General features: G+C 43.1%; 4 protein-coding genes and 1 long non-coding RNA gene across 13 annotated transcripts in view; 3 read left to right on the top strand and 2 right to left on the bottom strand.

Annotated features, from left to right (window-relative positions):
* The first annotated feature begins 13,899 nt into the window (after nucleotides 1-13,899).
* Nucleotides 13,900-40,660, top strand: mgmt (O-6-methylguanine-DNA methyltransferase). 2 transcript variants are annotated; one of them, XM_015944862.3, is made up of 5 exons: nucleotides 13,900-13,990; nucleotides 16,244-16,392; nucleotides 31,163-31,323; nucleotides 35,614-35,753; nucleotides 39,866-40,660. In XM_015944862.3, exons 2-5 carry the CDS (start codon nucleotides 16,256-16,258, stop codon nucleotides 39,998-40,000), a joined length of 573 nt encoding a protein of 190 aa, XP_015800348.1. In that variant the 5' UTR covers nucleotides 13,900-13,990; nucleotides 16,244-16,255; the 3' UTR covers nucleotides 40,001-40,660. The 2 variants fall into 2 exon arrangements, with proteins under 2 accessions (XP_015800348.1, XP_015800349.1); XM_015944863.3 differs by having other exon boundaries at nucleotides 13,910-13,990; nucleotides 16,247-16,392.
* A 9,186-nt stretch (nucleotides 40,661-49,846) lies between these two features.
* On the bottom strand, nucleotides 49,847-115,430 carry ebf3b (EBF transcription factor 3b). Of its 8 annotated transcripts, none has more exons than XM_015944871.3 (16): nucleotides 115,070-115,430; nucleotides 114,610-114,766; nucleotides 114,255-114,318; nucleotides 114,004-114,059; nucleotides 112,217-112,290; nucleotides 110,463-110,531; nucleotides 76,343-76,424; nucleotides 74,102-74,219; nucleotides 69,325-69,455; nucleotides 69,092-69,218; nucleotides 58,725-58,813; nucleotides 52,873-52,938; nucleotides 52,484-52,655; nucleotides 51,953-52,138; nucleotides 51,473-51,562; nucleotides 49,847-50,106 (listed from the first exon to the last, which is right to left on the bottom strand). In XM_015944871.3, exons 1-16 carry the CDS (start codon nucleotides 115,198-115,200, stop codon nucleotides 50,075-50,077), a joined length of 1,644 nt encoding a protein of 547 aa, XP_015800357.1. In that variant the 5' UTR covers nucleotides 115,201-115,430; the 3' UTR covers nucleotides 49,847-50,074. The 8 variants fall into 8 exon arrangements, with proteins under 8 accessions (XP_015800357.1, XP_015800354.1, XP_015800356.1 ...); XM_015944868.3 differs by having other exon boundaries at nucleotides 51,395-51,562; XM_015944870.3 differs by having other exon boundaries at nucleotides 69,325-69,458.
* Nucleotides 115,431-115,901: 471 nt separating this feature from the next.
* LOC107376001 (uncharacterized) lies at nucleotides 115,902-117,632 on the top strand. Its single transcript, XR_001571757.3, has 2 exons — nucleotides 115,902-116,039; nucleotides 117,454-117,632. It is a non-coding gene; the product is annotated as an uncharacterized lncRNA (long non-coding RNA).
* A 13,315-nt stretch (nucleotides 117,633-130,947) lies between these two features.
* On the top strand, nucleotides 130,948-138,267 carry LOC107376002 (protein phosphatase 2, regulatory subunit B, delta). Its single transcript, XM_015944874.3, has 10 exons — nucleotides 130,948-131,144; nucleotides 131,337-131,411; nucleotides 133,355-133,452; nucleotides 133,562-133,727; nucleotides 133,805-133,917; nucleotides 134,010-134,187; nucleotides 134,268-134,432; nucleotides 134,549-134,718; nucleotides 136,462-136,553; nucleotides 136,640-138,267. Exons 1-10 carry the CDS (start codon nucleotides 131,138-131,140, stop codon nucleotides 136,917-136,919), a joined length of 1,344 nt encoding a protein of 447 aa, XP_015800360.1. The 5' UTR covers nucleotides 130,948-131,137; the 3' UTR covers nucleotides 136,920-138,267.
* Nucleotides 138,268-138,271: 4 nt separating this feature from the next.
* bnip4 (BCL2 interacting protein 4) overlaps nucleotides 138,272-144,179 on the bottom strand; it is a 9,802-nt gene continuing 3,894 nt past the window's right edge. The window contains exons 4-6 of the mRNA XM_015944875.3: nucleotides 142,394-142,500; nucleotides 139,773-139,922; nucleotides 138,272-138,781 (exon numbers count right to left, since the gene is read on the bottom strand). Of these exons, the coding sequence (XP_015800361.3) occupies nucleotides 138,739-138,781; nucleotides 139,773-139,922; nucleotides 142,394-142,500 (300 nt within the window). The 3' untranslated portion in view covers nucleotides 138,272-138,738. The remainder of the gene's footprint in view (nucleotides 138,782-139,772; nucleotides 139,923-142,393; nucleotides 142,501-144,179) is intronic.

Below are 144,179 nucleotides of genomic sequence, written 5' to 3' on the forward strand. Positions count from 1 at the left end.
GTTTTTGACAATTAAAATTGCGCCCACATTTTCAAAGTTAAACACATTTCTTTTAACAACGGTAGTTTCTGCTTCAGCCCTCTCCCCCCCTTCCCCGCGCAGCGGCCGCAAACTCACTGATGTGCCTGCAGCCTCTCGGAGTTCCTGCTGCTCTAAACATTAAAATAATTATTTCATTTTCTGTTCCTCACTTCTGATTACCTTCAATGGTGTCTGTTTGTTGCAACCACCAGGTACAAAAACTAACTTGTTTTTATTTGACTATTTTTCTGTCCTGCCTGTTTATTATCTTCCTGCATCTCCTCTCAATCCTAAAGAAAAACTGCTACCTGGGTTCATTTATATTCACCTTATGAGTTACCTTTGAACTGCAGTTCTAAAAGGTCTACCGACCGCAAAAATAGCAGAGTGTGCGCTGCTTGCCGGCCGCATCAGTGATCGGTGCGTCACCGAGGACAAAACAAGTGTTGCGCCCTGATCCACAGCAGCGAAACGCATCAGGCACAAATAAAAGAATAAAAGACAGAAAACATAAAAGGAAATGAGTCGACATGAAAGATCGCGTGTTAAATTAGTTTTTGAGGTGGCGACACCTTATTTGATACAGTTACTGTGGCCGTGCTCAGGACGCAGTTGTCTGGAGCGCGTCAACAATCAGAGCTTTGCATGCGCACGCTGGTTAAGGTTAGGATGGGGGTGAGGGGAAGGTTAAATTGCAAGAGGGTAAACGTCACAATTTGGTTAAATGTCCGTTTTACGGCGGGTGTCGGTACCGACGCTCTGGCACAGCGCGTTGCCTCCCGACGCGCAGGAGCTTGTCACCTGCTAACAGCAGGCTGCTGTCTTTTCCGTGGACTGCATCTTGCCGGTCATTATCACGTCACAGCGACTAGTCGATGACAGGCATAAAAAGTCACTATAGAGCGGTGAAGTCGACTAGTGACTAGTTCATACAACCCCTGCTACTGCTCCCCAGAGTGTTCTGCAGCATAATCAGCAAGTTGTTACCACATTCCACCCGGCCACAATAAAAAACCGGCCATTATTCACCTCCGCTGACTCCGACACCGGCCAAAATATGATACCCGGCAGTTAATTAAATACAGGCTAATATTAGAGGATTTACGGTATATGAATTTATATCAACAGCCTCCAGGAGACTTAATTCCACAAGTCTAAAAACACTCGTGAGGGCCTCGCAAAATCACTTCGAGGGCCGGAAATGGCCCCCGGACCGCACTTTGGCCACCCCTGATGTATGTGAACAAAGCTGCTGCCTGCGCCAACGCAAGGTTAAAAAGCAAGTAAATTCCGATCCTCATTCACAGTGTGACGTAGATTTGTCAGGATTTTCTAAATTCAAACGTTTCATCTATTTTCTATCAGAAGATAACAGGATAGCAGGAGATAGGTGTAGGAGACATGTTCAGCCTGCATCAAAAACTCACAGTGAGTAACTATAATCAGAAAAGATTATTAAAAAACGATTTTTTTTTTGCCAGCCAAACATTATTATTTTATTATTTAGATTATATTTTGAGGAATAATTATAATTTTGTAACTGCAACTCTCAAAGAGTATAAAAAAGTGAATCTATTCATGTTTGTCATAAATTTGAATTTATTTCTTCCTTTTTTTCTCATTTAAATAAAAAAAGTTGTTTGGTTAAAACCAAAAAAGTTAAATCACGATAAAAATGTAGCCTGCTCACTGACATACTGAATTTTGTCTACTTTCCACTCATATCCTGTATCTCGGTCAGGTACCAAAAGAAGGGGGGAGGTAGAAAAGGAGAATTGAGCAGTGGCTGTAGTAATAAATCACAGGATCGCTGGTGACATTCATACAATACGGATACAGTGTTAACTCAATGAGTCGGACAGCCCTAGCCTGTTCCTCCATCCTGACCTTGCCTCCCTGTCGTAATCAATCATGTTGGCACGGCACACACGCTCCTTATTTATTATTACTGTGGACCCGCATGTACAGTAAACAATGAGTAGAATACATTTGAAAGACTGAGGGAGCGGGGCGCTGTTATAAGAGAGAAGGTAAAGGTCCAGTGGAATAACCGGGGGGCATATGTGTCCAGTTGGCTGGTTCAAAGAATACAGAAAAGGACAGTGAACAACCACTGTGGCCAATAGTCAGCTGTAATGTGCAGAAACGACTAACGCTAAGTGCCCAGTGCTGGAAGAAAGGTCACCTAACTGTCACCGTTTAAAATTTCCAAGCGCTTCTGTTGATGTTGCGAAAGTTCACGGTGTCATGTCCATGCACAGCATTTTCTTTTTCCACGCCAAGTGGCTCCCCACTTCGATAAGTGGAATCTATTTAAAGGAAAGTGGTGTCAAAGCTGTTTTCAGGTTTGTCCTGACTCCAAGACTGCATTAAGAAGCCGTCAGACAGATGTCATTTAATTCTCTGCCTCTTGACTGTTTTCCTTTTAGATATATTAGAATTCCACTTTTGTTATTCTCAGGTAGCAGGTGTATATCCTGAGCGACAAACCGTTTTCTTTGTAAAACTAATAGCTTACAAAGTCAGTGTAAATTAACAATGACCCGGCGGGAAGCCTTTATAACACCACCATAACAATTCGTGATAGCCAGCCAAGCCCGTCATCATACAGTCCCATATGCAGCCTATGCAGGGGGCCTGTCTTGGCAACAAAACAGGGTCCCATACAGCAGAGGGCCCCTGAACTCCTCATGAAGGATGGCTGGCTGCAAGGAGGGCCGAAGGGGAGTCAGTTTAAAACACATACCATATGCAGTTAGGAAGAGCCTCATTTATCAGCCCCTGAAATTCCTTGGTTTTTACACCTCAGACCCCCTAGCCCTTTCTCCCCTCCCCAGGGGGTTAGCCACCTCCTGACTGTACCCCACTGATGACAGGTCTCTGAGACCCAGCTTTAACTGCAGACCGCTTTTTTGATTTGTGTCGCCATTATGATACCTTTGAATTAATTGTTCGACCAATCTAAAGATCTGCTCTATCTCAAAAAATATTAAGAGAGGGTATTTTTGTATCACAATTTAGACTCCAAGCTTAATTTTTCTTTTCTTTTTTTTTTTTTTTTTTTTTTGTGAAGTCCATCAGCCTCTCCTGTCGTTTTGCCCTTCCACTGCCCTTCCTGTTTGAGCTCTTCTTCGCTGTTGGACATCATCTGGCCCGTGAATGGCACATTGTTATGCTCGCTCCTCAGCGACCGTGCGAGCAGATGCCATGAGCAGCCGTAGCTCTGGTCCCTGCACGAGTTCACTAGCTTGCATTCATCACAGGGCTGTAAATTACATCCCCCAAACACACAAACACTCTGTGCTCAACTGGCGATCAGTGGTTTAGAGCAACATTGAAGGAGAGCTGCATATCCTGATTTTTCTTTGAGTGAAGACCAGTTTGCGGCAGCGGGGGGATGTGACCCCTGCAGTGCACGACTGTGGCCTAGACGGAGAGATCATGCGTGGACAGCTGGGCTTTGAACTTCTTACCCCGATGTTCCTGGGGTCAACAGATTGGCAGCTACTGAGGTCAATCAACAGCAAGAGGCCGTCTCCTAGTGAACTGCTGGACTTATTTTGACTGAGTCCCTGTGGCACAATTGCCCAGTTGTGACTGGAGGTGATGCTCTTCAGAGGGATCAGGTGAAGCAAAGTTTAGGAACAACACTGGATCGTTTCCATGAACATTTCTGAGCGAGTGTGTGGGAGCGTAAAACGCTACAAATGTCTTTTCAATTTGAAACCTGTTCAGTTTAAGACAAAACAATTACAACAGACTTACCAGGAAGAAGAGGATTTTATTTGAACAAAACGTCAAACAAATTCAAGGAGTTAAGCCTGCTAAAAGTACAGTAAATAACACTATAGATCAGACCAGACGCAATAAAGAGTGATTTGCCGTGATCTGGGGAAATACATGGCTCCAAATCCAATCAAAGATATCACCAAAGCGTATTTGAGGAAGAATCATCCTTGTTGCGCTTTGCTACAGAAAATATTTACACACTCAAATCCCACGTCTAGTCAACGAATGCATAGCAGCTCTCTGAGATATATGGGTTACTTTATTCATAGCTCTTCAATTACAAAATCATGTTTTGGGGGAAGAATAAATTAATAATAAAACCCCCTGTCTGAACTTCTAATATTTTGCTTGGCGAAGGGAAACGAATTACCCTTTTCAGAACTGATGATGTATTACTAGCGTTTGATCCTTGGAGGTTTCACCGTGCTCACATTCATTACTTTCAAGTGCTGAGGTGTATCTGCAATTAGAAGCACCTTGCAGTGGATTTCTGACACTCCCGCAGACTTGAAACACCAGATCATAGAATCATCACAGCGTTATACTGCAGGACAGAGGACGGCGTCTCCTTCGAATGGAGGCAGCGATGGGGTGGTGGGTGGGGGGTGGGGGGGCACACGGGTGCTTAATTTAACCATGTGCCCGTAAGTGAGGGGAGCCGGTAAGCAAATGAGGACCTTTCATTAAATCAAAGGTGATTTTTGTTCTGCTAATGGGTGCCCCAAAAAATCTAGTACAGCAGCAAAACATGTGATCAGTCTCTGTGGAGCCTGCTATACGGCCACAGACCGGTCAGGGCTATTCTTATTACAGTATGCATAATGTAATGAGCGTGCTTGTTTAATTTAATCACACTGAGTGGACTGTGTTGGTATTTCTTTGAAACGACAACGCCACACAAGCAAGAGGGTTGATTCCTTTTTTAAACAGAGAATAAATAAAACAATAACTCATCCGGCTGGTACTGCAAAGGCTTTTGCTACTTCACAAATGGCACTTCTACGAGTGCCTTACATTTATATAAATATGTTCAATTCTAGACTTTTAATGTTTTTGCAATGTACTCGAGAGTCCCTGTCATCCTCCAGTCTTCCGCTGATTGGCCGTGACAGGGCCAAAATGGCGACTGTGGTGAAACACCTCGGAGAAGCGAAGGAAGTTTAGCCAAAAAACACGCTGAGCCATTATGTTAAAGTAAACGACAGCACTTCCTAATGTCATTTGGCAGTGCTAGCACTCAGCAATTAGGGCCTCTCTTAATGCGTTGCTGGGAGCATTTCTCCTCAAGGTTAGCGCCTCATTTCCCCACGATGGGTCTGTAGGGCTGCAGCAGATGCATTGTGGGAGCTGGGGGGCGCAAGTTAGGACAGGTGTCCGCCACCTTGGATACTTCCCTTCGCAGCTGGCACCAGCTGGCACCCCCAGTGCCCCATCCGGACAGTCTGCTCTCTCTTTTCCGTCGAGGAGAAGAAGGAGGAGGAGAAGGGGAGCATGTCAAGGGCAGACCTGCTACAAGCTCACTCACAGGGCACCCATGCCATGACATGACCTGGCCACTAGGGGACCTGCCAGCAGTGAGTGGTAGGAGTAATGCGGTGCAGCCGCGCCCGTTTTGAGACCTGCTCCAGCATCCCTAATGGACCGGCAATGATGAGGCCCAGCAGTGCCAGAGGGTCAGAGGCAACTTCTGTGCAGGGCGCTGTTCCTCCCACCAGAGAGCAGAGGATGTCATGTCTGAAGGTGTTCTCTGTGGATGCACAGCAGCCATTTTGCCATGAGGTAAGAGGAAATTCTGAATTAGATTAAGTTATAAATTTAAGCAGTAGTGTTCTATTTTTAAAAAGTGCAATAATGTTGTTAAATATGTTATTGCAGAACATTTTAACCAGACGAAATTTACTGATGAATGCAACCTGTTTTCAGTGTAAAACATTTGCATCTTATGTTATTTAAACACTTAATAGTTTAGAAATTTGTCCCAAAAATGTTCTGTTAATTTCATGTTTAAATGTCTTACACTAAAGTAAATTCCAAACAGTCGAAGCAAATAATCACATATGTAAACTGGCCGACTTGTCTCCAGTCAAGAGAAATGGCTTCACATTATAAGAGCATTACGTTCCAGGCAATACCACACAGTGGTTCTTTGCTCATGATGCCAGTTAATTCACTTAATATGCCTTTAATGGGGAGAGCCTTTTCTTGGGCTAAAATGGCTTCCACGCTGACCATTATCTGAAATCAAGCCTAATGACGGCTTCTGTTTATGATAATGACCACTATCACAGAGACCACCATCACGTCTGCCAAATGATCAAATGATCTTGCATTTCCTCCTCGCCGTCTGAATTTGTTAGTCATGTAAATTTAAGCCCTTGATGAAGCTTAGCCCGTCTCTCCTCACCCCTCCCGTATAATATTAAACATCCGATGCTCTTGCTGCTGTTGTTCAGACCTCATACTGAACCGAGCTCCTTTTGAAGTTCCTAACAGCAGATAGCAAATCATCTTTGGCCTCATCAGCTCTTAATGGGCACAAAAAAAGGAAGAAACAAGCAGGCATCTCATCATCTCCTTAGTTAACACAGTCATCAGCGCCACTATGCAAAGGTAACTGTGAGGCAATAATAATAATACTTTGTAATAACACACACTGGCTCTCGGTGTCTGATGCCACATGAATCCTTTGAAGTGCAGACTGTTGATTACTGTAAATGAGAGCTGTTTCAGGGTGGATTGTGGGTAATTATATGCAGTGCACCCCAGGGATCAGTGCTAGGGCTCAGGGGACGGCGGTTCCACGGGAGAGCGAAGCACAGACAGAGCAACACATGCTGGGCCACCGATTCCCAGCATGGAACAAGTCAACAGGCCTGTCTTTTATTTCTAATATCTGTGATTTACATGAAAGAGCCACTGTCACCCAACCGCAACCGAGCGTTGTACGCCGCGCTTTGATTGACAGGATTTCATATTTCACATGTCCCTGCGCAACCCCCACCCCCTCCCCTCCCTGAACAACTTGATGATGATTGCAGGACGATAACATAAAACATATTGCCAGTTTAGCTGCTGTGAAATGTAACCGCTTTGTGTTCTAGCTCCAGATTCTGATGGATTTTGTTTGAAACCTTTCAGTTGCCTAAATCTAAAATATGAATAAATTATTTTAATTGGAGATATGTATAATGGTAAAACATGGTGACTGATTATGTATTTATCATGTTGAAAAGAAAAGGAAAACTAATAAATGAGAAGATAATTTCTAACAATAACAAAAAAATCTGGATTAATAATGTAGAGTTATCAGCTAATGGTTTTCTTTACACAAACATTTTATATTTCAGAAGAAAAAAACATCATTTGTATTATTAAGTACGGTTTTAGCATTACAATGCCCTGGACACTTGTAGTCTACAAATATTTAATGTTAGATATATTCTAATTTTGAGTGACCCATAACTATGTATTAGCTGGTTTATAAAATAATGTTATGAGTAAAGGTTATTGTTTACTTGTGCATTTTAAACTAGGTAAATCTCCAGCTGTGGAAAGAAAACTAAATTTAACATGAAACTTTCATTTTTTTTGAGAATAAAATATAATGTCAACACTTTACAAAAAATGCCCCTTTATTAACGTGATTTAGTGCATCATTAAGCATTAATAACTTTTTTATTGTTATTATTAACGTTACTTTGTGCATTGTAAGGCATTGTAAGAAACAAAGAGTCCCTTTATTAATGTTACTTCTTGCATAATTAAGTATTAATACAAATATTTTCATATTATTAACATTACTATGTGCATTCTAAGGCATAAATAAACTAAGAGTCCCTTTATCAATATTACTTCGTGCATTATTAAGCATCAATAAACAAATTGTCTTATTATTAATGTTACTTTGTGCATTATAAGGCATTAATGAACAAAGAGTCTCTTTAATAGCGTTACTTTGTGCATTATTAAGCCTTAACAAACAAAATGTCTTATTATTAATTTTATTTTTTGCATTATAAGGAATTAATGGACAAAGAGTCCCCATAACAACGTTGCTTTGTGCATTATTAAACATCAATAAACAAATTGTCTTATTAAAGTGACTTTGTGCATTATAAGGCACTAATGAACAGAGTCCCTTTATTAATGTTACTTTGTGCATTATTAAGCCTTAATAAACACATTGTCATATAGTATTAACGTTGCTTTGTGCATTATAAAGCATTAGTTAACAAAGAGTCCCTTTATTGATGTTATTTTGTGCATTATTAAGCCATAATAAACACATTGTCATATTATTATTAAGGTTAATTTGTGTAATATAAGGCATTAATGAACACAGAGTCCCTTTATTAATCTTACTTTGTGCATTATTAAACATAAAAAAAATTGTCTTATTAAAGTGACTTTGTGCATTATAAGGCACTAATGAACAAAGAGTCCCTTTATTAATGTTACTTTGTGCATTATTAAGCCTTAATAAACACATTGTCATATATTATTAACGTTGCTTTGTGCATTATAAAGCATTAGTTAACAAAGAGTCCCTTTATTGATGTTTTTTGTGCATTATTAAGCCTTAATAAACACATTGTCATATTATTATTAAGGTTAATTTGTGTAATATAAGGCATTAATGAACACAGAACCCCTTTATTAATCTTACTTTGTGCATTATTAAGCATTAATAAACAAATTGTCATTTACTAACGTTACTTTGTGCATTATAAGGTATTAATGAACAGAGTCTCTTTATTAACGTTACTTTGCGCACTGTTAAGCATTAATAAACAAATGGTCACTTTATTAACGTCATTTAGACCGCCGTGAGACAGGTTAGTTTTACTCTATTTATGATGTGTTCTTGCAATAGTAATCATTATTAAGCATCAATAAACACAGGGCCTCTATATTAATGTCACTGTTATTGTTACCTGTCTCTTTGAGGTTAGGACAAAGGGCTGGGGGGGTCTGCTTAGTAATGCATTACATAATATGTATAAGCAGTTGTTAATATTTCATTTATTGTTTAATAATGCACTTAATAAAAAGGGCCCTTATTGTAAAGTGTTACCAATATATAAGAGGTTATAAACTTTAATATCTGTAATAAGATTATAAATATTAGGGAAATTGTTTCATATTAACTCACAAGCACATTTCTATCATCATTTTTTAAATGTGTACAAAACGCTCAACAGGAACAGTTAAAGTCACCAGTTTTTCTAAGTACATATTTTCTAATTGTCCTTTATCTCTCAAACATATATTGAAAATTGAATTGAAATTAGGATCCAGTATGAGCCAAAGTTTCCAATCACGCTGGGAGCCCCGCAATCTCTTTCTCCTCACTTGAGCTCATTTCTCCACTAATGACTTTGCCCTCTGATGCAAGCCAAGGGATCATCAAAGGTCCTTGAAACAAAAAGGGAAATATAGCAATTACTGGGACTTTCATCGGCAAGAAAGAGATTAAAAACCCCGTGGTTGTATAAGAGCCGGAGAGGCAGAACCCGAGATCTGTTTCTCTTGCAAACGTATATTAATTCACTTCATGGCAGACATTATGCATCAACACGTTCTTCCCTTTTTTCCACCGCCTTCATTCAGAATTTTTTTTCACGCGCGATAATAGAATCAAATTTATTATGTATTGCTAATCACACAATAAAAGCCTCTGGTGGTAATTCATGTAGATTCCAAAATGCTGCGTGTGAACAGGAAAAGTCATTGGCTTTTTAACATTGGCCTGAGGGAAAGGAGTTGTCCCTTAGCCTCTATAACCATTGACACAAAAGGTCCCCAAACAATTTCAAATTACTGCTTTATTTCTCTCTCTTATATAATCCACCCACATTATTAAATCTCCCACCTTCTGGGACTTTACTGATACAATAATATTACAGAGCTAAGATGTTTACATTCGAGACTGCCAGCTTTTCTTGTTATAAACATGTATGCCCCCAGGACTTGTGCAGTACGTATGCATACTACTTGGCCTAAATGAGGCACAGGTCATTTTGTTTTTAAGAGGGGTCAAAATTACCACAAACGAGAGGCCGAGGCCGACGCCAGAACCTGACTGAGCAGAAAATGGCTCCTTGATACTCACAGATGAGATCTATTATATATTAAACATGCTTGTAAATATTCACTAGTTGGAGCATTCAAATGGAAAATATGGTTTAGGTCAAAGGTCTATGAAAATGTTGTCTCCAGAGGGAGTCCCTGTAGGATAGAGGCAGTGAAGATAACAGGGAGAAACACCCATAGGGGACTGGGGAGAACATTAAGAGTTGTTTTACATGTTTGACTGTGCTAAAGCGATGGTACCAGGGAGATAAATGATGGGCACTTATTAGACTGGACTGACCTGGAGTTATATGCCATGTTTAATGGAATGTAACACCCCCATCAATTATACAGCCCAGCAGAATCGGGATGAGTGATTGACTTTAAAGTTTTCTTATAAAGGTCTGTTCAAGCATTTCCTTAGCGTCAAAATTCAGGCGTTTTCTCCCCAAACACAACAAAACCTGTTGAGATCCGAGCAAAGGAAAATAAAAAACATTACAGTTTTATTATTTCCTCAATGTCAGGATCACGTGGTTGGAAAATTATTTCATCATGTCCAACAGTGGAACTTAGGTGTTATCTTCTATTTTTGGTCCCCCTTCGCCGTATATTTCAGGGGCTGGGAACAATGTAGTCTGACAGACATATTCTTTATGAGGGGCTCGTGGTCTCTCTAATTTGACACAGTTGTCAGAGATAAAGCTCCTCAGAGAGTGTGGCCATGCTCAGGGTAAGAATGGGGATTAAATTAACACCCCCCACCTCCACATCCTCTGACCCCAATACCGGAGAATAAAACATACGCGGCGACTCACTTCAACACCCAATATTTGCTCTCCAACTTCATCTGCGAGCGTGGCGTGGTTTTGTTGCTAAGTGAAATATTGTTATGCTTTATTCACAGATAGCTTTGGAAAATGACAGAGCAAGGGTTAAGGAGGTTCTTAAATATGCAACAAAACAAGACTTGTGCATAAAACTGATTGTTTTTAATAAAAGAAAATAAAGCATCCTGCCAATAAGAGTAACCAGTGAAAGGAAACAGCCCGCCCAGTGAAACAATGCACCCCCTATCCTGAGTAGCCCACTATCAAATGACCCAAGCGCGTAAAATCAAATCAACACTGGAATGGATCATATCAAATTCTAATGAAAACATAATGTGCTCTTAAAACGTGTGTTGGCCCGGCAGCCAGTCATCCAGAGAATCTTCCCCAGATGACGTGATGAATAGGGAACACCGTTGGAATATGCATCAAAGTCGAGCTCATGATTTATGTAATAGCAGTCACTTGGACACTGATTAGCTGCTCTGTCAAGCGTGTAATACGCGAGGCACAACCCCTGGTTTATCAGTCATTTATCTGAAGTGCGTCCTGATATTATCACTGGATCCTAATGCCATCATTATGCCGCACAGCATGTGCGGGCCAGTGTGTCATGGTGGCGGCGACACTGCCTGTCAGGAGTTCAAGCCTCTTCATTTGCAAAACGCTCAGACATTCATAGCGCCGCGTCAACAGTAAAATAGAGAAGCCACATCGTATCAGAGATGGAGGGACAGGAGCACACAGGCGCGTTAAACAAGTGGACACTTGAGGGTGCAGAGACGTTTCTGCCACATCTTTGTGGTTGTGGAGGAGCTTACGCGGCGATCAGGCTAATTCTTTTGAGAGGAGTGGAAGTATAAAAGTAAAAATGACTAATTGAAAGGTCATTTATTTATTTCATCCTGAGATCAGTTTGATTTAGAAAAGCAGACAGAAGATTTTTATACTCTGATTAAAGCCCCCAAACCTCCTCAATGTGCAGTGTGAGGCCCACAGGGCTTCTTTTTTTTTTTTGCTGATTAAAATGCACACTCACACACACCACTGTGTGAGAGGATGGCGGTTGTTCTGTCTGTCAGGACGTTCATGCTCTCCAAGAGACTATCTGATATCATAAATGACTTCAACTCCTCCCACGCTAACATGAGAGTGAACACAGGAAGAAAGACGGGCAGATGACAATCGCACATCACCGGATGCACAAAACTCCTAATAAACAAGCCTTGTTCATTATGGTTTCAAATATTTTACAAAAGAGAGAAATAGGGTTGTTATTCTGGCAAACATCTGGCAGTGTGCTCTAAGAGGAAGCTGTGCAACATATAAATCTATCGACACCTCGCACAAACAAAAATAGTGAGGGAAGCTGAACAGGAAAAGGAGCTCTTTGAGTCCTAAACAAAAGATATCAGCCCTGCTGCCGGCACAGACAGGGCACCACACCTTGGCAGTGATACCACTCACAATCAAAGGAACAGTTGTCATCAATGGAGACGTGTTTTTAAAGGATATCTAAAAAGATTAAAAATATGTGTCGTTATGGAAAACAATCGAGTGTACAGAGATTTTTTTATGTCACTCACACGCACCGGAGGCCATTCGCTGGCTAAACTCTTTCCTGTTTTGAAAAATAAATCTTTTACTGATACATTTTTTTTTACAAACACTAAAAATGCGGGTTGTGTTGATTTAAATTGTCATGCAATTTTAGAAAAAAAAACCACAGGAAACATTTTATTGAGATAATTGTTTTTAATTAAATGCAATATAACAATATTTATATATATATTTTTTATCGTGTGGGATTTATAGATGCACATATGATAAAAGTAGCCAGTGAATGCAGCATTGTAATGGCTTCAAACAGTGTGGCTCCAAAGATCCAGCAGAGGGGGCTGCTTACTGCAATCATATGCTGATTAATTGAGCTTGATTCTCCCCATGCTGCGAACATAAGTTGTCCCAGGCACACTGTAGGCTACATGTTGGTATGTGGATAAAGGTTACAAGCCTTCATGGAAGTCACCTTTTACCACAGATAGCCTCTCACATCATTTCTGGTAAATGTTAGAAAAACACTGATTTCCTGATTATCCCTCATCAAGCCTTTATCAAACTAGGTTATGTTCATTTTTATTAATTGTGCATGTTCCTCTAATTAGCTAATGAGAGACAAAAAGCAGGTTTAGAGAAGAAAAATGCAAATGACTCTTAGAAAATAGCACAAAAAAAGTAAATGGCAAGGCTGAGAATCATCCTTCATTGAAATGTCAGAGATAAATGGCTCAAATGTCACATCAATTAAAACGGGGGACAGTTAGTAGTTCATTAAAGAGAGAGCCATATTGCACCGTCGGGTACCGTTGCCAACCCTTACTATCTGGGGCAGACTGGCAGCGGGTCCAGATGGCACGGAAATCCTCACAGATTTCAAAATGGTCTCTGCAGGGGTGGCGTTTTCTCCCCCCGCTCCCACTCTCACCGCTGAGATGGGGTGTGGGCCACAGGCCCATGCCGGCCTACACATTCCAAACGGAGGCATGCAGAGAGCTGAAGGCTTCACAGAAATAAAAAATAATGCTGCAGAGGACAACAGACACTTAGAAAAAAGATGACTGATGCCACACACTTTGTCATAATTATTGAAATTTATGCTTCAGCTTAATCTAATACTGCTTCAGGCAACAAAATCCAGCTTCCTTTCTCTCTGACGGTATAAAATTCTGATAAAAAAGACTTAGTAGTGTGCCATGTATTGTTCATAATAAAACGTTGACTTTATTAGTTGGTAATGCATAATATGTGATTGGTTGTTGCAGTCACATACGCATTCTTTTTCTCCACAAACATTATTCCTAGGACCCTAAAGACCTTAATAAGAGGCCGTCTGGAGAGACAAACCTGGATAAATGTCTCAGAAACAAGCAGAATGTTCAGTGTTTGAAATTAATGCTCAAAATATGCATTTTTATATTGTCCTGCTGTATAAACATCAGGCGAATCAAACACATAAATCACTATCATTACGTGTCTTCAGCGTACTGGGGAGCCCCAGAAGTACCCCCCAAATCCCAACTTGAGACCTATTAGAGAAGTGTTCTATTATGACCGTCCCTGGCAGGAGGGAGGGACGTAGACTTTCAACCTACCAATCACAGTGGAGGAGCGGACTTTTACGAGTCGTGATTGGTCGGTTTGTCCACGCGCCCGAGGAAACAGGAAGGGTTGTCTAGTTCTGCCAGAGGAGAGAAGATTTTACTGAAACCGTCACGTCTGTAAGCCACAAGACTAAATTACACTGTCAAACGTGTTTATGGAAGGCTGATGAACAACACAGCTCACAAAATATCCTTAATAGTTGAAGTTATGTTTAATAATAAACGCCAACATCTTTCATTTTCGGTTTTTGGGACATATGTTCCGTGTGTTTAGGCATTCGTTTTCTCCTGAATTTTTACCCGCAGCGGCACATGTTGCTTTTTCACACCTGCGCAGACACGGCGGAGCTTTCTGCTCAATTAATCACGCAGGTTTGACCAGGAACTAGTCTAATGAGAAACCAGTCAAATGATTGACGAGCATGAGGAGGCTGCCAGCGATTTTTAACAACACAAGCTGCTTGTTTGTTATTCCTCACCGTGAAGAGCAGGGTAAACATCAAGGATTCAGGCTGACACTAAACACTAGACTGGTGGTGCACCGCGCCGAAAACGGCAGAAAACCAACACGAGAGCATTATTTTTTAATCAGCACAGACGATTAGCGAAGGCCATTATTGCCAAAGTCCATTATTCTATCTATGAGTCTATTACCAGGCTGCTAAATGGCGGACAGTGTGTCCAAAGCTTATCCAAAGTGCACTGTACCATTGTTTGGCTCTGAATTTCCTCGCCTTTATTGTCAGTTCAGGCAAACCCCTGATGAATACAGTGAGAGCCGCAAGAGTGGAAACAAGAAAGTTGAGGCAGACGCATTTGTGATCACATACCATGACAGATGTGGTGGTGGTTTGTGCAAGAAGGGGGGTGGAGTAAGGGGTGATGGTAAAAAAAAATCAAAGACTTCCTGTTTTAAATTAAAAGTCCAGATTAAAATAAACACAAATCACTGTTTTTATGGGGCCTTCGCATGTTTATCCTCATGTTTTTATTGTTATCAAACAGTATTTGTGATAACAATTAATCAAATTGTTCAACATATCTGTCAGAATCTCCTGAAGCTCAAACTTACAGCTCCCAGTTGCTTTTGCTGTCTGACTAACAGAGCGTAGCTTCCCAAAATTCAGTTTACTGTCCCCTAAGACAGAGAAGATTAGAAAAACAGTCCCATTTGAGGAGTTAGAACTAGGAATTTCATGAGAGTATTGTTTTTTCTTTCGTTGAGAAAATAGAAGTATTAATTTTCACAACAGTTGCTCATTGCAACATTGATTCTTTATCTTTGTTTTAGTTCGGCATATGCTTTTGATTAAATGGGTAGTTAAGGCAATTGCAAGTAATGATTAAAAGTTTGTTTGAAATTCCTAGAATGAAGTGCAAATTTTACAAATATTATATGAAGTCAAAATGCTAGAAAATCTTTTATTCGTCCATCATTATCTGCCCATTTTCTTTAAGATTTGATCCTCAATCCATCTAAGATTGAATATTTTTTATGCCTTATTTTTAAATGATCACAAAAACATTGACTTGTCATTCAAAAAGTGTTTCAGAATGTGAATTTGATTCAATTAAAATAAGAAAAGGGGTCAAAAAGGACAGATCTTCAGTTGATACAATTACAATATAGTCAAATGATTTCTGAATGCTTATTATGTGTTTGACGAGGTTATAAAATCTGACTGAAATAGTTTTTGTACCATGCATACTCTTCAGATTGAGGTTGTGTGAATTAAAGGATTTCTTGCCTGAAACTTACAGTCAATGTGACCTTTATTTATTATAACCCCCATCGCTCAAAAACTCACATATAACATAGTCAATCATCTCTTGGTCCCTCAAAGTAAAAATAAAAAAGGAACTGCTGTCTGGTTATTGCCAGTATCCATCTCAGTCGTCAGAAAAGCTGCACGTTTTTGCTGTTGTTAAGGCCTGGAAACCAGAATCCCATTGGAGTTGCACCCTAAGGAACAAATTTAATGCTAGAAAAACATCCCGGCCATCAACCAAAAATGACGGATTGAAAATAATGCCGAGCTATCTTGGGAATCCCCCACCAGACAAGGGAACAGACTGCATTGTTTTTCTCATTTATGTGATATATAGAACAGAAAGAGGGGAAAAAATGGGCGATTTATTGGTTAGATAGGCGTATTCTCTCACATGCACAAAAGAAATATTTGAGAGTAATGTAGGGATCAAGTCGCATCATGACATTGTTGGGAGGCTTGGTGTTCAGATGTGTAAGTTATCTTCAGTTGGTGACCCGCTCAGTTTTCAATAGATCATTCAATGCAAATGTGTGTGGGAAATTGAAAAAGTTGCCTTACAAATATGTCAATAAACACGGTGTAATTTGTACTTCCTCAGCAGGGCAGCGGGATGAAGAAGCAAAGAGAGAGCCAATGCACTCAGAAGACCATCTCATTGCTGAGCCCCCTGGGGACCATCCAAGTCAGTGGATGTGAGAATGGTGTGCACACCATCCAGATCCTAATGGATGTCGCACCTGCTGAAAGGTACTGTACAACAGCCGGGCTGGTGACGTGATAAACAAAGGTGTGAAATTTACAGGCAGACAGAATCCACTCCTGTGATGGAGTGCCACCATTCCTCATTGGAAGCAGGGCATTTTTGTAGATCCCACAAGAAATATCCTGGAGAAAGTTGGGCAAATATGAGCAGGCACTAGAAATATGAGGGGCACTAGAATACAGTTGGGCTCGAAATTAGATTTCTGATGGCATGTGGTTGTGATTCCTGCTGCAGTATATTTGAAATTTCAGAAAAATAACTTGTTTATTACCCTCAAGGGAGTTGATTAGAAATGATGTCTGGGAGGTCAGCTAAGGCCACTGGGAACACGGACGGTTCTCTCCTGCTTTTTTATGTTTCCTTCAGGTATGCTGTAGTTTAGAGTGTCAACTGACATGAGGAAATGTAATATGTGGTTGCGTTTTGTAGCCTGTCCATCCCTCAAAATTGTCAGAATGTAGACAGTCCTACTGAAGCGGCTGAAACTGATTAAATTCTGCGTTAATAAGCACTTATTCCTCCGTTTTAAAAGGTCCAGATCCTACATCTCAAATTAGTTTTGATTAGATTGAAATTAAATATCCATGTGTCGCAGATTCACATTTGATAAACTTGAATGATTTGGGAAATTAAACCATTTCAAATGCATCCGGTTAAGAAGTTATCCCTTTCCAAATGTACGTTTAAATTCTAATTTATGGAAACCCATTAATGACCTTGTAAATTATACCTCAACACATGTTTCCTCCTCGACTGTCTGCTAGTTCCTAAAATTCATCAACCAGTAAAAACATTCCACTTGTTGTTAATGAGTTGAAGTGAGGAAATTAATAATATGGAATTTTGATTATGGAAGATGTCCTGTAACCATGCGCAGGCACCTTTTTTCGTCTCCCCGCGAACGGGGTTTAATTTGTGTGTTCGGGTTCAGCAGGAATATGCAAATGAATTTAATGATTCGCATCACTGGATCATTTCTCAGTTTAATATCATTTGCTACGTTGGTCATAAGCGGAGTTTGGATCCCATCGCCGTCTGTATGTTCTCTTAAGGTGTGAGCGAGAAATTGTTAGGAAAGTGTTTTGCTTTTATCGCGACAAGCTGAATGTGCTTTTATTGAAGCAGGACAGCAGAACTGGAGCCAACTCAGATAGTGGAGTTGCTCAGTGTAAACAGGCATTAAGGGAGGCGAGATAAAGTGACAAAATACCGGCTTATCTGTGCAACCGGCTTTACATGTAGATCTCACCAAAGCCCGCCTGTAGCTGTAATAGTTCAGATCAGGCATTTCCATTGATTTATTTATGACATACTAAACAAGGCTCTTTCCAGCTTTGGATTTGGTGTGGTGCCGGCTTAGGAAGTCAGTGAGATAAATGATCTCTGAGAGCACATTTTTGGATAAGGGGAGTAGATAACCTCCGTGCATAAAACAGAGCAAAACCTGCAGCAGATATTGGCTCTAAAGCAGTGGTTCTCAACCTGGGGTCCATGACCCCCCAAGATTGTCCCTTTAGGGATAGACTGTGTGTGTGTATATATATGTATACATGTATATACACACATATATATATATATATATATATATATATATATATATATATATATATATGTATACATGTATATACATATATATATATATATATATATATATATATATATATATATATATATATGTATACATGTATATATATGTATGTATATATATATATATATATATATAATTATATGTATACATGTATATATATGTATGTATATATATATATATATATATGTATACATGTATATATATATATGTATATATATATATATATATATATATATATATATATATATATGTATATATATATATATGTATATACACACACACACACACACACACACATCTGTTGGCCAATCCTTTTTTTGTATACATTTGCATTGGCTGATATTTGTCCTTATATAAAGTCAGGCGCATCATCGGGCAGCCCGGTGACGTTGCAGAATTTAATTTAGTGTATTTTTACATTCACTAATAACAATAAATTATTTCAAATTAACTTTATTTAAGTGTTTGACTTTAACACTGAGTGGTGCACAAAGAAGACCTCTTATGATGAATTATATAATCAATTTATATTTATACAATCAATTTCCCTCTGGGATTAATAAAGAATTTTTGAATTGAATTGAATTGAATAAATGGAAACCGTGTTCCCTCGCCCGGACGTGGGTCACCGGGGCCCCCCTCTGGAGCCAGGCCTGGAGGTGGGGCACGTTGGCGAGCGCCTGGTGGCCGGGCTTTCACCTATGGAGCCCGGCCGGGCACAGCCCGAAGAGGAAACGTGGGTCCCCCTTCCCATGGGCTCACCACTCGTGGGAGGGGCCAAAGGGGTCGGGTGCAGTGTGTGACGGGTGGTAGTCGAGGACGGGGACCTTGGCGGTCTGATCCTTGGCTACAGAAGCTGGCTCTTGGCACACGGAATGTCACATCTCTGGTGGGGAAGGAGCCTGAGTCGGTGTGTGAGGTTGAGAGGTTCTGACTAGATAAAGTCGGACTCACCTCAATGCATGGCTCTGGTTCTGGAACCAGTTTCCTTGAGAGGGGTTGGACTTTCTACCACTGTGGAGTTGCTCCCACTGAGAGGCGCCGAGCAGGGGTGGGCATACTAGTTGCCTCCCATCTTGGTGCCTGTATGTTGGGGTTTACCCCGGTGAATGAGAGGGTAGCCTCCCTCCGCCTACATGTGGGGAACCGGGTTCTGACTGTGGTCTGTGCTTATGCACCAAACTACAGTTCAGACTACCCACCCTTTTTGGAGACCTTGGAGGGAGGTTGGTGGTGGTGGTGAGTTGGCTTAGATGGTGGGGAAGGATGCCGGTCAGACCAGGCAGGCCCAAACGTATCGTGAGGGTCTGCTGGGAACGTCTGGCAGAGTCTTCTGTCAGAAGGATCTTCAATTGCCACCTCCGACAGAACTTCCAAAATTTTCCGGGGGAGGCTGGGGACATTGAGTCTGAATGGACCCTGTTCCGTGCCTCCACTGTTGAGGCGGCCGACCGGAGCTGTGGTCGCAGGATCGTTGGTGCCTGTCGTGGTGGCAACCCCCGAACCCGCTGGTGGACACCGGCGGTTAGGGATGCTGTCAAGCTGAAGAAAGAGTCCTATCAGGTCTTTTTGGCCTGTGTGACTCAGCTGACGGGTACCGGCAGTCCAAGCGGAACGAGGCTCAGGGGTTTGCCGAGGCAAAAACCCGGAAAAAATCCTGGAGCGTGCGTGGGAATTTGCCCAACCAGTCTACATGTGTGGATTTGGAGAAGGCGTTTGACCGTGTCCCTCGGGGGGCCCTGTGGGGGGTACTCCAGGAGTATGGGATACCAGGCCCTCTGATACGGGCTGTTAGGTCCCTGTATGATCGGTGTCAGAGCTTGGTCCGCATTGCCGGCAGTAAGTCGGGCTCGTTCCCAGTGAGAGTTGGACTCCACCAAGGCTGCCTTTTGTCACCGTTTCTGTTCATAACCTTTATGGACAGGAATTCTAGGCACAGCCAAGGTGTGGAAGGCATCTGTTTTGGTGGCCTGAGGATCAGGTGTCCTCTTTATGCAGTTGATGTGGTCCTGAACGTGATCTTCAGCTTTCGCTGGAGCGGTTCACAGCCAAGTGTGAAGCAGCTGGGATGAGATTCAGCTCCTCTAAATCTGAGACCATGGTCTTGATTCGGAAAAGGGTAGAATGCCTTCTCCGGGTCAGGGACGAGGTCCTGTCCCAAGTGGAGAAGTTTAAGTATCTCAGGGTCTTGTTCACGAGTGAGGGAAAACTGGAGTGTGAGATCGATAGGCGGATTGGTGCTGCATCTGCAGTGATGCGGTCGTTGTACCGGTCTGTCGTGGTGAAGAGAGACCTGAGTCAGAAGGCGAAGCTCTCAATTTACTGGTCGATCTACGTTCCTACCCTCACCTATGGTCATGAGCTTTGGGTAGTGACCGAAAGAACAAGATCGCGATAGAAGCGGCCACATCGAGAGGAACCAGTTGAGGTGGCTCGGGCATCTGGTCAGGATGCCTCCTGGACATCTCCCTGGTGAGGTTTTCCGGGCACGTCCAACCGGGAGGAGACCTAAAGGTAGACCCAGGACACGGTGGTTGGACTATGTCTCTCACCTGGCCAGGGAAAGCCTTGGGATTCCCCCGGAGGAGCTGGCCCAAGTGGCTGGGGAGAGTGAAGTCTGGGCCTCTCGCCTTAGGCTACTGACCCCGCGACCTGACTCTGGATAAGCAGATGAAAATGGAAAAATGGAGTGACAGTATATTTTCCTGGCGATAGGGGGCAGTAAATACCTAAATCATTGTAATTAAGCAGTATTTTTGTGGTCGAGTAAGATCTTACCAACGGATGGCAATTTGGGTAAAAAGTCCCTGGGAGCGCTATTTTCTTACTAGGTCAGATGACAAGCACGTCAGACTCCTTTTCACCACTGGCAACGAGCGAAGAGGTAAATGTGTATAATGTTTATGAATGGCAAAAGTTTTGTAACCCTTTGTAGGGATGTATATAGTTAACCGGTTAATTGCTGTTAATGTAACCTGGTAAAATAATTAGCCTGGTTAACTGCCAGGCTAGCCGGTTAACCTCACATCCTTCTGCTGTGTATGGGTGTCAGGGGTGGACCTTTAAAGCGCCCGAACGCCAATGGCGCTAAATTTTCTTGTTGGGCGGTAAATACTTGACAACTTAACAACCGGGTAGCGCCCAAGCCTTGTTTGTCATTTATACACCGGCTTTCACCTACATCATGGCCGTGCCCTGTAGGAAGCCGCCGTTTTCGTTTCGCGCACGTGAACCTGCGCGCCTCTAGCCACGTACTGCACTTGTACGTGCACGATTCGTGCACATACTGCACGATTCTAGTTTTAGTCACGTGAACTATAAGTTCACTATAAAAGACGAAGTGGAACCACGCTAGAAACACACAAGTACGCAGGAAGATGGCGCCACCACAGGGATGGGATTTCTTGATGAAATCTCCGGCAAAACGCTTTAAAACTGGTTAGGATAACCCTAAGCGAGACAGTTCGAAACGGTATGAAGCAGAGAAGCGTGTGCATAGGTGGAATAATTCTTGGCTGTTTAAAGAAGACGGGAGGCTTAAAGAATGGCCGTGTTCGAGTTGAGCAGTGCCTCGTCTGGAAAACAGACGAGAGCAGACGGAAGCAGCAGGGGAGTGGCTTAAAGCCGGCGTTTTAAGTCTGATACAATTTCCTTTATGTGTAGCTCGGGGGTGACGATGGCTGAAGATATTGCGTTAGCGTTCACACTTGTTCAATATTCAATTTTAATTCTGGTGCCTGTTAGCAGCTGAAACACATCCTCACGTGCTTGTGGATATCATACATTGTATATGAAGACATGACTGTAATAATAAGTAAAGGTTATCAGCTGTAGCTTTAGTGTGCTCATAGGAAACGTGACAGAAGAAAACAAAACACATTTCTCTTAAAAGCCTATATAGTTGTCATCATCAACATAACATGATTTACAGAACACATGTGACCAACTAACATTTCATGTTCTACCACCGGATGTTTGGATCAAAATATGAACCAATCAGATCTTAGATCAGGTTAGAGCCAGGCGTTTCCCGTCATCCCCTAGGTTTTGCAGCCGAGGGAGAGCAACTGCAGCACCTTGGTCCAAAATCTGAGGCCGCCTTGATCTCACGAGGTTTTCGTTGCCTATGTATGCATGACGTCAGAGCAAGTCGGCGACAATTCGGACACAAATCTACCCGGCATGCACTGCTCGCCGATCACCGCTGGTCTAATCTGCGCAGACCTGGCTCATCTCGAACACAGCCAATGCTCGAGTACAGCAAAGCGGAGGAGGTGATGTAATGTGTTGTATGCCGGAAGTATGCGACAACAAAATCGAGTTTTGTTGAGGGAACAAGCAAATTCAAACTTGAATATGTTATTATGTTTGTGAATGTGTACAAAATAAAGCTTTATTACATTTAAAATGGTTCAATTGTTATTTTGGCTCATTTTGGCAGCTGACCTGCGGGGCCGGTAGATTCTTGGCGGGGCCGGTAAATATTCAGAGTTACTGGCCCGGCTGGCCGGTTGGTTTTGAAGTTGATGTCCACCCCTGGGTGTAATATATATGTTTTACCTAGGTTAACTGAGTATTAGTCATTGAATGGCTTCAACAACCAGTCAATAAATTTTTTGAAAACGTTCGTCTGTTACAAATCAGTAAATGCTTTTTGTCCTCACAGGCTCACGCAGAAGGAAACATGGCATCTAATACGGTGTCACTCAGTAACTTAGACCCACTCCCATGTATGTTAGGCCGATATTTATGGTTATATGTTACAAAGATGCAAATATTTGTCAACAACTGGGCAACATTAAATTCATTTTCAACATTTTGATGGATGTTTCTGGAGAGTAACGGTAAAAACTCTTTACAGTTAGTTAAATTCAGAGTTGGTAAATGGCCTGTATTTGATATAGCGCCTTCTAGAGTCCTGGAACCCCCCAAGGTGCTTTACAACACAATCAGCTATTCACACACACATTCACACACTGGTGGGGATGAGCTAGGATGTAGCCACAGCTGCCCTGGGGCGCACTGATAGAGGTGAGTCTGCCGAGCACTGGCACCACTGGCCCCTCTGACCACCACCAGCAGGCAAGGGGTGGGTTGTCTTGCCCAAGGACACAGGGACAGCAACAGACTGAGTGGGGCTCAAACCTGCAATCTTCCGATTACGGGGCGAGCCCTTAACTCCTGTTCCATCATCACCCAAAGAGCTCAAAAACGGTTTCAGCTTTTGTATCAACCGATGCTGTTAGTGACATTTTAGCACGAAAATATGGTGAAAAATATCTAGATAGCGACCATGAAAATCGGCTCATAAAAATCTGTAGTGCATATCGGCTGACCATGTCTTCTACATATCAGTATCGGCAATAGATAAACCAATGTCGGTCGACCTCTAGTCCCCATGAGTTTGCAGGGGGTCTACATAACTTTGACTGTGGTGAGGTGAGGTTACAGAGATTATATCTGTAAAAATGATATTGATAAAATCCCAATAACACACCCAAAAGTATACAACTTCGTATGTCTGTATAGAGTTTGTAATTACACACTTTTGATGTGTGTGTGTGGGTAGGAGATGTGTTTGGGGGGTCTTCAACAGAGGTAAGGGGGTCTTCGTGAACAAAGGTTGGGAACCACTGCTCGCGTGATTAAATTTGCCTTATTGTTTTAAGGTTGGTTGTTGTTTAGCAGCTGGGGCACAAAAAAATAAAAAGTAGTGGCATTGATAGATAGTTATTGATAAATTCCATTATTGCTACATAAATGCCTTTGAAGTATTGCTTACACACCGTGACCGTCAGCTTTTTCTAATAGAAACGTCTCAAGCCCCTTTTGCTTCCTAACTGATCTTTGCAACATTTCCTGAAATCAGCCTCCTCTGCCAGTCTAACGACAGCCCTGAAGGCGCCATCAGATGAACAAATTCATTACATCTCAACAACCCCTGTTGGGGCTTTACGCACCAGCCTCTCCGTTAAGCAGTTCCCCCCTCTTTAGGTTTTAGCATGGCCCCGGCATTCGCAGGAGGAAAAACAAAATTATATGCATTTTGTTTACAGGAGATTACCATTATCTGAAATATGATTCTTCTTTTACACAGAGCACAGACACATAATACAGAGGAAATCATAGAGCACTTTTTTATTACGGTGAAAAATGAAAAAAAAAAGGGCTGGACTCCTGCCCCGAGACATTTTGTGAGCATATTATTTTACAATGCTTTGATCAATTTGTCTGTCAAGCTGGCTGAGATGTGGGGGAGCGAGAAAAAAGCAATTTAGCTTGTGAGGTCCTCAATAGAAATGTAGTACAGGAGCCGGTGTGTGACATGTTGCATTAGAACCTGAGTAGCCTTTATTGCCTGATAATGTCGCGAGGCAATGCTGGTATCAATCACCCTTTAACGGCCAATATGATGTGTTTTTATGAAAAGAAAAATAATGCATGAAGCATTTCTTGGAAAATAATTGATTTAATTCAGAGCTGGGGGAGTGCTACATTTAACACCATGAAAAACAGCGTTGGTAAAAGCAGGCAAAAATGTGTCTGAAGATAAAAATTTGTTGAGAACAGGCTCTTTGCATAAGCTCCTATAGAAAATGGCAATTAATTTTACACGGATAAACACTCTTTCTCATTTGCATTTAGATATAAACAATATATTTGTGCATCTGAATTCCCTGCACACTCGAGTCATGTGATCAGCCTAAAATCCTAAGTGGCTAAAACCAAAATTATCATTATACTTCCCAGGCCATAAATCCCCCCTTTTTTTCTCTGACACAAAGCCGTATAAATCTGTGTCTGATTTTTTTCCACATTGCACATTGTTTTTAGTTAATGATTTTCATCTGTTTGTTGTTGCTGTGATAGCGCGGAAACGTACCATATGCTCCGGCAAAAGACAAATGATTAGCAAATGGAATTCTGGACAGCTGTCTGACTGAAAGCGTTTGGTTGATAGCATTCTGCTACCATAATTAGCTTAAGCTTTGGGTTAATTAACTTTCTACCTGGATATGCATAATAATGGCATTCTGGAGAAAGCCAAGGAGCTTCCAGTATATCAGCAGCAAAGGCTTGCTTTTTTATATATATATATATATATTTTGCATTTCGGCGGCATATTTCAATTTCAAGAGGCGATTTAGCACTGGAGGATCGTGAAATATTGTAGATTTTACTCCCCAAGCCAGATAATTCTGAAACAATAGGAGTATATTATGTGGCAGAAATGCCATTTCTGAATGTAATTAAAGTGGATGAAAGCAATCACCAATTATTTTATGCTTTTGTCTTGCATGAGGTCTACTTGTAAAAAAAGAAAATAACCATCAAGAGGAGAAAAGAGGCAAGAGAACCCACCTCTTATATAAGAGGCCTTTGAGACTAGAGTGAAGTACAACAGTAATTAGTCTTTTGTATGAATTTGCCGGCCATGGTCGTGATTAGTTAAACATACGAGAGGACTGCAGGACTGCACTGTTCTTAAGGAGGAGGGTGTTAAAGTCTATTTATCACCAGTTATCCACACAGCTTTCCATTATCACCGACAACACCGGATGGGGCCTGAGAACAGCCTAATTGTTCCGAGGTGGAGTGTTTTTGTGTCAAACTCGTCACCCCAGTCACATTGGCATTCATAAGCAGCCAGACATTTTCCATCTATCTAGCCTTAATACCCAAGCTGTCACAACAGCTTTTACACACTACCAATGCTAGTGTGAAATATCCGAGGCGATGCATTTATCGTTTTTCTCACACTCATGTCGTGTTGTGAATCAATGTCTTGGTCGGCGCTGAATAGCAGTATGGTAAATGCGTTCCCTGGTCGCCGCCTGTTTACATGATGTGCTCGCACACCAGGAACCATAACTACAACTTATTCTTCACTGTAGTTTCTCTCCACTCCTCCCCGGCTGGGGTTCTCTCTCTGGATCTGTTATATTTAAGCAACGGATTTTTAGAGGAATTAGAGGGAAACGTGGATAACTGAAGACCGTGCTAAATAAAGTGCTTGCATTTTTGACTAAAATGCTTCGTCATACAAACTGTAAACTGCTGAGATATTGAGTGGATTCATTCAAAGCAGCAGAGAGACTTTTTGACGTAGTCCCTTTAGAAATTGCATGAATTATTCATTGTGTAATGATATTCTGATGATTTTTGTTCTATTTTTACGGCGGCCTCAGAATATTGTTTTGCATGTTTGGAAGTGCAGTACTCAGCTGCGTATTCATTAAGGTGCTGCTCCCACTGGCCCTTGGACCCATCTGTGCTCTATGTTTGTGCCTCTGTCTCTCGGGACCATCCCAATCAGGCTGCATGTGCCATTTCCTGTGTAAACCAACACCTGTGTAACACACTACCTGTAAACCGCCCCATGCAGACGAGACACTGACATTCACTCAGATGAAAATTTGCAAATATTGTGGTTTCTAAAGCGGACCCTCCAGGGTGAGGCCGGAAGCCAAATGAGAGTTGCTTCTTGTTGAAGAGATTCAGCCAGAAGCAGCTCCCGCTTTATTCCCTTCGCCCTCCTCCCTGCTGTCGAACGGGAACTTTTTCCGACATGAGGTTAGTTTGTTTTAGACCTTGATTGAATTCTATATCTGCAACATGCAGGAGCGTACGGTATGTGACACGCCAAGGCACTATGCAGAGAGATGATTTTTGCTCCGACATCTTGCAGAAGAGTACGAGTCAATTATGCCCAAGTGTTGTTATTGCTTATCTTCCTATGGCACCAAACAAGGATTTAGTCAAGGATTTAGGGGTGAGGGGGCGGCGGTGGGGATCATGGTAAGCGGTTCACAACAAAACACTCAAAACTCTTGGGAGCGGGCACTGATTTAAAAATAAATTACAGAAGACGAAGCGCTAACACTCAAGGGCCCTCAGCAGTGCTGGCGTACACAGGTGAAGATTAGCCTCCTCCCTAATCAGAGGAACAAGGCAGTAATTTGCTCTGAACACAGACAGTAATTAGGACTTGGTGACACTGGATTCCCATAATGCCTTTGTGCTTGACGTGGTCAAATTTTGACAGAGGCTATCCATGCGGGGTCACTGTCCCCACCAGTCTCTTGGCCCTCTTCAGTTGAGTCTCTAAAAGGTCCCTGCAGTTACAGGGGATCCCTAATGTACTTTATGCCTCTCTCCGGCTCCTTACCATTCGGGTAATTGGAATCTCTTACTGTGGCACTTGAGAATAGAGGCTAAAAATGCTATTTGAAACTGCTCTGTAGTCTGTTGTAGATAAACATTGCAGCATCGGGGTGTGGATACACTACATAATGGAGCAAGAGTTAAAGCTCTGGTAATACATGCCTTCACTGACTCCTGTGGCTAGCCAGTTGGGAGAAGCCCTAATTGTTGTGTGCTTTGTTGCCTACTCTGCAGTATTTCTCCACCACCTTTATGTATTGGATTGAGTGTTGCGGCCTCTTTGGTGGACATTTGCTAATAAGAGTTGCTGGATATCTGGAGACCAGTTTATCTGCCCTAGTTGTTCATATATATATATTAAACAGCAGAGCACAAAACGTGGCCCCTTACAACAGAATAGGAAGCATTCCTCATAGCTTACCACTCCAGAAGCTCTCGACTTAACTGCTGCAGCAGCTAGATAGGCATCTGAATGATGTTCAAATGGTTGAACGCGCTGCATTGAGCAAGTGGCTTACAATTGTATCACAGCCTTTTGCTCAGAGACCATCAGGATCTTGACATTCATAGAGACATGCTGTATTTTTTCCCCCTTTTTAGACAGTCATTTTAGGCTTTTTTCATGCTCTCTTGAGTCTTTGACGTCTGCGAGTTAAGTATCTGCAGCTATAAGGCAGAGGAAAATATTGAACGGCTCTTGGCCTTTTCTATTTCATCCTCTGACCCGCCATGTTACCCATGATCGGTGAAGGAGAACTCTGGCAGGCTGTGTCAAAAGTGACAGCCGATCGAGTCAGGATGAGCGCCATCACGCTTCACAGGACGGAGGCTTGAGTTCTGAGTTTTTCCCCTTTTTTGTGCAATATACCATTACACCCTTCGCCAGATTTCTTTCAATTAGATCCTGTGGTTAACCTTTTTCATTCTTCCATCTGTGGCTGATAGAAAAAGTCTTACTGAAGTCTTGTGTGAGTGGAGACACCAAATATACCAAAGGAAATTGGCAAGTTTAATCTCAAACATTCTTTTTCTTCCCTGTGTCTCATTTGATTGTTTCTTCCATGATGAATGAAATAACCTCCAACATATTATATAAATGCTCAATTCATCCTTTATATTAGAGTTGGAAAAAGGTGGAACTCCAAATGACTCCCACTTTACGCAACAATGATTTATGGTAATTGGAAATTGATTGTGACAGGAGCACAGTATTAGAAATTTTCTCAAATCACTATCTTGTATCAGGGGAAATATTCTTTTTAGCGCAGCAGATCCTTGGCTAGTTTGGAATTAGTTTCTTATTTCCTTACCTGTGATTGAATAGAAAATGGCTGAAGGACGTTATGATTTATGCAGTCGAAAGATAATGAAAGAGCAATTCTACTTTAACCCAGTTTGAATTGTTTGTTCAAACTTAAACACTTATTGAATTGTTCTTTTTTTAATCCGTACTAATTATGATTCTGGATTTTCATACGGGGGTACTTTAGGACCATAAAGTTTTTCTTTTCTAACTAGTCCAACATTTATTAAACGCCTTTAATTTTTCAAATGAATTAGACGGTTATTAATGTGTCGGTTTGGACTCTTTAAAGGACACATGAGGAGTGTTGATGTTCTGAAATGTTACAGGAGCTACATGTCCACTGCCCTCATGCTCTTTTAAAAAACAATCCCTCATCGCACAGAGGTGACAGACTTCAGCTCCTGTGATGTTGTTCCCCTTTCATTTATTTATTTATATTTGCTGTTGTTTACCAGCCATAACATGTCCTGCATTGCATTAACTTTTACGACTGTCAAAGTTGTAGCGCTCAGACACCTTTTACAACGGGTGCGTCTGCCAGCAAAGGCAGAGGGGGCGCGAAATTAGCCACAGTGACAAGTCTGAAGTGCAAGCCGGAGGTCAAAGGTGCCAAGCCTTAAGCAAAGGTGCACTAGCCTTTGTCCGGTAGATTGTAAGGGCCTGCGGGTCCAACAGGAACATTTCCACACACAATATCCCAGAGCTGTCAGTGTGCAGCATCTGGAACATCCTCTCAGAGAGAAAGAGGAGATGTGGAGGGGTAGGAGGGAGAGGTGGTGGGAGGATGTGATTTGGAGGTGAAGGGGTGGGGGTAGAAAGGGAACAGTGGCCTGAAGATCCTTGCTGAGAGAGACCGAGACGAGGGGAGACGGTGGATGTGTGTTGGGGTATAGGTGGTGGTGAGCCAAAAGAGCTGGTGTGGGAGGATAGAGAAATCGAGGGGGGGAATGAGGAGGGAGAGCTAGGGGAGGACAGGGGAGGGAGGGATCGAAAGGAGAGACAATGACAAGTAGGGGCTGGCTGGGCACTCACCCATGCCGACAGAGATTGCCATGAGCCATGGCCATTGTTTGAGCGGGTCTCAGCGCAGAGCCCGCTGGTGGGTTTCCGAGTTTTTCACCACTCGACTATAAACTGCTGTGTGGTTTATTTAGAAATGAGAGTATTTACACCTTTCACTGTATTTACACCCACTGTTAAACGGCACCCAGGAGACTTTCATCACACAGCCACAAACTAGCAGGCAGAGCGGTTCCCTGAAAACTGACCTGCTCAGTCATAACACTCCAGTAAACCTCAGCTTCACATGTCCAATATAAAACGCTGCTCAAACTGTGACCTGCAGAAGTGTTAAAACACTTTAGGGCCGTGTTGTTCCCGCGGCCAGGAGAGAGACGGGCTTTGTGTTTAACAAAGTAAATGTCTATTATTAATACCATACAGGATAAGCCAATTTTGAAAAAGGGGCACTTAAATGGTTGGTATTATTTATTTATAACTCCTGTACACCAGCTAATGGAATTGGCAGCCTGCTTTAGAATCCGCAACACAGCTTGAGGTCCACTTTGGAGTAATGCACATGCTAAGAGAGGACCTTCCCAGTAGGGTCTTTAAGTGTCAAATATGGGTCAGCCTGCTTGCGTTGACCTGGGGGGTGGTCAGCAGCAGAGAGAACCTCAACAGTTAAGTGATGCCAACTCAACCATCGGCAAATTCCTCCAAGCATCTTCTCATGCTAAGATGCACGTCCAAGCGCGGCACGTTGCTGGCCAGCATCGCTCTGGCCAAGAAAACATCCATTTATTCTTGTCTTGAACTCTAAACTAAACCCAAGCAGAGTTGAAGATGTGCTCTTAACTTTTTGTCGACTACTTCTAAAAACTCTTCTGGTTGTTGCTTTTGAAAAACACACTTCACAAAGCGAGCGCCCTGCTTTTCGTCTCGTTTTTCTATTTTTTTTTAATCTCTCTGCACTTTATACAAAACTAGAGCACTGATGTGTCTGAGACACGGTCAACCGATGGCCGATATGTACTGTGGATTTTTTAGGGACCCATTTTCATGGCTGGTATCTAAACATCTCCTACCTTATTTTCATGCTAAAATGTCACTAAAACATCAGTTGATGCACACAATGTCTGAAGCTGAATTGGTTTTTGAACTCTGAATTTAACTAATTGTTGAATCTTATCTGTGTGCACAGCTCAGTGTTGAAGTCAGACACTCTTTTATTATTATGCTGATGTTATTAGTAGACCTAAAAATGCACTTAAATACAATCTAGCATCAGCACCAGGCTGCCCGACGATGCGTCTGACTTTAAATCGGCTTTGCTTACAACAATTATCGGCCGATGTATAAAAAACAGTAAATATTGGCCCGATATGTCAGTCTACCCTTAGATAAAACCATTGTAGAATACACCTAGATTCCTTAATGCTGCTTTCCTTCACGTTTGCGGTCCCGGTAGAGGAGAAAGTCTGGAGAAACCTCTATTCATGCAGAACTTTAGAGTTTAACCACGTCTCGATTAACAGCTTAAGTTTTATTCTGCAAATTATGCCATCTTACATCTGTGTCACATGTTATTGCACTCTGGTGACATTTTTTAGTACTGTTCAACCAGGAACTGGGTATTATGATTGCTCCTCTGATCCCCTTCTTGCTTCCCCATCCCGCCTCACATCCCTCACAGGAGCAGCGGGGCCCCCCTGAGCTGTGTGGTCAACGACAGCCCGGCAGAAACGAGCCCCGAGATGCAGCGCTGCGTTGAATGGCTCCAGGCGTACTTCAGTGAGCCGCAGACCACTGGGAGTCTCCCGCTCCCTGCCTTTCACCACCCCGCCCTGCAAGGAGGTCTGTCATGGATAAATATTTGCAGAGCCATGACTGGGATCAGGCATTCACTCTTAATTGTCAGTTACATCACTTACACTCACTGGCTCACTGTGTTATAATGAAGTATTTTATGGCTGAGAGGGAGAGTGGAGGAAAAGTGGGTGGTGTGTGAGCGGCGGGGAGAGAACAGAACACAGAGCTGTAACTTGGTTCAGTAATCTGTGGCAGCTCTTACCACGCGTGTTAGTCTTGGCAAGCTTTTTCATGATTCTTGGCACATTCTTTGAAACTGATCGAATTCCACTCTTGACATTTTCAGACAGGAAGCTTTCTTTTATTTTCTTTTTCTTTCTTTTGACTTTTTTGTAATGAGAACATGTGAATGGGGGTAGAGTTTGAATGAGCTTATTGTTGGCACCTTTGGTGAGTAAAAAGGAAAATGCCCCAAAAACGGTCGATTAGAGTCCGTTCACTTCAAGATGTAATAATTCAGGGAGCCGAGGGGAAAAAATAAACAAAAAAAGAGGGGGAATTGATTATCTGACGACGCTAAACAATACAGGAATCTGACAATCTCGTTTTCGAAATCCTAGACACAAATCGTCGCAGCTTTTTAAAACAATTACAGAAAACTTCTGGCACACTGAGATGCACGTTGCATTATAACTTAAAGAATTTTTGGACGAGCTTATTTAACCCCACAAGGGCACAGGAAAAAAGTAGCTTTAATATATGCGTTTAACAATTGTGCCTCCCTTCCCCTGCAATCAGGCCTTAGCTGCTCTCTAATTTCATGCAGATCTGCAGTGCTTGAGTGATGGCATTTTCAATGAGCAGGTACTCCATCGAGACCCTGTATACAGCTAAGAGTCCCACGCTCCTGCAAAGGCAATGCAGAAATACATCAGGACCAATTACGATATCAACTTTCAGTGTGATTCCCTCCGCCACCAAGTGCTTGTGTACCAGCCCCAGGCTCTTTCAAATCGCATCTCATCTGAAGTCTTTGGGGTTTTAATTAAATTTCAGGATAGATGGAATTCTTCATTAGTACCTGATCTGAATAGGTGATTGTGCTGTGTTCCACCTCTTTCCCTCGTCTTTTGTTTTGGGGCTCCGTAAATACAGGCTTTAGGCTTGGATTGCTCTCAGTAGTCAGAACCACAGGCCAAACCAGTATAAAAATGTTAAATGTGGGCATCAGGAGTATTTGTCTGTTGTGGAAAGAAAAAAGAAGGGGTCTCTCCCCCCCCCCTCTCTCTCTTCTTTTCTTGTTTGCTGATTTACAAATTTCCGCGATTAAATGTAGCTTTTTTTTGTGGTACAAATTCATCCCCGATCGAGTCATGCTGACGCCGTTAGTCAGAAAAGGAAGAAGAGGGGAAAAAAACAAGTTTAATCAGGTCATTACGATCTGTGACAACCAACTTTTGTTTGCTCAGTTATCTTCGGGGAGAACCTGAGCGCGACAGCGCTCTCGCAGCAGTTGTCATGTAATATTGAGTTGTGACCTTCACTTGAAGTGTTGCCATGTTTATTTACACATTTCTGACAAAACAAGCCACTTTTCATATTAGCTGTCATGACATACCTGAGAAACCGAGGTGACATGAAAGGAGATGCGAGGCACAGTTTTCTATAGCGTCTGACTGTCTCGCACAACATCACACACCAGTTTGGCCAACAGGGGTAAAGAAATACTGTGAGTGTGTGTGTGTGCGTGCGTGCATGTGTGCGTGTGTGTGTATGTGTGCGTGAGTGTGTGTGTGTGTGTGTGTGTGTGCGTGTGTGCACGCTTGCAGTCATTCCCTCAGAAAAACACAGACGCCAACGTGGGTTCTTAAAACGATGCATATTCTTATCTTATTAATTATACATCCATATGTAACAGACGAGAGGATCTTAGTCTCGGTAAGCGGCGAGGGGAATGTGTGGGGAGGGAGCCAGGCGAAGGGGGGAAGGGCGCTCTTCAAAGCCCAAATGACTGTGTTCCTGCAGGAGCCTGAACCTCCCCCTGTGCACAGCGCAGGGCGAGATGAGACACTCACCAGGACTCGCCCCTGTGATGTGGAGAGGAATTAGGGAAATGAACGTTTTCAGAATATCGAATAATCAGAGAATCATCAGCACCCCGTCAGCCTTCAAAAGTATGGATCCCTCAAGACTCGAGAGACACTTTGACTGAGAGTCAAAGTCTTCCCTCCCATTAGACACAAAGGATAATGAGGTGGCTGCATTTCTACTATTGTCTTTATACCTTCACAACCACGCGAGAGGTGACTGTCAGCTGGAGGTCGTCTCTTCAAATCTACCGTTAGCAGGGCTGATGGAAATCAGTTTACCGGGTTCTTTTTTCCCCCCGCCTTTGAAATTGCTCTTCTATACAAAATTATGAGCAAATCAATCATATCTGTCAATAGCCTCATAATCACTAGATGCGTTCGATTTTCTAGGGGTAAATCTATCACTACCTCTGCTGCAGCCCTATCACCTGGCCTTATGGTAGGTAACGACCTGTGACATAATTCTGGGACGTCGGTAAACATGTAAGTGGTTCCCCTCAAGTTTTATTTAAACAATTGACACCACTGCACCCCGATCTAAAGAGGGTCCTGACCTCAGACACACCGTATTAGGCCGTTTATGAAGTAAGGGGCTGGGGGACTGCTCTCCAAATCAGTGCTGGTCACCTTGAGCGACCCGCGTGAAGTGTCTGTCACGGCCTCTGATGAGGGCAAAAGTGCCGACGCTTGTTTTTCACCCAGAACTGCAGGAGACGTAAAGCATCCGGAAGAAGCAGGAGTTAGTAGGTGTGCAGAGAGTGTTGCAGCTTGTTGCTCGCTGTGCCGGCGTGGGTCAAACGTTGGGAGTTTGTCAATAGCGTTTGCATCAGTAGGGATTTGTCATCAGCTCACTCTGGACATCTACTCATCAGTGACAAAGCGATATCAACATGTACCGCGCACATCACCGGGCCAAACCTGAGCTTCAGGAGGGAGAGTGATGCATAAAAGAAATTTTCGGGGTGTATCTTATCTCCTCCTAACATTAAGGCTGTCTGCATAAGAGCCCGTCAGCTCGTTGACAGCGTTATTATTACCTGAAAAATTATTAAACAGTACCTACGGGCCTTGTTCAAGACAAAGAACTCACATGGGTGTGCATCAATCAAACGTATCCCCTTTAGGTTTTACACTTATTCCCCCCAGTTTAGGCAAATTGCCTTGTTCGCGTGGCTTTGTGTAGCAGAGAGTGACTATAAGGTAGCAAGGGAGCCTGGGGAGCAAAGGATGTTCACTCTGTAGAAGAGAGACAGTGGTGTGACATGTTTTCACACAATGCCAATTTAGAGGGATTTCACATAGATCAGTTGTCATGTGCTCTCTTAGACCATATAAATGAGAGAGAATGGGAGATCACTAATTGAATTTTCATGACTGAGTACACGTATAAACTTGGAGAATTTCACCAAGTCTTGATAACGAGACTATTGTTCCTCATCTTGTCCTACGAGCAAAAAAATATGTTTTTCATGCGCTACACGAGCTCAGTGCATCAGTGTCTCAGGGCTTCAAGATGCTTCAAATACTCCTTTTTTTTACAGCAGTCAGAGCTAGACAAACACGCCTCTCTCTCACTGTCTGGTAATCCAGCAAAAATGATAATGCTACTGCTAAAGTGCTAATGAAATCAAAGCTGTTAATATGGTCGGTTAAGCTGAGGATGATTTGAAGAATTCCGTCGTTTAAGTGAAGATGATATAATGAATCTACTCTGAATAGAAAGCAATTAAAAGGACAAATTGGTCTGATTAACCTCAAAGTCATCCCTCTGCCACAAATGGTTTGCAACATTCAAATTATTATTATTAAAAATCTGGAGCAGATTTGCAGTCGTTTTGGCCTCTCTTAATCCTTTTAAATGAAGGAGCGAACTTTTTTAATTTTAGCTGTGACCTTTCCGAAGCATAACCTAGATTTTTCTGCCATAGGAATAATTTGCTCACATCAGCTTGTGTAGCATGTTAATACTGGTTCTAAGGTCAAAGTGGGGGACTTCTATGTATTTAGTTATTTTAATGAGTGTGGGGGAGGGAGGATGAACGTAGAACGTGAATTGTATGCAACATGGTGTTGCCTAACACTTTTAATTTAGATTTGAAAACTTCAGCTAATTTTTTGAGCAGAATTCCTGTTCAGAGAATCCTTGTGTCACCCGAGTCCCCATCAACTGTCTTAGTTTGATAGATTAAACCTTTTTTTCCCCCTGTCTTCTCATTCTCTCTCTGTCCTCTTCTATGTGGCGAAGATGCGTTCACCAGCCGCGTGTTGCATCTCCTTCTGAAGAACGTGAAGTTTGGAGAGACCGTCTCGTACAAACGCCTCGCTGAGATGGCGGGAAACCCCAGAGCGGTGCGGGCTGTGGGAGGGGCTATGAGGAAGAACCCGGTGAGTGTGGCTGACAGTGATTGACAGGCTTCTGTCTGTACTCACTTTATTCCTCTAGAAAGAGAGAGTAATAGCATTTTATAGTGGATCTTTTTATTGGAAAGAGAAGTGTTTGTGTGTGTGTGTGTGTGTGTGTGTGTGTGTGTGTGTGTGTGTTACATAACAAACAGTTTTAAATGTGGCCCTTTAAATTATCCCAATAGGAAAAACCGAGCTGTTTGTATAAAACAAACAGATTTTTTAAACTAGTTACTTCAATATGTTGATTGTTTCAGCAGTGATGGGAATAATGCCATTTAAAATAACGGCGTTACTAAAAAAAATTGTTCTTTAAGTAACAAGCAATCTGATTACCATCTTCTTTTATCATAACGCCGTTTCTGTTACTGATAAGAAAATGTGCACGTCGCTAATTCAGCAACGCGGTGTGTTGAAGCCGTCATCGGCTGATATGGGGCTAAAGAGGCGGATGTTTTCATCCTAGCGCATCACGGCCCGCGAGGAACGAGGAAGACGTGATGAACAGTCCACAGCTGCAGACCAGCAGATTCACTACTGCAGGTGTGGATCTGCAGCCGTGCCCTTCTTGGCGTGACAGCGAGACGTCCTGAAGGTTCGCTCTCCTGTTCGCCGCTCAGACGTCACGATCTTCTACCTTCCTAGATCATCGAACCAATAATTTCTTTAGTCCCGCTGTAACACTGATGCATCAGTCTCAGGCGTCATGGGTGCTCAGGTGTTATTAGAACTACCCGTGTGTCTTCACCACCCAGGTGCAGCTCGCCTGTGTTTGGGTCTGACCCAAGTTAGTAAGTAGACCATCAGATTTATGCCTCTTCTAGTGTCACTTTAAATATTTTTTATTTATTTATTTAACCATTACTAGATTACCAGCAGCAGAAATGCTACTAAAAACACACAATTATGTGAAGCTGGAAAAATTTGAATACTGTGTAATTCCTCCTGTCAATTGCTCATTTATTCCAATTATTCAGTTTTATAAAATACATTTGGACATACATTTTATTATGTTCCAGTCATTACTCATTTATATTCACTATTGTAGTAATTTAAAATTAATTAGGTAAGTTTAATTAAGAGGAGAACCCATTTTTATTGCATTCTTTAAAGAAACAAAGTAACGAAGTAGTTATTTTTCTTGGTAATTAGTTACTTATATAATCTTGTAACTCAGTAACTGAGCTACTTTTTTGACAAAGTAATCAGTAACTAACTAATTACATTTTAAAAGAACACTGTGCTTCAGTGTCTCTCTTTGTATTTTGTTAAAAATAAATAAAAAAATTTTGATTTACTTTCATAAAATTGTCTCTTTTAAACAATATACTAAGTCAGCTGCAGTACATTAAATGAAAAAGGATAAGTTCAACGCTTTATTTCACAATTCTGTTTATAAATGGTAAGTAGAGGTGGACCGATATTTTTTTCCTATTGCCGATACCGATGTCGGATATCGACTGCCGGTTTCGATATTGATATCTAGATGTTTTCAACTTTATTTGCATGACAAAATGTCACAAATAACATCAGTTGATGTACAAACTTTCTGAAGGTGAATCTGAGTTTAACTACATTTTTATTTTGGGCACTGCTCCGTGTCAAAGTCCGACACCTAAATTAAAGTTAGTCAAACAAATCAGTAAACTGACAAAGTATTAAGTATTCAAAACTGGTAAATAAACTTTTTTTTGTTGAAAACCATTTTTAGATCATTGATAATGCAGATGTTATTACATTACATTAAATAACAGCACCGGGCTGCCCGAGGATGTGCCTGACTTTAAATCATTGCTGTTTTATTGACATTGGTAAATGTCGACCAACCGATATATCGCGTTACCCATAATAGTAAGTAAATAAAATAATACAACAAAATCAATAATGGAGGCATACTGTATATGTTTTTTGTTGATGCATTTTAACATACAGCACTTTGCATAATTCATATAATATATGCAAATATGTGTTTCCAACCTTTAACCTGAGAATGATGCTGATACGTGATGTGTATACTCCAGCCTTTCTTTGTTGTTTCAGTTTTTCTTTTAAAGACGTTTTCCTAAAACTATCTGTACCCACTACTGGAGTTTTCCATTAAAACAGACACTGAAGTGTTTTTCCCAGAGCAGAATGTGTAATCTAAACCGTAGGTGTGCTCCGTATATGCAGCAGTGAAATCAGCGCCTCCCTCTGAGATCAGCTGAGGAGTAAAACGCTACCTACAGCACGATTTTAAGCACACTCTTCTCTCATGTCTTTACTGTAGACGTTCACCGCAAATCTCCGACTCTTGTAGGAAACCTGGTCTGCATCGTGTTGCCCGTGAATCCACTGTGTACAAAATGGAAGGCTAGAGGGCAAGCGGCGTGTCTCCTTTTGATCAAACCCTTTGATCAAAGCCTGTTTAACTCGGCCCATGTAGTGCTGTGGGCACCACCGGTGAGCTCGGTGGAGGCAGAGAGCGCTCCTTCTTCTGCACCCATCCGCATGTTCTCCTTTATATGTTGTATGAAATAATACGTGTTCAATCCTCATGCCAGTTGCTGCCCTCCGACACCGCTTCCGATCAAAGTTGAACAAAGATTAATTTGTCTTTAGTCGGATTTCTGTCAGGATTAGGGATAAAAATGGGACATTTAGGTTTTTTTTATCTCACTGCAATACATTTTCTGTGTACTTTATACATTACATTAGCCAGTGGCATCGCTGCCAGATGGCTGTAAAATGGTCTTGTTTTACAGACATTTCTTTCCTTTCTTCAGTGAGGCTGGGAGCCTGAGCCCTTAGCTCCTGATTCAGATCCAGAGTCAGATTGTCAGTGTCAATTACTTGTCAGGAGCACTGCTCCACTCGGGCTTCAGCTGTGAAAAGCTCAGTGTGCTCAATCGATCCTCGCCTCTCTGTGGCACTTCTTCTTCACCAGCATTTGAGTATTGATAAGCCTGGTGTAGTGCTCTTTTCCCCCTATGTGCAGAGGCAGATCCGAAGGCCTTGAGGGTACCCTGCTCCCCCTCCAAACCCGGGGAACAGTATCGATCCGAATACGCGAGCAGTATTTCTCAGTCTGCAAGGTTAATCTGGGGCTCAGAAAGTTTTATGGCTGTTGATGTGGAAGAGGGTTTAATGATGGATTTTAACTGAAACACTCTGCTTGTCCAACTTTCATATGAAAGGCTGGAACCATCAATTCGGCCAACAGGTTGACTAAATTGGCGAAAGGCGATCACAGAGCAGCAGTGGCCGGGATGTTTTGGGTTTTTCCTTGTTTTTCATGTTAGTAACAAGAAGAAACGACGGTGCAGCGCTTCACTCCAACCATTACTACCTTTTCTTGCTCTGAATTCACAATGATGGAAGTGTTTTTGGCTTGCTTGTTTAATCTTTCTCCAGCCATTTAGTTTACAAAGAAGCCGGGACCCCCCTGGCAGTCGTCTGCAACAGGAGTAAACGCTCCACCGACTTCCTCTTTTTAATGATCACAGGGTTATCAGATCTTAATGTTGACACCCCCTCGATTGAATATTCATCCAGCTGGTGTTTTTGCCTATTAATTTTTGATTGCTTCTTTGCTTTCACTATTAAAGAGTAAAAAAACATTTATATCCAAAGACTGAACCATCACCCTGAATGTGGATTTGTGCAGGATCAAACCAAATACCTCTGGTGTGGCACTTTGTTTTCATGCCGTGCGAGAACATGAAAAGTGCAGAAATAAATAAAATAAGGGTGCAGCTCACACGTCTGCATGTTGGTGACTTTAAAGGCACGTCGTTTACGAGGTAAATCGGGTTTCCCTTTATGCATAACACAAACCTACTTTCATCGACTTTCAGCTAGATTTGAAGTGACATTAAACATCAAGTTGTTGCGAAAAGCTGCTTCGGTTTGTATTTAAACAGCATTTTTATATTTCTTTCATTTAAAAAATCGAAATGCCGCTTTCTTTATTTTATTCATTAATTCATTTTTTAAAAAAGAATTCCGTTTTTTGAAAAGTTCGGTTGCATCTAAGAGTGTTGCAAACAGTTGTCAGAAAGTGCATGCCTCTTTCCTCAGAGCGTCACTCCTCTCTCTTTGTCCGTCTGTGCCAGGTTCCTCTCCTCATTCCCTGTCACCGGGTAATTTCCAGCTCTGGACAGAGTGGGCCGTACATGAGCGGCAAGGGCGACCATCTCAAACAATGGCTGCTCACCCATGAGACACAGAGAGGGAAGGCTGAAGCATGACAGAGCCTGACTGTTCTTCATGCAACACACACACACACACACACACACACACACACACACACACACACACACAGACTGTATTTTCCTCTTAAATATGTAAAAAAAACATCCCACAAAACAAGCGCCTAAAGTTAGACATGCTTGAAACAACTGCAATTACTTGTAAATATTCACTTTACTCCTTTTTTTAACCTAAGAATAGAGCTGCTGCATCGTTAATGTGATGCAGAGTTGTTGCAGAATTAGAACATACAAAAATAACTTAAACAGAGAACCGTAGGAATTACAAGCATATGCTCCCGTGGGTCTCTGTTGCATTTGCCAGATAGTGCTGGAATGGTTTTTCTAAAGAATAATTATTATTCCCTTAAAAATATGTCTCTTGCATTGTTGTTGTTGTTTTTTTTTTTCCTTAGCAGAATTAGTCTTTGTACCTCTCGTTGTTTTTTTAATTTCCTGCCAAGTAAATGCTTTGTTCAACATCCAGCGATAAAGGCTCTGAGTTTTATGGCTACAAAGCTTTGTAGTGAAGCATTTGCTTTGTCTTCGTTTACATCTCATTGTTTACTCTTCTCTTATTATCCACCTAAAGAGGAGATGCTTGACTGTATACTCTACTTTAGTTGCATTCTTCTTTAAATAAATATTTTATCTCACAAATGACAAAATCTTGGCTTTTCATCACTTAAGCCGTGTTTAATTTCCACACTGATTTCATATGAATTGTACTCATAATTAATTACGCCGGGTGCCTTTTCCCCGTGCAGCAGGCTGATTTGTCAGAGCGTTTTTATGTCTGAGTGGGGTTTTCCATTAGAGGGCAGTACAGAACGGGAAACAGGAATCAACATTTCAACCTTGAATTCATGCTGCACATTTAATCTGTAATTTAAATGTTTATGTGTTGTTTTATTTTCATCACAACCCCGTTTAATCCCTTCGGGGTAAATTATTATTTTTTTCCTTAAAAAGAGCATATGGTGGTGGCAGCAGTGCTTGTGCATATTTAGAGAAAACAGTTACTCTGACTGCAAAAAATATTCAGAACTTTGATTTTTTTGTTGTTGTTTTTTTTTTTTTTTTGACATTTTCCTCGCCAGGGTTTTGTTTTAGTGGCACTTTTTTGTTTTAAACCCCAAATTCTTGGTTTTCTTGTCCGTCTTGACCCAAACTTTAGATAGTTAGTCGTCCTCCTTCAGCTCAGGTAGCCTAATTATGCACCCTCCAACAATAACCTCGGCTCTAACCTTTACTAAACCAATTCAGCTGGCCTGCCTGCTGAATATATTTGAACTTTGCTGCATTTCTGAATTTCTTATCTGCCCAGTTTTGTGTGGCTGCCTCTCTGTGCTGCTGCTGGACTCACTCGCTCTGCCATTGGAGCGGCATCGCAGCGTAAATGTTGAGGCAGCAGACAGGCAGATGAAGAATGAGACTCAGTCTGTGGTTTCACAGAGGGCTAATGATGCCTGTGGTGACTACAGGCTACAGTCAGCCCCCTAACGAAGGGAGCTGTGACACAGCCACAAGGGGTCCCATTTAAGCCAGGCGCACTCTGAAGTGCACTGTAAGCACCCTCCTTTTTTGCTTGTGGCCAAGTAAATTCTATGGAATGCCACGAATTTAGCAACCAGAGCTACTGATGCCTTTTGAGATCTGGTGGTTGATGTTTTTAAACCAAGTCCAGCATCAAAGCATCGAGCATGTTGCTAGTAGTTGGCTGTGTAATTCATGAAGGTACTGATGGAGTCCCCCTAAACAAAAATCACATCCTTGTCTTAGTTTCTTTCACATTTTGACTGCATTTTATCGTCACATTTAGCACAAGTGTTGTGATTTTTCACCCTTTTTTGTCTTTTTCACCATAAAAGTCCACTTTTCTACGAAGCTGGCCCGAAGATGAAACAAAATGAGATGAAAAGACACTGAGACAATCTCATCGGCCACACTGTTAATCTTTGTGAAACCTTTCATTTTTGTCTGCCTCCATCTCACAAAAAGACTATATGAGTGCGTGTGTGTGCCTTTGTGCACGTGAGTGCGTGAGAACGTGGCCACGCATGCTGGTGTGTGCACATGTGTATGTCCATATGTGTGTGGGTGAAGTGGATGATATTGAGTCTGACTTCATAAATCACCCAGACACTGATAAACTCCCCATGCACCCACACACCGCTAATGGGCAACCCTTAAGGAGTGTGAGTGTCTCGTGCGGCGTTTGATTCAACATTTATTAACCCCCTCACACACACGCGCTCTCTCACTCCCTCTCTCTCTCTCACACACACACACTCATTTGAGCCCCAGAAAGTGTGGGGATGCGGTTGGTGGCATCCGCAGCGTTAGCGCAGGGTTTTGACCTGGCCTGGCTGTATTAATCATGGCCAATAGTGGTAAGATACATTTTAGCTTACAACAACTGCCTCTGCATTTCCTAACATTAGTTTCCTTCTCATAACTTATATCCTGTCTCCAACTCCCTGCTTCCCATCTCATATCCTGGCACCCCTCCTCATTATGGAACAATTTTCTGCCCCCACATCAAACACAAACACACTCCGCACTTCCATCTCCTTCTCTTCATATGTGTCGGCTCATAATTCTACCGTTATCTCAACCTGCACCCTTTGGAGCGAATCGAGAGCTTAACGGGGGACTCTGCAGAATGTATCCCAGTTCATAAATGCCTACTTTTATTCTTCCTGAGAAGTTGCTTAAAATAAGTAAAAAAGGCAACTTTCTGGAGCGTACTGAACTCATCTCAAAGCGGCGTGCTGCTGTTGTTGGGGAGCCAGAGGAGTATCCAGCAAAGAGATAGGCAACGTCCAACAGCCAGCCAGCAGACAGACAGATAGGCACAGGAATAGATAGCTGCATATACAGACATTAGACTGGGTTTTGGCTGCTGTATCAGGTTTCCTCCCCCTCTGTCTGCCGGGACAGCCTTCTCTCGGAGGCCCTGACACCGAGGCACCGCACAGCCAGCCACGACAGCTGCCACAGCAGCATCTAATACCAACACACTCCATGCTCCGCCACTACTACAAAGACAATGATCATTTCAAACATGGCATACTTTGGTGCTCTTGCAATGATCTTTGTGTTTTAAAGAGAGAGCAGGGGGGCATGGGATTCTTCTGGTGCCCCCCAGTTTGTTTCTTTAGGACAAAGAGGTTTCCTTGGACATCAGTTGGTTGAAGACGGTTGTGATAAGAAAGATAAAGTGAGGACTGTACTACATTTGTGTGTGTATAGCGTGTGCGTGTCATTGTAACCCCGTGAACTCAGGCACTGGTCTTGGGGGTCTCTAATTAAGACCGGCTGATGAATGGTCATACATTACAGGGGAGCGATTACCTCTGAGTGTGTATCCGTGCATGTATCAATCTGTGACTGTGCAGTGCAGTTTGTCAGCGTAGCGAGGAGAATGTCTCAGCCTGGAGAAAGTGCAGGTCTAGCCTTGGTCACGTTGATGGAGGGGCGGCACTTCAGAGGCTCCAGGACCCCATGGCACCAGTCTCCCCAGTCCCCCAGACAGACTGGGAGCATCTGGGCTCTGTCAGCGCCTCTGGCCCCTGCAGACTCCGATCTATATGACGGGAGAGAGGAGTGCAATGGATCAGGCTGAGGGAAAATATGAGCCAGATTCCTTGTGCAAAACACACACTTGGCCAAAGCATGTAATGTGTGTGAGTGGCTGCATGACGGCCTGATAGCAGGTCATTGTGATTAATTTTGTATGATGTGAGATGGAGGGTAATAAATTAGCGACTAATGCTTGAAAAGTCCCTCTTTTTATAAACCGACCAATTAAGAATTAATTAAAAGTTTGCTTCTAAAAATATGCAGAGCTGGTTCTGAGTGAAAACATCAAAATGTGACCGATGGATATCATTCCAGAGTTTCCTTGTGAAAGGGAGGAATGATTTCATCAAGTGGATAGAACTCCAAAGCTCTGCTACATGGAAACTGATCCCCACACCCGCCAAGAATAATTAATCCATACACTAAATTAGGAATATAAATCGTGGTCCCCATTTCACAAGGTCATTTTTAACTTCTCCCTTTACACTTTATTTAACTGTGTAGGAGACGGAAAAAAAACATACCACTACCCCTATCAATGTGCTTCGCTTATTATGATTGACGATTGATGATTAAGTCCTCCAGCTGACACACACCACCAAAACCGGTGAGTTGGAATTGGATGTGACACATACACAGTTCTGCGTGTTAGGTAATTCGCTGACGAGGGGCCAAATTCATTTATGGAACAGCGGTATTGGCAGGCGTGGACACTCTCTGCAAAAACAACGATAATCACAGAGGTTTGGCGCCGCGTGACAAGGACTCTTCAGGGAAAGGCCCTTACACGCTGCTTTGTTGGCCGTTCCTCCCCAAGATGGAGGGAAACATCCGCCACTGTTCTTAAAATGAGGTCTGCCCAGAGCGGGGGGGAGGTTTCCGTAAGGTGTGGCTGATGTTGGATTCACGTTGGCTGGAAAAAGCAGACTTTTCGGCAGTTTTGTCACTTGAGGAGAAGCAGTGATTTGTTTTGTGCGATTGATGACATAAAGGCACTGATAAATGCTCTGTAATAAAACATGAGGGGGACCCGGTTGCAAGACATTTAATCTCTTTTTCGCATTCTCCATTTTTTCTGCTAATGAGCCTTATTGACAATCAAACAGAAGCTGTCATCCCCCAGGATGCAACACTCCCAGCCCCTGCGTGTTTGTCATAGTGTCCTGGCAATCAGAGCCGCCTGCAAGACCAGGCTGGCAGTTAGTGGCTCTCACAGCAGCGCTGTCTGAAAATGGCACACTTCCTGTAGAGTTGCAGCTGCCACCTCTGCTACTTCCATTACTTTCTATAGCATGCAGATGTTGTATCAACATTCCCTGCCAAGGGGACTGCAATAACTGCGAGATTCATGCCATGTTTCAGAGGCACGTCAATTTCTCAAGTGGCACAATTAAAGAGGGAAATACAGTAACAGGTTTTTCACAGGCGCTGAAATCGGAAAAGGGCTTTTTCACGTTTTTTTTTTCTTCTTTTTTCCGAAGGAGGGCTGTTTCATAAGGGTTCAGAAATCCACCCAATTTTTACTGCCCTTTTCCTGAGTTGAGCTTTTCTGTGAGCCTTTGTGCGGCAGACCTGTTGTGACCCACAGCGGATATGGAAATGGGGCTAAGGTTTTATGGGCCAAACGGATTGGACACACTCAAGCTCAGGGGGCATGAATATTGGATGTTATTTCTGCTCCCTTTTTTATGTAATCCATTGCCAATACATTATTAATAGATGATATCATATCCAGAAGTACTGGACAAAGCACTACAGAGGACTACTATGAAAGGAGCTCTATATGGTGGAGGCTGTGGCAGAAAATACAGCTTAAGCGATATTATTTTATCACTGCAGCCCTCCGCGCTCTTACCTCACAATCCTAGCGCTGTAATTTTAGAGCTAAGTGAAGTTTATATGGAAGGAAAACACGGAGAGCAATGTAATTCTACCAGGGGTAAATTCTCCCCTTTTTGGGGTCTGAAAAGTGCTGAAACATTGATGAGGTATCAAATGACACCCAAATACAAGTTTAATGGTTGCCGAAGCACTGGGATACTTGGCTCATCCTTCTTGACTGCAGCGAGTGAAGTGGAAATCTTTGCATGTATCAGTAAGATTTCCACTGTCACAAGTTTTTCCTTGCAAAGCCGACTCCCGGTGTACAGCAACAGGGGAGCGTTGTCTTATCTGGTGTGTGGAGTCGCAGACAGGAGGCTCTGCTAAATGGGGACTGTTTAGTAAAATGGGAGGAGGGCAAATTCCCTGTTTTAATTCAAATCCTGGGGAAAAAAAAGGTTACACACCCTATTTGATTTATCCTAAAAATGTGATTTCTTCCAGAGCAGTTTTTACAAAAGCCTTTTCCTTCTTGTCAATAAACTTCTGGAGAGTTTGAGCCACTTTTTAATTTTCTTCGCTCAGCAGTTACACAAATCCTCTGTCAAAGAGCAAATCCTTGAAAAATGCTTCTCAGCACTGCCCATTGGGCAGGCGAGATAAACTGCCGTCCACCTCTTAATTTTGCACCCTATCTCCGTATGCGATAATGTCGTATTGCGTGAACGCGAAAGTCTCTAATCGAGGCCTATACCGGAAGAGGATGCGCGAGGTAATGTATATTCTCGTTTTAAGGTCAGTCTGAATTGTTTTTTCTCATGGGAAACCACAGATTGATAAAGAGCAAACAAAACCTCTTTTCTGAATGCTTGTCCTCCATGGCCTCAATGAAGGTTTCATTCCTTTATACCATCCAGCCCAATTCCCAGCATGCTCAGCCATTGTGGCGCTTTCAACTGGAGCTCTCCATTGACTGGCTCATTGTCCGGCCGCTCTTTTGTGCACGCTATCACCGGAGCACAATCTTTCACCTGAACAGCACAGGAGCGCAGTTTAGATGTGGTCACGCTAAAGAAGACAAACAAAAAATAAAAAGAGGCAAGTCACCCTCACAGACGCCAAGCGGCACAATTAACCCGACACTGATGAAGAAATACTTAAAACTTTAAAATCCTCCTGTGCTGCTTCTTAATAAACGCGGTTATTCGTCATACCCGGAGTGCCTGCGTCACGCAGAGATGTTCAATGTTACGACTCGGGCTTAAAAAATTGAGAGGACTTTTTTTTAAACCTTTTTTTGAAATATAACAATGCACGAGCAGATGTTTGAAGAGTGGCCCTCGGCAACACAAGGCTAGTTAAGATCGATATTGCTTTCAATATTTCTTTCCTCTGACAGATAACCAGTACTGAGGAAAGTCTTGATAAGAGTGGCAACATATGGACGCGGTAAGCCTTGCTCTCTTTTGATTGTGTGACCCCCTGACCTATGCCTGTGTTTGAGAGCGAGGCAGCCACATGGTACGGTGGGGGTCTGTCAGGCTCTGGTTATGGGGCATTATTGACCCAGGATTTATAAATATTTAATGCACACATTAAGATCATGGTGGAGGGTGGCCATTAGAGTTCTCCAATAAAAGAGGCTCTCACGATGATTGAATGGTGTGGCAGAGCTAGTGGCTGTTTGTTGGGTACAGAGAAACCTGCTGAGACTATATATACTGAACCTCGAGCTTGCCTGGCAGGCTTCACAGCTCTTAAAACGCACAACAACTGCGCTAACTTGTCACCCCCCCCCCTCAGTTCAACTTTTACCCTCGTAATTTTTCATTCTCTCCCAAGTCGGTCTCCTTTTTATATTAATAAAAACAAAGTCCGTGCAGTTTATTGTGTTTTATTTTTTAAAGAGGAAGGAACAGGCCGTAGCCAGAGTTGCATATCTGCGTTGGATAATGCGACGTCAGGAAGCAGGTGTGTGCCTGTCGTTATCGGACATGCGGGGGTTATCGGGGAAATGATTTGAAGCACAAGGCGGCTGAAAATGAAATCGCTGCTTTCAGTGTATCTGTCCTTTGCGCTATCAGCAGCTCCTGGGCTATCTCCTGCACCATGAGATCTGTGCATGCCGGCTGACATAATAAGCTGCGATATGCTGATTGCCACTCAGGTTGCTGTCATTTAATTGTGCATTAAAGGCAGACGTGGCCTCGGACAATGTTGCCTTGATGAGAAATTGACATTCTGTGACCTGCACTCTGCGACCACTCAGGATGCCAGATAAGACGCTCCGTTGTTTTTAAGGAGAACCACTGTTCTTCCCTCAAACACTTCTATCCCTCTGTTTGACCCACTTGATGAGTATAGATTTCACAGTGGCCCCCCTTTCAGCACTCAAACTATAAGAGGTTCAAAACGATACCAGCCCTTATAGACAAAGGATAACCTTGCTCTTTCAATGTATTGATTCTTTATTAACTAGGTGGCTTAATGCAATGAAATGAGGGATTTGAATGAGCCCCATTTGAGGTGCTTTGAATAAAAAGCTTGCACTGTTTATGAACGACTACAATGAGCCTTTGAAGCTCCACAGATGCAGGATGTGCTCATACAAAAACCGATAGAAATGGGTCACAAAGCTTTGCTGAAAGAATATGAGTAAAGAGCAGTTTTCATCTTTTTTATGGATGTTACACTTTTCCACAGGTTTCAAACAATTATCTCCATAGCAATGTCTAAACACTACATCTTACAGATGAATCACAGGTTCGTCGCCAGACGTGTCTACTGTCTCTCTTCTTGTTTCTGATTGTCAGTTTGTCTGCCATTCAAACTGTGCTTAGAACTGAAGAAAGTCCACAGTTGAGGAGCTGTCGTGTGTATTATTTTTTTTTACTGAAAATTTTAATAAAACATCATTTATTCATTTCTGTTTCCATTCCAAATGTTGACATTTTTAAACTTTCTTCCCTGTAAACACATTAAGCTATGTGGCAGAGTTGTAAGTGGTGATTGAAAATGGCTTCTATACATTCTACAAAACAGAAAAAATACAACCACAAATGAAGTGTTTTGTTTGGGTTTTTTTTTTCTCTTTTCTTCCTTTTTTATCTCCAAGTTTGTCCCTCATGCACATTAGTCTCTATTGGATCTTAACAACTATCATATGGGTCACAAACAATTTATTTGACAATACAACCAACAAAGTTTTCTCCAAAATGGTCTGTATAGATAATTTAAAATCAATATAAAAATAAACAATGAAGTTTGACTTCCCTTTTAAAAAAATGGACAGAGAGTCTTGACGGTGTAACACAAATTTTGAGGATACACATGAAATATATGCACATTGCATTTCATCAAATACAAAAAGAAAACAAATGAAGGCAACAGTTCTTGGCTGAATTATCTGTGCTGCATCACTATATTAAGGGCATGACGATTAATACATACATAATGAAAAGCAATATACAAAATTTCAGAGATAAATACATTATTTATAGTTGATATGTTACAAAATTTCCTTCAGTGAGCGCAAGTGTGTATTTGAACAAAAATGTGACAATGAACTACTTTTCTACATTCTCAATGGATTTTAATTTTTTTTATGTTTTTGTTGATCTAAAAGAACATGAAAAAGACAGATGTATAAATATTTAGCACAAGTTTGGCAATATCACAATAGTCTACAATTTTTTTTAACCACATATAAAACACATAAGGGAGTTGGAGCCAAAAGGAGACTGCTCCTCATCAACAAGAAACAGACTTCACAGTAGCCTAGGAATGCATTAATATACAGTGCTAGCAAAAAAGTTGAAAAAACATGGCAAAACACACTTGCTTAAAAGGAAGCTCTAGACGTGGAAGTACATCATATTCATCAACAGAGCAGTGTTTTGTACACATCAGTGTGCTTGTTGAGTCAAAGAAGTTTCTATTTTTTTATTTTTTTACTTTTTAAGATGATTTCTAGCTACAATAAATTACAAAATTTAAGTTAAAATGCAGGAATGAAACATGGTACAACATTGCCCGCCCAGCCCCTCCCCACTTTTTACTTGTATTTGTTTGTACTTTTTTTTTATTTTATCCATTTTCTAAATGATATATTTCATATTATTTTCCAGTTCGAACTGTCTTGGCCCCTGGTGTTATTTTGTCACACGTAAAAATACAAAAAAGTCACATTATGAAGACACACAGCTGCTGTGAATCTATTAAAAGAGAGCTGAAACCCAAAGAGAAAGGAAGAATCTGAGGCAAATGACTTTGTTGGCAAATGTACTGTACATCAGTGTCTTAACTTTACAACCAGATGGTGAGTCCACAGAGTCCTTTCCAGTTTTGACTGTGGTCCGAGGCCGAAGCACAGCTCAACAGGTATACAAAATAAACCCTTCATTGTCCTTTGTCCTCCTTAAGGGGGATAAAAGGTGGGGGAAAAGTACAGAAAAAAATTAAATCCCACAGAAAAAAAAAATATTGTTCCTCTTGAAATCCATTTTTCTGTAGGTTGTGAAAGTCATTAAAAAGAAAAATCTCGTTTTTCTTCCGGACGAGCGGTCGACTATACAATGCACCAACATTTTGCAGTGTGCTTGGGGGCGAGGGGGCGTGTCCTGTGAAGTGGTAGTGTGTCAACTGGTGCTTGAGATGACAAAAGTGCATTTACATTGGAGGGACAACCAAGCCGGACATGGCTAGGGGAGAAACAAAGACAGAGAAATAAAGATTAGTTCATTTGGCAAAATCAAGACATGGATATAAAATTGAAAAATTGCTAAAGTTGGTGCATGCATGTGTGTGTAATGCGTGTGTTGGTGCATGTTTGTTTGAGTGCAGCTGTCTGACAAAAGTGTGTGAATGTGCGCCTTAATGTGCCTGTTTGCGTATGAGCCTGTGAGTGTTTGCTGTGTCCGCCAGCCTGCTGCTGTATGTCCTCCTAACGGGGGAGAGTTTAAAAAAACCTCCCTCCTGCTCTGACATTTCAGCCCTCAGCACGCCAGTCCTGCTATGTGTGATATTTCTCCTGGCGTTGGGGTAATGGCAAACACTGGCCCAGACTCCCAGGAGACCCAGCTGTGGTGACGGCAGAGCAACAACACGGTCACTTCCCACAATGCCACAATTCCACAGTACTAGACGCTCCTCAGCTTCCACTCAGATTCATTCCTGTCACTTTCTTTCCCTCCTCTCCTCTCGTCTCTTTACATTCCTGACTCTCTGAAGCCGAGCAGCACTTTAGTCCTGCGCTTCCACATTCCGCAAGTCGTGCTTTTTTGTCATTATCCAAGAGAGATTAGGCAAGATCAAAGGTAGCTCCCGTTATTTCACCAAGACCATCTGCTTGCGATATCATTAGCAACTGTAGCTCGCCCTATTATATATTCAGTATTTTCACACGTTTTAACAATTAGTCGATTAGTGGAGTGCTAGGATGATATATTATTGCACTACTCTGAGTATATTTGTAGAGTCATGCTTGAAATGCTTTTAAGTTTGCCAGCGCAGATGATGGCAAGGCATTGCTCATTAATTTCTGCACAACATGTATTAATAAGTATGAACGTGTAGCAAGATGAACTTTAATTTCCCACTTCATTAGGCCCAGTGTTATTAATCTTGGGGCACACACCACAGCTAAGCTTGTTTTCAATGCAATCATGTTGGTCATGACACATGCACAAAACCTAATAAACATAATTACTAAAACAATTCAGCGATGGTCTCTTCCTGCGACATCAGAGCGGATCATTTTTATGTAAGGGCAACAAGGATGCATGTATGCCATCCTACACTAGTGTGTGTGCGTGCGTGTGTGTGTGTGTGTGTGTGTGTGTGTGTGTGTGTGTGTGTGTGAGTGTGTAAGAGAGGGAGAGAGAGAGAAAGAGCATGCTCTGTGGAAGTGTGTGTGTGTGTTTGAATGTAAACTGAAAGGTGTAAATTGGCCTGTCAAAATGCATATATTTGTAATGATTAATCCCTCACCAAACCGGACAGAGGCCTGAGCAGCGGTATCTGACCAGTAGTCCGTAGGGAAGGGATGAGGGGGTGAGGGGGGCTCACCTTGCAGTCCGTTGCCGTTGGCGCTGGTGCAGGAGGGGGGTGGGGAAGCCTGGGGTCGGACCACAGGGGCGAAGGCGCTCTTTTGTTTAACTGCGGAGACGACAGGGGGGACAAGAGGGAGGGAGGGCGAGAGTAAGATCGTGCTGGAGAGGGAGAGGGCAGTTGAGGTAAGAACGGGATAGAGTTACTGCCACGGGGACACTCGATCACTACTCACAGGCCCCTGTGATCAACATCTTGTCCGGCTGAACAAATACAGGTGGCATATAGTGAAGTATCCCTAATAAGTGTGTGTGTGTGTTCTCTGAAGTATGGAAACTAAACAAGCCCTCGTGAATGAGCTGTTATATGCTTTTACCATCAATAATGTTCTAACCCCGTCAAGAATAATTCCTAGAAGTGAAAACGAATGTGGGAGCTGGAATGAAATCAGCTGCAGCTTAGTGCTTCTACAGTGTGCAGGAGTGGCAAGCTACTTACTTCCATATGGGGAGTTGGCAGAGGATCCATTGAGGAACCCAGGGGAGCTTGGCACTCCCAGGTTCATACCGGCATTGCCGTAGCCATTCATGCTGTTGCTGACGGTGTTGTAGCTCGACTGCTGCGGGGTGCTGCTGGAGATGTAGCCCCGAGGGGACACGCTGCTGGTGTTCCGACTGTAGCCCACTGAATAACCCAAGTGGAAGATGGACAGGGACATTCATTCATTTATTTCTGTCTTCACTATTTTCAGGGAAATTTTCAATGACTAGTAAACAAGATAATCATGGGTGTACTTTAGTATGAAGAAATAATCTGTATGCTGGTTTATTATAAAGGGAAAGACAGAAATTAGTTGGACTCTTGCACTGTCTTAATGATTTCTGTTAATTCTGTGACTTGATGACATAAAGGGGAATGCCTTTTTCCTTTTATCCTAAGCCACTGGGAAATCTTCCAAGGACCAACTACAGTTCTGCTGCAGCACACTTTTCAGAACCTTTACGGTATAAAATCTCAGAAATCACCCACCTTGGTCGTTCCCTTGTGACTCGGACACATTGACCGCTAGCTGGCTGCTGAAGGAGTTGACTCCCATCATGCCGTGGGAGGCTGTGTTGGCGAGGGAGGGGATCTGGTTGTGGTTGCGGGGAACGCTGTACAGAGCCTCTGCAATGTCAGCTGCCCTCTTCAGAATGATCTCCTGAGAGGCAACAAAGAAGGTAGACTTTATTTTTTTCTAATTCTTAACCAAGCAGACGTTTGAAGCATTCTGAGTGCATTTTGAGTCCATTTGCACTGACTGGTTTTTTTTTTTTTTTTTCAGATATGTTTCTCACACCTTATGGTTAGATTATTAGAACATTTTTAATTGTTTAGCAATTAGCAAAGATCAACACCGGTTTAAAGAAGATACTGACCTGATTGTTGTGGGGCATCCCATAAAGAGCTTCAACGAGATCAGCCGCCCTCTTCAGTAACACCTCCTGCAAAACAGGGAGAAAATTCATGAAGGCTAAACTGATGAATGGTCCATAATTAAGTTCTATCCAAGATCCCTTCATATGAAATAATATGTTTGGGCAAATTATTTCACCTTCACTAATTCTGTGCATCTTTTGCTAAGACACTTGTTCAAAGAATTATCTCCTGGGATAATAGGGAGCCTAAGTCAATGAGTTGAATCAATGCAAGTCAACGAAGCTAAAACGCTGTTTTCTAATCCCGTTTGTTATGCGCCATGGATTTCACATTTGATGTTCGTGAGTTTTAGACACATTTTGATGCCAAGAAAGTGCTTATCTTCCAACAGCGGTAAAAGTTATTTTAGACAAATGTGTCTCACCATATTGACGCCATTGAAGCTAACGCGGAGAAGAAAAAGGCTGTGGGTTTAGCGAGCTTCGGATCTTTCTTCCAGGACAAAAGAAGGAGCGTTAAACGTGGCGAAAGCTAAAGCAAACAATCTGGCCATGTGGTAAGTAAGTGAGACCCTGCTGTGATGTCATAGATGCAACGTCTGATTTGTAGTAATTTTATTTTCGAAATGTTTACAAGCTATGAAATCTTAAAGTACGTGACAGAAGTAGTCGAAACTCACATCATTACTTTTCATTTAGACTGAAGTACACGTGTGATTAAGTGCACAAGGCTAAACGTTTATAGCTGCATTCGCTTGCTTTCATTTTTCCTTTGTTCCAGGGACCCACAAGACGGCCAGAAGCTCCCTGTATTGTGTGGATTTACCAAAGTTTGTGGATCTAAAAATAGATGACCCAATTTAGCGAAATTTATATGAAAATAATCATCATTATTATTTCTGAATCTAGATAAACCTTGGCACATTGCATAATGGTAGGCAGATTGATTTATTGGTTTATTTCCTGCTAAATATGGACCAAGAAAGTAAGTATATATTTTTGGGACTGGGTATTGTACCCACAGTAACAATAACACAAGCAGACTTGCACAACAAGGTTGCAAAGCGCGTTCAGAAATGTTTACATAAATAAAAGCCACCTTGATTTAAGAGGCTCCAGAGGTGCATTTATACAGCACTACCATTTTGCTCCTTCCAACCATGCAGAGCAGTGAATAATGTTCCCTATCTTAATTAAACTGGCATAGTCCTTTAAAAACAACACCTCACCCTGATTCTGGGCTTCACGTTTGCTCCGTAGTTCAGTGCCGAGTCCCTTCTCTTCAGAACAATAAAGTGAATTAGCTCTGGGTTAATCTAGTTCTGTTGTAATGACATTAAGGAATTTTTCAATTAACCTCTTTGACTGGCTGTTGCAAAGGACTTCACAAATGACTTCCCATCCAGCAAGAGCTGGGTGCTTGTGCCTTGGGGACACGGATGCTCAGGATGTGGTCTTATCCATGTCTGCATGCTTGCCCCCATTTGACAATGCGGATTAGCTGTGTTGCTTTGGCTCTTGACAGTGAAAATGAGTTGGCCCTGGATCCCGTTCCCCCCACTCCGTTTTGGGCTTTCAACTAGGTGGGGTTTGGCCTGTTTGTGCGTCTTTATCTGCTCTTTGAATTCAGCACTTACAATTAAATCCTTCTCGAGAAACCAGACTGCTCTCTTTGTTTTCCATAATACCGAAGGCAGTTTGCACTATGAAAACCCTCCCCTCCTCTTAAAGTACATTTAATCCGACCAAGGCGAGTTGCAGACATGGCTGTTGTGCGTGTTTTTAAAATGCTCTCTTGTCGTCACCTGCTGTAGAGCAGAGATTTGTCGACTGTGCTGTTAGAACTCTGGTTAAAAGCAATGCAAATCTGTCACTAGAAACATCTCAGATGGCGCTTGTTTTCTTCCCACATTCACTGTGTTTTCTTTTGCAGGCCTCGGTAATTTGTCTGAAGTGTTCCATCACTTGGCAATGGCAGTGTGGGATTAAGACGGCAGCTGCCGTAAATGAATGTAAACACAGCCTTCGCGCCTTCAAACAGCGGCCTCCAAGACTTGGCCTGCGTCTCCCAGGCACAGCGTATGTAGTGTGTACGCAGTGTGTGTATAGGCCCTTTCATCCTAAAGAGCATATCCAGCCCAGCCCTTGATTTATCAAGATGAATCACTGCAGAAGCCACTTGCAGCGTATGCCATGCTCTCTTATAGAAACATATCGCTTAATCCACCCCAAGTTACCGGATGGGTGGCTCTTAGAATGGGCATTTACCTCTGAAATTGGTGTGTATGCTCAACGTTGCATGCATCTAGTTTGCATACAAATAAAGAATTATGGTTGTCGTGAAGCAGGTAGACTAAATGAGAGGACCAGCTGTCTTGATGTGTTCTCATCAGGCAGAACAGATTTCTCTCTCTCTTGCTGAGTGAGATAAAGTGGTTTTCTTTCTTTTTTGTCTGCAGTTAATAATTACCAATAATCTATTCTATCATATTTCAAGATCTCCTACATGGCTCTCAATTTTAAACAACAATTAAAGCAATTAAGACTGTCGCGCTCGCAAGCCATGTTTCATTCTCCGTAAAATGTCCTTTCCCTCCTTGTCCATATGGTACTTTGCAGCAGTGACATAAGGACAGCTTGGGAAAAAAGGGAGGAGAGAAAACGATATTGCCTCTCATCCTTAATCTGTCGTTTACCGCGTGGTGTCTTAACTAACCAAGCTGACTCGCAGGGCTCTGCTTAAGTGGCAACCCAGTCATATCCGCGGATGATGAGAAGTGCTGCACCCAATCAAGGAAGAAGTTTGTTTTCTTCTGACGAGACGCTTTCATGCGCATCAGCTCACGCTGTGAATGCGATTAGCACGAAATAGTGTTCCGAGGGCATTTCCATGTAAATCTCAATGCTGCTCCGGTATAAGTGTAATTGGCTTTCTTGTCATGGAGACATATCTGAACACACCATGTTAAATTGAAACAATTAAAGGCTTCAAATGATTTCTGCTGTTCTGTGACAAATGCGTGACTGATTTCTACTATTGTTTGCAGCGCTTTGCATAAAGGTCTTGTGCTGCACAAATGTCTGAATGGGGCTGCTCAGATGACTGATCACCTAAGATTTAGAAGCTGCTTTATGTTATTGCTGGGAGGGGGGGGGGGGGGGGGGAGTGGAAGAATTGGCAAATGATATAAAAAAATATCTAGCAATAACGAATCCGAACGCGACTCTTCAAGCAGTAGATTAACACGGATGTTGTATTTATATTATCACAGTTAATAAAAGGGGGCCTAGGTTATGTAGCTTGGAGTGCTAATGCCATTATAAAACTGTAAGGCAATTACTCTGTTAGCTCTAGCCTGAGGTAATGAATGCATTTAGAAGCATAGGGCCATTAGATGAAGGTACTTCAAAGAGCACAGGAAGAGAGATTCATTTAAATACATGGGTAATTGCTTGACATGAGCACATTTGTAATATTTTTTCCTTGCGGATTAGACAAAGAATGGGAAAAGAATGGGCTTCTGCTCTTTTTAGGGAGAAAAGAAAAGAATCCAAAGCAATCAGCTTAATAATAAAACAATATTGAGTTTCCACTTTTAATTTCATAATGAATCTAATTTGTTACAGAAGGGAGAAATTGAGTGTGATATAATGTGATATCCAGTCTATTTGTCCATTACTGCCAGAGGGCACAAAATGGTATTATAAATTGTCTTTTTATAATATGAATAGAAAATTGTTTTATAACAAGATCTTAAAAAGGAGGGTGAATTCCAAAGTCTCTCTTCACTTAACGCAATGCCCGCAAACCAATCTCCTTTCTCATCACTTGACTGCTCACACTTATTACTTTCATATTCACCCTGGACTTTGCATTGAATTTTTATATCTGCACTCCTCCCACAGGGTCAGACTGTCATCTGCGATGTTGTCTTAGAATTACGAGGTAAACTTCAATCAGGGGCAGCTTCCCCCCTTTTTTCTCTGTGTAGCAACAATATTAGCGTGCATCCCTTGCTATCCATGAGCACTCCCATATTGGCTTTCTGTCTCCTTACAATTACCACGTGTCTTACTGGTCCCAGGGAGAAGGCTGGTGGAAATCAATAGCGCAGTAATATTATCAACTGGAGGGTGAAGTCATGGGAGGGAGGAGGAGGAGGGGAGGGAAAGGCGGTGAGTGGGCTTGGTGTCGATTTGCCTTTCTGCTAATGCACACCGCGCGTCCTCCAGCTTTATCTTCTTTTTATAGAGTCTCCCTGGCTCACCTGCACCCTGTAATGACTGTTCTCTATATGCTGTTTCTGTTCTCATTCCAAATGTACATGCCAGCCTCAGCCCGCCGCAGGCTGTTTTATTGGGAATGTGCTTTTGACCCCGAGAGCTGACCCTCCGATGGCAAGCTTAACAATGACGAATCACTTGGTGGGATCATTTACATGCCCCCTGAACCCCATATTTGGGTCCATTAGAGAGCAAATCAAATATTTATGTTGTTTATTGGAAGTGCAGGGTTTCATCTCACTCTGTGATTGTTTCATGCAAAGGCTGGGAGACCGTGCTATATTAAGTATACGCTCACCCGGGAAACTAATCTTGGGCTCAGTGTCAAAATCTGTCTCACAACCAACGGCGCTTTGTATTCAAGGAAAGAAGTAGGGCTTCTAAGTAATAAAACCATGTTAACGTTGTGTCTCTGTTGAAAAAAGAAATGTGAATTTTGCTAAGAAAAAAGTGACGTTACGAAACCGACACGGTGCAGTTCGATTGACCACTCGTGCCAACGGAGATAGAACAAGTCATGTGGATATTAAAGGTAAGTGTACTTTTACCTTTTGGTCAACGTTTACACGTGATATTAGAGTAACATTTCATGTCTAGGTGCAGCTTTCTGTCTCCACGGGGGCCGCGTCTAATTGAAACACTTCATATACCGAACCAGCAACGAGCTGTGATGTTCCATTTCTCCACATTGTCTTGGTCAAACAACTACGGCTCTGTTCTTTATTAAATTGTCCGTTGGACATTAATAATATTGCTTTGTTGCTTGCTGGGATTTAATAGATAAGGTCTTTAAAGGTTTTACAGTATTATTAAAACTCTGAGGTGGTCTCCGCTTTATGCCGAGGGGTTTTGAATTGACTAATCGGTCATATTATTACTTTTGAGACATCTGGAACTTCGGTCCTCGAAATGGTTACCGGCAGGGTGGCAATTAGTGAAAACACACCGATTGTATCGGGCGCAAATGGAAAAGGGATAAAGGAATCAAAAAGAGTCCCGCATAAGTGAAAGAAATCCGTGCACCTTATTCTGATTTTTATTTCTACACATTAGCTTATTATGAGCAGCTAAAAGCTGCTTTCAACTCAGAGAAAAACACACAACAATAAGAAAGCCAAAGCATAATAACATGCAGTCTTCGTCTATTAGCTGCAGTAAGACTGGAGGGTTTACTGCACAGGGTTCTGTAAACAAAAGATTAAACCAAATCGAGCCGCAGAAAATGAAAGGAAAACATGAGTGGGCTAATGAGGGTGCAGGCGTCGTTTCTGACCAGATTACCATCTCCACAGACTACTGGAGAGGAAAACGCCTGATTGAGCTATTTTACCACACAGAGAGTTTACGCCTCTCTCCACACACAAAACCAATACCATTACCACGCTGGTTGGTGGGTTAGCCACACATGTGAAGCAACGCTGTTAGTGCTTGGGCGTCGCATTCCCCTCTGCTGATTGTAATGTTGTTTTTTATTTGTCATTTTCTGAATATGAAGACATTAAAACCCAGACAGCTTGTTGTCCTAAACATTCTGAGTTTTCTCTGCACACCACAGACATCGTACTGACCTTTGGTAACCTCTCTGGATCACCAGGGTGTCGGGGGATGACCTTCTGCAGTCTCTGGAAACCGTAGTCGATAGTGGGCTCATTCAGGGCTGAAAAACAGGACGGGGAGATGAGAATTGGTGCCATTTCGGGGGCCAATTTTGCAAAAGATATAAAGAAACTAATTAAGAAGTATGTAAGAGTTTACAGTGGAAAAGTCATTTCAGAATGCCTAATTTCAAAGAAACCTCGAGGGTGATACTATGTTTTATGAAACATTAGCGGCTTTGAATAGAGAAAAAGCAATGGAAAATGACACGAGCTCCTCTGACACTTGTGTCACCAAGTGTTATTCCATTAACAGCCATGATGACCTATATCACTCCGAGAATCCTTCAGAGGAACCCTCCCCCTTTTTATCTGCTTGAGAATATTGACTACAGCAAACTACATAGCAGGGGTCTTTTAATCTAACAGAGCTTTAATAATCTGTGAAAGTCTGTCCACACATTGATCTAGTGTAAGTTGCTGTCATTTCACCCTTCTGCACCGACTGTACTGCAACACTGGGCCTGTGAAATACGGTGGCAGATCCCATGGAGCCATTAATCTCTCCCACCCCTCAAATAGTAATCTGGGGCATGAGGCATATTGGGCGATGAATCAGAGGCACAAAGTAAATGAATCATAACCCAGACTTTGGTGAGAGCAGGGCGTTTTATGTCTGACAGTCCTAATGGGTAATTGAAGGTTTCCTTACAGCTTCGCCTGATTCTAAACAATCATGTGTAGTCTCATGGAGAGGGTGAGGGAAGGGAGGCCAGGGGAGAGGAGGGGAGGGGAGGGGAGGAGGAGAGCAGTGTAAAAGGGGAAGGAACGACTTAATAGAGAACATCACTTCTCAATGTAGATATCATTTTCAGGAGAGTAACTCCACCGAGCAAGGCGCTTCATAAATCAATGGCTTTCTATGGAGACTAATAAGAGCTGCCTGCCTCTATTCATTGTTCAGCCTGTAATTTGGCCCATCACTCATTACTCAGCATGTAATTTCGGCATTAACACCACACAGCTCGCTGAACCTGCTGAACACCAGAGAATGTGTTCACAACCTTCCCCAATAATCACACTGACACACACACACACACACACACACACACACACACAGGCAGGGCCACTGAGGCTAAATTTGAGGACTCAAAGCACGAAACAAACATGTATTGGTTCTTAATTTGTCTTTTTTCCTCTTTCTTTTGAACAATTACACACATCTCAAACACAACTGGCACAAATATTGCCCGTTCACGCTTGTGCATGCACCGCATGCGCTAAAACCTGAGTACAGTAATCGCCAGCTCGACCGTGATCAAATGGAGCAATTATGTGTTCAAGCATTGACAATGCGTGGCACTAATCGATAATAATGATCCAGCTTGTAAATGCAGTGGTATTCATTCCTATAGTGCGGACACACCTGAATAAACCCCATGCCACAACTACATACACTGCTGGAAATCTGATTTGACATGTCATCATGTGTCTTGAGACGACAAAGGTCTGCTTCGGAATGTGGGGGAAAGTCATCTTCTCCTTAATAATGGATTGATCTGCGGTATTGATTGTACATGACAAGGCTGTAGCAAGGAATTTGCCCTCATTTCTTTTGTTATTTCCACCCCCTCCTTCTTATTCTATGCACCCTGGCAATCCCATGCATGTGTTGATGTATACACACACATATTATCTGAGTGTGTGAGTGGCCGTGCCCTGCTGGAAAAAGTGTGCGTGCACGTCAGCCCTGCCAGACCCCGCTGCTCAGTGTGATGTAAATTGTGTATGTGTAAAAAGCACTCCATAATCAGGCCATCCATCATCAGAGGCTGTCAGTGGGCTCTCTCAGGGTGATACATCATGCTCTCCTGTCCTCTGCCTCAGCTGGGGCCTACACAACCCGCCAGGCATGCTGGGAACGCAGCCGGACAGACGTACAGTATGGGACGAGACATGGGTTGGGAGAGGTGTACTTCCTGACATGCATTTTCAATGATAATGATGCCCTACTGTAAATGCCAACCTAAGAATAATGATGAATGTGTTTTGGTGGTCTCAATCCTTAGAGTACAATTTGAAGTGGACTGCGTTTGAAGCCTTGATGGGTAGAATAGAAACATTTGAAGCAACCCTCTTTTATGTTTTAGGTTTCAAACCCGGCCCAGTGTTGTACAGTTGCTGTTCAGGCATTAGGCATGATCCCCACATGTCCACATGTCGCCGTCCCATCTATCATGGAGATGATCTTTGTAACAACCCCGGCATAATGAAATTGGTGACACAGACCGCCATCTGCTATTGATTTCATGCAAATGCTTTTGACAGCTGATGGAGACTTGCATTAGCGCTAAACGGTGCTGTCAGTTGATGAGTTGACAGTTTTGTAGTCATAGCATGTACGCTAGCTCAGAGAGACACAGACAATGTCAATAATCCAGTAAGAGCTGCTGATGATATATACTTAGCACTTATATTCAGTCTTGACAATAAATGTGCAGTCAGTGCATTGCGCCGCGCATTTTTTCCTCCATGCAAAGATTTTCTTTCATCTGCTGAGCTTTTACAAGAATCATTGGGAGTACTCTTCTTATGTTTTCCTGCGGTGCGCTCATGGACCGCAGCCTTTCCACACTTTCACCCTCTTCACCTCTGTCTTACTTTTAATCTATGGCAAGTTGTTACGGTCTAACTTCTCCCGCACACACTCCTCTTCTGTGGGAAGGCGCTTGAATCTACATGGACTAAAATTTGTTTGGTCGGCTTTGACCTTCAAATACAATATGGTGGCAGAGGTACAACCACCCCCCTCCCCCACCTAGCCTCCACCACTCTGCCCATCCTCACTCCTTCTGCAAAGCTTCTCAGTCGCTTCTAGGAAACATGAAACCCTACACACACATCCCATAAATCCTGCACTGGGTGGGGAGTCTAGCCGAGTGGAGGAGGAGGGTTGGAGAGAGCTATGGGAGGTATGATGGCGGGGGGGGGGGGGGGGGGGGGTCACTGGCACGTTCCAGTCACGCCCGCTTCCCGGCCCGCGGCCAATCAATACCACTTTCCTGTTTTAGAGGCGGGTAATTATGAGGTGGAGAGATTGTGTGACCTCTCACCCCTGTTGCATTACTCGCCTGATATTAAGATAAATTGCCTGATTTTGGGTAAACATATGCTGCAATTCAAACTGTCAGCACTGGTTTGCTCAGGGATAATTTGTATTGATCTCCTGGCTTCTTCCCCATTTTGCTTACTGACCTCATGGATAATTAGAGAAAAAGAGACACGGGGAGGTAAGGCAGGGCTTGCATTTGAATACTTTGCTGGAGAGATGAAGAGCACCGGGGTGTGGGGGCAGAGGGAACATTAGACACTAATAGAAATTTCATTTTCTCTCATTTTCTGCTCAGATTTAGACAGGTTACATGTTTTGTTCAATTATATTGCTTATGTCTTTCCCTGCTTGGGTTAGGGATCTGTCATGTTTTAATATCCGGGATGATGCCAGTTTTTCTAACACAATGTGACAGCAAATATGTTTCAAATTTAACAGCTAATAACTAAAAGAATTATTGCCACATGTGAGTAAAATTAACACGATAAGTGACACAAGCTTTGGACCTGCAGAGGAGCATGCTTCTCCTCTGTGAGGGTTTGGAAGAACATTTTTATGAATATTTTAGTGATGCTCTCCAGAGAGTGAGCGATCGTGTTTCGGAATATGAAAAAATGGAATGCATGACTCGGTGTGCAGCTGCGACCGTATCATTTCCTTTTCTGAAAAACTCGCATGCGCACAGTCATCCATGGCAGGTCTTCAGTTAAATTCCACTGCTTGGAATGTGCACTTCCCGATCTTATTTTGATCTGACGCCTCAATCTGCTGCCCTTTCATGCCGCTTACACATTTTGTGTGAGAGCTCCTTCAGTGGCCTCAGTCCTGCCACTTCACTTAAAATGTAGAGTGGATCGCCCGTACATGGCATATGAGTGTGGTCTGCTGCTCCTTCTCCATGTTCTCTGGAAATAGGACATGAGTAACCGCTCCGAGGAAACTGTGTAACATGGCCGATGCTGGCAGCCAGAAGTGCTTACGTGGCAATACGGCACTGTGTGCCCTTAGTCCATATGAAAGTGGATTGAACACATGTATCGACTTACAGTATCAGGGTATAAGCATAGGGAAATGTTTGAGCAAAGCAGTAAATTCAAGGGAAATTGTTCCTTGTTAAGTCTACGAGCCTGAATGGAAGCTTGCACAGAGTACTAGCATTCCTGCCAGCCATTACAGCTTATTACGATAACTCTATCTTTCCAGGAGATAAAAACCTAGCCTTGTTGCCATTTGCCAGCTATTACTTTCGCTAATTATACTTAACTGCTTCGAGCTTATCTCCACTCCTCCTACACCATTGAGCAGTTATTTTTTTCTCTCCCCTTAACACAAATTAGAGGTGGAGTGGGAGTTGGAAAAGGGGGGAGACAGATAAACAGCATGAGCAAGAAGTTCATTCAAGTGTTATTGCGTTTGTGACTTGTCAAACAGTCTGACTGAAGGCTTCTGGGCACCTGCGGTTTGTTAGATAGATGCGTTTCACAGCACTGTCCAGATACACGATGACCTCACCAAAATTCAAAAGTATACAGCAGACTTGGAAAGGGTAGATAGCTTGTCAGCGTTTTAACTTCAACAAGTTAAAACTGAATGAGGCGCATACAGCGAAGGTAAAGGAATTAGAAGTCATGCTGCTGCTCCAGAACATGAATATTTTCCAATGTTGAAAGACCAGAAAACACACATGCAGTTGTAGAAACCACCTTATCTATCAACCAAACTCAAACCAAGCCAAACTGGAATTTTCACAGCAAACCCACGCAAAGCAAACCTCATCTGTTTTAACACTGACCATATCATCTCCATCCACTGTAGCCAGTTATCACTCAGTGATTCCATCTGCAGCAGTCTCAAGATGAACAGGAAATTAAAATTTCAAAGATCTGCAGTTAAGATAAATCAATGGAGACAGATCAATGTTCATTGAAATTTCATGAACTTTGAGCCAATACAGATGAAAAAAAAGCTCGACAGTTACAGTCTCCCACAGATATTGCGCCTGCAACAGATAAAATGTAATTAACACGGTTAAAATGGAGCAATGTTACAGATTGGACATCCATAATTTCAGGCTTGCTTCATATCAGTTGTATTATTAGAAAGGGCCAAAGACACCTGTTCAATCCTCTCAGATGACATCTAAAGTATGTGTGCCACTTCTCTAAGGACGCCAGCGGACTTTCACACATTACCGGCCAGCAGAAATCAAATGGGTTCCCTTCACAGCTGATTGCAAGCGCAAATTAATATTGTAAAATGAAGATCAATACATGGACGGGGCACAGATCGATGACGGCTAAATTACGGGTGAATTTTCCCCCTCATTCAAGATGAGTTGTGTTTTCCTCTCAAAGTCAATACCGTGCTGCCTCCCTCATTCATTTCTCAATAAACTTGCCGATGAATTTCAATCAAAACGCGGCAGCGCAAGGGGGTGTGGGGTGGGGGCTTAGTTCTTTTAAAGCCCGTTGGGTGTGGATCATGCTGAAAATGGGGCAAGAAGAGGAGGAGAAAACAGATTCTCATCTAGCAAGAGCCCCCTCCCTACCCCATCCCTCTCTTTCTCTCCTGTCTGTCTTTCCTGTGGTACTGAGGACTGATGCTGTGACTTAGTGAGGACAATCCATTTTAAGAGTCATTACAAAACAGACCTCTAACGATACAGTGGGACAAAAAGTGGGTCCAATTAAAATGAAATCAATGAATACTGTCCTTACTGGGAGAAGTGGAAGAAAAAAACTCACCGATACTTTCATTTTTCTCTTGAAAGACGACCGCAATTCATGTGGTAGAACGACGTAATAGGGAATATACATGCTCAACTGCGAGCACTTATTTCAATCAATTTCCTGCTGGATTTCACAGGTCACTTGCTGATAACACGCTGTGGAATAATGCCACAGTGTGCTCCTCAAAGCCTACCTGACAAGCTGCCTGACAGTGGGGGAGTGCAAGCACGTGTCACATCAGCCCTCTAATTGGACACAGGGACCTTCCTCCGTGGAACCTTGTCGCGATGCACACAAGCTCACAAGGCCTTCAAACCAGGCCCATCTAACTTGGCAACGAGTGTCTTCTCCACTCCTGTGGAGCTTGTGCTAAATACCAGTGTTGTAATGAGACAGGCAGGCATCGGGACAGGGCTAGTGGATAACGTGCCTTGACACATGCTAAAACCACTGTGCCAACTGGTTACAACCCACTCCACTGTGGTGATGACATTCATAGATGCCTGTGTCATCCTTTCTCCGTGTGCTTTCTTGTAAATAATTTAAAATTGCTTCGTCAAGTCGATTTAAAATCTAAATACGCAACTTTTGTACGCAGTATTTGACGTGTTTGTAATTCCGCCTCAGAAGCCGATGTGTTTATATACCTCCTTGAATGCCTTTGATTATAACATATCTTTCGGCAAACCACACCTCATCAGTGACCAGCCACTAGTGAAGGACCCAACCCAACCCTGCAGGACAGGAAATGAAAAGGAAGCTCTCCAATCTAATCAGCTTGTAAGTCTGGGACTTCAAAGTGACGGCAGGGCGGAGAGGATAGGCTCAATTCACCAGCTGGACAGCACAGGGCCTCTCTGATGTGCTCCGATAAAGACGTCTGTGCTTGTTTGTATAATTTTCAGAGGGTGGAGGAGGGGGTCCAAAACGATGTAAAGTTTTTTATCACGCCTGCTAAGTGTGCGCCAGACACTATTCATAGCTTTGACGAAGCGTCGCTCGTGAAGTTTGGCCGAACGTCCTTTGATCATGCATCTTTTTTTTAACCTTCGTAAAGAAATCTTACTTTTGTGGTATCAAACTCTTCCTTTCCACCTTTCCACAGGGTTGACATGTCTTGATCTCCACCAGTATTGAGTGAAACACACATGACCCCTTTGTCCTTATGTTGATGAATGACTGCCTCATACCCATTTTGTCAGATTTTGGTGCAGTGGAGTCGATAGCGTCACCTTGACGAGGAAACTTTGTGATCCATCAGCCCTCAAGGCTGTCTGGCCACCACTAAGGCCTGGCAAGAACAACTCTCTGTACGGGGCATCTGCTTCATCCCAAATCCTTCACCCAGTGTGCTGCAGCCTTGTGAGGTCGAACGAATGGCTCTTATTACTGCCGCTTTACAGTGAAAAGGGAAAAAAGAAAAAAAAATAACACTTGACTTATACTAATAGCTGAGAAGCCATGCTGGTCACCAAAGGTCTGAAGACGAAGCACCCTGTCAGTGCCCAGCTTGGGAAATTAGCAAATAATGTTCCCTTCCCCCTGACAAATATGTGACAGCTTGCCTTCGCCAATCATTCTCTCCTAACGTTATGATGCATGTCCTGGATCCCCACTGGAGGATACAGGCGAAGTTTACTGACCCTCAATTTACCCGTGACAAATGGGGTCCTGGTAAATGTGCGTTTTCTGGGGCGCGGAAGGGGTTCATTTTAAGCAATCCTGGTTATGTGGATGTCACTGATTAGGATAAATAGTGGCTGAGTGTGTTAGGACTGCTCGCAGAACCATATTACCAGAGGCCTGCATTGTTGCCCCTGGAGGGGAGCTCTCATGGAAACTTGGCAAAGATAAAAAACCAAAAGCTCTGATGCAATTAAGAGCTTAAATTGGACGAATTGTGCGATCAAGTTTTTATTTATTATTTTCTCTTTCAAGCGGCTCTGTTACTATGCAGTAAAAATGTTAGGAGGCGGCAAATTGAGATTTTTATTTTGTTTAAGATATTTCATTAAAGCTGCTTGTCCTAATAAAGTGAAAAGTATAATAAACTCTCAGCTCAGGCACAAATACGACTTTCTCCTTTTGATTTTCTACAACCTTGCTGACAGTTAGTCCTACCTGTCCTGGCCTGACCAATAGATATCCAATACATGGATTAAACAGAGGACGGACATGGGAGCTCAAGGCACCACACTCTAATTAAAGGTAAAAAGACTGTAAACAATAAAAAAATTACCCTTTAAAGTCATGTGGGTTAAAGTACACGCAAAAGCTGCTCGAAGCAGTCAGCTACAGCCCAATAAAGTTTTATACAGTCTGTCTGTTTGTCCCATTAGTGCTTTAAACATTCGATAGTCAATGCCAACAGGATTATTTGACATAGACTACAGGTCGCTCTCTTTCTGAGAATAGATTGTGAGTTTTGGAGCCGTTCCAGGGTGCTAACCTGAGTGAGAACGTGTCCCCGTGCTGCTCCAGCGGACTGCAGGCTCCTCTGTGTTGACTCTTGGTAATTTGTGATAATTTCTTAAATTGACCAAGTTAAATCTCCACAATTAGGGCGGCAGTGAAAAAGGAGCCAACATGAAGAAAGAAAGAAGAAAAAAATCCCCAAAAAGTTGCTCTTCTCAAGCTGTGTTGTCAAGTCACGCTTGAAGCCAAATGCTTTGATAACTAGACCTTTGAAATGTATGTGGTGCTCTACAAGAACATTCTGTGCTTCTGTTTTTTTCTCCTTACAGCGTTCTGTCACTACACGGCCCTTTCCGCTCATGTAACGTGTTATTGCAGTTCCGACTCTTTTCTAATCTGTTTCTGCATGTAGGCCCATTTGTTCAAGTGCTATAAAACAGAAAGGAAACACTGCGGTTTTGAAAATGAGCTGTTTCATTTTTAAATACACGATCCTCTCTCCTGCTCTCGATGCATCAGCCAATTCACACTTTAACGTTTATGGGAAATGGCTTTTGGTTTTCTTTTCATCAAGCAGTCACCGTACACGTGGAATCTCTCTTGCATCGTGAACGATTGTCCTAACCTAGCCGCTCCGCAAAGCAGGGGGAGACGCAGGGGGGGTGTGAAAGCGAAGGAGCTGGACCTGTCTTTTGGTGACTTTCCCTTTTAATTCACCGCACTAATCAATTGTACCACAGTTGCCTCCAGGGGCAATTGTATCTTAATACCAACTGGAAGTGAGAAGGAGAGGAAGAATGGGGGAGAAAAATCAACAAAGATACAGAAGGGGACACATTTCTCCAGTAGAACCTGATGGTAATCATCCCAATCCGCTTAGCCTCTGTGACTAATGGGGTCTGTTCTTAAGGGACCTGGCACTTTCACTAGGGTGCTATAGAAGCCATTAATGTCTTAACTTATACACCTTCTCAGGGCTGCGCGGCAACACATTTACACACACGATCTTTTGCTCTCACACCCCTCCCCACCACCCTCATTCACTCTAGGAACACACACACACAAACACACACTTACACAGCCACAATACACTCCTGTTTCATTATCCCAGTGCCTTGTTGGCCTCTGCTCTGCTCCTGCTAGGGAGGTTAAATGCAGGAGAGCCGGCCCAGACTGCACGGATGGAGGAGAAGGGACTGAGGCTTTTGGAGTGGGGGTAGCCGTGGAGGTTTGGGGATTGAGAGAGGGGAGGACTTGATGAGAAACAGCTGCCCTTGGATGGAGGGGTCTGGACTGAGAGTTTTTGGGGGGGTCGGTTCCTCCAGCACAGCCCTGGCCTTGAGAACAGCAAGGCCATACTGGGAGAGCTGGGGGGGTTAGAATGCTTTGACGCACCCCAATTTCATTCTGCCCATCAGAGTTAGAACAGACAGAGGCTTCCAGGTCAGACAGGCTCTGACCTTCACAACCTCTGTCTACTCACCAATGATGACAGATAAGACCGCCACTTCCTTCTGTTAGTCAAGATAATCAGATCTTTTTACTCGGAGTGTGAAACTCACACTTTCTCTCTCTCTCTCTCTCTCTCTCTCTCTCTCTCTCTCTCTCTCTCTCTCTCTCTCTCTCTCTCTCTCTCTCTCTCTCCTCTCTCGCTCACAAGGGCATTTCTCTCATCTCTTCCCACACTTTCTCTCCCATGAATTCATGCTGATCACACATGAGAATAACTTCAGACACACTCATTCACTTAACCCAGTTATTGATTTTATAATTTGATTCATAAAAAAATGAAACCACATTTGACTCATAAATTCAGCGAATTAACAGAAAGCATAGTCTGCCACACTAAAGTGACAGGTGGGGACTGTCGGGAGAAAGAGTTATCTCAACAGGTTGGCTTTATTAGAGCTCAGGGGGATGTATTACTAACTTAGCAGGTCTTACACACTACAGCTAAGAGAACCAGGTCAGCTGAACCTAAGTGTCTGGACTGATTGACCAGAGCTCCACCCAGTGACAGGAAGCAGTACAAAGGAAGCCTGCAGGAAGAGAAGGAAGGACAGGATGAGAAGGTTTTGACTCACCAGTGTAGACAAATCTCCCAGGGGCACCTTTGCAGAACTGCTTGGACTTGTAGGACAGCGTGACTTCCACGACACCGGGGATATGCCGAGGCGGAGTCTGAACACGGATGGCGTGGGGAGTTATCAGCTGGATCACAGAGGGGGAAAAATAATTAGAAGATCTTCAATATGTCAAAAACAAAAAATATATATTTTTGAATGAATTGTTTATAAAAACAGATGAGCACTCATACCTCACTCCATACAAGCATGGTGCCGAACACGACTTGTAGGCCATCAAAAAAGTTGTCCCCGATGATGATGACAGTGGCTCCTCCAGTGGTCCATCCCTCGCTGGGGCTGATAGCCTTGATGCATGGGGTGGCTGCTTATCCAAGACAAAGAGAAGAGCAAATTCAGCACCTATGGGCTTCATCACACAGGTACATGTCTCTAGTCACTCAGACACATTACTGCATCACCTCTACGTTCTGTTCTCCACGCCTCTCTCTTACAAAGACTTATTATGGAAATTGCCTCCAGAAAAAAAAAAGAGAAGGAAAATGATGGATTTGTCCTTTAAGGCATGAGAATCAAAATCATTTATCAGCGCAATGGAGTGGTGTAGTTAAGCAGACCCTTCAAATGGTCCACTTCACAAAGGCTAAACGCCAGGCTCACCAGGAAAATGATTTGACGGAGCAAATTATGTGTCAGGGCAAATGTAGCTATCAGAATTGATTAAGCATGCACCCAGATGTACAGTAAAAATTTTAAACTTGAACACATCTTAAATGAGTCAAGAATGCAGGCTGTTAAAGTGGAAATGACAAGCTAAAGCTTTGCTGCTTCATGTTTTTTCATTACCTTTGTGCTGCAACACAGTGCAGGCGCACCGAGTGTGGTTTCAGATTTCATAACGCGAAAATGCACTCATGAATTATTCAGATTGAGTCTTTTTTTTCTTTTTGCTTTCTTTTTTTGATCAATTCAATCCATTTCATATTGTTTATTACAATGCTTTTCATCTGGCGTGACTTCTCCTGTGTAGCTCTGTCATTTATCAACACTCCGGGTTGTTATTATAATCTAATTTGAGTGATCTTGTGCTTCACTTTCGCTGTCATTTGATGCATTACCTTAATATGGGGTTGAGAAAAACACCGTGTTTACAACAGAAGCAGCATGACAACGTGCCATAAAATAGCAATATCAGATTTAATCATTTTTCATCAATATCTCTTAATATACTGTAAATTGTGTGGGGTTTATTATTTATTTTCTTATTTTCCTGCTCCACAAAAAAGTGTGCGGCTCTTCCAGCAAGTTCCTTTTATTCCCCGGTACAAGCTCACTTCTAAACCTCCTTTATCCTTTCCATCCAGTAAGTAAATCATAGTCAGCCATTGTTGTATGGATCACCTCAGACAAGACATCTCCCTTTGTTTGCCTTGCTGTTGGGTCTGTTCAGGTCATGTTTGCTCTCTCTCCCTGCCCATAAAGTGCACATACACACACCGGTACTACAGGGAATCTGACTTTAACAGGCGCTGTTGACTTCATGCTAATCGCTTCGTACAGATTTTCATTTGTGAGGCCTGGAGGAGTGACATTTGCTTTCCTTAATTGCGAAGCAGAGCGTCTGAAAGAGGACCAACCCTCTATGGGCATGCTGGGCCCCCTCTAAGGGCCTGACCTTCATCAGTGCGGACGATTACAGCAAATAATTCACCCTTCAAAATTACTGTAAACAAATTGACTTTGGGGATGAGAGAGAACAGAGGGAGGAGGGGAGGGGTGGGAGGCGGCAGGAGGGGTGCGCGGTGGGGCAAGAAGGAGGAGGAGGCGGCAAGAAAAAGTGCCTGATGGTGACGGCGACTGTTGGGGGGCAGCTGCAGCCTGAAACCTATGACAGGCACACACAATCACACACACGAGCACAGACGCACCACCTCGGAAATCCCAGCGTCCCCTCCCACAGGCAGAAGGACCCATGGAGAGGCAGCGACTGAGGCCCTAAGCCCTCCAACCCTCTGCCTAAAAAATTTGCATATGTCTCAATGCACAGACAGAGCGGGGAGCATGTGCTGAATGGGGACCGTGGCGAAGTGGATTACACAGTCAGCACAGGCGATCTGATGACAGACACGCACAATGCCCCCTCAGCAGATGATAGGCATCATGAGGAGTGGACGGATGAGGATGCAAAGAGCCGGTCTGCTGGCCTGAGCGCTGCCTCACTAAGTCTCTGCAAACTCTGGAGTATAATGGAAAAAATTAACACAATTTCAATTCCATATGTTGCAGGACAGCGTGTGTGTGTGTGTGTGTGTGTGTGTGTGTATGTGTGTGTACTGCTAAGCTCTGAGATGACTGTGAGCTGCTGACCTGTGATCTGTTTTAATCTCCTCCTTTTCTGTTCAGGGTTAGCCGTAGACGGAGTTAAAACTGACCCAAGATCTGAGCGGAGGAGGTTCCAGCTCTAGTATTGTGACACTCAAACAGGTCTGATGTGGCCCTGTGAAGCCGTCCTTTGTTCTGCCTGCTGAAATGTGTTGTAATTGTGCTGTGGGATGTCCAGATGGTCGGTTGATAGTGCAGCTGATGGGATTATACCTTTTACCTCTCCCTGGGCCATCTGTTCCCTTTGACTCTCTCTCTCTCTCTCTCTCTCTCTCTCTCTCTCTCTCCCTCTCTCTCTGTCTGTCTCTCTCTCTCTGTCTCACTCTCAGCCTCTCTCACTCCCTCCTCTTTCGCCTTTCCTCCTATCTTTCCCCCTTCTTGTTTTTCCCTTCTCTTTCTTCCTCTTAGACCCAGCAGTCTGGACTCACTTGTCTGTATTGCATAAACCCTAACAGCATTACAGCCACTTGGCATGCAAATGAGGCGGGCTGCAGGCCCCCTATGCTGAGTCTCCTATATTGTCTGAGGCTCTATAATCGTGGAACTGAGCTAAAGAACGTGCGTCTGCGCGGGCGTGTGTGTGAGAGAGCGTGTCCGTATTTGTTGGGGGTGATGCTGTGTGTGAAAGACTCAGCTATTTGTGAGCATGTTTATGCACCTTTGAGCCAGAATCCATACATGTTTGAGTGACAGGCGGCCTCAAAGCACACTCGTGTCTGAATGCATAATACGCTTGTTGTGTGACAGTGCACACAAGTGAAACCAAAATGTGACATGGTGAGACCAGTCTGTCATCCAGACGTTGTTCCCCCTCTGTGCCAGTAGGGGGCAGCACTTCTTGATCAATGAGAGGCAGCATGAGCCGGGAGGAAGCCACACATTGGGAGTCAGACAGCCACAAAGCTGATGCTTCTCGCCCCGTGAACTCCAGAGGAAGAATGTGTTGCTAATTTAAAGCATGCTGTCTGTCTGCCTCCGACTTGTCAGAGCAGCGTGGAGGACTTGGCTGGAGTTACGTTTTATAACCAGGGTCGTCTTCTCTCATGTGTCACATCGCTGTTTGTTAAAGGTGACTGAAACTAAGTGAGCCATCTCTGCTGATGCATGATAAATAAGTTTGTGGTGGAGCTGAGCCGGGGGGGGGGGGGGGGGGGGGGGGAGATACACACACACTCAACTTGTGAGAGTAGTTAAGCAGAAGGAAGGTGTATTAAAGTTATTAGACAAAGACATGTTCAACTGGGCGGTTGACAATAGCTTTTTTCTCGCTTTACGGGGCGTCACTCTGCTGCTTTGAAGAGTGTGGTGAAGAGAGGAATAAAAAAAGGATGGGTTGGGGTAACCTGTAAAGAACACACACACACACACATAGACAAACACACACAACACAGAGGGTCTCATGGGAGCAGGGGAACATGGAGGCAAGGGCTCAACCTCTTTAATTGCTCTCCTCATTAAGAAACTGGTTGCTAGGAGATCCACACCTATCGTGTCATAAACGTGAAACACACAAACAGAACGTCAGCGAACATAATGACTTTGGTGCTCCGGGCAGGACTTTAATTATTTGATTTTGTTCTCCAGTAGAGGAGTCATTAATAAAGACAAAAACAAATAGATTAGCTTTTTCCCCCCACTAGGACTGGAGAGCATTGAGATATATTAATTGTCTGGTCTTTTTTTTATGTATTAGCCGCTGTTGTATTAAATATTACATTTGCTTTTGGTGATATAGCTATTAATGCCCATTAATGTGTAGAGAAGCTTGTTTTAGTCAGTGGTGTATATAAACTGTTTGCCCAGCCATAATTAGCCTTTTGAAACGCAAAGATAAGCAATTTCCACATTTGGTCTTTTTCTTTTTTCCTCTTTTTCCAGCAATCTTTCAGCTGTGTGCTTGATCCGTCTGCAAGTGGAGGCCGTGAGGGTCAAAAGGTTGCGCTTAGTGCGTTTGACGTTTTTGATTTCCCATGGTTTGGTGGTCCTACTTTTCTCTCTTTTGGCTGAGAAGGCAATCAGTCTATCATATGGAATCAGTTGGAAGAAAAACAGTAAGTTCTGTTTTTCTCATAGACCACCCCACCCCTCTGTGCTCTCTCACACACACACACACACACACACACACACCATCAACTGAACACCTCCCTCCCTACTTCTTCTCCCTGTTTCAGCTTTCTCTCAGTTAAATCTGCAGAACCCCAATGGCAGGAAATTGACCTCACAGCCAAATTCTTCAGCAATTTGATCATGTTTCACATCGGCTTTTAGGACAAATGTAGGTGCATTAGGAGACTGGAAGCAGTATAGCGTTTTTAAATTAGCCTGCATCTCATCACAGTTGTCAGTACACTGAAATGATAAACAGGCTGCCCAATGCATACTGTTTCCTGTCACAGCAGAGCACAAATGATGATGGAGGCAAAAAGAAACTTAAAAAGTGAAAAATAAATAAAATTTTAAAAGTGATCAGGAAACAAAAAGATTGTAAGGAACTAGAAGCAACTAGGTTTGTGATCTGAAATGTGGAATGATGTCTAAAAGGAGCTAAAAAGGGGGGAGAAATGAAGGAGCGTAGCAAATTATAAGATGCAAAAATGTGCCTACCATTCTCCAGATAAGGAGGCGTACCTTCTGAAGGGTCGAGTCTGCGAGCCCTTCGCCCATGCTTGGAATTGTTGTGTACAAACATGTTGTCAGAGACGGCCAACACGTGGCCGTCCACATTGACGGTCGTCGATACGACAACCTGCAGGAGGAGCGAAACGTCTTTTAACAAGCTGGAAGAAAAAGCTTTTTTATACAGTTAGAGACTCAAACACATGAGAAATGCCATATATCTGGGTGAAGAACCAACGTTTGTTCTATTGATTACTATTGCAAAAACCACTGAAGTGGTTGTCCACTTTGGATGCATCACTTTACAATCACCTCGCCTCTCATCTATATTGCTTTGGAGTGTCCTGCTTTTGTCTGCAGCTAATTGACTTTTCAATCGGTAAAATATCATTTCCGTTTAGCCACACTTCCAACTTTCATCACAGCCAAAGCTCAGAATTATTGATCAGCTGGATCACCTATTTGAGCACGGGAGGCCACGCTTTTAAATAATTACTGGAGTCATTAGCAGCCGAGCCGTTCGCCCTCTCATCACTCAGCAAACATCTTACTAGGATCAGATTCCAAGCCACACTCCATGTTTCATAAAGCTTATTTTTGTTGTTGTTTTTTGGCTACCGCATTCCAAACAGTGAGTGGAGTGTGAATGGCCAAAGTGTTTCTGAGCCGGAAACAGAGAGCCCCTCTCAGGTCTGCTTCGCCGGTGAGTGACCTCGGTGTAGCGGTGGAATTTAGGGGGGTACTTTTTTTTTTTTTTTTACTTTTTTTAGCTTGGTTAGTTGAAGGTGGGGGGTGTTGGGGAAGGTAGAGTGAGAAGGGGAAGTGAAAGAGCTCCATTCTTGTGAGCAGGTTCAGAGCTGGGCCAAGCAGAGGATGATGGATTGGGCCCTTTCTGGCCTCCAGCTGGTTTTGGGGGGTAATAGGTAAAGGCGAAGGCATGTAAAATACACAACTTTGGCCAGAGAAACACCTACGGTGGAACATCTGTGAAATCCATTTGGGAGTGGGGTGCTGCATACTAACTGCTAGACAGGGAAAAAAAGAAGGTATGACCATGAACAACAATAAAACGAATCCAATTGTTTTAGACAGAAAAAAGTGAAACTTAGTTCTTGCATTCCTTCTGACATGCAGAAGTGAAGCCCACGGTGGCTGTCATGCATCAGTCCACATTCACCCTGAGGGAAGATTTGAGGAGGCAGGGGAGGTCTGATGGTGGTGACATCAGGAGGGGACACCCTGTCTTGTCTGTTTCATGTCTGGGCTTCCTCCTGGAGGATGCTGGCTTATGTGTCTATCACACAACAGTGCTGCCAGTGATGGACGTCCTCCTGTAGTTTGTAGTTACCCTGATAGGACAAATCACACTAACTCTCCTTTTCTCTCACCTTGACCTAGTGGGCTGCTTCTGGTAAAAATGTCAAGATGGGATGGATGAATGGTTGGATAAATGAATCAGCGGGGGGGTCAATCACTGTACGGCTCAACTTCTTGACACATTAGAAGTGAGAGGGTAAAAGAAACAGTTAACGCACTCAGTTTTTGTGTCATTTCAGCCTGAGCTGCAGCCGTTCTCAGATGTTTTCAATAGCTGCACAGAGAAATGCCTGTGAGTGGCATTAAGTGCATGCATATGTGGCTTGGAATAGTAAAAATAATATAAAGAAAGCAAACATATGTGCCTGCAGCATTTATGTGCATGCATTCACATGTGTGTGTTTGCATCTGTGTGCGTGCTTGCGCATATGTGTGTGCAGAAAGAAAGGTACATTTCCTCTGCCAGACAGCTCTTGAGTTAACACTGTTGTTACATGTGGTTGGATTGTCCTCCCCTCTGTGCCGAGGCTCAGAACGCTGTCAGGAACACAATTGATGGCACTCTTAAATCCTATATCCTTATTTGTGTCAGATGGTATTCCCTAATAAATATTCTGTCCAGAGCACACAGGACACAAAATCCCTCACTCTCTCTTGTTTTTTTTGCCTCTTTCAGTGCCAGTAATAAGAATGTGTTCATATGAGAATGTGTGTCAGTGTGAGTTAGTATGAAGTAGCAGCTGTAGCTGCGCATTTCTACACCTGTGCATGTGTGTGTGTGTGTGTGTGTGTGTGTGTGTGTGTGTGTGTGTGTGTGTGTGTGTGTGTGTGTGTGTGTGTGTGTGTGTGTGTGTGTGTGTCTGGGAAAAGAAAAGAGACCGACAGTGAGAGACAGTGACAGAAATAGAGCGTATGTGTGAAATAGGTTTCAGTCACCTGGAATCTGCGCATGTCTCGTGGATTCCCTGCATTCTTCAGACAGTTCTGATTGCACTTGAGGAAGAACTTTAGGAAGAATCTGGAAGAGAGCACAAAACAACGGCAAAAACTGTTAGCTGGAATCGATAAGCCGGTATGTGAAACAGAAATGTGTCAGAATATCAAACGCGCTTGAGCTGCTTATTCATCACATGATTTCAGTTCCTGACGTCATGCTGTTTTATTTTCTGTGTTTGTTTTTTAAATCAAGAGTGTCGGTCTCTTTGTGATCTTATCCTCTCACCTGAGTTTACAGGTCTTCCCCAACATCCATCTGCCACTAACATACAGGAAGTCACTTGATATTCCGCCCACCTCTTTAATCCCAGGACACCCCCTGTGCAATTAAAGTTCTCCTGTTCAATAGGGAAGCAAATGAGGCCCACCTGTGACCAGGTCTTGTTTGAAGAGCATCAGGGATAAAGGACCTAACAAGGTGAGAGCGCGCCACAAAACTTATAGTCCTGTCAGGCAATTAGGCGGACACTCCTGGGACCACACTATGCCACACACACACAGTCACACGCACGTAATGCATACACACACCCATGTACTTGTGGGTGGGTGAAGCAATTATGCCACAAATTACAACCTGGCTAATCGTCTCTGAACAAATGTCACGTCTGAGTGAGATCTGGGCTTGGTTAGTTCTTATAAGCCGCCTTCTTCCAAGTCTCGCCGAATTTATTGACAAGGCTTCAAATTGAGAGTTGCATGTCACGTGGCTCCTCTTGACGTGAAATAGTTAAAGATGAGGATTTACAAGTGAGAAGAAAAAATAAAAGACCAAGGAGTGAAATGATTTCAAATGCAGCCTATTGTGCTAAACCGTACATGACCACACATAATAAACAATGAAATCGACTTTGTTTTTGTAAATTCTCCCAACAGAATCATGAACGATTGTGGCGTTGCTCTCTCCAATTATAAACACAGGGCAGACATATTTATTTTTCATCACGTTGCACTATTATTACAATATTCAATGACATTGTTGCCATTGTAATACTCACTTGGCTCACAGAATCACAGTGGCTTTCTGGATTACCATAGATTGCTTGGCCATTTCATTCAGCGGCTGCATAGACGCTTTCACAACACTTAAGACTTCTCGTTCGCCCAGTGGGACGCCGGCCAGGCCATAAATCGGAGTCTGAAATGACCCTTCTAACCCTGGCCACATTAACACATGCACTGGTCATTTAGAAGCGTTCTTCGATAGACTCCTATACCTTGTGCTTCACCGAGGACCCAGGAGGGAGAGGAGAGGTGAGAAAATATTTTCACTCCACATCCAAGGAGCTTTGGCTTAGACATCAATAAAAGACGTTTTAACCCATGCCAGAATGCTGATTGCCTGTCGGTGTGTGGCGAGGCCGTAAAAAACCTGACTTGTCATTAGTGCATTTCACTTGATTGTGTTCACTGTGTTTTCGGGTTGCATCTGTTGGCTGATCATCAAAATGACCATTATGTACTCTAATTCCCTGACCCTGTTTTTATTTCCCCAAAGAGTCATAATGTAGAGCAGCAGACATCTGCGGAAAGCAGACCTGAAATACGACTTTTATTTGTCTGTCGCCTCCCGTACGGAAGGTGTGTATTTATGTGTGTGTTTGCTCTGTGCTGTGTTTGTGTGACGATGTGCATGCACATGCATCGCCTATTGAGAGACAATTTATGTCAGAGCAAGAGACAGAATATATTTCCCCGGCAATGCATTCACTTCATAAAAGAAGAAGCGCATCACTTTCAGAGTTAGTCCCGTCTCTGTCTTGGACGCCTTTAATGCTTTTACATACTGTTCTGGCTGCAGCGAAACCCAAAGTTAGGAAACAATAAAAACAAGGAATCCAGCACCCACGCGATCATAAAGTAGCTTCTTTATGTTTAATATTATAAAGGCAATTAAGCGCAGTTTCTCTCTTAAAAAGGTACGCTTAATTTTCATCGTCCGCAGCATTGGCGATGCTATGGCATCCATTACGTTTGAGTTGGTTAAGATTTTCTGTGAGCGCCTTGCAAATTGGTCCTTGGTGAGATGGAGAGCAATTAAGATGAGGCCCCTCTCTCCCTCCTTTACTTCTTAAATATCTACAGAAGTTTGTGCTGGTGTTTTGGCACGCTCAGAGACAAAAGGAGGTTGTTTAATTGTTTTTTAATGGGATATCAAGTCGTCGCTGCCATTAGATGTTGGCAATGGAGGGCAAAGGGGGATAGAGAGAAAGAATGAACTGCAATTAGGTTTGATTAAAGCTATCCTTCTCAATAATCAGCTGTTCTGACAGGACAGGGGGACCCTGGTGGCCGCCGAGATGGAGGAAGGTGTTGAGTGATATTAAGGCCAATGAAGGGGATATTAACATGGCTAATTAAAGCTCTTCCAAAGCCGGTAGAGGAGGCTCTCAGTGGACTGCACTGGATGAAATAATCGGCCAAGGCAGCTATCAGTTGGAGGAGAGAGAGAAAAGGGAGCATGGGAAGGGGTGGGGTGCAGTCCGTGTGAGGGGAAAGGGGGAGTAAAGGGAGGGAAAGTGGGAGGCGTAAAGGAAAACTATGAAGTGTGAAGAAAGACAAAGAGGAAGACATCGACAGGCGTATAGAGAAAGACTTCCAGGGCAGCTACAGAAGCTCTTTTTGACATCAAGCCTCTCAGTCTGTGTGTTCAAAGTCTGCCAGTGTAACTAAGACCTGACATGGGCTTTTATCTCCGACAGCTAGTCATACAGGTCCGCAAATCAACGTTAAAACAATCCTGCTCATGCCTCGGTCTAAGGCAATTAATACGGCTCTCCTGTAGTACCTCCGTGCTTGCCCACTGCCGAAGCTACTAATCATGCCATAATGATTTCTCTCCCTCTGGTCAAAGAGGAAATAGATTGTCTCTTTAGTAATGCAGCAGGCTCTGCGCCTTCCACTCCCTGGCTTCACAGACCCGGTAATTGAGGAGAAAAAGGCCGACTTTGGCACTTTGACTGATTTGAGGGCTGCTAGACCCTCTTATCTTTACTCTGATCATTTTAGGCTGACACTCAAAGGAAGACCCATCGCCCTAATTCGAGCTCACCCTCTCCCATCATCAAACAGAGGGGGGATAGGAGAAAAAAAAAGGAGCAGGAGAGGAGAAAGAAACAAACACGAGGAAGGCCTCCTCTCATTTAAATAGCCAACCTAATTGCCGGGTTGATGTCACTCATGCATTAATGTCCACCCTTTTGATTCCAGTGAAGAGGGTAATGTTTGATTATTAAGGAGGTTCCATCGACCATTCAAGTTTACTGTTTGGTCAATTTTATTCATTTTTTTAACTCATGTATTTTTCAGGCTTTCGTTGTTTTTAACGACTTGGGGGGGGGGGGGGGGGAGCAAAGTTAGGTTTGAGGTTTCTGAACCTCTCAAGGATCTCTTAAATTACTTACACGGGAGCTTTTTTGTTCTTTTCCCATCGATAGTACACCATGTTCTTATTGTTCAAAAGAGCTTCCCCATATTTACTCAGGCCGTTACACAATACACTGACAGATGGCCACAGTATCTGTAAGAGGCAGGTATTGACAACTCTAAGCTCCTGATTGGTGCCCCAGCACTAATGACTAGCATGCAGTGTCCACAGCCGGCAGCCATGACAGTGAGGTCATCCGTTGCAGGGCGGTGAGTATCGATCACCACCCAGCTCCAGCCCATCAGGCCCCAGCTGCCTCCCAGACTCAATGGGCCCCTGTTACAAGAGCCCTGTAAGAAACGGCTCCCAACACCAGACTACAATCTGCTGACACCAGATCTCTACGCTGAGATAGTAGTACACGGGTCAATAGAGTATCGAATTTCCAAAACACCGGGGTCTTAATGTCAAGCCTCCTGCTTTCCCTACCTACTGCTCCAGTTATTAGGCACTTCACTGAACTGCATTCAGATCCCTGTTGTGACAAGGCGGAGCAGGTAAAACGAGAAATAGAGACACTTATAGATCTTAATCTTCCTGAACTCTTATTTATGCAGCCGAGCGAGCTCGGGTGCATGTGCCAGTACCGGGGAGGCCGAACTGAGCGGCTCGGCCATTTCTGTCATTTTCTGGTTTGCCACTGTCTTCCCTCGTCAAGCCGAGCTGTTTTTCTCGCCTTGGCTGAAGTAAACCACAGCACATTAACAATATTTGCTCTAGCCCTGTACAAGCGCCAAGGGACCAGACCCACAGATCCTATCACTTCTTTATCGAGGAACAAGTGCCTCACTATCCAACCTTATTGGGTTTGGAAGATTAACCCCTTCTTACACACGGGCGATATCCGCCTCCTTCGAGAGCAGGAGAGGCAGATGTCACTGTGATTATTATTGTTCCACATCAAATATCCCAACAACATGTCTCTGAGAATTTATTGGATACTTCCAAGGCCTTTTCTATTTTTATTTCTTTATTTTTTCCGGCTGCTATTGTCAGTTTGTTTTGTTGTTTCATATTTCATATTTTTTGTTGGTGGTGTGTGTGTGTGTGTGTGTGTTGCCGGGGTGTCACAAATAATTTATGTGCTTCCTCTCCAACGTAAGATGTAGCTCTGTCCCTCCATTCATCCCTCTTTACCCTCTCCTCCACCATCCCCCTCTCCCTCTAATGGGCAGAGTGGCATTGACATTATTTCACTTGAGGATCCCTCACTCTGTCAATCCCTCTTCATTTACTCCATGGCTACAGGACTCATTATTGTATCTCTTCCTCCTTCGCTCTCCCTCACACTCTCACTCATTCTCCTCACCTCCTGCCTCCGCTGCTCTCCAGCTACCTCACTCCCTCTCTCCACTGTTAGTTTCTTACTTAAGAGAATCGCTCGTCTTCACAAATGGTTTCACGTCAAGCCCACTCCCAGCTAGCCCCCACTGATTCCCTTCAGGCTTTGGCACAGGTTTACTGTAACAGATTAGACGAAGACTCGGAGCTCCTGCTAACTATCCATCACTTGCTAACCGTGGACTAAGGCTGTGTGCTTTATGCGGCTTTTAGCTCCAGCCCGCCACGTACTGCATGTTTAGCCCGGAGCTTTCGCCCTGCCTCTCCCGTTCCCTTCACATCGACTCACTGCTGAGGCTGTGTGCTGTTGCACGCTGTTCTTTGTTTTACTCCAAACGTGGCTCTACTCTACCAGGACTTTGAACACAATATAATAAGAAACAATGCATAAATAATTCTGCATTACTTTGTCTTGCATGGTCCTGTTGTAAAAACAGACCAGACGCTAATTGCCGCTCTAGAGCGGGCATCATCTGCAAGTGGAATTCCTAAATATCACCAAATGATTGTCTATGCTTTAAAAAAATAAAACAAATATACGTGAAGACTATTACTGATAACGACCGTGACAGTCTAAACTATGTTACTCGAGAGGTTGCTGGTATTAGAAAAGCAATCACGCACGTAAACAAAACAGCCCTCAGGAACATTTAGTCTCCTCGCCAGCTGGACACCATGTCTGCTAGTTATTTTTGCACATGAGAAGAAATATGGCGCTTTGATTACTGGTCAGTGCCAGAGCTCGAGGCCTTGAGGAAATACCAGTCAGCACCTCCCTGCGCTGGTGAGACGGAACATAAGCATGTGTTGGAGTGACTGGCCGGGGTGAATAGTAGTATTTAGGGTGTTGGGCATGGTGTTCTGGAAGGCCCCAGAGTCGGTTCACAATGAGAGCCATACAGCACAGGTTCTCTGCTGTGGCACCTCGGAGTGATCGGACCCAAGCGAGAGTCAGAGGAACGCAGCTGGACGGCGAAGGTTAGCAGGGAGGCTGTGAGCGTTTACTGTACACACATACACACACAGCCCTGCTGGACTCAGCGATCCAGTCGGGGCTGATTTACATATGTGTGTGTGTTACATTTAGGTCAGTGAGCCAACCATTTTCCAGTCTGTCTATGCATGCTTTTATTTTTACGAGAGTATTTCTAGATCATATTATCACTGATGTATAATACATACATCTAAAGTGGTGGCTGTCAGGGCTGGTCAGTCATCATGAAACATGAGGCAGTCACTATGACTTTGCCACCACATTAGTGCATTCTCTGAAGACTAAAAAAAAAAAAACACTCCGGACTGTCATGTAGGTAGAGGGGGGGTAGAGACGGAAAGACAGAGAGTGGGTCGGTGCTTAAAGCTAACAGGTAACCTTTCTGTGCACCTAGGACAAAGGCAGGGGGGAAAAGAAAATGTCAAATTAAGAGAGGCCAGGCAGAGAGACGTGGCTGCCATATTTGTGTGAAAGCCCAGTGCTGTTGGCAGCAGAGATGGCTGCTTTCTGATTCATCTGGGGCCGTATGGCAAAGCTTTGTCAGTCTGTGCGAGGTATAAATAATTCAGGGTGAGAGATGGCAATTACAGGGCCCTGCACAACCAAAATGAATATTTTATAAGGACTAAAACTGCCCTGGAATGAATCACACACATGGAGTCTCACACACATGCACATACACGCACACACACTCACACAAGTGTAAATGCACACGCACACATTGAAACCAAATACATATACACGCACACACACACACAAAGGTAGCCCCATGAACCCTTAGCAAAGCAGTAGTATTGTTGACAATGTGTCTATTAAGTTAAATAAACCCTTACATTTGTGGGCTGCTTTTTTTTAAACGTCTTTCAGATGCGCCGGATTATCGTGTTTAGTTTAGGTTTGTTTGTTTTTATATTTTGTTTCATTTGTGAAGACCAAAAAATAAATAAATAAGACGCTGAACCAAATCTACTTGTTTACACTCCCAGTGAAATATTCAGACACCAAACACATCCTGAAGAGCGAAATTTAAATAAAAGTAAAAAAGGGCAAATATGTAAAGATCAACATGAAAAGCAGTCTCCAGAGATTCAGTCTCTACTCTTGACCCTGTAAATATGGTCTTTGTGTGTGAGCGGGGGGGGGGGGCTGGATGCTAATGGGAAAAGATTAAACCCAAAAGCCGCCTGGAGCATTTACCTCTAAAAGGTTTTGTCTGTCAGGTTTCCTGCAAAACTCTGTCTTTATAATTCTGAGACAAAAAATAACATTGTTCCCGAGTCCTGAGGAGCGCAGCGGCTTGGTTGAATGGCCATTGTGTGGGGCTAGCTAATGATACCTTAGCTTTTGTGAGAGGGAGGCCAGGTAGGTCTGTGACATCAGCGCCACACAAGTGCTTCTCTGTCCGGATGTTTAGGGAAGGATTTCGCTTATGGTGGGAAAAGGGTAACGAGAATAAACAGGTCCAGCTTTTGTACCGGCGTTCTGAACCCTGCATAAAAAAAAGTTCCTAATCAGAACATAAGATATGAGTGTCTGCTTCTGGAAGAGCTGCTTCAGCAGAGAATGATGTAATTCCAGGAATGTCCTTTTTTTCTCCTTCCCCTTCTTTCTTCTTATATCAGTGGGAGCGTGGGCGTTTTGTCAGTCCAAAGGGAAGATGGCAACCCTCTGAGGGAGGAGAGACCCCATGCATGAAGACACAGAACGCATGTGCTGGGGAAAAAAAGTGACAGCAAGGCAAATGCAGAGAGAAAGCTGCTTCCTCACCAAACCGCACACTGTTAGCGATACGGCTTGCTGTTATAAAGGCAGCTGACAAACCTCGTAGCATGGCATGTCTCGCCCCGTTTGTGAATTTTCAAAGAGCGTGATTTGCAAATAACATGAGTCTCTGGGCATAGACTGGGCATGTAAGTACAGCGAATAAAGCCCCCCTGCTCTGCCGAGGGAAACCATTACTTGTCAGCTCAGTTCTTTGTCAGGAACCTGACAGATAAATAGACAGTGTTTTGCTGCTGCTCACTCCTCCTGCCTTATGTATACAGAGAGGCGTGCGTCTGCTTCCACATACAGGTTGACTCGCTTTAGGGGAGGAATTTGTTGAAAGACACCCCGCCGCTTCTCGGGGCAATGACTGAAAATATTGTGGGCCACTTCAGACAGCCTCAAACAACAAACAATGGGGGATGATGTGTAACCAGATAAAACACCGATCGGATAGCTGGGTCTAAGCACCACTACAGGGCTTATTTTTCATGCAAATTACTGCTAACGAGCTTCCTGAAATCTGACTAATTATATCAAAGTGATTTCTTTAATTAGTTTGTAATAAGTCCTTGCAAAAACATCATAGTAAACAGATTAGGCTGTATGAAAATATCAATTTGTCACACTTATATAAGAAGCTGTGCAGCTGAGGCTAATCTAGCTTTTCCAAATGTCTGAGCAAACATTTATTAAAAGAATTTCAAAATGTACTTAGAGGGTCGGTAATGTTAAGGAGGCACATCTCACAAGTTTCCACACCAATTACTCCAACATATAGCCAGGAAATCTCTGGAAGATTCACATAATCGTAAATGGAATGAAAAATAAACTAAAAAAAAAACACCTAAATGAATCATTTCAATCAGCGATGTATGATTCAGCAATTAAAAGTCATGAAATATTCTAACTATCTAGTTCAAACTGAGCTGGCCTGTTTTAATCTGACGTTGGAGATTACACCTGCAAATGCTGCAAATGTCCGTTTGAAAAATCACAGATGTGTTTTCCTGTTTGAAAAGATAAGAGATCGAATTTAGTGAGCACTTTTGCACCACGTCTTAATCCAACAACATTCTTTAAACCCCTAAAGAGTTTAAAAAAATAAATCTCTAATACAGTAGCAGTCACAGGAGAACTAGCTAGACTACCGATCTTTCTGATACCCTCAATCTGCGCTGAGATGGATTAAACATTCAATTTGTTACTCGCCAGACCACCACCCAGGTTCACCACTTACCATACAAATGGAAAACACGCTAGTAATCTATTAGCCTGCCTGGCCTGACACTGTATTATGTTGTATTTGTATTATATTTACTTCAGGGAAATTACGATTCAAGTCATATTTATCTTCATGTGGAAATGTGTGTCTAAATGGAAATCACCTATAGTGCGAGGGTGGATGCAGAGCAATACTAATGTGATCCATGAACCGTGCGATTTAGTCACCCTCTATGGATGCACTATGGGCCGATTCTACATATCAAACATGCTCCCCCCCTGTTAAAGCCCGTACCCAGAGCCCCCGATGCTGTTTGATAATTATTACGCTTACATTACAGCACAAGACCTTGCCTGTGGAGCTGGAGGAGCCAACCCCCCCCCCCCCCCCCCCTCACCCATGAGCACACACACACATGCACACACATCTTTTGTCATATACAGTAGTAAACAGCTTCCCAGTAAGCTGTTTGCACTTCACTGCCCGCTTTAGGAAATAAAAACAAAGAGCAAATTGGGGGTTTTGCGTCTCGGTGAATAAATAAGGTTGTTTTACTCACAGAATCCATTACTTTTTAAAACACGCGCCTAATGCATTGAGCCTTTTCATTCAACAAACAAAGCTCAAATTAGGAATTAAGTACTTTCATATTTAGATAACAGCCTTAGCTCGCCGACATCAATGTAAAAAAGTTGGACGCCATCCATATCATTCCCACGCCTCCATTGTTACGTTAAATTGCAATATTAATCCTGGCTCAAGCCGAGGTGCTGCAGCTTTTGTGCAGTACACTTGAATTATGCTATTGAAGTAATTGATAGTGATTCAGTCATTGAGGGTACTAATCCCATGATTCAGTTCATCTCTCTCAGTGCCATTTACCTCCAGATGTTTAGAGTTTGGGGTAATCAATAAAGAGGGAATAAAGATTGGCGTTCACAATACTCCCCTTGACAAGCTCCAGCCGAATGTTTGTCAAGCAAATTAAACACACTTAGACTTTTCACCTGCTCCTACAACGACACCACATATGGCCATGAAGTTAAAAATAAGAAACTGTGCATACATTACCATGCATAATGCACAACTCCCTCCATTTAATATGCAAATTTTGTAAAATATTACTGAATACCTTCTGTTCAGAATGAATAAATTTGAATTGCAATTAGAATAATCTTGTATAATTAATGAAAACTGTCAATTTTGGTTCCGAAGTAATTTGATTAGCATGTTGATAGGACACTTATCAAGTTCAGTAAACTGTTAGATTAAGAAGATGAAGGGAAAGAAAAGATTCTAAGGATATTTTTCTCAACGGCGCTGACATTTTCCCTTGGCATTGTAAACAAAGACAGTCGCTGGCAAACTTCCTGAATCAAGGGGCGAGGAAGGGAGGGTGGGTTAGGGAAAGAGAAATAGAGACGAGCACAGAGATGGAGAGCCTCTTGAGATAATCTGCGAATTTCAGTCCGCAGATGAAAAGAAGTCTATCGTCAAGGCTCCTGAGTGAGCTACTCATCTCTGCCCTCTGCTCTCCAGCTAAGCCCAAGTTTATGGGATTTATCTCGTCAACCATTTGTAGTTCTCTTATCACGTGACGAGCTGGAAAAACAGCTTACAGCTCTGCTAAAAAATGTTTCCAGGCTATAAACGTAGAGTTCTCCACAGACAGCTGATCCCAGACTGCAACTCTTCTGAGAGTAGCTTTCTATTAGCGATCAACAAATTGATGTACGCCATTGTTGTTTTGTATAAAACAGAACCATCTGTACTGTCTACAGATGAACAGAGCTGGTGACCTCCTTTTCCCCTCTCTTTCTCTGCTCATTAGCTATCCTGAACCTCTTTCTCTCCCTTCCTTTAGTTTCCAAACCCCCAAATGAGACCAAATCGCTTGCAATACAGGTTAGCTGGAGGAAGAAGGGGGGGGCAAACATCTGTCGCACTAGGTACTCGCATGCAGCTCGAGGTATCTCCTGCGAGGAACTTTGGGGATGTTTAATTCATAAACGCTGTCATCCATGTAAACCTCCTGATTTCATAATGACTAACTCTTGGTGGTTTAATTAATTTAATAATGCCTTTCAGAAGCCATAAATGAAAGGGTCTCTGAAGTGGTGCATTAATTAGCCAGCACCGATGCTACCCCCTGTCAGACTGGTGGCTGTCAAAAGCGGGGGCAGAGCGGAGGATGGGCACAGCTGACGTCCCGAGTTCGAAGGTCGTGCCAATCACGCTTCTCACCACGCTTAATGAGTCATAATTTGTGTGTAGTTTACACGTGTATTGGGGTCAACCTGGGGTCACGTCCGCAACTCCATCCCCTTGCTCTGCTACTAGCGGGTTCAAAACGTAGATACGTTCTCGGTAATAAGCGGTGGCACGGCCACATTATGTTCCGACTTGTATTTACATGGACACCCCCCCCCCCCCCGAAGCAGCACCTCTACCACAGCTTCGCCTTGACTCCATGTAAGGCCTCTTCAGCTTTGACTCTAATTACAGCGTCATGGCCTGTTTGCTCAAAAGGTTTTTTTTATCAAACTTCATTAAAAGCATAAAATCTCAACGCATGAGCACACAAAAATCATCACAGAACCAACCAGATTATATTCCAAACTAACTCTGTGCATCTCAAAGAGGTTGTTTTCCTTTTTCATATTTCATAAACATGAACCAGGGTGGTGTGCGTCTGTGCCTGTCCATTTATTACCATAAAAATCAGCTGACTGAAGTATCTCACTATCTGTGGAGGCAATTAACTGTTTTGAGAGAATGCGTAATACGGGACTTTGTAATGGTATCATTTGGAGTCAAGGCACAGATGCGCCGTGCAGAGCCATACTGTAATTAGAGAGAAACGCTGTACAGGTTTTCCACTAATTAGCAAATTATGCTGAAAATAGCATCAAGCTAATTAACAGTTATTATGGCATTTTTGAAAGTATGACTTTAATTAGCAAAGTCCTGACGCAGGCAATTTCAAACTCGTCTCGGAGAAGATGAGGAAGGAAAGCGGGGAGAAAAGGAAAAAAACACGGGGCATGATCAAGAAGATACTCAGATTATTATGATGCTGTCAAAAACCAAAAGGAAGAGGAGGAAAGAGAAGCAAGAGGGGAAAGGAGAGACTGAGTGAGGGGATGAGGAGGAGGAGGAGGAGGGTCGAGGGGGTGGGGGGTAAAGCTTTTGTGTGTTGTGTCTGAATCTCCATCCAAATGAGGGGACATGTGTGCTGTGCCTCGTTGCCAAGAGGAGCTCTGAGCCGCGTGCCCAGTGTCAGGTGGCAGCGGCTCACCCCTCAGCTACCAGGCGAAGACGAGAGTGAGCTCAGCTGGTGCCCACAGCCACTCACTTATTCTACTCCGCTGCACATTAAAGGAGCCCTCGAGTGGAGCCAAGCAACACCAGCCAGCCAACCTGACAGCAACACGCCGCCTCCTCCTCCTCCTTCCTTCCAACACTTCCTCTTAGCACTTCTTTGGACCTACCTTGAAGCTAATGACGACAAACTGGAGGATTCTTCGCTGTCTAGGTTTTCAAAAAAGGCCAAATTTTTTATGTTTTTTTTTCCCTAAATGCTGCGAGGTATTATTTCATCTTGGACAAAGATACATCACGTATTACCATCACAATTGTTGATACACTAAATAAGTGGATATTTGAGGGACTTTTTGTGGGAAAGGAGTCATTAAAACTACCTGTGCACATTCTTTTGAAGAGAGGAAGTGTCGCCCATGGAAGTGGGGAAACGGGTGAAAGAGGAGTGGAAGAGACGGAGGAGAGGAGGAGAGGGGTGGACTGAAGGGTCTTTGAAGGCCCAGTGTGTGAGGGAGAACAGAAGTGTGCCTAGCCCCAGGCAGCCTACGGCTCAGGCCCATTAGCTACACTGACCTTGCCCGTGCCTTTGTCTTTGTGTTCTCCTCCCGCTGCTTCCCCTTCTCAAGCATTCCCTTTTTGTTGTCTCCGAGCAAGATTGGGAAGGGGGCCATATCTCTCAGCTCTCTAACACCCCCCCCCCCCCCCCCTCCATGACAACACGCACACCCCCTACACCTCGCCTGGAGCTCACACCCCAGGGGGCTTGGTACAGTGACACACCTAGCCGGTGGCCACCTCTGGCCAGACAAGAACTTGGCTGCAGCGGTCAGCGCCCCGCAGAACCCTGGAGAAAACGCTACATTTCACAGGGACCGAATCGTGGCGCTGCAGGCCTCACATACGTGCACCCACTCTGGGCAGCCTGCCTCTTTATTGCCTGCCTCTCATTTGAGAGGATGGAGACTGGCTGCCAAGTTTTGACACCGCCACATATGGCCTCCTCCATCAATCGGACTAATCAAGCATCAAGGGGAGGCAGGACCAGCTTAATTGCCAGCCAGATATAGCTGCTCTCACTTGACGTGCAACCTGAAATAGAAACAGGTCTAAGGAGACATGACAGAAGATAAATGGATGTGGCCATTGTTCTAATAATTGTATAAACTGCCTTTCTTTACACTTCGGATCTCCTAATCTACGCTCTGCTCAAATAGCAGCCAATGCAATCGCTCGCCGTTATTTCGACGCGGTAAATCAGCATTATTGCAAATATTGCTTTGGTCTAGCATCATCCACTCATTAAAAGGTGGATTATGCTCACACATGTAATGGTTGATACCGCAGGTCAGAGAAGTGTACAGTGCGTTGTTTTCGTTCCCATGCAGGCTGCAGTCCTTGAGGCGCTCCTGTCTGCTTCTGCCTCCCTCTCTCAACTTCCTGTTTCCCCCACACCCCCCGCTGGGGTAGCAGCCACAGAATAACTTAGCACACGCAATGAGGAGGCGAGATCAACAGCAGCGATCCATTCATCTTGAGTTTCTCCTGTCACTCTTTCTTTCCGTTTGTAAACACTGAGGGTCTGTGGCCAGAATGGCCTTTTGTCCACTGTGTTTTTCTGCATCCCTCTTTTATTCACTTCAAAGGTAACAAGTGACAGATGTCTGTCTTCTCTGCGGTCTTAAACACAGAGGCTCCACGATAGCATCTGGGCTGAATGTCAAACTGTGAATCTACCCTGAGAACGTACTGTGGTTATGCCAAGCTCATTGTTATTAATGTCAGGGACACTGCCTACAGAAGTATTTAAGATACTCCCTGTAGTTCACAGCAGGGCGCACTTATAGAGGTGGGGGCAAATATGTAGAAGTGATAGAAAAAAGAATAGTGGGGAAATATTAAAATAGAGAAATTACAACAATGGGCGAAGTGGATGGCATAATTAGATCTTTATCAAGATTTCTCGGTGGGTGTGCAGCTTTTCAGAGAATCTGACTCTGCGTGATTCAATTTAGCCACGGGAGGTGATAAAAAACACAAAAATGGAGATATAACATGATGAAGCAGAAGTTAAGCTGGATTAAGGAGTTCCCTGGAACTGCAATAACTAAAACAAGTGGCAAAGGTGGTTGTGTTCTGAGCTTGTAAACACAGCACGGCGCTGTGTTTACTCAACTTTCCCTTTTCGATTGCTGCCTGCTTTTGGTATTTACATGTTTAATTGAGAAGTGTGCTCCTGGTTCCTTCCGCCCATCTGCCGAGTCCCTTTTCCTTATCAGGCTCATTCCTCAAACTGACAGCTCTTCCTTTCTGAATATCTCTCTTTCACTCCCGTGCCACCACACAGCTAGCTCTTCTCTCGTCCTTCCTCCTCTCCCTCCTCAGCCTGTGAGGGCTGCTTATGAGTAATGACAGCGTCTTTTTTCTCGAATCAAACCAATAAGTAGAAACACTCTCAGGCTGACTCGCAACAAAATTCCGTGTCGAGTGCATCGTGTCGCTGAGCTCTCTGTTCTGCCGTCCAGGTTTTTTTTTCCTCCTTCTTCTCCAACTGCACATCTAAATCACGCGGCTGTCAGACGCAACATGTGTGTCATTGTATCCCCATCAACGTGTTTCATTGTACACACAACCACCTCTGAAGAGCTGCCTCTTATCAGCGGAGTGTCAGAAAGCCCTCCCAGCACCACCACCTCCTCCCCGCTGCCTCTCTAAATGCTTTTCTATTAAGAGCAGTGTTGTGTCCCTCTGATAGCGGCGGCTTCTCCACTTCATCATTCATAATCCCAATGGGCATCAATGGATTCTATAGCCTCGCCACACCAAAGGCTTTGTCATTCACCGCAAATGAAAACAACCTAAATGAGAGTGAGAATCTAAGGAATCCGCCAAAAGAGACAAGGAAATAGGCCAATAGGCCAAAACACTTCAGTCATAAATAGTCCCACTCCACAGCCATGCGCTCGAGTGGCGCCTTACAGGTTTGGAGTGTGCTTTTATTCCTCACAGATGACACAAAAACATATGAAGGGCAGTATAGATGTGTAAAAGTGTGCCGCTGAGGTGCCCCGTCTTTTAAATGCATTTCTATTTTAGATAAATGCACCATTTGCCAGAGGAAAACAATCGATTCCCAGAGGCGAAAATGAAGCGCTCGACAAATCAAGGCACGGGAACCAAATGAGATAAACGAAGAGGAATAACTGTGCGTTACAGTGACAGCATGTGCTAACTTTTTACCAGCTAGAAAAGTCCAAACTGATGTTCCTGCCCTTCCCAGCGTGCAAGGAGTCCCGCTGGGGGCCTCAATGTGATCAGCAGCATCCCCACCACGTCTCCTCATTATTGAGTAAATAGGTTTGGGCATGTCCTCAGTAAACAAAGCCAAGACTGACAGTTAAGGGAGAGAGGGGAGTGGGAGGCAGCCTCGTTCCCAATTAGAGTCGCCTCAGGCAAAACTTTAAAGAGGAGATCAATCCTACAGATCGCTAAACTGATCCTGTCACAGGCTGGGGATATTTAAACCGCGGTGCTGAGTAGAGCGGCGCAGGGCAGTTCTCAGTACAGTTTGACTGTGTGTGCTAATGACTTGGGGGTAGGCTCTCTCACCAGGGCACACACCCCACAGCGAGGCGGTCGTGATTGACGGGTGAAATCGGACCTCAGCTGCAGTTCTCGGCACAGTGGGGGCCAGATGGGGAAACAGCGATTTGCGTTTTTTAGTATGCAGCCCCTGCACTTACGGATATTCCCTAATTGTCTCCCATACTTACCTGTGAGGCTGCTTCCCATCACAGATGCAGAGAACATTTCAAATTAACCCAGATGTTTTGATTTCTCGTTCTCCCCTCGCTCTGCACCTTTGAAGCAGACTTATTAAAACGTGCCAAAGGGGGGCTCATCCCTGTCCATCTACTCCAGTTAAAAAGTTAGACAAAACAAAGGGACTAACACGAGGCCAACGTAGCCGGTCGTCTGTTCGTGACATCCAGCTAAAGCTGCAGATACTGAATCTTTGACTACAAGTGAGACACTGGCGTACTCCAACTCCCAGGCACACACGGGCAATGTGTAATGAGCTACCGTGCTCTTTGCAACTGCAGAGGAACTGAACATTTAAATGAGAGAGTGCTGCATTATGTATTTCACCGAGGTTCCTGTGCAGGAATTAATCATGATCATAAAAGCCAAAGACAAAACAACACACCCGAGCCGTCATTCCTAAATAGTTGTGATCTAATGCAAGACAAATTCATTTTTCATGCCATTAAAGATAAAGAAAATCTTAAAAGGGTTGGTTTTGCTTGTCTGCTTCTCTTATTGAGAGTCATTCACTTTCAACTTTATTTGCGGATTATTGCAAATCCCCGGTACAAATCATATCATGAAATCATGTAGCTGGGACATTGGATGTGTTCTGCTAATGCTCAAGGAAGATCCCCTGAGGGAGCCATTGAGTGGAGGAGGAAAGGAAAAAAAGGGAAGAAGAAAGAGAAAAGGGAAGGAAAGAAGCAGATTGAGTGAGAGAAGGCGAGAACGAGGTGAAGAGCGGGTTACGGGATAGGGAAGAGGGAGAAGGGCGGAAAAGAAAGACAGAGAGGAGGGGAGGGCGGCGCCAGTCAAGCTGCACTTTATCCTGACAGATCTCCTTTACACACTAATTTCCTTGTTAAAGAAGAGAAAATGGCACTCAATCCGGAGAAATCCTTTTCTCCCGGAGCAGGCCTGTCAGCTGAGGGATGAGTGGATACAAGCGGAGCTTTTCCTCCTCAGGCGAGCTCCCCCTGGCACACAGCAGCAAGGCTACCACTCTCCATCTATACCCATAATTAATACACCATCAGAATATAATGAGCCATACCATGATACATGAATTTCAACGGCTGCTGTCGACAGCAGTCATTTAGCCGCTTGTTGGAAACCAAATGTGAAGTGAATTGATTTTCTGATCATGTCGTCTCCATCACAAACGGCAAACAAATGGCGTGCAAACATTTCACGCTCAGCTGCTGTGTATAAACGTTCCCCGTGACGAAATATTAAGCCTCCGCTGGCTAAGGTGATACAAACATCCAACCTGAGCACATCCCTACGCTCGAACTTGTTCATCGTTGAATTTGTAATTCGCCAAAGTGCGTTAACGTGGATTTGAAAAGGGGTGAGAAAGAAAAGCCTCTTTTTATTTGAACTCCGGGGGTGTTAGCTGCTCACTCTAGACGTTCTCATCTCCCAAGATTACGATTCGCACGGGTGGGTGTCAAGACTACTTTTCAGAAATCTCGGTAACAATTCAGATGCAATCGATAAGGAGTGACAGTTTATTCTGAGGCTTAGCCGAAGCCAAGGAAAGAGCGGCAGGAGCATCAAGTTTAGAGGAATGAATTTGTTTTGTATTTGATTTTTCCATTAAATTTATCGCCTCTTTAACTCTCCCCTTTTTTCCGTCTCCTCCTCACTCCTTCCTCTTCACTTTCCCCTCCCTCACGCTGTCGCTCACGTCCACAACAAGGCTGTAAACGGCTGTCAATTTCTCATCTGCGATTCCCGTGTCTTCATCTTCGTCCACTTCTGATTGCTTCGCACCATACACCTGTGATGCTTTTAGTGCTCATCTGTGACCTCGTGAGATGATGGGGGAAATGATCAAATAAATTTTCAGTGGCACACTGAGGCTGCCCTTTATAACACTTCATCACATCTGCTGCAGACGGAAAGAGTTGAGAAACATTTTCTTACAAAACGGCCAGATGCTGGTTTGGCACCACAAAAAAAAAATCTTACGGTGAATCTATTACCACTTTGTCAAGAGAAACCACTGGGGGCCTCCCACAGCAGGCAAAGTGGGAAACTGTAACTGGGAAAGTGCTGTCCGATTTCTCTTATTAAAGTGTTTTCAAAATCCTCTCCGTTCTTGGATTTAAGGGTCATTGAGAAAGCCAATCAGAGGGACAGGCCAGTCAGAAAGCCAGCGGCGTGAACAGGACAGGAACCAGCTGATGAAATTCATCCATACTTCTCACTTATGATGACATGATTGATTTTCCCTCAGAGTGCTCAAATGTAGGATTGTCTTCCTACCCCCATCTCCTCCTCCATCCCGCCTCAATCTGCCCACCCACCCGCCACGCCAACAGCTAATGGATAAAGCCTCTGTCTGTCTCAGGCAACGGCGGAGAGTTGACGAGTGGAAGAACAACTGCAACGAATGGAGGGTGAAATCTGAGAGTGCAATTTTCCGTCTGTCAATCTCCCTTCAAGAGAACACGTTGACCACCAATCAGGGGAGTCGATTCGGGGCTGGCGCTTGACGGGAGCGCTCTGAGTGACAGCGTCGTGTCACTACATTAACACGGCAATGAGAGACATAAAAAAGGAATTTTTGGAGGAAGCCGGGTTGGTTTATTCGATTTCGGGGAGCGATTTGGAGAAACGGCTCCACACTGCCCCTGTCTCACCAAATGAACAAACTGACAGGTTAATGCATAGCATCACACTCTATAATTCATGCTTCTGAATTTGGGAGACTCCTATCATCTGCTGGGCGCTTCAAAATACAACCAATTAAACTTTACTCAATTATTAAAGGTAGAAAGTACGGGAGAAACGCGCCTTAAAAACTCTTGCTGGCAGTCAATTATGATAAAACTTTAATGAGGCTGGATAGAGAGCCATAAAAACTGATAGCCCCTCTGTCATGAATTATATATCCGTATCGATTTTGTTTCTTTGCTATAAGAATTGCAGGTAATCGTATGTTACCACATGTAAAGTGCACTTCCCCGGCGAGGATAAATATTAACTATCAAATATATATGAGGTGTGTGCGCATTTATGACCAAGCTCATGTAGAAAATGAAGAGCGGGGATGTCGAGGCACGGGCCGTTGGGAATGGATGAAGGGTGCCATTTCTGACAGTAAGAGAGACCCTTAGCGACGCTGCCTTGATATGTTACCTAGTTAGCGTCACAGAGAGAGGAATAAATAGTTCTTTATTATTTGTGGTTGCCATCATGTCTCTCCTAATAGACAGGCTATACTGAGTTTAAACCACATTATCCTCTGCAAGACTATCGCAATTACTCTTGAGAGCGAGGTCTGATGTGTGGACAAGGCAGGTCGTCCATGTCTTAATGAACACAAACAATGTGAAATGGAGGAGGAAGCAGTGGGGGGAAAGATAATGGCAGGGGAGGCCTTGTTTTAATAGAGACAGCACTAAGTTGTTTGCTATGATCTATGTGAAGTCTGAGAATGTTGAAACCCCCTCTGTCGGTTTGTTGGGAAGCATTTTCATGACCTTAATAACCGATCAATCTCTACGTGGTGTGGTGGGTGGGGTTTTCTTTGCACTTTGCCACCAAACGCCGGGGGTAAATCCTGTTTAGCAGACCCCTAGTCAACGCCTCGTGCAATCTTGCCATCATTGTCACACAACTCCTGCTCGCCGGAGGTTAAAGGGCACCAAACTGGATCACCGTGACGCCCGGCGCGAGGGTTGTCCCCACCACAAATGGCTCACTGCTGGATTAATTGATAAACTGCCGCTTCACTTCATTAGTCAGACAGACCGAGCTTAACGAACGAACACAGAGCGAGTGTCACTCTGAATATGTTAATCACGACCGGCCTTTACGAGGCTTTTTTCCTCTTCCGCCTCGTCATCTCGGTCTGCGGTCGACACCAAGGATCAGTGTCCGCTTTTGAACAACAAGGCTATTTACCGGCGACAATGGAAAAAGTACCAGGAGACAGACAGGCTCGAGACCGGCCCCGGTGTTATTGAATATAAATATATAATAACCATGTAAAAAATGCATCATTTGGCCTTTTCACAAAGGCAGTTGTAATATAGAGCTAGGTGAGCACTGTACTTGACGTACACACTGGAGGTGAGGGTGTCAGGGGAGAACTCGCTGGAGAGAGAGGAGGTTTTATTGTTTCCCAGCCCTTCCGCTTAAGTGCACATGGCTGGGAGGAAGCCGGGACCTCCAGCTCTGACCTCTGCGCATGTATATTTAATAGGCCATCAGTTGGCCGGGGCAGCGCTCTGATCAGGATTCAGAGAGGGGCTTTGAACACCCCTGTGTATTCCTGAGCGTGCAGCCTCAAGCTGCTCTCCCCAGCTGTGTCAGTCCGACAGCACTGTTACAGGCACCCAGACAAGGCGCTGGGCACTCCACTGCTACCGCCTAATGACTTCAGGAGAGAGAGGGAGAGAAAAAAAAAGCAAAACAAACACAAAAACAATAACATTTGGCATGTGGAGCTCTGCTACCATCTAATGAGTGGCTTTAACAACTGAAAAATAACACTGGCTGATGTGTGGAAGGGTGAGCGGGGATGAGTTTGGATTACATCAGCTATGCCATACGATGCTGTGTTCCCCTTAATAATAACAAAAAGGCGATCTCACGGTGACTGCACTACACAGGCTGGTAACGACTGCAGAAACAAGACAGCAAACAGAGAAGTGCCACTCGTGTGTCTTCTCTTTTAACAAGGTATCACTGCTCTTTGAGTCAAATCGGCTCCGTGTGTGCATGTGTACGTAAGCGTATGAACGTCACAGTGCATGCACGCTAGTGTGTGTGTGTGAGGGAGAGAGAGCGTGTGTGAGGGCAGCTTAACGAGGGCGGTTCATTTGACAGGCAATTAGTTTGCGGAGCTGCTATTGACAGCCCCTGTGCTTGTGTTTGTTCAACAGCTCTGGGTGAGTTCCACGCTCCCTGGGCTACGTGACAAAGCACCTCCGACAGGGAGCTCCTGATCTCCACCGAGGCTCGGAGGCTCGCACTGTGAGGGCGGGGGGGGGGGGGGGTGGGGTGGGGGGCGTATGTGACAGCCTAGCAGAGAGAAGAGAAAAGGGGAGAGATACAAAACCCACAAGGGTCTATTAGGGGGTTGTTGCAACTTAATGTAGCTACAACACACTTTTTGTGTCGCATTTTGAAAGGCCTGAGCCATGATGTTGTCATTTGTTGTTTGATTGCGGGGATAGCGGAGGGTAATCTTCAGAGACACGCGGGCTCACTCACACACACACACACACATAAAAATGCAGAAAGAGAGGAGACAAGGAGGTGGGGGAAAGCTGGAGGGAGACAGAGGAAAAGAAAAATTTAACAAGATCCAAACACTCTTTTATCCTCGAAAATCCCGTATTCTAATGCAGGGGCCCATCCCTCTTTTAGTTGCAACCGTTTTGCTTGTAAAGCCAAGCTCCAATCAATATCATTATTTTCACAGAGGATCGAAGTTCCTTCACCGAGTTAATGGGGGATTGAGGTGGTAAACGTTTACCCTCTCACTGTCAGCAGAGCACTGGTCCATAGTGGGCCCAGATGACAGCGCTGGCCCCACTGTGGACACACTGTGTGGAGATGTCCTGTGGGTAGACAGGCTGCATGGACTGTCAACCGCCTGCCATGCCTTAGATGGCCCGACATATCAGCCACTTGAGTCAGAGCAGCAGCGTGGGCTTTGACTTCTTCTGCTAAAGCAAACAGAAACAAAACAAGCAGTGCTGCCAGCTCTGCTGTTTCACTGCTTTGTGCTATTATTGTTGTTGGTGCAAAAAAATACAGAAACTGAGGCTTTTGTTTTCATCTAATTCACTATATCTCATGCAGACGGCGTTAAGTGCAATATTAAATAGCATGATGCATTAACACGTTTTCCACCACGGATCAGCTGCTCCGTCCGATTTTGGAGAAATGAAGTCTAATCTGCAGCTGGCAACAGCAAATCCCATTCTCCTGTATAGCAGCATATGCTAAATAGCTCTTCAAGTGCGCAGATGCAATGCTGTAAAATACTTCTCGTGTCTGCGTATCTGCATCTCCCAGATGGGTCCCAAGCTGTGCCAAACTGCATCTCATCAACCGCTATGAACTATGGCATCACATGACCGCGGAAGATATGTGGGATCCTATTCTGTCTTCCCTTGGCACGGAGTGGTCAAGGGATACATCATGACAAAAATGGCCATTTAGTCAGAAACGGGGGGGGGGGGGGGGTGACAGTTTCCTGCTCAAAGTGTCGAAAGTTGAGTTTAATAAACAGGAGAGAGGATGAGGATGTCTTTTTCTTTTTGGAAAAGTTCTTAACAGCGAAGCTCGAGCTGATCGGGGTTTTCACAAGGGTGTGACACGGCAGTGAAAGATTTCATGGGACATTGCCACATGATTCATTGAGTTTTCGGTTTCCGCCCTGTTTAAATCGCTGGAGGGCCTAAGCCAAAAAATCTCGGAGGATTCCGGAGAGTTCTTGTCTCCACCGTTCAGCAGATTGGAATTTGGTCTGCAAGTGCCTCACGTCATTCGAGGCGTCCTTCACAGTTTCAGGGGGCCCTAATTCAAACCACATGGAGACCAGCGTCCGGTTACGGACCTCTGAGAAAAGAAAAGAAAAAAAAAAAGAAATGGACACATTCCCATTGGCTGCTTTGGGACGGGAAATGGGGTGTCTTGATGGAAAAAGATAACAAACACATCTAAGTAGGAGTCTCAACATAACCAAAGCTTTTGCACATTCACATGCATAAGTGGAGGACATACACAAACATACATGCAAATACACAAACACACACACACACACAGGCTGTGAAACAAACACTCATTGGCCTGCAAAAGCTGTTTGCTTGACATGATGGAAGAATGAGCAGCAGGCTCTGTAATATTGCTCCTATTCTTCATTGACAAGCATATATATATATATATATTTTTGCTGTTCCCAACTGACTTTGCAGCGCTGAACTCCATTTATGAATTATCTGACATATTTCCTGCTATTTTTTTGACAGGAGTACTCAGAGGAAATTTCAAGGCACCTTTCTCCTGACAAGTAGAAATATCAATATTTGAATAAATTGCAGATTTGGATCTCTTCACATGGATGCTCTCCAGCAAGTGTGTTTGTGCGTGCATGTGCTTCTGTGTGTGTGTGTGTGTGTGAGCGAGTGAAGGGAATGGGAAGGGGTTTGTTTCATTCTGTTACCACGGTCTTATCCCCCTGAGCCCGCAGGCAGAAATCTGTATGCAGCATTTCATTAGGAGAGAGCTCGACTGAGTGACATGTGAAGCACACCTCGCCGTCGACCTGATGAAGTTTACTTCTCTCAAACGACAAAAAGCCACTTTGTAGACTAGCCCTTTTTTCCACAGAGGGAAGAGAGGGGGTGATGGCAGAGCACCAATAAAAGAATCATGAATGTTGTTTCACAGAATGACAGGCCTATCTGTACACAAATATTTCTCTTAGAGAAAAATGTACGCTTCAGAGATGTTTTTTTCCCCTTTGCTTTTTAAAGTAGATTCGACTTGATAGAACTGACAGTGTTGGAAACATGATCACCTAAATTCTAAGCCTTGTAGGAAACAGCTGACAAGAGGCACAAAGGGGACAACCAGAAACAGATTGTTTTTATCTCACAAAAGTGGCGAGTTTTGTGTGAGGAAAGTGGCATTTCGCACCGAGAACTGAATAATTTACAAACAAATACACCTACAACCTTGATGAATTCACCGTGTGTGTAGCAGAGGTCAATGTCAAGCATCCATAACACTCAGCGCTGTCTTCTTAAAGCTTCTGGTGTTACGTATGAGAGACTTCGGCCTATCTGTCTCACTCTGTTTAGCTGCAGTAGCTGCCATGCTGTCTGCATGTCTGCTGTTGCTGCTGATAGATCATTCTCCTGCCCACCCCCTTCACCCCTCCCCCTCCCCTCTGCACCCCACCATCATTTCGCTGAGGCTGAGAAATGGCTTAGCCATGTGAGGTTACTCAGGTACCAAAAAGGCTGTGACCCTCCTGACCCCTGGAGACGACCTCCCTGACCGGAACGTCATACTTTCTCTCTCTCTCTCTCTCTCTCTCTCTCTCTCTCTCTCTCTCTCTCTCTCTCTCTCTCTCTCTCTCTCTCTCTCTCTCTCTCTCTCTCTCTCTCTCTCTCTTTCTAGCGGAAAACAAAAACAAATCTTATCGCATGCCTTGATGGCTCAAACACACACACACACACACACACACACACACATACACAGGGGGGAAAGGGAAAGCCCTCTATCAAGGTGAAGCTTTGACAATCATCTATCCACATGACCTGTGATTTCTCCAACAGGGTCTGCTTGACACCCGCAACAGAGAGGTGAGTGTACGCAGGTTGTCTGTCTTTCGCCTTGCCTGCCCTTATCTCCTCTCCTTTCCATCTCTCTTGTCCCTCCGCCTTGTGTGCACAACTTAATAAGCAAGCACGGGGTAGATTCCCATTATGGAAACCCTGGAAAACGTCCCGGACATTTCCCCACATATCTGGGATCTCCATCTGGAGAACGCACCCTCGCTCTCACTGCCCCCTCGTCCAATCTCGGTGTGTGTTCTGGTGAGCCTGTGCGTCAGCGATGGCTTTCACTCTCCACTGGTTACGATGAGATTGGCCCACCAGGTTGACTCTATTCGAATCGACAATCCATTTCAATAGCAAAACAAAACCGAGTGGTCACGCTGAATAAAACATTCATGAAGAGAGTCCAGATGGGTTTTTAACGTATCTAAATTTGTACATTTTGACTCTAGAACACACATTTATCCAAGCAAAACCGAAGTTGATTCAATAACCGAGTGCAAAGCAGGCAGCTTCCCACGGGCCTGAACTTTATGTCTGTGCAAGCACTTCCACACAAGGTAGGGTTGCTTCATAACTAAAGTATGTGATTAACAGACTAATAAAGTTTACACTGAGGTCAGCAAGGCACTAATCCCTGGCTTTATTAGTAAAAACAAAGCCTACAGCTTACACCATGCACCTCATCACATCTGAGCGCCTCATGCACGTGCACAAGGTCCGAACATAATACGGTGTGACTTAAACCGTGCAATGAGAAGAGAAAATAAATATGCTAAGAGCAGCAGGGGTGGACCGGGCCAGGCCTCTGCGGACCTATGTCATCACTCCCTCTGGTCTCGGCTGCACTCCCCGCCCGAGCGAAGGGCTCAGTGATTACGGAGGCTCAACTTCCCTCTAAGAAAGCAAATCGGAGCTGCAGTCCAAACAAGGCCGAGCCAGCAACGAGGGAGCACAGCTACGCCAGGCGGCTCGGGTTTACCATCGCCTCCGACCTGGCTGGCCCCCGGGCTTGCATTAGTCCCCCAGCCCCGCTTCTCCAGGACAAACAAACAACCGCCACTTACACAGTCAGGGACGAGCAGCGAGGCAGGGAGAGCCGATGCCACCGGCGCAGAGCAGAAGGGAACTTGACCCAATTGGATTTGCTTTATCACCCCATATAATGACTCCCAGACTGGCCTGTTACAGTGGTCGAAAATATGAAGGATTACAAAAAATATCTGCTTGCTTGCCATTCTGACTTTAGCCCAAAATGGGCAGACACCCCCCCCCCCCCCCCCCCCCCCCCCCAAAAACCCCAGATGGGGAGGCATCTCAAAAATGTTCTCTGCCTCTGGGGACATGTGGTTTTCCCCATCATTATATAACTGTAAACTTCTGGATGTCAGAGATTGGGGATAATAACTTTCAGATGTTGGCAGCCTGAGCCAATGCCGGGACCTGCTGGATGGAAACAGTTATTTGGCAGAAGGGAGGAAGTCCGAAAGATTAGGGCTAAGATGTGACAGGGAGGAAAGTGGATCTGGCTGGAGCTCAGCGGGTCGTCTTGGTCTGCTCCAGCGTGTTCGGTACTGTACCGGCTCCTATTTGGGGACGGTGTGGGAGGCTGTGGCCCAGTTTGGGTGTGTGTGTGTGTGTGTGTGTGTGTGTGTGTGTGTGTGTGTGTGTGTGTGTGTGTGTGTGTGTGTGTGTGTGTGTGTGTGTGTGTGTGTGTGTGTGTGTGTGTGTGTGTGTGTGTGTGTGTGTCTGTGTGTGTGTGTGTGTGTGTGTGTGTGTGTGTGTGTGTGTGTGTGTGTGTGTGTGTGTGTGTGTGTGTGTGTGTGTGTGTGTGTGTGTGTGTGTGTGTGTGGGTGTGGGTGTGTGTGTGTGTGTGTGTGTGTGTGGGTGTGTGTGTGTGTGTGTGTAGGAGGGTTAGACAATGAGAAATGAATTAATATGCAAACCACCGGAAGTCGTGTCATTGTGTTAACGCTCTGAAATCAAGCTAAAGTGATCCACCACTTTTAGCGTTCTGTTTCAATCCTGTGATAGATTTGATGTGACAGCTTTAGTGCAGCCGACTGCAGCGCAGATGTGCCACTAATTCAGAAACAGACACACCTCTATCAATAAATGAGTCCTTACAGAAGTATCGTCCCGTTAAGCCATCTTTATTGGTTCGACTCTCATTGGAAGAGAGGATCATTGCTCCTGGTAACCGGTCGCTGATGTGGTTAGGGTTCAGTCACCTAAAATCCTGCTCCTCGGCTAAAATGACACATCCCCTTGTATTATATATATATATATATATATATATATATATATATATATATATATATATATATATATATTATATTCCAGCTGGTCACAGCATGGTAAAAAAGCACAGTTCTGTTTTTCTTCTTTTTGCATCCACCCTCCCACCCCCCCCCCTCTTTGCTTTAACGAATCGATCGCAGTGCTGAACAAGCAGAGGAGTGTTTTTTATTGTAAATCGATACTGATCGATCCGCAGCCTGGGTGTTGAATATGGATCAATATCACACCAGGCTGTGGAGGAGATCTGATTTCAATTGGCAAGAGAAGCTCGCAGCAGGTTTCCATCAAGCGGTAATTCAAGACATGGGAACATAAGTCAGATGGATTGATATAGACTAGCCAGGACCTTTCTTGCCACTGAACCAGCACAAGGAAATTTCTGTCATATATCATTAACGCAGTTTGGGGCAGGCAGTAAAAAAAAAAAGAGTTGGGGGGACAGAGTGCCTTAGTGACCCTCGATGAGGAACTTTGGTTGAACACTGAATAAACGTTCTTGTGTGAATGTTTTTTTTTTCTGTCATTAAATTAAATTCCAGAGCACAAAAAGTCTAACAGTGAAACACACACACACACACATGCACACACTGCAGTCCTGTCCCATGGAACTTCTGGAACTGATTATGCGGAGGTCAACTGGAGATCCATTCTATAAGCTGTTATTAATTTGCTGAACAAATGTCCTGGAGAAAACTGGTGAATGGTCAAATATCCCCGCTATGCTCATCTAGCAGCCGATCTGTATCAAACCTGCACAACTGTTTAAATGTATCAGATCTGCGAGACACATAACACAATTTAACGTAAAACAGGTGTTGCTTAAGTGCATCAAGCTTGTGTATGTATTAAAGAAGAAACGAGCCGGTCGCCTGGTTCATTCGTCACTTGTTTGTGGTGCTTGAATAGAGGGGCACCGTTCCAAATGACAGCATTGTAAAACAATAAAAACAGAGCTATAGTTAGAAATAACTTGTCACTTTTAATAAATGACACTGGTTCAGGGCTCTTTCTCTGGGGCTTCTCCTCCGATACATCCCAGGCGCCCCTGGGGCCGACGGAGCAGCCAGCAGACCAGCTCGTTTCCCCGAGAGGTAACTGATGACCCTATCCCTGAATTCCCCCGTCTTTGTCCTGTGACCTCACACCAGCGGGTGCAAGACCATGTCCGATGAAATCTTCAGACTGCTTCCCATCCTAATCTGGCCCGTGTCACACAGCAAATTGCTACATTCAGAAAATGGAAATGGATTGAGGTGAGGGTGGAGGGAGGGACTGGCAGAGGTGGTGGAGAAAAAGGGAAGGAAGGGCAAAGGAGAGGGAGGAGGGGAGTGTGCATCGACAAGCGGTCCTCTAAGAAAAATACTCCAGGAAGGAACGACTCGGGAGATCCCAACATGGAATCACATCTCAGCGAACATATTGATCTGATTTACAAAACCTTCACTCTAATGTGAAACAAATGGCGTGGGCGTGAACTGGTACTTAACCGTAAAACCCCAGCATTACTCCGTCTCCGATGAAATACCACATATATCCCTCACCAGGGCCTAATGTGCTGTTTTACGGCCAGATACAACTGAGGTTGACCCAACAGTTTGTTTGACAATTAGGGGAAACCTAATAAGGACTGAATGAGAGGGAGAACTTGCCAAGCTAAAGAAACGGGACCCTTTTTTTAAAAAGACAAAAAAAAATACGTCCAATAAAAAAAATACAGTTTGGAGGGACTCTAAATGGGATTCACAGAAGTGACAGCTCATGCTATTTGATTATAACTTTTAAGAGACCAAACAATATCCTCAAAACAGCTCCGAAAGTTTAATTATGAAGGGGCGCAGCCTAATGTTTAAGACATGGTGTCGCGTGTTATCGGGCTCAGGTTTAATTTCAGTAATGGATGGTTTTTACCACAGTGGTGAGTTGCAACACTCTGCTGAGGAAAGCGAATAAGTTTTAACAGATTGTTTTCTTTCGTTATATCAGAGTAGATTGCTTACATCGCTCTAGTGCTAGATGTCAAACAAAAACACTGGTATGAACCAAACTATAGAACATATAAGTTAGAACTAAAAATCAAGTGGTTGTGTGTGTGCGTGCGTGTGTGTGTGCGTGTGTGTGTGTGTGCGTGCGTGCGTGCGTGTGTGTGTGTGTGTGTGCGTGCGTGTGTGTGTGTGTGTGTGCGTGCGTGTGTGTGTGTGTGTGTGTGTGTGTGTGTGTGTGTGTGTGTGTGTGTACAAGGTCTAGTGTTGCTTCTGGCCCAGCATTCATCTCATCACCCCAGCTCTGGCCTTGTTTCTGTCAGCAGTGAACTGGGGGTGGGTGGTTGGGGTGGTGTGTGTGTGTGGGGGGGGGGGGGGGGGGGGGCAAGAAAAGGAAAGAGAAGGAAAAGAGGGAAAGAGAGAAGGGGGGTGAAGGGGGAGGGGTTGTCTCCATGGACAGATGGACTGCTCTTTCTCAACACATGTGGAACCATGTTTCGTCTTTCACTGCCGTCAAGCTGGAGCCGAATCCGTCGCTCTGTTGGCCCGCGCCACTCGTTCGTATTGCACACCTCTCTCTTTAGTACAACTCACACATGCACACTCACACACACACACACACACAGACACACATGTACTGCACAAACATCTCCGTCTTCCTCTCTGCACACATGTTAAAGTCATCACCCCTGCTCAGCGCTAGTAAAACACAACACCCCTGGCTTCTTTGCTGTTGTCAAGTCTTGCCATTAGCTGATGCCACTGGGGAATCCTACCCCAATGAGGTGGGAGTCCCACGGGAACATCAGGCACCACGTTACATTCAGCCGCCACTCATGTGAACCCAAACATGTGAGCATAATTTGGAAAATATCATTTATACTGTGCGTCTTTGTACGTGTCTTGACATTTACAAACTGCGATAAAACTGACACGAGGGAGGAGGGAATAGAAAACGGGGTGAGAATAATTTGAGGTAATGTTTTGCTTAGTGAACAGTCAGTATTACCCAATCCTGGATGCTGGAGCAGTGGGAAGGAGGTTCTGGCTGGAGCTGCAGAAAGGGTCTGGGTTTCATTTTCCGGCAAGTGCAAGCCAACGGAGAGCTGCCAAGTACAGCTTTCTCTCTCAACACTTCCTGCTCTTCCCACTCTGGCGCGGGAGGAGACAGGCTTCACTCAAACGTCACATCGACTCAGGCAAGGGTGGCCGTTTTCATTCTCCCACTCCTCAATGGGCGTTAAAAACTCACATCTGTCTCGTGAACTACGCCCAACACATTCGTAAATAAATCATCCACTTGGATTATTAGGCCAGAGGTAATTAGGTGTTTGCAGGTGTTTGCATGCATGTAAAAAAAAAGGTGAACTTCCTGTGCAATTTAGCATCTTTAAATGACTCGCTGTAAAGCATAAAAACACAGCAGGGCTAGTTTTGCACCCAGTGGTATAATGCAAGAAAGAAAAGGAAATCCTTCTCCGAAATAGCGACCTTATCCGTTGTTTCACTTTCATTTAAAAACGTTCGGAGCAGATTGCCAGATTAACACTACCTACTGAGTGCCATCCTAATTGGCCCTCTGCAGATGCAGTGAAAACACGTCATTTAGTTTCTGCACAAACAGACTTCTTTTTGCAGGTTATCAAGGCAGCTGCTTGGTTAGAAACACACCCCCTTTTCCAATGCTGATGTGCAATTAAAATGGTTTTAGAAATCCTCTTTGACAGTCCAGGGCTTAGCCAAAAATGTAAATGACATTAAAGGAGACAATGAATTTAATTTTGTTTAATGTCCCCTTTCGCTGATTCTCATTTACATCACATTTCCACATAAAGGGCTGACCTTATAAATACTGGCATTTGTTCAGCTTTTGGAGGTAATCACGCTTTTGCAAAAACCAGATGGGAGCACGCAAATTTTCCGATTTGTTTCCTAGAAGGCCGGGGGAGCGGCGCACGAGACGTTCTAAGGCTGCAGTCTTTTGTTTCTGGTAAACAACTTGACAACAAGTCAAGTGCACTCTGGGAAATGACCTCGTAGGTGTTCCACAAATGAACGATAACGCAAAGTCGTTTAGAAAATACAGGCTCGCTAATGAGGGACATAACAGAAAGCTAAGCAAAATTTACATTAGGCCAACATTTAATTGCATTAACACACAAACAGGTGCAGCGAGGCTTTTATAAATGAGCTAAATGAATAAAAGCCTCCCACCGCACAGCCATGTGTGTTGACCAAAAAAAAAATAGAAAAAAAAAAACAGGAGGGGGAAAAATAAGGAGAAAAACAAGTCAATGCCATGAATTATTCAGTGGCTGGGCTGCACTCCAAAGGTCACTGCCCTTTGACCTTTGTGACAGGAAGTATAAGGGAGTGCCATTGCCACTAAAAAAAAGCCGAGCTGATATGTTTAGCCCTCATCCACAAACTATTTGTGAATGGCAACGTAAACTGAAACAGGATGTTGAGCTGTGTGAAACACGGCGTTCACATGAGTAAAAAAACACCACGCCACGAATCCGTCCGTCTCTCTTCCACTCGCATCCATTGCCCAATCTTCCCAGAATAAAACGTGACCTCTGAACCCCAACAGGCAGAATGAGTCATTTTCTCTCATCTTTCAACAACATGTGCTGTCTTATTACAAAATCCATGTGGAAGCCTGGCCAATGTATCTAATCTTTCACACAAGAGAAGACAAAGTCGATATGCAGAAGAGCGGAGACAGATTCCAGACCAGAGGAGTCATCGTAAATTAGGTTATGTTTGGGTGTACACTCCACGCACTGTAAACGGGAAAACCATCTAATCAGATATTGGGTGCCTCATCACTATAAATCTAAAGACTTAAATTACTGACTAAATAAACCTACACCCCCAGTTACTTTAAAGCACCATTAACTTATAAAAGTGACATCTGTAGCACTGCTGGATTTATGCAAACTGCAAGGCGATGCGGCCATAGCAACAACACTGCAATTACTCTCTAGATGAATTCAATTTGAGCACCAACTGGGTTTGAAATTTTCATTTTCATATTTAATGTCAGAAGATGGAGGAATATAATCACATTACACAAAGATAATACACATATTTTAGTTGAATAAAAAAGAAAACCTACTTCTAGTTTTTCTACAGATTTAAAAACTTGACTCCCAGCACACATAAAACCCCCCCAGAACGTTACAAAAACAGCACTTTTCTTCATTCAGAAAATGAATATGAATAATGCAATGGCATCAAATGTAATTGCTGAAATATTTAAAGACCAAGCAGGGCTGAAACTTCGCGACAGCTGTTGGGCCTATATCTAACCGACGTTTTCTCATCTCTCTCTTTTTTTTTTAAAGAGAATCCTTCCTCTTCAAAAATCTGAGTGAAAATCTGTATCAAAACTCAGAGAGAAAATAGGGTAAACAGATGTCTGGCTTGACCGCAGGAAAATAGGACACATTTGGAATGATAAGTTTCTCAAACTCCGTTGGATATGCCAGATCCATGGGAACGCCAGTTAATGTCTCGCTAGGTGCCAGCTAGCTGTGTGTGCTCTCGCCTCTTACCATCTGGGAAAATGTTGCAGAGAACGAACGAACGCCATCAATGATTCATTCCAAATCTGCTTCTTAAGGTTCGGCCACGCTACTGTTTCTCTATGAAATGTGGCAGTGCTAGCTGGGTTTCATGCTGTAATTGTAGACAGATGAGACATGCTTGATTCAACAATCGGAACCTCTCCTCTAGGTTTATGTCACTCAACTGTGTTCGACTCGATTGGAAATAATCAGTTTCTGCCAGCAGCGACCGCAGCACAGGTGCCTCTAATGACGTGCATGAGAAAATGACAGATGTAACAGAAACGGCTGTAAAACAAGGAGGCTTAAACTGAAATCTTAGCCATGTGCGGTGCAAGAAGAGTCAAGTAATTGCACTAAATAATCGTGCAGTGAGCCTACAGTGTGCTCGGGTCATGTTCGTAACTCTTGCTAAACTCTGCAACCTTTCACATGCACCTTTCTCTGCGAGCTTCGCTCCGTCACTGGGAACCTGTGTGGGTCTGTTAGGGTGAGCTGACGGGCTCATAGTTACGACATGGAGACAATGGGAGGGTCTAATGAGGAACATATGCTTTTGTGTTTCAACAGAGCTGCTCATTGTGCAAGGAAAGGGATACTCTGCTCCCATTCAGAGTCGTCACAATGAAAATCCGAGTCCTCCCTGGGCCAGTTGAGCTCACAATATCCATCCGCTTCTTTTTAACCCTGTTTTTCCTTTATTTTCCCACCCCTTCTTCTCCACTTGAATTCTGCGTGCATTCACTTTGCTTATTGTGCTTAAGTTACACGCTTTTGTCCCGCCGATTGAAGAAACAATGACGAGCGAAACTTTAAACAGCCAAAAAGGCAGCAGAGCAGCACAAAGCCAACATGAAAGCAACGGAAATCCGGGCAAAGCCGACGTCTCCGGTTTTACGTTTGAATTTTTCATCTTTAATAAATGCCACTAACTAACAGGTTTGGTGTAGAAGACTGTATCTTCTGCCTCAGCACACGTGGATCGTGCATGGACGGTTGTCTGCCTGCACTGGTGTCCTCGTACGTGTCTGCATTTATCTGCATGTGTGTGTGTGTGTGTGGGTCTGAGTTCAGACAGCAGTAGCTCTGGTAATCCATCCAGGCTCCCAGGGCAGCCAGCTCCTACTTCCTGATGCATGAGAAGCCACTGGAGTGGAGTGGCAGCAACAACTGCTCAGCCCTATTTGATTACTAATAAGAGAGTTGTCCCCTCTGTCAGATACCAGGCATTCTCCGCTAAGCAAACAGTGATTCCGGCTAGTCAAACATTAGCATTGCTGTCTTTCCTGCGACGTGGTGAGAGTTACATTGAGATGGAGGCTCAGTCTGCACCCCCTACATCACCTCCATATCCAACACACACACACACTATATATATATATATATATATATATATATATATATATATATATATATATATATATATATATATATATATGAACCATTACAAAACCACCCTCACTGGGAAATGTACATGTATGAATGCATTTCTTCTTTTTGTGTGTTCCCAAAAACAGCAGATGTGAAATGTTTGTCCTTTTAAAAAAATAGATGTTTAATGGCATCTAGCTCACAGCTAAGTTGAGAGAAGGAGGCAGTGAGTGAAAAGCAATTATTGACGGTGTTAGCATCACTGTCACAAACAAAGGCAGGAAGCCAGCCAAATAAATGCAAAGTTGCCTGGGCTAATTAGAGCTTATTCCCAGCATGATTGAACCACCTGTGATTGAGCAAACCCCATCCAGGTGGTGGCCGCCCCTCGGTGCACAGGTACCTGGGAAAGACGCCCCTCAGCCGCTCACACAGAATCACCCACAGTTCTCACACTGTGAGGCTGGAAGCTGCAAGTCAGCCCTACTGGGCTGTCTGGTTTCACTGGGAGGGAACCAATTTGTTCACAAGCTCATCCATTTGCCTGCTCAAGCACTCAGTCAGTCATCTGTTTAGTCGACGTGACACTCAGTCATTCACTCACTCATTACCTGTTCACACACACACACACACACACACACACACAGCCTACCTGTCAATGATCACCGGGTCTGACGGAGTCTCGTTCCTGTTTCCACAGCTTTTCTTGTCACAGCATCGGCTGCAGAAAAACAAAAACATGTAAAGCCATTAAATACTTTTGTAAAATAAATATTTGTGTGTTTTTTTTTCAATTAAAAAAATTCCCTAAAATTTCCATGACTTCATCTATCTAATTCCATTGATGCTGATGGCTGATAATAATAATAATAATAATAATAATAATAAATGGTGCAAACAACATGTTGTGTTGTTTGGCTTAGTGTTGGGAGGGGAGTGGGGATTGGGCCAGGAGGCAGGGGAGTCACTTTTCACAGCTTCAGCTTTTGTTTACCTCTAATTGCCAAGCTGCTATTTCTGAGGGAGATGCAAGGTGCCACCCTCAACCAATATTTCTGCAGGGCATTTATCAATTATGGCCTCAAAAGCACTAATCTATCTTCCAACACATGCTCCAGCCATCTCCTCCCTCAAACCTACAGCTTCAGCTGCCTCTCACTTCTTTCTTTGATTCGGGCTTGGATCAAAACTGCGTAAAAATTCAAATAAACGAATGCATCATCCACAGCTTCCATTTGGAAGGAAAACACAGAAACATATGCGAATAAGATTGATTTCTGCCATATGGTGCAAGAAAGAAAAACAAAGAATTTGTGCAAAGCAACTGTCAGTCAACCACACACTGTCTGAGTTTCCCTTATTTACAGGGGGTACTTTTTATCTGTTTTAGCATCAAATAAAATACAATTATTCTAAATAAAATAAATTATATGTATATATAAATATTCTTATTACATTCATTAGATGTTTAACATGCTCCAGTGCTGCAAAATGCACTTCCTCGTGACAAAATAAAAGTAAATAAATTACCTCTACACCAGCAGCATATTCTGCATGTCACAAATAAGTGATGGATGCATGTATAAATTGAGCGTGAGGGATGAGTTTATGCATGAAAAAGGACAAATCACTCTCATGCTGCTCCTGCTCTCCACCGGCGACTTGAACAATGCACCGGTGCAACAAAGGAGAGGTTAACCGACAGTATCCAAATTCAATGTTCACAAAGCTCACGCTGAGCTCAACAATAACAACAAAAGGACTTTTTCCTTTTGGTATCGGTAACACCGATGAATAGCGGCGCAACATGAGCAGCAGAGATTTATGTGGTTAAATGACACTAAAAGGCTCACTGATCAGTGATGACAGGTAGGATCAACCGAGAAACGAGTCTGTACTTAAAAGAAGAGATGTAGCATGCAGCATTCATGCATAGATGATTGTCTGTGACAGGCTTAAGCACTCATGCACTTCTTCAGAAAACATAAAGAGAGAAATCTGGATTTATATGTTTTGTCACTGGAAGTTTGTTATATTTCCCTTCAGTGACGCAGACAGCGAGCTCATTTTCACTGTCAGGTTCACATCAGAGTAGAAGCAAATCATATCAAAGGTGGAAATGACAGCAGCTGTGTGTGTGTGTGTGTGTGTGTGTGTGTGTGTGTGTGTGTGTGTGTGTGTGTGTGTGTGTGTGTGTGTGTGTGTGTGTGTGTGTGTGTGTGTGTGTGTGTGTGTGTGTGTGTGTGTGTGTGTGTGTGTGGCTGCTGGAAGACCACAGAACAAGCTGCTGCACCACGTCATAAGTGCCACAGCTTGTTGACGGTGAGGGAATTACTTCCTGCATGCATCTGCAAAGTGAACTAAATATATTTATAAATATTGTATTTATACACGTATTTTGCTCACCTGCACATGATTTCGTGAGTGAGGAGAACTCTGCACATTTCTGGATTCTTGTCCTGACCCTCGTAAACTATGGCCTTGGAAGCAAAACATTAGAGGAAATCAAAACACAAATATTATTTATGACTTGACAAATTATTAGAGCAACGGAAAGCCTTCTGTGTGTTTATGCATTCAAGTGAAATTACAAATGCACACGAAGCAGAAGCAAAGCTCTAAATCAGATGGAAGTTTTATTTGGAAAATTTCTAAATATTTCCTGAAATCTGGCAAAATAAAAGACAAATTAACTAAATTTATTATGTCAAACATAAGGAGCAAAAACTATAATTTTTTTCAGAAAATAAAAAAAAATCCTGATAAAATTTGACAATCATACAAATAATAATAATAAACTGTATTTTTCATTAATCCCGATAATATCATGTGGCTCCCACAGACAGGCAGAGGGAGGTTTTCATAAGGAGAGATCCAATAGAAGTGTCATCAATATGCTTATAATCTGGGGATATTTGGGGGAAAGTGTTAATGGGCAATCTGTTGTTTATTTTGAGCCGCTAACAATGATCTTTCTGTGGATAAAAAGCGGTGTCTGGCGGTACGGTTGAGTAATTTTTGAGCATTGGCTGAAACAGATGGCGTGGAGCTATCAGTTCTGCCGCTCTTCTCTCCCTCCCTCGATCCCTCCCTCCTTCTATTTCTAAGACACTTTACTCCCTCCTGCAAGTGGGATTTTTTAAAGATCATTATTGAATAAATACTCCTAAATTAACCAAAATATAAACAAAATGATCGTTAAATTTCATTATTTTATTAATAAATTTAGTTTTATTAATATTGTTATGACACGCTTCAGGCCAACAGGAAGGAATTAGTTTAAAAAGGGACACAGATTCAGGTCGCGTCACTCACAATTTGAAATACATTTAATTTGACCTGGCTTTTAATATTTTTTTCCACATTTTCCTTCCCTTTTTATGACCGATTATCTGTAATGGTTTGATTTATGTCGCTATTTGCAGCTGTAGAAACAGAAATCCATAAATTGCTTGTTCTGCGTCATTGACTCGGATCATTCGCGCAGGAATGTTGTCTGTGACCAGTGGTCCAGGCTTCACGGCTCTATCCGGGAGGCTCCACACCTTAAGCCCCTTGTTTAATAACAAAACATGATGGATGGAGGTGCAGCAGCTGAAATCAGGAGGTTTTAATTCCTCCCAAAGCGTCAGAGCTGCCCGATCTGTGCGCTGCGTGGATGAAAGCCTGCAACATGTGTGTCTGGAGCGCGTGCTGAGCTCAGAAATAACCATAATAAGGATAGAAAATGTAACGCAAGCATTTCCGGTGAAGGCGATGGACAAATGCACACTTGTTAAATATTAATATAAATTTCACACAATTTTTTCCAAAATGCGTTCAGAGCGTCACCTCTGACTCTTTGCGTAAAAAGTCAAATCAGATCATATGGAGCAGAGGTAGTGTTTAAAATTTAATGCTCGACAAACTGAGCCTACAAAGAAGCCAAACTCTAGAGTGACATTGACTTTAGTCCTGCAACGTGATAGGGTCAAACGTAAACAGCCAAATGGAGGCTGTCTGTTCTTATTACACCGGTGATTTGATTTTATTTTGCGCCATAACTGCATTTATTTATGTTTTATTTCTTTGTGCACGCAGGACTTGTGGTGATGGTGTGTGTGAGTGTGTGTGCACCTCAGGGGTGACGATTCGAAAGACGTGTTACGGTAGGAGTAGATGTGCGGAGAGAAACAAGTGGAGCAGCAGCTTACCTGCTTCGTCATGGAATCGATTAACCGAATGTAAAGATCCTGTTCTGTTCTGACGCCTGGGTGGGAAGAAAGAAAAGAAAGTTATTTGAATTTTTTTTAGAAATTTAGGAAGGAAATTAAACAGTAAAACCACTGATAACCCATAAAAATGAATCCTATATTATTATTATTATTATTATTATTATTATTATTATTATTATTATTATTATTATTATTATTATTATTATTACTTTAAAGCCACTTTCACTCACCGTTGCTGTACAATAACTGTAGTTTGTAATGTATTCCATTGTTTGTTTTTTCACTGGTTGGTTCCTGCAGAGAACAAGTTTGAGAAAAATCCACTCCTAAATCTTTGCTTTATCTCGTGCATGCTTACATTTAGTCTTTTTGCAAAGAGTTGGTAAAAAATAATAAATAAAGGAAATAAACGTCAGTAAAACAACTGTCATCATTTTTCCTTAAAAAAAGGAAATCAATATTACACGTGACTTCCCCTTAGTAACCCTTTGCCATTCCAGTGAACATAATTTCGATACATGTGCTGATTTTGTGCGGGTTGCATTTATTTCTAATAAAATAAATAAATGAAATTGCAGCGCTTACTTTTTCTTTCTCCACAAAGTCCACAAAAGCTGTCCTTTCGATCTCCACCGGCTGACCCTGCCTGTCATACAGCGCCAGGACGAAATGGAAAAAATTGGATTTTCTGAGGTTGGAAGGGGGCTGCTTTTCATAATGTGCCCGTGCCAAGCCGACACCGCTGCGGGGAGAAAACAAGAGACCATCTCGGTTAAGCACCGGACACCGGGGATAGTGGATGATGGAGAAGCTGATGGAAACATTGAGGATGCAGAAGCGCGCTTTTCGGAGCAGCGGGGGAGAGATTTCTTGATTTGTCACAATAATGGCTAATCTGATGTAATGAAAGACGGGGAAAAAAGCCGAAGGTGGGGCATTTATTGGGAGACCGTAATTGATACAGAGTATTCAGGGGATTGAGGGGTCGATATGATGAGGAGGGAAAATGCGTGAGAAAAATCAGATGCGTTTTTGGCATGCGTACCTTTGGGCGGCTGTGTTTGCATCCACCACCCCAGCTGTGTGCATCCAGGAGCGGACAGAGTTCAGTCCACCCAGCGGTTCCTCCTTCATCGTCGTCCCACCCCGCGGTATAGTTTCCTGAATCCCAAACATTTAGGACAATTTGCGTGGAGAAGAAGATAAAAAGCAACAACAGAGAGAGCCTCCTGCGAAATTAGGGAAATAAACGTCCAAGCCAGTTATCCTTCAGGGTTTTATTTTCGCCGGGATGAGAGCCGAGTCAGACTTGCGAGGGAAAACCCGGTCCACAGGTCTTGCCTCCCTCTTCAGTCCGTCCGATGTGAACAATTCTCAAAGTGCTGTACTTAGTTAGAGCGATATCCACAGACTAGAAAAGTGAATTGTTCAATAGACAAGTTTTTTTTCGTATGTTGCTATTGTTCCTCTTTTTCTCTCTCTTCTCTTCTTTTCTTTTCTCTTTTTCTTTTTTGACGCTATTCACAGAAAAATCGATGGCAGTTGTTTGTGTTTGTGGGTGATGCTGCTCTCAAAGTGCCCACATCCCTGAAGCACCGCATCCAAAACCTTCAGGACTTCTTGTTGAATAAAAAAACCCCACTCCTGCAAAAGGTGCTGCTGCTTCTCCACAAGACAAACACAGGCAGAGGCTGATCACCAGTGGAGGTGTTCCTCGTACACAGGAGAGGTGGATAAGGGGCCCTTTCGCGTCGTGCAGGATGGATGGGAACATGCAAAACTAAGCCCTCTTTCCCCGAGGACTGAAATCTTTCCCGGGAGCCAAAACTCTAAACCCACGGGAGAGGCGCTGTCAGAACGTGACGCGGAGGAGGCGTGGTTTTGACCATATATGGAGCTGTTACGGTTCCTGTCAGGCAGCGGCGCTCCACTCGTACGGGTCCAGCCCTGTAGTGCAGCAGCATGAGAACACTCACGCGCTCCACTTTTCCTCTTGCTTAGGCCCCCTATACGTGGTGAGTTTTGATTTTTTTTAAATGATATGGAAAATGCATCCGGGTGTAACCATCACACATAACGAGGAGATATAACTATAATGATAGTAATAAAATATATATATAATAATAATAATAATAACAATAATAAATCCGGATTCGGAATGTATTGCTTTCCTAATGATCGAGATTAGTTTTATTTAAAATGTAATAAAAATAAAAAAATAAATGTATTTTAATATATTCTGGTAAAACAGTGTTAGAATTTTTATAGAATGTTTGTTTGTTTGTTTGTGCGTGATGTCTTATTGTGAAAGTGCAACACCAAAATATTATCAAAGTTAATGTAAATTAGTTATTATATCTATTAAATCTAACTTCATTAATGCTGCTAATGATGCTGCTAATTATTTAATGCACCATTCAAAGTTGCTCTCATACATGTTACCATATGTATGTAATTTAGTTAATCAGATAAACCTTTAGTTATTAATCTGCAGTCAGAAAGAGGAAATGTCTCAACTTTTTAAACCAGGAATAAAATAAGGTCAAAAGTTTAGAAATCAGACCAACGTTAACTTTTTGCTGGGAATAATCTGTCTTTTTTATTTATTTTTGTTCATATTTTCAAATGTGTCTCATTAAACAAACTTTCACCGATCCACACGTGCGTCTTTTCTCATTTCACGCACGTCCTGCAAAATCAGTAATAATCAGAAACATCTTAATCATTTTTTAAAGAGTGAACTACCTTCCGTGTCCGACCCTGTCCGATGAGGGACAAGCAAGCAATTCGGTTCATTAGTGGTGAAAGGGGGGGAGGAGGGGGTGTAGAGGGTGAGAGAGGGGAGGGCGCGAGGAAGAGAGATGTGTGCTATCCTGAGCAATCTATCTAGCTGGTGCTGAGGGTTAATAGCTGCTGCTAAAGATAAGTGAATTATAAGCTGTTGCTTTCACCTCTACAAAAATCTATGGCCAAATTGCTCCATCACAAAAATAACTTTTTTTAAACTTTGTTCTTATTTATAAATAATTAAAACATAGAAAATGTAACCTCAAATAAGGGTTAAATGTGGTATTTTCTTTTTTTCTCATTATTATTTTCTGCTAAAACTGCACACATCCATTTGTTCTGCACAACAAAGTCTGTCTTTTTTTTTATCATTTTTGCACAGTTTCAAGTTGCTTATTAGAACTTAACCCCTGATTACACGCACCAAGGCGATTTAAATCTGATTATCAAATTAGGAGACTTTGAGACAAATCCTCTTAGATCTGATACTGTTGACTGGAGAGGGAAAATGGATCTCCACACCCGTCACGTAGGTAACGATGCTGTCCTGAAAGGGACTTTTAAAGCGTATTTGACAACAAATGCAGCTGTCCCGCTATTTCAGAAGATATTAAAGGAAAATGAATGCAAATCTGTGTGCAGGAGCCATCTGGACGCGGAGAGAGGGGAGTCAGCTGCTGCTGCTGCTGCTGAGGCGCTGAGCCTGAATCCGTCTCAGCTCATTCTGTGGGATCATCTGCGTGGTGGGCTTTACACCGTGGAAAATGCGCTCTCCATCATTAGGTGAAAATGTTAGCGTCAAAATAAAAAAGAAATGCTGATCCCAGTTTGTTTTAATGGTTACATGCATGGAAACTTTGCACGGGTTCTGGATTTTTAGAGGACCCCCAGTCCAATGTTCTCTTTATTAACTAAAAAAAAAAGCTGAGCTGGAGGTAAGTGGAGGGGCAAGGTGCGCAAACTACAGATCTGATCTCTTGCGTCTTTTAGCCGCCTCGATTCAAGCTGTGCGCACATTTAAATGACCGGCTGATGACATGTGGAGGAGGTGAGGGGTGGGGGTGCTATCTCTCTTCTATTCACTGAACACAATGAATGAACCCCCAAAGATTTGAGTCCGCGCGCGCTGATAGCAAACCAAAACTCCTCGGTGCGCGCGCTCATCCCTTCCCAATCAAAATGTACGGTGGCGACTTCGAAGACCTCCCGAGCCTCCTCCGCATTGAGGGTGACGTCTTCTTTGTGTGTGTGCATGTGTGTGTGTGTGTGAATTTACGGGGCGCGGCCCTTATGATCTTCCTAAATTTGCATGTAAATGGCGACATGAGCCTGTGCGCGTGCCAGGGGCCAGCGGGCCTCCCAGATGTCAAGGCAAAGTCTGCCCAGCTGTCCATCGATGCACTTTATTGGGACAACACTTTCATTACGCTCACCTGCATTGTTTCCTAATGGATTGATTGGCGAAAAGAAGGGGTGGGGGGTGGATGGGTGAGGCGGGGGTGAGTCTTATTAGCGCCTACCAAGAAAGCTGCTCATGGCAACAAAAAAAGGTTGTTTTGGATTTTTTTTTACTTCTTCCGATGTAATATTTATCAATTCCGCCCACAACTAAACAGTCTAAATTCCACGTGGAAAGAAATACTCAAAACAATGCTCAACCCACTTATTGTTTACAATACTAAAGAAAAAAACATGTCTTTAATTGTTTAGACTCACAACATTTTTCATTCGTTCGTTTATTTTTAGCTGGTTTGTCATTTTTGACGGGTTTTGGAAACTGGGAGAGTAAATAAAATATTAAATAAATGAACAAATACATTTGTGTGAGTCATTATTTCACTGATTTGAACTTTTTTGTAACGTAAAAAATTAAAATCTTAATAAAATGAATACCCATTTTGTAATTTTGCGCTTTTATTTTTGTCCTCTCCCATCCAAAAAGTAGCTTCTTTGATGTATCAAATGAAATCTATAAATCAAATTGAACCAAATAAATAATGTAATTTCTCATCAGACTGGCGCTAGCCTTCATAACTTTTCCCACCTTCCTTCTTTATTACAGGCGCTTTATTTCCAGGCATTTTTATTTACTCGGGACGGATAAAAGCGCGTCCGGAATTCGATTTGACGCTCTTCAAACATGATATTAAAATACAGCTTGTGCGTTATTTTTAATTATGGCGGTAAAACACAAATGTGCAGGAGTGATGGGATCAATCAGGCTTTACTCGCGGCTGATAGACGGACAGCGCCCCTCGTTGGTTACACTGGAGATCGATGTGAGGAGGCTGTTCTTCAGAAATCGAGTTTCAACTCTCACCCCGTCTCACAAATGAATCATCCAATTTAAAAAAAAATGTATATAGGGAAAAAAATACTAAAGAAAAATGTTTTGACTGAAAAAATATGTTTTTTCCAAACATGTCATAAAAAGACTGTTAATAAAGATGCAAACTTGTTTAAAGGGATATTGAAACAAGCTTTAGAGTTGAATAATTACAAGTTTATTATTATTATTATTATTGTATTATTATTATTATATTATTATTATATTATCATTTACGAGCTGCCAGTGTGACCTCACATTTCGTCACCAACTTCTGTCAGAGTGCTCATGTTAATTGTGTGCAGTGGTGAGTTCTGTCAAGGGCATTGCCCGTGCGCACGAATTTGCATTTCCGTTCTGCTGTGGAAATGATGAGAGCGTTTCTGCGCGGTGTAGAGCCTCGCGGCGTAGTCTGTGGGCGAATTACATTTAAAGAAGGCGAGAGAAATTAAATAAAAAAAAACGAGACCACTTCAGGGCTATTAACATCTAAAATATCCCCTGGAAATTTCGACCAAAATACACATGACCAAATACCCAGGGTCTCCATCGTGTCCATCACTGTTTTGTGGGCCCATCTGAAGTTCCTTATTTAAGGGAAGTTATGACACCGCTTCAGATTTGATGAAATCGAGGCAAATTTGATCAGTCAGCTTTAGGTTATAATAAATGTGACCTGCTGCCAAAGAGGGCGCATAGAGGGGAAAAAAAGAGAATTGACTTTGAAAATCATTTAAAAATCTCATCAGTAACTATGACATGGGCAAATGGCCTGTTTTCTTCTTTCTTTCTTTTTTCAAGAGCACCTGCGCACTTCCAAAGAAACAGCGGGAACTTTGATTTACCTCTTGACCTCCGTGATAGGGATGCTGCCAACTTATGCATTAAAAATTCCAATAATTTCCCAGTGAGTCCCATGAAGATGTGCACCCTTTCAACATGTTGCATCAGTGTCTCTAATTCCTTTCTACAGGGATCATTTGCTGGTGATGGGAAGTCCGTCGCCACTCTGCAGCCGAACCTTTGAATCCAGCCATTTATTAATTTTGAAGTGCCTTGCTATTAACATAGATGTTAATTATGATGCCAAGACAGACAGAGTCAAGGTGAAAGCTGCACAGCAATAGCTAAAAATAATCCAGTGCTGTGTGATCATGCAGAGGTGTGTTCTCTGGCTACAGGGATGCTTTTGCCGCAACAAAGATGTGGAAACGGGGAAGTAAATGAGTCCGAGATGTTGTCATTGTTTCATCCACGACTTGTCCTGTCCCGATTTTTTTTGCCAACCTCTCCCTTTTCCTTGCCTTTGCTGCAAATTGTATAATGCTGCTCTTTGTTCCACTGAGTGGAGCCACATGAATAGCCGTCCTGAGCGCGCACAAAAACACACTGACAAACCGATCATCTTAAAAAAGCAACGCCCTGGTGCTCACTTGGCCTACTTTCCACGGCAGCGCAGGGACGTGGGAAGAGGAGTAGGATTCAGGGGAGGATGTTCTTGCACTCTGGGAAGCATTCAGTATAGCGAAGTGAGATGCACATAAACATAGCCCTCACACTGTCAACCTTAGACCGTGTTTGCCCCAGATAACTAGTCCCCGTGTGCTAGACTATTCTCTTTGACTTTGCAATTGAAATCCTGAGAAGATTATGCAAAAGCTAAAGGAGGCAAACTCCAGGGTGGGATTTCAATTGTCAATTCCTGTTGGATTTTATAGCATTATGACATATAGCACACCATCTGTTACACTTCCTGTGAGTACAGGTCTGCAGCTGCACAAGTGGAGTCTATTGATGCGAACATCAGTATAATTAAAAGCTGGCTCGGAGAGGACGTCAAGATTCAATCTAATATTTCCCTCTTAAACTCCCTTTTTAAGCACAGATGTAAGGCTAAGCAGACAGGTCTCTGGGTAACACAACACCAGAGTAAATTAAAAAAGGTGCAGGAAAGTAACCACTCCTAACTTTAGCTAAACAGACTTCCCGAAGCGCTAGATAATCTGGGGCTTCTACGTACACCGCCTAACCAAATGTCGACATCTGTGAGGGTGTGCATGAAGAAAAGCTCCTGTGAGAAACGGGGGGATAATAATCTTAGTTCCCTTCACCTTCAGCCTGCCCATAGGGGTTTAAAAGAGGGAGATGAAGGAATCCTATGTAAACATGCCAAGTCAAATTTTCACTTGAAACGTGACATAAAGGCAAAGGGCAACCTTGGCGCATCACTAATGTGCTTCCACGCATGAGCGTTCAGTGTCCCTGGATGTAAACAACTGATGTATTCAGAACACGGTTTTGAGCACCGACTCATTTAGTGAGCTGGAGCGCCATTTTGATCCGCAACACGTTAGCGCGGATAGGCGACGAGCCCGAAAAGAGTCAACAGGAAACTTGTGCACGGTCTGAATCTTGGTTCTCAACCGCTCCACGAAAGTGAGTTTCGCTCTCTTGAGGAACATACAAAGTTTGAGCATCTGTTCCATCATGTCGCCTTTGTTGGGAAATTAAATATTGAAGTGATCTGGTGTACCATGAATGTTTCACTCACATGGTGATTAGACAAACCGAGGAGGCAAGACATCACAGCACTTTACACTCAACTTCAATATACTGTATCTGTTGGTCTTGCCTTTAAGGGTTTTGTACACCAGATTGCATTGTTGGTAGAGAGGATGGTTGGCGTCAATTATGCCTAAAACGTGCAGGCGTAGCTCGACACACAGCCGGTTTTACATGCACGTCACATTACACTCAGAAAAACAATCAACTAGGAGGACTGTTGTTCAGTCCGGTTGGTGCAAGTAAAGATAATTGGAAAGAAATAAAGTCATGTTTTGTTTTTATGATTTAATAATAAACCCAGTGACATCTGTTTTTGATGCTGTTATAAAAAGCACCAAGTTAAATTGTTTTTCTTGTTGCGTCTCAGAATATAAGACATCTTTTTCTTTCCCCTCACTTCCTCGTCCCTTCTTCCAAATCAACAGTTGTCTCAAAGGAGAGCCTTTAATTATGTTTTCTTTCTCTTCAATATAAAATTGTGGATTAAAATGAGCCGAGGTAACATGTGAGCTGGAGACGGAAACGGTATCATCACAGAGATGGTGAAATAGTGTCGTGAGTAGTCTTTTGTCCAGGACCTGAGGAGAGTTCTGTTGCTAAAAGGAAGGACAAAAGCAGAAGGCGCCACGGGTATAAGGTTCCCCTCACCAACAATGCTGAAAGTTTCAACTTGCAGCACATGGGTGGAACTTTAACTGGACTTCTGTGGATCAAAGACTCACAAACATAGTGGGTGAAAATGCTGGAAGAATGCTCGAGTGAAGGACAGGAGCGACAGTCGGGGCTAATTACCGAGGCTGTTGCTGTGAGCTCGGAGGGCAGCTTGATTCATTCCACTAAACTGGCACAGATTTAAATAAACTAAAAAAAAAACACCTGCGCCAGTTTAGGATTTTCAAAAACGAGCTTTGCTTTTGTCACATTCAGCTGAGAACCTCACAATACTTCCACCCTGGTGTCAGAAAGAGGGAAAATTATTCAGTTCATCTTCTTTTCTTTTTTTAAATAAGAAACACAGCCTTGAAATTTGTGAGGCTTAAGGCGATTCATCTGGTTAGATCAGTACAATGTGGACGTGTAACCTTTACACTGCACTGGAACCTGCACATACAAGTGTTATGAAAGGTCCCTGTGGCACTCGGCTCCTCTGACATGGATTTGAAGACTTGCCACTTTATTAGCTGCTAAGCCCCCACTACTTGTTCTATATAGAGGAGGCCTATGTTATGAGCTAGGATCTCATTGTCTAGCTTTATTAGAGGAAGAGTCTGCGGCACTCTCTTGTTCCCCCCTGAGAGAAAAGCCTGGCTGTTTGAAGGGAAGCTACAAGTGCAATTTAACCCGTCTTATTTACAATATGATCTGTTACAAGGACACCATCGCTGGGAGGATTCACCACTAATACGGCCCTGAAATGTGATTCTTCTCCGTTTTCACTGATTCATTAAAAAAGTGTTTGATGTTGGGTTAAAAGCAGCTGGAAACTTTAATGATCGACACTAGTCCACTTCTGTCGTCTTACTAATAGTTTTCACATGTAGGTGTTGTTTTTTTTTTTTTTTTTTATCTATGATAACATCAACTGTCATCATGCCTTGTACCAGCAGCACACACATCCACATTTGTAATATGGAAATCCTCCACTGGCGTTGAATAATAAGTGCCATAGTGCCATCTAGTGCACATATTTGCACACTGACATGGTGACAGTCCCAGTGCATGACAAAAGCCTGCACAAGGCTCTTTCAAAGCACTTTATGTATATAGAAATAAATAAAAGTGTTTTACACTGATTATTGTGTGCTACGCTCAATGATAACAAGGAAAAACTCCACTCATGGGGGGAGGGACTGGGGAGACAAAGGTTTTGGGGTTTTTTTTTCCTTCCAAGCCTGGTTTTTGACAGTTTTGGTGAGCCGCAAGCATTATCTCCTGCAGAAAAATGAGGCGATGTTGAAGGCTGTGCATGCAAATTACACATCTAAATTACAAACACAGACCTCATACTTCACTCATCTGGCCTCCTGGCTGTTAGGATGCCAAGACACCACTAATACAACCGAATCGAAACAATAACAATAATAATATATATATATATTTTAAAAATGAGCCAAAACCAGTGTTGAATAATTGATTGTGTTTGTCTTTGCTCTGTGTGTGTGTGTGTGTGTGTGTGTGTGTGTGTGTGTGTGTGTGTGTGTGTGTGTGTGTGTGTGTGTGTGCGTGCGTGCGCATGCGTGCTTGTGTGTGTGCGTGCTTGTGTGTGTGTGTGTGTGTGTGTGTGTGTGTGTGTGTGTGTGTGTGTGTGTGTGTGTGTGTGTGTGTGTGTGTGTGTGTGTGTGTGTGGAGACCGAGGGCCTGGACAGAGCTTATGCCTCTGAGCGAGGCAGACACATCCACCGACCAGTGGGTTGTGTTAAAGACTGTCTGATGGACCTAATGCGAGGGGGGAGGGGGATGTTTGTGTGTGCCGGGTGTAAATAAAAGTGTACGTTCACACCATTGTACTTGAGGACAGTATTTACATCAGATTTTTTTCCTTAAAGAAACTTAGATGATGTTGAAATCCGTGTGTTCAGCTGCAGAAATACGATGAAGTAAAGATTTCCAGGATAACAAACGCTGGTTGCTAAACGGCCCAGGAATAGGTGTGCTGTAAGATGTTAAAAAGTCAATATACCTTCATTTTGTCTGTGCTGGTAATGAGCCATATTTTCTGGGGGAAATGGCTGCTTCTCCGGAGGCACCGTGTCTACTGAATGTGGCCCTGATCCTGGATAAAACAGAAGGCTCACCAATCAATCTCTCCAGGTTGCCCACAGCCAGAGAAAGCAGCTGCACCACATGTTTGCCTTGCGCGGTAGCGACAAGTTAACATACGGGCAGCACAGTAACCATCCACAAGCAGCCTCTAGCTGTCTTATAATGAATTCCCACGGGGCTGGGGAACTATCAGAGTCAGTGGTGTTACTGGAGGCTCGGAATAAAGTCAACACCTCTCCTTATACCTGATGAAGCTACGGCACGGCAGCGCGCGCACACACAGACACAGCCAAAGCACCGCAACTTGTGAAAATGGGGAAACGTCTAAAGCACACAACAATTAGGCGATGTGGTTTATTATACTGCAAATTAGGCTTCGTTCAAACACTTTACCGCTGTTGGATGTTTTCTTTGGATTCTAATCATGCAGGAATTTTCTTTCATTTTTAAAAACCAGGTTGAGTTTTGTGTAGCTGGTGTAAATGAAAATCTAATTAAAGAATGGCATCCTGTGGTCAAATTAGGTTACTACAGGCAGCCATGTAAGCAATAAAATCACTTTCTCACTGTTGTTAGTGAGAATCATGCATGGCTGTTGCCAGTTGTTCGTACCAAACTACTCTACACCAAGGCATTACCGAGATCAGAGAGAGCTAAGACCAAGACAAGGCTAAGACGCTTAGAGGTAGAGACCGAGACAAGGTCAAGAGCAGAAATATTATGATAAAACAAAAGTTTTTTTCTTTCTATATATTCTGGAAAATTGGTTTTTCCATCATGACATTACGTCATTAATTAGTCAGGAACAGTTGAACTAAAATGTATGTTCCATGTTGTCGTTCTTTTATAAAACACAGAAACGGTTTTGTTACCTGTTCTTGACGCTACAGTTCATCTTCTTTAGTGAACTGTAGCGTCAATAACAGGTAACAAAACCATTTCTGTGTTTTATAAAAGAACGACAACATGGAATTAGAAATAACGCACAGCAAGAACACACCTAAGATGTTAAAATGTATGTAATCCCAAGCTAGAAACATACCTACCAGTAAACCCCTCAAGAACTTCCTTTTTTTAAACTTTTTTTTCCATACACACATACCGTAATTTCCGGACTACAGAGCGCACCTCAATACAAGCCGCACCGGGCTAAAAGACGCAGATATCTACTGAATTGAAAACGTAGTTTAACTGAGCGTAACTGAACTGATCAGTGTCAAACAAAACAGAAAAGTTATTGATTCGTTTATTCATCGTCCTCCTGCGCACTGAAACCACTGAAGTCATCATTTTCTTCAGTGTTGGAGCTGAACAGCTTCAGAAGAGCTTCGTCACATACCTTTTCTGTGGCAATGTCAGTGTCGCTCTCCGTGTTGCTGTCATCACCCCGGGGAGAAGCTGGGAAAACAAGCAGCGCCGTTTTACTGTGAAAAAAATCCTCCTGGGCGCTTTCCGTAGCTCTCCTTTAACTATTCCTTCAGTAGACTTTCTAGCATCCATCCTTTCTGGTTGACTAAAGCCGCACCTCATTATAAGCCGCATGGTTCAAAGCGTGGGGAAAAGTAGCGGCTTACAGTCCGGAAAATACGGTAATAGTTTGCTTTTTACTTTCTAGCTGACACTTTCAGCTAAAGCTGTTGTCTTCGTCAGAGCATCGCCGACGTAGAGAATGATGTCGCCCCCTACTGCTCGTGCCTTCCCATGAATGTACACTTCTCCGTCCCTGCTCATGGTCCTGGGTCCACATCTCCTTATTACTTGGGGTGACGGTGGCACAGGAGTTAAGTGCTCGCCCCGTAATCAGAAAGTTGCAAGTTCGAGCCCTGCTCAGTTTGTCACTGTCATTGTGTCCTTGGGCAAGACACTTAACCTCCCTTACCTGCTGGTGGTGTTCAGAGGGACCGCCAGTGCTCAGCAGCCTCACCTCTGTCAGTGCACCCCAGGGCAGCTGTGGCTACATTGTAGCTCATCCCCACCAATGGGTGAATGACTGATTGTGTTGTAAAGCACCTTGGGGGGTTCCGGGACTCTAGAATGGTGCCATATCAAATACAGGCCATTTACCATTTCGCATTTTTTTTCGATCACCATAAAAGAGCTTGTTGCTGCAGACCTGTCAAAACACTGTGGTGTATATTGTAATGAACCCTCTTACGGATGAATACTTATATATGAATAATTAATAATTGTCCCCATGCAGCACTCTTTAAGCAACTCTCAAGTTTATCATTATTGTCCACTGCAACATTAAAAACAAGCTGACACCCCTGCCCCTGGCCTTTTGGTGATGGGGCCCAATGTGAATGTTTTCCCATGGGGCCCAAAATCCCTGGCGGCGCCCCTGCACCCACCCATTATAATTCAGCACCTGTGGCAGCTGGGGAAAATTGTTACTCTACCAATGCTTTTGTTGTTTTCTCATCAGTAAGGCATGCTTCACACAATGTTAGAGTAAAAAAAAAAGATGGTGTGGCTTCTCAGGGGTACAACAAATAACTTCTGGGTTGCTCTGTTACTGGCTTGAGTTCTGGAACTAGGCAGTTTAGAAGAACCTAAAGCAGAACCTATCTCCTCGCTGTGCGTGGGTATTTTTAACACCTTAATCGAGCTGAAATGACTCCCAGCATTCCTTAATGTCTAGTTGAGTGATTCATCACTAAAATAAACAAATCAGTTGTGTTCATGATCTCAAACGTGCAGGAAAAATGCTGGAACCAGACTGCAACGCCAGGTATGTCAGCTCCATTTTTTCTAAGTCCAACAGAGTGGCCTGCCAGTCTCAAGTTGCAAGTGGAATATTCTGACCACAGGGAGCGATAGAGGCTGAGTGGCTTTTCATTTACCCTGTAAAAGGTCATTTTAGTACATACAGGCTCAAGAAAATTATTGACATTATGAGAAATTTGAAAAGTGTCTCTTTAAACAGCTCTTGAGCTTTTAGCCTTCTGGTGTCAGACTACAAATGCCGGCGCAGAAAAGTTAGCTTGCCGAAGACATGGCAACCTCACAAACTCACAGATTGTAAACAGTAACCATGTCCCTCTTTTGTGTAGTTTTTTTTTTGGGGGGGGGGGGGGCTTTTTTGAAAGGAGAAAAACTGGTAACCCCTCAGCTGGCTGGGAATTAAATCTGTTTCACTGTAACCTTAATTTCAGCGTGATTGAGTCATTACTGTTAACTGATTATTTCACTGAAGAATTCTTACATATTGCTCCTTTAATGCAACCCTTCTACCCAAAACCATTTTCAGATTTTTGCTGTCACCTTTAACCAAACCTGCTGCTCTCAAATGGAGCTTCAGTTTAGCCATGGGTGGAAGTTATGAAAACACAAAGCCGTGTGTGCACAGAAAAAGTCGAGGCTCAAGTTCTCATAACAACAACGGTTCAACAAAACTCAAGGTGATCACCTATAGTTAACTCATCATGTTCACATACCCAGATCAGAAAGAAAAAACTAACCTGAAAGAGAAGATAAGTTAAAAGCATTTCTCAAAAGCATCATTTTCAGTTATTTGTCAGTTTTCTTCTCTATATTTCTCTCTTTTTTAATGTGTGTGTTGGTGTGTGTGTGTGTGTGTGTGCGTGCCTAACCTCCAGGCCTCGGCTCTGCTGCTTCCCACGGGACACGCTGTGTGATTGATGAGAAAGAATCGTAGCTCGGGAGATATACTGGGAGGAGGGTTTTGGTCAAGTTTGGTCCAGATCTTCTAGGCTGCACTCCTATTTATTTTCTTGACACCTCCAGGACAATGTTCAGCTAAGTAGAGAACAGTGTAGTCACAGCCATAACACTTCCCCACTACAAATCACAAGCTATCTTCTAAAACATGTCAAATATATTTATTTTTTTAAGTTTTTTAGATTTTTTTGAAGATTCCTAACAGTGATATTTTAAGAGCAAAAAAAAAAAAAGCATAATGCAAACAGAGCACCTTTTTTCACTTTTCAGCACATTTCATATATTAACATGCACATAAATGTTGTGTTTCTATCAGCTGGGGCACTCAAAGGAACAAACGTGCTTATTCTATTTTATCTTCTCAAACATGGCCCAGATACCACATATTCCCACGCTCCATGCGCTTTCCTTTTTTCTCCGCTCATAATTTTTGGAATATGACTTTTTATAGCGCAATCAACCCCAGTGGGCTATCGTTTTATTCCCAATTCATGACAGCACTCACTCTACAGAGAGAAATAAGTCTGCAGCTAAAAGTGAATAGCACATCTGTTTCTCTCTCTCTCTCTCTGTGTGTGTGTGTGTGTGTGTGTGTGTGTGTGTGTGTGTGTGTGTGTGTGTGTGTGTTTACATTACAATGGTGAGAATCTGCTCACAAAGTAAATACACAGAATATATTTTAGGGTTATGCACTGCATGATATTTGAAGCCTTCTGTTTTTTCTTTAAAAGAAAACTGCACAACTTGGTGGGAAAACTAAAGCCATGGAGTGAAAATGCTTTGTCGGCACGAACATGCTTTGGTAAAGAAATGTTCTTGCAAAAATAAACTAGAAATTATTTTAAATGTGAGCCGGACTTGATGTCTAACTATATATTTTTTCTATAATTTCCCATAATCCTTGTTTTTCTTTTCCTTTGATAAGTAATTTCAAAACTGTTCTCCTAAAGGTGTGATTGATTGAAAAAACATTTTCAATTATTATTTCTGATTATAATCGGTCACGCTGAGTTTTTAATGCCATCTGAACATGAAAACAGTCTTCTACACCTAGCTCCTGCATTAGCTTTGGACAGGAAATAGATGGTGGAATGCTAGGATTTGATAATCAACACACTGTGATGTCACACTGTGAATTTGTGTTCATGGCCTCGTCCATCTTGGCTCACACCTACCCACAGGGAGGCTTTATTTGCAATGCGGAGAGATAGCAGAGATTGTCTTGGTGGTAGTAACTTTGCAACATGGCTGAACGTGTTCTGTTAGCCAATCAGAAGCAAGGTGTGTGCATATCATTAATAACAATGAGTAATCCTGCTGTTTTCAGCCCACCTCTACACCAGCAAACTTCTGCATCTCAGAACAGCAGCAGCATAGCATTTTTAATAACTCATAAAGTATTGATTTACACTAGATAACACTGCAAATATATTGAATAAACAAGCAAACCACATCTTTAAAGGAAAAATCATCATTAGAGACTTGTACTAACCCTGTCATTCAAAGAAAAGCTTCTGTTATAAATGCAATCAATAAAAATTCTTTTTGCAAAAACATTTAATTCATTTACATTTTCTTTCTTCTTCTGTAATGAGTTTGTTTTAGCACTGTTTTATCCACACACAACTAAGTTTGTGTGAATCCAAAAGCTCAGCTCCACCAGATCTGAATAAAAATGACCTCTGTAACCCTGCTTTGATTTTTCTAATGTGGAATGAGAAAGACAGCAACAAGGACCGGAGGGGAAAGAATGCGTATCAAAAGAGAAAATACAGTTAAATAAGGGCATGATATGGAGGCACCAAGATGCAGAAGAAAGATTTTCTTGGCCAAGGCTCAAAGCGCCAAAATCATCTTTCAAAGCACCTACTGGTTTTTGTACATGAATAAACATGCTTAATCAGAAATAGAAATGTGAAATCTTGGGCATGATCTGCAAAATGTAAAGTTTTTAGACCCAGTTGCAACACATCTTTTTAAGAAAAATCACCTTTCTTCGTGATTTTGTTGAGAAGATCTGCAGTCATCAATAATTAAGCATACTTCTGTATTGCTTCCGTGTGATTATAATTTGTCTAATAACAAAAATAATCAAAATTATGTTATTTTACTCGCTGTTGGTTATTCAAATCATAATTGCTCTCAGGTAAATGCCCCCATGGCTTAAGACCAAACATATAAGAATAAGCCACATAATTGTGATTTCAGCGTATTGTTTCTTTCTATTGAAAATAAAATTATTGCACTTGTTTGCATGGATTTTACAAATAGTTAAAAAGTACACAAAAAGAGTGTGTGGAGCACCCTACGAATTTATTAGCTGCTGTTATATCATTTGACCACTAAATGTCAGTATTTGACAATAAAATAAAAATAGTCAGCTCTGTCACACACATAAAGTGTGATTTTTTTCTCAATACAGTACTTTATATTTAATAAAACTGAAACTATTTTAATAATATACTGTATAATTTCCCAAAAAATGATGGTATTTGTCCTATTTGTACATTTAATCATTATATTATACATTTTATATTAAGAAAATACAACAGCTTTGTGAAGTCATCTTGATTTGTTTTGCATTTCTTTAAATTTACAACTGACTTTGAATAAAATAAGATTTAAACTCCGTGAGGTGTTTGTCCCATTCATCTGAGATAACTGTGTTTATAAGGACGTGACAAGCAGGCGTTAAAGTGTAATTCAGTCAACTAAAGCGGAGCGTCAGACTAAACGTGTTTTTAAAAAAGTGATGCACAGGAGGATGGATGGATGGAGCCAGGATGTGGCATGTGTGCATGACGTCATTTGTCCATGTACTGTGCGCCATTTTGGAAGAGGGAAAAAAATCACGGATAATTTCCGTGGTCTTGACAGATCAGAGCCCGAGTCTTCACACTGAATGTGGATGTTATCTGTGTCCCTGAGCAAGCCGCATTGTTTGATAGGGGTATCGGAAGCTGTGTACAACCAGAGCTGCTAAATGAAGCAATGGCGGGTAAGATAGTTTTTGAAGGGAGGAAAGGGATCCACCTTCTCTTCTTGGTGTGTGTGTGTGTGATGGCCTGAATCTGCAAGTTAGCCAAACCGACGTTAGCTATGCGGGGCTAAGTTGTCAAACTGTGTCCCTGTCAGGTCATCCCATCGCCGAGGCCAACCTGAGCCGAACTAACGTCGTGTTCTTTTACAGGAATTGCAGGCGGAAATGACTTCCAGTGGTGTTTCTCTCAAGTGAAAGGAGCGATAGATGAAGATGTTGCGGAAGGTATGTAGCTAACGTTAGCTCGGTCGGCGGCTACGCTAAAGCCTTGGGTGATGATGGTGGAGCTCTGTGGTCTTCCCCGTTAAGCATACAAGGACGCAGGAGGAAGGGGGGTTGTACAAGACAGATGTTTGTAGTGAGTCTGTTTGTGGAGCAGCTGCGCAAACGCCCTTACCCTCTAAGCTAGCTGCATGCTAAGTAGAAGCTAAACTATTAAAGGGGAGCGTCTGTGGCCATGACGTAAATCCACGTCCATAAATTGTAACGTGACATCATGGCTTGTTTTTATTTGTGTTTTATTCAGGCTGCCTGTGTCCGATATGTTACCAGAAGATTAGAAGACAACTAAATCTCAATTCCTCCTCATTTCACATACTTGAGCGAAAGTGGCATGCCGTTGTAACATTTAATCATGCCTTAGCTATTGTCCTTTATTTAAATACATCAATAGCATTCTTTCTTGTCAAAATAACAGTTTATTAATCAGAATTAAACTAATTTGTATCTTGAACATCATTTTTGCTGATTGAAAATACAGGTCTAAAATGCCTTCATTGATTTAGGAAAACTTTATAAAACCATTAAATAGTTTTTGAAACATTGAGTTGAAATAAGTTGAAACTTAATATGGAGATCACCTCTACTGAAAATAAATGTACTGTTAAATATGAAAATATTAGAACCAACAATTGAGATAATCATGTGTGGATAGTTACTTGTGTTGGAATGCACACACATAATGTTAATATCAATCAAATTAACACACTCTTCCACAGTGTACATAAGCTTTGTTGAAGGAACAAAAAAGTGAATTGCCTAACTGCTCTGTGAACATTTCTGCAGAAATCCTCTGCTTGCAACTAGATTTTCCTTCCTTGTTTTTTTTTTGTTATAATTTTTGTGATGTTTGGATAAAATAGGTGATATAAACTGTTATTTTGGGTTGTCTGCCTAACCAAACTAGTAGGCATAGCTTTATGTCAAAGGCGAGCAACAGTTTCCCTGAAATGTATAAACAAACAAAAAGTAGATTACAGATATGTTGTGAAGAAATGTCTGTCTGTCCTGGTCTATTCTATCTATTTATTTATTTATATTAGGCATTTTCCTCATTACCTCTTTTTTTAGATAGCTGTATCATTCTGGTCATAAATATTAACCCTCTCACTGTCTTTATGGGTGACCCCGTGAGGAAAGTTGACCATTGAGCAGGGTTGATGGTTTATCCCTTGAGGTCCACATGGCAGGGGTGAGGTGGTGCTCACTCCTCACCCCTGCCACATGGACCCGAGGGATAAACCATCAACCCTGCTCAATGGTCAACTTTCCTTGCAGGGTCACACCCATTAGGACAGTGGAAAATGTGTCCTGTGGATATTGAGGGGGGAAAGAAAGGTGCATCGTTTCAATAAAAATGGAAATAAATGGTAGAAGCAAGTTTAGGTTCAGAGGTGTGCACCGTTAGACTTTGACTTTATTGTAATTCCCTTCATTGTGTCTATTTCCCTTTCATGTAAAGTATCCAGATTGTTAGTTTCAGACATTTGAAGTTCAACTTTGCCTAGTCAGAACAATGCTCCTGTAATTTTGAAAGGGACTTTGTGCAGTTGTGTAAATTATTGCTGCATTAGAGTTGATCTTGTGTTGTGTCAGATCAAATCAGTGGAGAATGTTGCTGCGGTTATTTGGTGACCTTAGTAGCTGCATAAACAGAAGATTAGGAGTCTTTATCTTTCAGTCAATGACACAGAAGCTCTGTTTTCTGTGCTTTTTAACCTGTTCATCTGCTTCTCGTGCAAACATAGTTAAATGCTGGGCCTGCGTGCAGAGGAGTAGCTTCAGCTACTGCAATTTCAGCTTCAAAATGAGTGGTTTCATCAGAGTAGATGCATCTGGACGTTTAATAAGTCACCCGCATGATTCAAAGTGAGGTCTTTGTTTTGCAGCCGACATAATCTCAACTGTTGAGTTCAACTATTCTGGAGAATTACTTGCAACTGGAGACAAAGGAGGACGAGTAGTGATATTTCAACATGAACAGGAGGTAAGATCTGTTCGTGACGATAAAATGATTCATGGGGGGGGGGTAGCTGCATACAGATGTTTGTACTTAGTGACTCATATTCTCTATATTCCTTGTTTCTTTCTTTCAGTCTAAGAATCGTCCACACCTGCGTGGGGAATATAACGTCTATAGCACTTTTCAAAGTCACGAGCCAGAGTTTGACTATTTGAAAAGTTTAGAAATCGAAGAAAAAATAAATAAAATAAGATGGCTACCCCAACAAAATGCTGCTCACTTTCTACTTTCAACAAACGGTAAGAGTTTCTGCTGTCGTCTCTAATTTTTACAGACAGGAAACAAACCTTTACCTGTAACATTTGGTCCCTGCCAGATAAAACTATCAAATTGTGGAAAATAAGTGAAAGAGATAAACGAGCAGAAGGTTACAACCTGAAAGATGAGGATGGGCGACTCAGAGATCCCTTTAGAATCACCTCCTTACGGGTAGGTGAAGCCACACCCGAGATCTGCCCCGATTCCTTTTAAACAAGATCAGTTATGTAACTTAAATGAGGAGCGTGTGTTCTACGTTGCAGGTACCGGTGCTGATGCCAATGGATCTCATGGTAGAAGCAAGCCCTCGGAGGATCTTTGCAAACGCGCACACCTATCACATTAATTCCATTTCTGTAAATAGTGATCACGAAACTTACCTCTCTGCAGATGACCTAAGAATAAATCTATGGCACTTGGAAATCACAGACAGAAGTTTTAGTATCCTTTTTATTTTCACGTCTCTTTATCTCTGTTGTAATCAAACTCGAGTCGGCCCGTTACTTAACGTGTGTTCCCAGATATTGTAGACATCAAGCCCGCCAACATGGAGGAACTGACAGAAGTAATCACAGCTGCTGAGTGCCATCCACACCAATGCAATGTATTTGTGTACAGCAGTAGCAAAGGCACCATTCGCCTGTGTGACATGCGAGCAGCAGCGCTCTGCGATAGGCACTCGAAGTGTAAGTGCCTCCACGGTCATCTTCTGTATGAAACTGATTTGGGTTTATTTTTAGATTTTTCTGTGAACTCGGAATGCCTGTGATGGATATGTTTTTGTGTGCGTGTTTATTTTTAGTCTTTGAGGAACCTGAGGATCCGAGCAGCCGGTCCTTTTTCTCAGAGATCATCTCCTCCATCTCAGACGTGAAGTTCAGTCACAGCGGACGCTATATGATGACACGTGACTACCTCTCAGTCAAAGTTTGGGACCTGAACATGGAGAATAGGCCAGTGGAGACGTATCAGGTGAATAAACTGATGTCATCTTCTTTTTTTAGGGAAATTAAACCTACCGTTCGTACTGCACGGTGTAACCGGTACACGGTTGATATGATATAAATTTAGCCACCGGTAGAGATTTTGACTCATCGTCCATTCTGAACAAATGTTGTCAGTCAGCGTTCGTTTTGAATGAACACAGTAGCGGCTGCAGCTCGGAGCGTTGCGTCAGTTATACGGACCTGGTCTGGGTTTAAGTAAATATGCAGGGTGAGAGTGAAGTTGTATTTGTGGTAATGGCTCACAAATTCCCTTAAATGCTGTCTGTTATTTTAACGCATGATTAACACACAGGCATCCAAACCTTTTAGACGTCTCCTTTGATTTTGTTTGAAATATTTTCCATCATAGGCCTTGCAAATTTCAGCGTTTTTTCCCCCGTTCATTAATTTATCTAGTCTGAAACCAGCTCCTCCCTCCCTCTCGCTCCATGCTGTCGGTGCGCACTACGCTGGGTCAGACCCACGTGGATCAGCTGATCTGGGCATACCTCAACAAAAGGGAAAGAAATTGAATAGACCTCCAACCTTATTATAATATTATCAACAAAAAACACATCAGAGCATCATTTTACCTGCAGCTATTCACTCCTGAAGCAACACTTAACTTCTATGAGCAAAAAAATACATGAAAAAAGAATCAGGAAAGCAGGAAGAAATGTTATTTCTGTTTTTACATTTTTCCCTTCATTTCAAACAATTTTAAATGGGGTGTTTCCATCACATTTAGCTTCTCTTTTATTCAAAACATCTTAAATTGTATTCATCTTATGATCGTTTTTGTTTTGCATTGTTTGGAAAAAGAATCCTAACAACATAAAAATGATTTGAGATATTCTGCACTTATTTAAATACATTTTGAACATTAAATGTTATTTAAATGGCATTCTATGCTCTTAAGAATTGTTTGTTTTGCTGCAATTCACTTGGCATGTGAGATTGTGACAAAAGAGTCATTTTGACATGTAGAAACGGACGAAAAGAATATATTGTTACTGCCATATCGCCCTTTCCTACCTACTGTTTCTAAAACCAACACTTAGTAATTTCCCCAATTCTCCCTCCTGGCTGAAAGTAGTATTACAACTGTTGTAAACAACCCTGCAGCAGCCTGCTGTAGCTAACAACAAGCCAACAATAGCATGAGCCAACTGATACTAAATAAGCCATGAAGTAAAAAGATCCACACTGGTGGACAAAAAATATTATTACTTGCAAGTTCAGTAGCAACAAAGCCAGGTCGCCATCAGTCCGTGATTTGGTAGCCTCCTTTAACTCTCTCAAATGAGTGTCGGCTGTGTCAGTTTTCACTCTGGTACTTTGCCTTGCCTCCAAGGACATTACTCCCTTCTTTCCATTACCATCATGATGACAACAAAAATGTAAATTCTTGTTCTCTGGCTTTTTTTTTTTTTTTTTTTGGACAAAGCTAACTGCTAGCCTTTATATTAGCCACCGGCACAGTAAACGCTATTGCCGTAAAGCAGGTAGAGACCTCCCACCGGTGTTCCTACTCGAACCACAGTTTCTGGTCAGCAGAGGGCTACACGAATATGAAGTTGGTGAAGTTTCTGGCTCAAGAACCTCTGGAGCCAGTCTGAAAGCTTAGTGTTAAAAACGCTTAAGTGTTGCTGTCTGATTCGGGGATGATTTGTCTGAAAGCATTTGCCTCAAACAGCAAATGTCATTAATTCGTTATTTGTGGTTCCAGGTCCATGAATACCTTCGCAGTAAACTCTGCTCTTTGTATGAGAACGACTGCATCTTTGACAAGTTTGAGTGCTGTTGGAACGGTAGCGACAGGTAAGTGTTCAGCACCGTCTTCCTGGGTCCTCAACCTGTCAGATCCGTTTATTTAACGTCATGTTCCTCCTTTCTTTCTCCATTAGCGCCATCATGACCGGCTCTTACAACAACTTCTTCCGAATGTTCGACCGCAATACCAGGCGGGATATCACACTGGAGGCATCCCGGGAGAGCAGCAAACCACGGGCTACGCTCAAACCGCGCAAAGTGTCCACCGGCGGCAAGAGGAAGAAGGACGAGATCAGCGTGGACAGCCTGGACTTCAACAAGAAGATCCTCCACACTGCCTGGCACCCCAAAGAAAACGTGATAGCTGTGGCAGCCACCAACAACTTGTACATTTTCCAGGACAAAATCAACTAAAAGATTTGGGGCTCCAGAGGATAGGGCTTTCACCATACCTGTGTAGTTAAGCCTACTACTTGTCTATCTGTATAAGAAGAAACAGCCTTGTTGTCCTCCTGGTGAAGAATTTGAAAGCACGCGTCTACTTTTTTTGCCACAGGAGGTTGATCCATAGGCCTGTTTTATTTTGAGTCTGAGCTTAGGTTGTTTTTTGCCTTTGGCACCAGGGCAATCAACACGCCCCCCCCCCCCCTCGACCCAGAAAGCCCATTTCGGGGTCTAATTGTCGGAATGGCACGCCCCAGAGGTCAAACTCTTGAACGTTGGTGTTTGTGTTGACATTTTAAGCCTTCATTTCACAATTTAACAACAGAACTCTTGGGAGTCCTTACAATGACGTCTTGTCAAGGTTGTATCCATCTTTCAGAGATTTTGGGTCCTGTGAAGCACGGATTGACGGCCAATAAACCCAACTGTAACATTCCCCCATTGGCCCCTGTCTTCGGGCCAAACTAACGGTGGAGGAGGCCGTGAATTTGGAAAGTGGACTTGTTTCTTTTCCCTTATTTTATCCCATTTAATACAGTGACATCATTTCACTGACTATCTACTCAAGTACACCTTGTCATCCACATAATAAAATAAACTAAAACTACAGATGTGTTTTTAAATTTAGAAGTATGGTATTAAAAACATGTTTATTGCTTTGCATGTTTTTTTATGCTGTAGAGAGGTGGAGAAAAAAAGTCCAGTCACACCACTGTCTTGAGCAGATCTCAAGCTAATTTGTCACTTTGGGGCAATCGGTATGAGAACCACAAGCATTGATGATCAGAGATTATGATGGCAATGTTAAAGGATGCAGGCTGGAGACTGAAAGGCACAGGACGGGAGTCCAGGACAGGACAAAGGGAATCTGCAGCCTTAATACCTACTTCTATCAGTGACAGCTACGAGTTATGTCCCCAGACGTTTTATGAACCTCATGTGCATTATTTGTAAATCCTATTTTATAGTCCTCATACACTGCTGCTACATGTGGCTGTCTATAACACAGAAAAAGGAAAATTGCACATCATGCATACGGTTTTATGTGATGTAGAGTGCCTCCGATTCTTGTAACGAGTAGGAAATAGGCCTCATACATGGTGCCCTTTTTCATTTATTAGGGATGCCACCTTAATTGCATATGACACATGTGGATCTTTGTAGTTGTCAATGCAGACATGCGTGTTGACAACACCATACTGATGACGGTAAAACACACATAATAAATGCACTGTCTTTGTCCATTGATCCCCAACATGGTGGCAATGTATTCACTTGTTTATTATTTTGACCAAAGTTCAATAAAATTTTAATTGTGTTCATGAGTTTTTATTTACTTTATTAAATGATTTCAGACTATAACCCTATCAGTCACATAGGGTTATGATTTATGATTAAATGCACTAAATGTGTGCTAATCTAATCACAATTTGCTAATGTACAAGTATGCAGTCTGATTAGATGACTTGCACCCTAAGAAAATAACATTTACACACATTTAAAGCTACAAAAAGATCTTATTACACTGCTGATTTAAATAATTTAATGTAACGTCTCAGAGCTGATTTCAGGGATGATGAATCATGCAGATAAGCAGCTAAATGGTTTGGAGCTACAGCGAGGAGCAGTGGATTGGTCACTATTGTGACAGCAATGAGAGATCCTCAGCTCGCCACTCTGATGGCACACAGACTACACTGGGTGTCACATGGCCACAACTTCCTCAATCTCCACAAGGTCCCATATTAAGGCATGCCAAACAGGTGTGCGAACACAACCGCCACCCAGATTAGAAGGTGTTGTGGGTTGTCAGGCGCCTCCCAATATATATCCTGCAAAAAGAGTAACAAATAACATTACATCAGAAATATTTTAAACTCAGAATAAACACAACATATAATGTCTTATTGCTTTAAAATTTGAGTCACATGAAATAATCAGGCTTATGTTGAAATAGTGCTTTTCTGACATCACTTCAGATAATAGGCAAATATTTCCAAAAGAAACACGTTTTTTTTACAAATCTGAATGAATTAAGTCACAACTATGTTTTTGGACATTATTTTAAACTGATGAAAGTTATTATTGAGTTTATGTTAGATCGAGCTTCTCCCAGTAGTGCCGACTCTTAGGTCGTTGTCCTGAGTGCACTTGGAAAACGTAATCCATGCTTTTGTTACATCTAGGCTGGATTATTTGAATTTGTTGTATGCGGAGTGACCCAGTATTCTGCTGCAAGGCTGCAAATTGCTCCAAATTCTGCGGCAAGGTTTTTGACGGAGACAGAGAAACGGGAGTCCATCACCCCTGTCCTGGCAGATTTGCATTGGCTTCCAGTGTGTTTTACTGGGCCAAGTTTAAAAATTTAGCCTCTGTTTACAAGGCTTTGCATGGCAGTAGTCCTCCGTATCTAACAGCTCCACTAAACATACACACTCCATCTAGTGCACTTCAGTCAGCTGGGCAAGAATTGCTCCCTGTTACTCAGATCATCAGTAAAACAAGGGGTGATCGGTGAAGGCTACGACGTTCTAGAACAGTCTGCGGCTGGCCATTAGGCAAGCACCGTCACTGCAATTAGTTAAGCGTCAACTGGACTTATTTTTACACTTTGGCTTTTAATAAAAAGCTTCACAAGGGCAATGACCTAATGCCTGATTTCTCATGTTATTGTACTGTTTTTATTCTGTTTATTGTTGTATTATGCTGTGTACAGCACTTTAGACCACCTTTGCAGGCTTGGACATATGAAGTCAAAAACATTGTGTGCTTTTAATTTTTAAGGACATTTCCCAGAATTAGACATTAATTCCAGTTACTCACCCTAAGCCAATAGCAAGTATGTGAGAAATGATTAACGAAGGAAGGAAAAGCGTGAGAAAATCAGCAGAAAGGAGGCCTCCTTTCTTCATGACGCTGGTGTTTCTTATGCTGAGAGAGGTTGAGCGCTTGGGGTACTTGAGCAGGAACTCCCTGCAGAGGAGCACATTAATATTTCACTGCTTTTGAATAGATTAAAGATCAGTGAGCTCCAGCTTAATGTCATTCTAACACAGAGTCTTAAAATGTAACAAAATAAAAAAATAAAGAAAACGTTGGCATGACAGACATGTCATGAATCTAATAAAGGTTAGTGCTTCTGGGTTCATCTGTTCTGATTAAAATAAACTTATGTTTTGCTGGCATTCCTTTGATCAACATTTCTGCCCTACAAAATGTTTTTTTTAACCACTGCACCGTATCTTGTGTGTTTTTATGTCCTGTCACATTTTTGTGCCTTGTTTGCACCAGGACTAGTGAGAAACATAATTTTGAGTCCTTTTTATGTCAAGTGCGTGTGAAGAATTCGACAATAAAAGGGTGGATTGCACCAACAAGGTTTAACTTTAAACTTGGATTAAATCATGGTTTGAGTTTAAATTCTGTTGCACAAAACTTCAAACATAGTTTAATATTAAGATTATATTTAAACTACTCTTTTTAACCCAGTTTAATTTCCCCACTAAACCAAGTTTTAATTTAAATCTGTTGCACCAGAACTTTGAACCCAAATTTAAACTATGATCTAGAAATAATATTAAACCAGCTAATAAGGAGGTTTAACTTTAGCCGTGGCTGTATTTTTGAGGTAAATCTAGCAAAAGGGTGACGTTCCTCAAAGTAAATTAAGAAACCCAAGTCCACTTGAGTTTTATGATAAAGATTAACTTTTGGTTAGTTACTGGTTTACCAAATCATAATCTACTTTAGAGCTGTTTTTTTACGTCGCTTTTCTTTTTAAGTCAGGTGTCATTTCACTAAAACTATTATCCAGTTGCAGTCTCTGCTTGATCATGGGCTGACACTAGAGTTTCTTTTTTTCATATTTATTTATTTAAAATGTACACATTGTTCTGATCGACCCATAAAACAAGCGGCCTGAATAATATTTGGGTTGGGTCAGTCACGCTTTGGTCCTGCTTGTGTTTGGCAAAAAAAAAAAGTCAGCTGCAATGCAACAATTTGTTCCCGAACCTCAGGTTCATTCATTTGGAAAGATGTGCAAGTTTGCAGCTCGTTGTCTCCTTCGCTGACACAGAGCTGGTCCAATCATTGCATGAGACACCTGCTCCCTGTCAAAGGGACCATTTAGCTGTGTGTGGAGCTAGCTTAGCTATTAGGTAAGCTAATATGATCTTTTTGGATCTTCTGAGATGGAGAGAAAATGCAAAGGAGGAGCAGAGAAACTACGCAAATATATAAATAAACTTGCTTTTTAAAGAGCAAGTCACCCCCAAATCAACTATTTTTTTCTGATAAACCATATAAATGCATGTCTAATCGTGTTGCAAACACGTGTATTCAATAGTTTAGCACTTTAGTGCATTTTAGTTAAAATTTAAATTTTCTGCCTGAAACTGTCAGTGTTGTGCCGTTGTCAGGTAAAAACTCTTTACTGCATTTGAATTTAAATCTGCCACTGCTATTGGCTAAGAGGTATGCTATGATGTAAACTGGTACATTATGATGTCACAATGTCGTGAGTGTGTGTATTTGTTAGTGGCTCCACCCTCTCGGTATGCTAGGCAACAGCATTTGTTGCATTTTTCAAACATGAAGTGGGAGTGAAGTATGCTTCTTGTAAGAGGTGACTTGCTCTTTAAAGAGCAAGTCACCCCCAAATCAACTATTTTTTTCTGATAAACTATATAAATGTGTGTCTAATCATGCTGCAGACACGTGTAATCAATAGTTTTGCACTTTAGTGCATTTTAGTTACAATTTAAATTTTCTGCCTGAAACTGTCAGTGTTGTGCCGTTGTCAAGTAAAAACTCTGCACTGGATTTGAATTTAAATCTGCCACCGCTATTGGCTAAGAGGTATGCTATGATGTAAACTGGTACATTATGATGTCACAATGTCGTGAGTGTGTGTATTTGTTAGTGGCTCCACCCTCTCGGTCTGCTAGGCAACAGCATTTGTTGCATTTTTCAAACATGAAGTGGGAGTGAAGTACGCTTCTTGTAAGAGGTGACTTGCTCTTTAAGCAAATGCTGATATATGCACCAAACATGACACAGTAACTCACTGGGTGGGAAGAGCAGAGAGGAGGAGGGTTTTCAATCCAACGTCTGTTACATTTTAAAGAGGTTTTAACAACACGCTTCTGATGTTTATAGTTTAATAACGTAGCCTGTTTAATTGGTAGATTTTATTTTGAAATCCACTCACCTTTATTTAAATCGGTTTAAGCACAGTTTAAAAATGTAAACATAGTTTAACTAAACTGTGATTAATTTTAAGTATGCAAACAGCCCTGCTTAATTTTAAACTTGATTTAAGTTATTTTAAATCTACTTTTACTAATCACTGATGAGTGATAATCTTAGTTTAAATTAAACCTTGTTGGTGCAATCCACCCTTAGTATCTTAAATAAAAATCTTTAGTTGTTTTTTTTTTTACTTGGGTGGACTGTTCTCAGGTCGACTGGACCAGTCCCAGATCCAGTCAGCATTTTTCTTCATTAGGTTTTCGACTTCCCATCTTCTCTCTTGGAAGTCTTCATCAGACTGAAAAAGAAAAAAATGGAGGAAGATCAAGGGCTGTCAGCACCAAAGCTTGGCTTCCAATGATAATTTGAATGTTTGAATGCTGAGAGACATCAACAAAGAATTGTCAAAAACTATACGTAGTCGTATTCGTCGTCGTCATCGTCTTCCTCCGCTTATCCGGGTCTGGGGGCAGCATCCCAACTACGGAGCTCCACCCCGTCCTGTCCCCGGCCACCTCCACCAGCTCCTCCGACAGGACCCCAAGGCGTTCCCGGACCAGATTGGAGATGTAACCTCTCCAACGTGTCCTGGGTTGACCCGGGGACCTTCTGCTGGCAGGACATGCCCGAAACACCTCCCCAGGGAGGCGTCCAGGAGGCATCCTGACCAGATGTCCAAACCACCTCAACTGACTCCTTTCGATCCGGAGGAGCAGCGGTTCTACTCCGAGTCCCTCCCAAATGTCTGAGCTCCTCACCCTATCTCTAAGGCTGAGCCCGGCCACCCTACGGAGGAAACTCATTTCAGCCGCTTGTATCCGCAATCTTGTTCTTTCGGTCATTACCCAAAGCTCATGACCATAGGTGAGGATTGGGACGTAGATCGACCGGTAAATCGAGAGCCTGGCTTTCGGGCTCAGCTCCCTCTTCACCATGAGAGATCGACTCAGCGTCCGCATCACTGCAGACGCTGAACCAATCCGTCTGTCGATCTCCCGATCCCTCCTACCCTCACTCGTGAACAAGACCCCGAGATACTTAAGCTCCTCCACTTGAGGTAGGACCTCTCCCCTGACCCGGAGTTGGCAAGCCACCCTTTTCCGGTCGAGAACCATGGTCTCAGATTTGGAGGTGCTGATCCTCATCCCAGCCGCTTCACACTCGGCCGCGAACCTACCCAGCAGGAGCTGAAGGTCAGAGCTGGATGAAGCTAGGAAGACCACATCATCCACAAAAAGCAGAGACGAGATTCTCCTGCCACCAAACTCGACACACTCCACACCACAGGTGCGCCTAGAAATTCTGTCCATAAAGATAATGAACAGAACCGGTGACAAAGGGCAGCCCTGGCGGAGTCCAACCCTCACCGGGAACAAGTCCGACTTACTACCGGCAATGCGGACCAAACTCAAGCTCCTCTGGTAAAGGGACTGAATGGCCCTTAACAGAAAGCCACCCACCCCATACTCCTGGAGCGTCCCCCACAGGGCGCCCCTGGGGACACGGTCATAAGCCTTCTCCAAATCCACAAAACACATGTGGATTGGTTGGGCAAACTCCCATGCCCCCTCCATCACCCTTGCAAGGGTATAGAGCTGGTCCACAGTTCCACAGCCAGGACGAAAACCACATTACTCCTCCTCAATCTGAGATTCAACCATCGATCGGACCCTCCTCTCCAGTACCTTGGAGTAGACCTTTCCAGGGAGGCTGAGGAGTGTGATCCCCCTATAGTTGGAACACACCCTCAGGTCACCCTTCTAAAAGATGGGGACCACCACCCCGGTCTGCCACTCCACAGGAACTGCCCCCGATGACCACTCAATGTTGCGGAGACGTGTCAACCATGACAGCCCTACAACATCCATAGCCTCGAGATACCCAGGATGAATCTCATCCGCCCCCAGGGCTCCGCCGCTGTGTAGTTGTTTGATTACCTCAGCAACTTCTGCCCCCAAGATTGGACAGTCCATCCCC

This window comes from Nothobranchius furzeri, chromosome 12, assembly GCF_043380555.1.
Source record: "Nothobranchius furzeri strain GRZ-AD chromosome 12, NfurGRZ-RIMD1, whole genome shotgun sequence".
NCBI classification, from domain to species: Eukaryota; Metazoa; Chordata; class Actinopteri; order Cyprinodontiformes; family Nothobranchiidae; genus Nothobranchius; species Nothobranchius furzeri.

What these genes read in the sequence shown, in the direction of transcription:
- mgmt (XM_015944862.3), top strand. Translation starts at nt 16,256, where the DNA reads ATGAAGAAGCAAAGAGAGAGCCAATGCACTCAGAAGACCATCTCATTG. An exon ending in GATGTCGCACCTGCTGAAAG is followed by an intron (nt 16,393 to 31,162) that starts GTACTGTACAAC and finishes CATCCCTCACAG; the next exon opens with GAGCAGCGGGGCCCCCCTGA. An exon ending in CCACCCCGCCCTGCAAGGAG is followed by an intron (nt 31,324 to 35,613) that starts GTCTGTCATGGA and finishes TATGTGGCGAAG; the next exon opens with ATGCGTTCACCAGCCGCGTG.
- LOC107376002 (XM_015944874.3), top strand. An exon ending in AATCACAGACAGAAGTTTTA is followed by an intron (nt 134,188 to 134,267) that starts GTATCCTTTTTA and finishes GTGTGTTCCCAG; the next exon opens with ATATTGTAGACATCAAGCCC. An exon ending in TGTTGGAACGGTAGCGACAG is followed by an intron (nt 136,554 to 136,639) that starts GTAAGTGTTCAG and finishes TTTCTCCATTAG; the next exon opens with CGCCATCATGACCGGCTCTT.
- ebf3b (XM_015944864.3), bottom strand. Translation starts at nt 115,200, where the DNA reads ATGTTTGGGATTCAGGAAACTATACCGCGGGGTGGGACGACGATGAAG. An exon ending in ACTTTGTGGAGAAAGAAAAA is followed by an intron (nt 114,319 to 114,609) that starts GTAAGCGCTGCA and finishes TGTTCTCTGCAG; the next exon opens with GAACCAACCAGTGAAAAAAC. An exon ending in TCAGGCCTCTGTCCGGTTTG is followed by an intron (nt 50,107 to 51,394) that starts GTGAGGGATTAA and finishes TTTCTCCCCTAG; the next exon opens with CCATGTCCGGCTTGGTTGTC.